The 124107-nt window shown below is 44.2% G+C and overlaps 1 protein-coding gene across 2 annotated transcripts; it reads left to right on the top strand.

The window, feature by feature from the left end:
* Positions 1 to 1236: 1236 nt before the first annotated feature.
* On the top strand, positions 1237 to 63558 carry PGM1 (phosphoglucomutase 1). Of its 2 annotated transcripts, none has more exons than XM_045064664.1 (11): positions 1237 to 1725; positions 34850 to 35012; positions 35379 to 35525; positions 37376 to 37501; positions 40096 to 40286; positions 41565 to 41719; positions 44470 to 44585; positions 54528 to 54663; positions 57695 to 57878; positions 60373 to 60507; positions 62919 to 63558. In XM_045064664.1, the coding sequence occupies exons 1-11, from the start codon at positions 1480 to 1482 to the stop codon at positions 63006 to 63008; spliced, it is 1689 nt and encodes a 562-aa protein (XP_044920599.1). In that variant the 5' UTR covers positions 1237 to 1479; the 3' UTR covers positions 63009 to 63558. The 2 variants fall into 2 exon arrangements, with proteins under 2 accessions (XP_044920599.1, XP_044920598.1); XM_045064663.1 differs by lacking the exon at positions 1237 to 1725 and adding an exon at positions 28544 to 28926.
* The last annotated feature ends 60549 nt before the right edge of the window (positions 63559 to 124107 follow it).

A 124107-nucleotide genomic window follows, 5' to 3' on the forward strand; every position in this document is an offset into this window, starting at 1 on the left:
ATAAATTCACAGGCTAATGGTAAGTCATAGTTTTGGAATTAGGGAAGGGGAGCTGATTTTTTTTTTTGAGGGCCGTTATGTTTCAGGCACCATGCTAGGTGATTTACTTACATCAGCTGATTACGATTTAATCTGTTTGGACTGGAGCCTGGGTAGTTTCAAAAGTGTCTCAGGTGATTCTACTGTGTAGAATCTACTGTGATTGAGAAACAGACATACAAATCCCCATTAATTCTTGGCAGAAACTCTTTAAAGTAGGTTTTATGCACATTGTATAGTAAAGAGATGGATGCCCATAGTTGCTTTCTCCAGGTCACATATCTCATAAGCAGGGAGAAAAAAGCTGTGGCTTTTCTACAAATGACACATTCCCTGAGCATAGCAATCACTCTCACCAAATCCAGGGGGATGCCAAACCAAAAGGAAAGAATCAATATTCCTACTCAATAATCAAGACTCTTTTGTTGACTCTCTATCCTCTATGAACTTTCAGTCCTTCATCTCTTCACCAAATTTCTATTACGTGAACAACTAACTGGCTTATTTTGATGATGAATTCTATTACACTCAGCCTTACCTTATATTTGTGCATATATTTATCAAGGCCTCCCTGTACATTTATTTCCTAGTTATCAAACCTGGTGACACAGGCAGGCAAATCAGGGTGAGAGCCCTGGTTTTGGAGCCACACCCACCTGAGTTGGCCTCCAGTGTATACTTATCTCTCTGGCCCTGATAAGCCATTTAATTTTTTGAATCTCAGTTTTGTATCTCAGTTTCCCTGGAATAGGGAAAAATAAATCTTGTACTTTAGCAAGGATTAGAAACATAAACCCTAGTTATCAGTATACCCACCCTAAGTGTGCAAGAAAAGGGTTTAGTCCATAAGTAATCACACGGAAGGTAGCAGGTTGAATTAGACCTTTGGAGTTGACTCCTTTTTCTGATACAAATACTCCAATATTTGGAGGATATAAAGAATAGTCATGAATCTACCTAAGGCTGGCACTTCTATCCCTCAGAACAGGTTTCCAGAAGGTTATTTACACATGATACTCTAGCCAAACCACAGGAAATCATTATACTCCCCAATTTTCCCACTCCTCCAATTCTTGCCCTAGGACAGAGCCCCTACCCCAGGTTCTGCCCTTCCAGTTAGGGGAGGAGCGGCGGATTTCGTTTTATAGTGGATTGGCTTACGGCGGTGGGGTGGGATGGGGAAATGAGAGAGGCTCCACCCACTGCACTAGAGGCCTGGAGGTGGGCGCTCCCTCCCCTCTCGGGACCTGAAAAGTGGGGCCAGCGGCGGAGGGAGGGCCCTGTCCCCTGTCCCTTTAAGGAGGAGGGCCGAGCGCAGGCGAGAGAGCTGGCTTGGCCCGTACCCCGTCCGAACCCTCACCCCAGAGCAGCAGCAGCCACAGCTCCGGCCGCCCCACGGTTAGCAGAGTCAGCTCCGGCCCCAGGAAGCGAGTCGCCACCATGGTGAAGATTGTGACGGTTAAGACCCAGGCGTACCCGGACCAGAAGCCGGGCACGAGCGGGCTGCGGAAGCGGGTGAAGGTGTTTCAGAGCAGCACCAACTACGCGGAGAATTTCATCCAGAGTATCATCTCCACCGTGGAGCCGGCGCAGCGGCAGGAGGCCACCCTGGTGGTGGGCGGGGACGGCAGGTTCTACATGAAGGAGGCCATCCAGCTCATCGTCCGCATCGCCGCCGCCAACGGGGTAAGGGACGCGCCGACGGCTCCGCGGCGTGCACCCGGCGCGGGGCCGTGCGCGACGTGCGGCCCGGGTCGCCCGACCGCCCCCTGCCGCGCTCGGCCCGGCCACTTCCGCGCGCGGCCGCCCCAGTCTCCACCCCCTGCCCCTCTGCGCTCGCGCTTCCCGACCGGCAGGCCCCGCGGAGGTCGCGGTGAGCTGGAAGGCGGCCACCGGGCTCCGCCGAGCTGCTCGGTCGACTCCCCGGGGGACGGGCGGGTGGAACTTGACCTTGGGAGGACCGACCCTCCGCCACCTGCCCCGCCCGTCTTTCTCCTCCTCCCTCCTTTCCTCCCCTCCCCTTCCCTCCCCTCCGCCTGCCGAGGCCTCTGACATTTACATTAACCTTTCCGAGGACTGAAGATTTGGTTTCAGCTCGCGGTGCAGTCACCCTAACCGGGAAGGTTAGAGGGCCTCTGCCCTGCTCAGAACCCCTCGCATCCCGCTCGTTTGCCTATTTGCCTGCTATTCTCGTCTGGGACTGGCGCTTCCCACTGGCAGGGAACCCGACGCCTTGGGGCCGGGGTGGCGGGAGCTCCCGCCCAGTTGGTGCGTGAGGCCCTCGGGGCTAAGGAGGTTGCAGTCTCGCTCCCCACACCCTAGTTTGCTTCGGGACAGCTCCTGCCCTTGCACGGCCTGGTTGCTGGGGAAAAAGCTTTCGAAACGGCTAGTATTTGCACCGGTGGTGCTTCTAGATCTGTTGCATGGAGGAGCTGGAGCCGAATTTTCAACAGAACAGAAACTGCATACCCAAGGGTACTCTTATGCAAGCCCTAGAGGCTGGCCAGGAAATTAATGCAACACCGTGGCTGTCCCCTCCCCACTTTCCCCACCAGCTAAGGACTGTTAACTGACTTTATGGGCAGGTCCACTCTGATAGGTGAAACTCTGAAATAAAATCAGTAAATCAGGAAACCTGACCAGTAAACTGAAATAAAATCAGTAAATCAGTAAACCTGATCAACGAAAAGGTAAATTTATAAAATAAGTTAAGTTGGGGCTGATCATTCATTCACTTTTTAAGAAATGTTTTCTAACGAGTTTTTCTCTCTGTATTTAAAATAAGTTTTGGGGTGCCTGGGTGGCTTAGTTGTTGGGCGTCTGCCTTGGGCTAGGGTCATGGTCCCAGTGTCCTGGGATAGAGCCCTGCATGGAGCTCCCAGCTCAGCAGGAAGCCTGCTTCTCCCTCTCCCACTCCTCCTGCTTGTGTTCCCTCTCTAGCTGGGTCTCTCTCTAATAAATAAATAAAATCTTAAAAAAAAAATAAAATAAGCTTTGACTTCTACCCAATGCTTCTGGAACTCATTCCCTTTAGTAATATTTTTATTCATTTTAGTAGTACTTTATCTTTAACATAAAAGCATCATTCTGCCAAGCACTATGAAAAGCTCCAAACATGCAGTGTCTGATTTATGCTTGGGCCTGAAGAGGTCGATGCTATTATGGGCATCTTCAAGTTGCCAGTGAGAAAACTGAAGCCAGGCAGCTTAAAGAGGAACTGCCATGGCAGTACCCTGAATCTAACATTGACCTGCCAGTTCCAGCTTCTGGGAATAAAAGGATGCTTGAATCTTTATAGATCTATTTTTCTGGTCATCTGTAAATTCTATTCTGGGCCCGATCTACGTCTGCCTCCCTGGGTCAGAAATTTAAAAGCATCAAGGAGACAAGACCCTCTGGATAGAAGGTGCTCTTGAGTTTTCAGACAACCACAAATTCCCTTGAAAGAAAGTGAACTGTATTCCAGTAGAGCCCTTCAATTCCTTATCACCCGTGTGGAATATATATATTTCATTCATTCATTCCACAGAGATTGAACTTATACCATGTGCAGGGACCTGTGTGGAATAAAGAGATGCTTCAGACACAAGAATCGTCCTTAAGGAGCTTGCTGACAGCACAGTGGGGATTTTAGAGGTCTAAATGGAAAGTTGTCCATTTGGGAGGAATGTGGGGTGGAAAGGAAAAAATTAGGCTAGGACTAAAAAAAATATATGTTCTTAAAACCCCATCTCCCTTCAGCTACTGCCCTATTGCTTTTCCCCTTCTTGGCCAGTGGCCACACTGAGTTTTTACTCATTCACTTACCACTTTACTGCAGTCTGGCTTCTGCTTCCTCCACCACTCCATTAAAATTGCTCTTGCTGAGGTTACCAAGGACTTTCTGGTTGTTAAATCCATTGAATACTCTTTTAGGCTTCATTTGGCCTTTTGTTGCCTTTGGCACTACTGGTTTTGTAGTTTTAAAGTCCTCCTTCCCTTGTCTTGATCACTCTCCTGATTCTACTCAACACTTTTCGAGAGTTCCTTCATGGACTGCTTGCCCTGCGTATACCCTAGCTGTTCCCTAGGTTTCTGTCCTCAGCTTTCTGCTCGCTGATTTTGTTCCCTGTCTCTATATCTCTCTCTCCATACCAGGGATTTAAGTATGCTACTCCTCTATTCTTTTCTTTCTTCTTTCTTTCTTTCTTTCTTTCTTTCTTTCTTTCTTTCTTTCTTTTTCTTTAAAAGATTTTATTTATTTGACAGAGATCTCAAGTAGGCAGAGAGGCAGGCAGAGAGAGAGAGAGAGAGGAGGAAGCAGGCTCCCCGCTGAGCAGGGAGCCCAACTCGAGGGCTCAATTCCAGGACCCTAGGATCACGACCCGAGCTGAAGGCAGAGGCTTAACCCACTGAGCCACCCAGGCACCCCCTACTCCTCTCTTCTGGTGTGAATCAATTCACATAGCATCTTCTGAAAATTTCCCCCAAAACTTTTCTCTGCCATTTTCATTCCCCTATGAATTCTTCCTTTCTCATAGATACCTCTAGAATAGTTGATCAAATCCCAGTGAAACTATATTTACATATGACACTACCCCCTAGAAAGTAAACTTCTTTAAGACAGGGTCTGGTGTTATCTGTATTTATAGTACCTAGGATAGTGTAGCTTTCGGTGAGTCCTTGTTTAATTGCCCTGAATTGTGAAGGATGAGGAATACACTTTAAGTTAAGCAGATTCCAGGACACCTGGGTGGCTCAGTCAGTTAACATCTGCCTTTGCTGCTTGGGTCATGATCCCAGGGTCCTGGGATTGAGTCTAGAATCAGGCTCCCTGCTCGGTGGGGGAACCTGCTTCTCCCTCAGCCACCGCTCCCCCTGCTTGTGCTCTCTCTGACAAATAAATAAACAAAATCTTAAAAAATGAAATAAGCAGGGGCGCCTGGGTGGCTCAGTGGTTTAAGCCGCTGCCTTCGGCTCAGGTCATGATCTCAGGGTCCTGGGATCGAGTCCCGCATCGGGCTCTCTGCTCAGCAGGGAGCCTGCTTCCCTATCTCTCTCTCTCTGGCTGCCTCTCCGACTACTTGTGATTTCTCTCTGTCAAATTAATAAATAAAAGCTTTAAAAAAAAATGAAATAAGCAAATTCCAGCCCTCAAAGCCAATGTATAGTTGGTGACCAATGCTTGTATTCTCTTCAAACATTTACTATGTTGTCCTGAGTACTTAGGATACAAAATATTCCTGACCTCAGCAAAAACATTGTAGAGGGAAGTAGACGAGAATAAACAGAGAAGCACAGTGCATTAGGTGTTACTGTTGGAGGTATGTGCCAGGTACTGAAAGGGGGAAGAGCATGGAGGGCTATAGAGGTATCCCCTGCTTTCTGGAAGTTTGTCTTATGCCACTTGACTTTTATGAATGACCTACGTTAAATGCCTGTTTTTGCAAATGGCAAACCAAAAGAAATCTGAAAAGGACTTTTGGTCTTATGAAAAAAAGGTGAAAGTGAAAGCAGAGGTCAGACTTCAGTGTGCAGGGAGCCATTGGAGAGGCCTCAAGGACCCACCCCCAGCAGCAAGAGTGGCCCCACCAAGCTCCTTCCCAGAGCTGTACTCAGCATCTCAGCATGAAGCCACCGAGCTTTGAACGGTGCCTGTGAGCTTCTGTGCTGTGTCTTGACTTGTGTCCATTAGCAAGAGGTTTCCTAAGGTATCAGAAAACCTTAAAAGGTTTATTTTTGGGGGCACCTGGGTGGCTCAGTGGGTTAAGCCGCTGCCTTTGGCTCGGGTCATGATCCCAGGGTCCTGGGATCGAGCCCCACCTCGGGCTCTCTGCTCAGCAGGGAGCCTGCTTCCTCCTCTCTCTCTCTGTCTGTCTGCCTCTCTGCCTACTTGTGATCTCTCTCTGCCAAATAAATAAATAAAATCTTTTTTAAAAAAAAAAGAGGTTTATTTTTGGGGTCTGAGAACATTGAAAGTGGTAGCTGAACTGAGGCTCAAAGGGCTAGTTGGAATTGCAGGTGGACTTGTCAAGGGGAAGAATTCTATACACAAAAGAATAAAAATAGAGGAGTTGGAGACTGGGGGGCAAGTTAGTTGATTTCTGATCCTTCCCCTGCCCACCTCCCCCTTCCCGGTCTGTAAAGGTTGGAAATGATGAGACACCCGGAGAGGTTCTTGTGAGGATTAAATGAAACAACATGTTTAAAAGTACCTGCAGTCTCGACTTACCTGGAAACTGACTGAATGACCCTTGTGGGGGAACCTCATGATGGACCTGGGGCAGAACTTTTTTGTTATTAGTGTTCTGCTGCTAGGGGGACACCAAGTTCGTCAGGCCCAACCTGATGCAGTTATTAACACAGCATCGTAGGTATCGGCTCTGTCCCCACCTTCCTCTATCCCCAGTGGTCCCAGCCAATATAGAGGGATTCCATGTTACTCAGAAGCCAATTGGGTTCAAGGCCAAAAACCTAGCTCAGATTAGCACAGTGAGAAAGGAATTTATGGGCCTCGGTTACTGAGAAGTCTAACAGATACCAGTGCAGGCAACTTAGTTCAAACAATTCCTGATCTCTAAAAATTGCTCTTGGGCCCAGTGATCTACACATGACCAGTCTTAGGAATTGGGAAGTTTGAACTCACAAGTAAATGAATGTCTGGATATTTTGAAGGATGGTTCATCAATATCTTCGGCAAAATAAATGCTTTCATGAGAACTTGTGAGTAGACAGGTTTTCTTTCATCAATTCACAGAGGTTCTTGTGCCCTGGATTCCTTTGATTAATCTATGGACCCCATCTCAGAATAATTTTATTTTAAAATAAATAAAATACAAAGGATTACAGAGGAAATAAAAGTTGTTAGAAATAAAATTATCAAAATGTTAACCAAGTTTGTGATATAGCAAGATATATGCTTCTTTACTCACACATTAACAAAATTTAGTAGAAGTTCTAATACCATCTTACTTTAGAATAGAGGTAAGTATAAATGATCTTTTGATATATCTGCAATCTTAATATTTGAGATAACTGTAATATGCTATGAAAATACCTGTGATTTTTTGAAAATTAGAGAGAGAGAGCAGGGGTGTAGGGGCAGAGGGAGAAGGAGAGAGAATCTCAAGCAGACCCCCTGCTGAGTCTGGTATGAGGGTGGATTCCAGGACCCTGAGATCATGACCTGAGCTGAAATCAAGAGTCGGATGCTTAATGGAGTGAGCCACCCAAGGTACCTCTGAAAAATATCTGTGATTTCTATTGATGATAAAGGCCCAGGTGGTATTAGTAATGATAATAATAATAATTCTGTGGTTTATTGCCTAAGTTCAAAATTCAAGGGAATGTTAAATTTCATTTAGAGATTAGTTAAATAAAGATTTTGTTTGCTTTGTCATTCAAACTCGCAGACCCCATTCAGTTCTACCCAGGGTCCTCTTGCTAGTAGGATCTAAGGATCCTGGGTTAAGAACCCCTACATTAAGCAGACTATCCCCTTTTAGTGTCAGATACTGCCTGCACTGAAATGGGCATCAAATACATGACACAGGGATTAATGGTCTCAGGTTCTCACTAAACCAGTGGGGCTTGGAGAACTTAGTCTTATTTACTATCTCCTGTTTGGGATGGATCACTCTTTCCTGAACTTTCATGAGGCCAGCTGCAAACACAGGTGAAGGGACATATTTCTAGCTAAGAGTTCTGAGAAGGGAATGAAAGAATATTGAGTAGGACGGAGAATGTTTTGGGGACTCTGAGGTCACTGGTGTTAGGTAGAGGCTCCTTGCTACCCTTACTTGAAACCTGATATCCTTGGGGCAAGCATGACTTGCCACAGGATCATCTTTGGGTCACTTTTTAATATGGTAAAACTCCTATTTTAAAAAAAAAAAAAAAGTCCTTTAGTTATGGTGGGTTTATGAATGATTGTTCTCCCCCCCCCCCCCCCCCGTTTACACTTTCTGAGTGGGAGTTGGTATTAAATACCAAGGTAAGGGGCGCGGCGCCTGAGTTGCTCAGTGGGTTAAAGCTTCTGCTTTCAGCTCGGGTCATGATCCCAGGGTGCTGGGATTGAGCCCTGCATGGGGCTCTCTGCTTGGTGGGGAGCCTGCTTCCCTTCCTCTCTCTCTGCCTGCCTCTGCCTGCTTGTGATCTCTGTCAAATAAATAAAATCTTAAAAAAAAAATGCCAGGGTAAATAATTTACTGTCCTTTTCCATCCTGAAGTGTGCAATCTTTGGGGGAGATAAGACACAAGCGGTACATACACGTGCAAAGAACAGAATTAGAAAAAGTGCTGAGTGCAGATAAGGGAGACAACATTCTGTTGGGGAAAGAAGCGACGGAACTTGAATTGTGTCTTGAAGCGTGGAGAGCGTGTGAACAGAAAAGAGGCCCCTTTACTGGAGTGGGTACATAGCAGAAAGAGGTTAGTTGAAGGAATGGGACAGGACTGTTCTTTAGAGCTGAGCACTTAGCCACTAAATGGCCTTTGTTATGTAAAATATTTTAACAGAATTGTAGGGGGAAGAGTATCTCTCTCTTTCTCTCAGCTTCACTGATCTAAATCTGACTCTTTTCCCCTCTCACTCCGCACAGCACTGCACATACCAGAAGGAGAGCAATTATAATTCAGCCAGTGTACTATGCAGCACTGGGCCCTGTGGCTTTCTCCTCGGCTCATATCTGAAATCTCTGTTAGAGCTCCCTGGCAAGGCCCGGTGTCCCACCGTAGCTCAGATTTGGAGGCTCTAGAAGATGACATTTTAAACTACCTCCCAAAGTGAATTTGATGTACACCATGTAGCCTGTATTTTAAGTCAAAAGATTGTACAATTACGTAAGTTCAAGATGTTGTCACTCAAAACAGCAGTGGATTAAACAAAATAGAAATTTTTCTCTGTCTCATGCCATCGTCTAGGTGTCGCAGGCCAGGACTAGTGCAATAGGTCCTTAGGACCTCCCTCTCCTTCAGGTCTGTGGCTCTGCTGTCTTAAAGGTGTTGCCTTTGCCCATCTGGATGCAGTGGGGCGGGGTGGGGGGCGGCCATAACCTCAACCTCATTGCTGCCAGTGGGCACAGGAAAAAGATAGAGCAGAGCTTCCCCCCGCCCCCCCGCCCTTAAACAGTCTGGAAATTGCACGCCTCACTCCTCCTCACAACCCACTGATTAGATTTTCCATACTTACCTGCAAGAAGGGCCCAAAAATGTAGACTTCATATTGGGAGGCACGTGGCCGGCTAAAAATGGGTGGTTCTGTTACCTTAAGAAAAGGAGTTGCAAGTAGAAAAATCTCTGCTACGGGCATCTTTTTGGGTGTTTAGGTAACTGTGTCCACTCTTCTTCTCACCCATGAAATACATCACTCTGCCCCCTAGGGCAGCAGCTTAGGTTCCTTCCAATAAATATATATACTTCCATAGTTACAGAAATAGAGCAGTCAGCAGCCATAGTGTTCACACTGTGCTGCTGGTAGGGAGTGAAGACTCTTTGCCCTGATCATGGAGTAGGTCCACAGGGAGCCCTGCCCTCAGGGAGGGACTCTCTTACTCTCTGTCCTTGGTGCTCACTTAGTCCTGGGCACTGCAGAGTAGATTCTGAGAATTTTGAAGATCTGCACAGCTTTTTGTATCCTGCTTTCTGCTCTTGAAAGTTGGTGGATGTATGAAGGCAGGGGTTGCTTTTGCAGACCCAGTTTTTGGTTTGTTTCACTGTGTAATTACTTAGGAAGTTTATTAGGCTTCTTCCGGCCTATTCTGATCATTTCCACATACGGATAATCCAGGGAAAATTCTCACATAGATAGGGTTTTAAGCCTGAAAACTTTATTTTTAAAAAATATTTTATTTATTTATTTATTTTGAGATAGAGCAAGCAAGAGAGAGAGTGAGAGAGTCAGGGGAGGGGTAGAGGCTGAGAGAGAGGAAGAGTCCCAAGCAGACTCAATGCTGGGTGCAGAGCCCAACAAGGGGCTTGATCTCATGACCCTGAGATCATGACCTGTGCCGAAATCAAGAGTCAGATGCTTAACCAACTGGGCCACCCAGGCGCGCCAAGCCTGAAAACTTTTAGCTCTGGCCTCTGTGCTCTGTCCCTCCTCGGACATCTCCATCACTGATGCCTGCCTTGAGATAGGAAAAGCTAGGCTGAGTAAGAAAGCAGTATCCTTAATCAGATCTTTGCTGATGAGTCAGTTTTCATTGTCTAGGAAAGAATCCTGGGAAGGAGTTGAGGCCACGGCCCATTCTTCTACACCTGCTGCTTCATGGAGAGCTGCCTTAGCTTGGGGACATATAGTAGTCATCTCGACTCTACAAGGCCACAAATTACTGAACTCGGGCAACACAGTTTGCAGGCCACAGTCAAAGATATTTCCCTTAGTGGAACTTTACCTTCATTTTTGCCTGTGGATTGGCAAGTCCTTGCCTGAGCTCCTCTCTATTGTGGCAAGAAGCAGCCAACAACTGCTCCTGTTTTGAATTTCTCCCATTTGTCAGGTTTGGTTGACCAGTGGTCTGCCTTCCAGGGTAGCAGTGGTGACAGTTTTTCCATGGCATAAAAGGTATGCTGATGATGCTTATTTTAGGTTCTGTTCTGGTGCAGAAGATCAGATTGTATCATTAGTTAACATACACCTTTGGCTGTGAAAAAAAGTCTCAAAATAAGTTAAACAAAATATAAGTTCATAGTAATAGAACTCTTTCTGTAATAGACTGGGTGTGGGCAGTCCTGGGCTGGTGTGGTGGGTCTGTTGTAGAAAGGGTTCTGTATTTTTTTTCTTTTTTGCTTGGCCTTCCGTGATGAGTTGCCTGTATCTGCATGAGCTAAGATGGCTGCCTACCGCATAGGTCAGGTAACAGGAAAGAAGTGTAATGAAGGCACACCTTTCTCAGAAACTGTATGTCATTTATTTTACTCACATCTTCTGTGCCAAAACATAGTCTAAGGCCTCCTCTCGCAGCAAGGGAGGCTAGGTTATATCCATGTTTTTCTGGGAGCTGTGTATCAGGCTAAACATTGGGGGTGTCAATTGAAAGGAATGGGATAACTGGTGTTGAGGGACACTCAGCAGTCCTCACCATCCAAACATGCTTTCCAAATCTGCTGAAAACCCCGAGGTCATTTTCAAGTGATAGAGTTAGAGAAGAAGACAGAAACAATTTTATATAGGGAACTAGATTTTTGGAAGAGAACCTGACTATCATTTATTCCAACTGCCATCTTAGAAAGGAACCAAGGCACAAACATTTCTATTGTGGAGGGCTTTTTAAATAAACTACTTTATTGAGATATGATTCACATATCACACAATTCACCCATTCAAAGTGGACAATTTCGTATCTTTTAATGTGTTCACAGACTTGTGCAACTATCACCACAATCTAATTTTAGAATATTTCTATGACCCGAAGGGAAGCCCGTGTATTAGCAGTCAATCCCTCTTATTTCCTTATGCTTTTGGCCCTAAGCAACCACTCGTATATCTTAGGTCTCTGTAAATTTGTGTGGGTGGGTTTTACATGTCCCAGTTTTGGTTGCTAGGCAGAAGTTACATTTAGCAAGGGAAGTCCCAAGAGGACGAGAAGCAGAGTCAAAGCGTTTGTGTCCAGAACAGTGGAATTAGTGTCCCATGTGTGTGTGCTGTGCTGAGCACTGGAGACACAGAGATGAAGATGACCCCTTTCTCAAGGAGCCTTTGGTTGGTTGGAGGAGGACTGACACAAAAAATGAAAATCACCACTAGGTTTTTCTCAGCAGATTCCCTTGTCCAAAGCAGACCAGGCTGTCAAAAAAAAAAAAAAAAAAAAAGAGGAGAAATTTCTCCAGGAAAATAGCTTCTTCATTTTCATGAGTGTAAGCAATCAGATTTCTTTTTTTTACAAACATATTTGAACTTATATATCCAAATTAGTTTTGTACCCTGCCAAATCACCACTCTGGGAACCGTACACTTATTCCAGTGATGCGTCTAGTGCTCAAAGCATTTTGAAACTCCTCTATGGGAATTATTTTTCAGCCAGTCGGTTTATGGGTCACCTAGGAAAACCAGTCACATTATTTTATAGTCATGCCTCATTTTTCACCTAAAACGATGTAACAAGATTTGATCACCCACTTTATTCATTAGACATGGCTCCAACCAATTTTTGTCTCTTTCCAAAGTTCAAATCTATTCTCAGAGGATGAAATTTGTTATGACTGAAGACTTTCAAAGGAAGTGCCACAGACTGTTAAGACAGTTGCTGAGAAAGAGTTCCAGAAATGTTAGTACAGTGTGAGCGCTGTTTGAATAAATATGTTGCTTCCCAAGATGATTGTTTTGAAGGAGATAGCATTAATTTAAATGAAAATACTCCAGCATAACTGTTTAAAATGAGTTGCCATATTTCGTGCTGCCCTGCCGAGAAAATGTCATGGGGGCACCTGGGTGGCTCAGTGGGTTAAGCCTCTGCCTTCGGCTCAGGTCATGGGCTCAGGGTCCTGGGATCGAGCCCCCTCCCCCTCTGCCTGCCTCTCTGCCTACTTGTGATGTCTCTCTCTCTCTGTTAAATAAATAATTAAAAAAAAAAAAAGGCGGTTCATGCTGAGGGAAGTTCTGGCATTCTGCTTTCCTTGTGTAGATGCCCATGTTGGCCTGGGGATATGGTACTCTTCCACTCTGGTAGACATCTAAACATGCTTTGGTTAGGCATTTAGAAATCATGCACCATGAGAAGGTTTGTTAAAACACAAGACAAAATGGCTCCAACCTGGGATGAGAGTCTTGTCAGTGCCAAGCCACAGAAACCAGAAACCTAGATGTTAAACTTGCACCCACCTGACTCCAAGGGCTTGTTCAGGGTTGCACAGAGGCTAGAAGATGGAGCTGGGATGGCATACCTGGGTGGGGCTGGGGAAGGATCTTTTGCTTTAGTCGTAAAGCTATTGTGTTACACTGCCTCATGGGGACTGTGAGCAATGCGTTCTGTGGAGCAGAATGAAATGAAGTATGTTTAAAAATGAAGCAAAAGGGAAATAAATGTGGGAAACTCAACTGGAATTGGGAGTAAGGTTGGCACCTGCTCCAAAAGCCAGACTGCCTATCTGAGCTGGGCCACGAGTTGGCACCAAACCCTGTGTAGTCAAATCCACGAGACAAACATGATCACACAGTTCCCCATATAGCCAGCTCCCCCATGTGTAGATTTGGTATAAAAAAAGTAATAATGGGGGCGCCTGGGTGGCTCAGTGGATTAAGCCGCTGCCTTTGGCTCAGGTCATGATCTCAGTGTCCTGGGATCGAGCCCCGCATCGGGCTCTCTGCTCAGCAGGGAGCCTGCTTCCCTCTCTGTCTCTGCCTGCCTCTCTGCCTACTTGGGATCTCTCTCTCTGTCAAATAAAATAAATAAAATCTTAAAAAAAAAAAAAGTAATAATAATACCTGCCTTGAAATGTCCATGTTCATGAAGTGCTTACATTGTTTTTAGTAAATGGAAGATTTGGGTAGTTCTAATCATTATGGTTCTTCCAAATGCCAAGGAGGGTGGAGGGCGGGTCTTCTGTGTGTTGCCACCATACCTTCCACACAGAAGTCTTACTCTATCTCTAGCCATATATTATCCCTTGAATTCGATCTGCGAGGCAGAGTTGCTGTGACTGTCCCTCACAGGCTCATTGAGTTGAGACCTTGACCTTGTTGGAGTTATGAGGCAGTCCTTCCTTCCTCTTTCAGAGTTTGGTGGCTCCATGTGTCCTACGTGTGTATGGCTGCATCACCCCAGTCTCGGCCCCTGCCTTCACATGTGTCTGTCTTCTCTTCCGTCTATTTTAGGGATACTTGTTACTGGATTTAGGGCCCACCCAGATAATTCATGATGGTTTCAGCTCGAGATCCTTCATTAATCTCCAAGGTCACATTCACAGGTTCCAGGTGGACATATCTTTGCGAGGAAAGGGTGGCAATGGCTACCATTCAGTCCACTTTCAGCTGTCTGAAGAGAAGTTCGGGGAATCGTTAAACACACAGATGAGCAACCAGCTCCATCTTGAGCAGGGAGGGGAGAACAAGGATGCCTTCTCCCATGAGGGAGACCTCAGCTGAGAGTGAAGTAAGGAGGAAGTCAGGGAGCAGTCTCTGGTTTAATGCATATGGCTAATACCTTCATTGTTTGATTTAAAAGTCTGCTGCTGGAAATAATTGCTGAGAAGATTCCAGAACCCCATAATCCAAAGTGCTTCTGTAGACTTCTGACCTAATGTCAGATGGAAGACAGGTCACATGGTGGCTCCCTGAATCTTTTTTTTTTTTTTTTAAGATTTTATTTATTTATTTGACGAACAGAGATCACAAGTAGGCAGAGAGGCAGGCAGAGAAAAAGGAAGGGAAGCAGGCTCCCCGCCGAGCAGAGAGCCCGACCTGGGGCCCGATCCCAGAACCCTGGGATCATGACCTGAGCTGAAGGCAGAGGCTTAACCCACTGAGCCACCCAGGTGCCCCATTGTGGCTCCCTGAATCTTACCAAATGACTTCAGTGCCCAGTGATGGGTTGGAATAGAAGATTTCAGTGCAAATGTCAGTTGTACAACTAACTTACAATACAGTATCATGGAACCCTGCTTAACCGATGCAAAGCTCAATTTTCTCATTTGTAAAATGGGATTAATTCTAATATCTGTCCCATCAGTGAGTTTTGTGAGGATTAAATAATGAGCACACAAAGGTTTTCGGAACTCTCAGAGGCAACGTAGACGTGCATTATGATGGTTGTTTGGAAATTCCACTCTTGCTTCAGGAAAGTCACCCCACTGGTCTGATGTATGCCTCCTGCCAAAACAAATCTCCACATGCAATTTTATCCAGCATCTCTCAAAGTCCAAACCCAGATGTGCTAACCAATAACTAGAAAGTACAGCTATTAGTCCACTTTAAGGATCTTAGTGGTTATCAGAATGACCTCTTTTGCATTTAAATTTGGTGGCAGCATAGCTTTTGATATCAGACAGACTTGAATTTGATTCTTGGATATGCTGGTTATTAGCAGTTTAATCTGGGGCAAAACTGAACTCTTTTTAAAAACTCATTTATAAAATTAATACAATATATCATAGAGGTAGGTTTAGGAAATAATAAGGTACGTGTTGGAAGTCACCTGGTGGAATGCTTCCTCACACTAGCTTGTTGCTAGTGGGGATTTTGATGGGAAATACAGACACCTTAAACTTCTCTTTGCTAAGGGTCCCCCAGCTGGCTCCCACCTTCTCAGTTTTACTTCTCAGCTTTGTCAATGTCCTATCAAGATGCTTCACACCCGTTGGTCTATAAATTTCAGAACAGAAACGTCTTTCTTACAGAGAGTAAGTGTTTCCTGCGCAGGACCTGAGGGGTGGAGGGGCTGGGGGACCAGTTCTACAGAACTTGAGGCTTTCAGGAATATATTATCAGTCTGCTACTTACTTATCTCATCTCAAAAGAACACGGCCACCAGCCCAAGTAACCCAAAGAACCCAGAATAGCCTAAATAACCCCAGATAAGCAAAGCTGTCCCCAAGTAGCTCAAGTGCCCATCACAGCGTTGGGTGTCTGCACACCACGTCTCGCTCTCAGGGATTGATTCCGCGTAGCCGTACTAGTGAACGGTTGGATCTACTGGCTCTGGCAGCTTCTCCCGAATAGTACTTGAGGGGCTGCTTCCATCCCCGAGACATTTGCTGAGTTTCCCATCGTTGCTCAGTATTGTGCTGTGCATGAGGTGTCCACGAGAGCATCGGGACAGTCTCAGCACCCCATGGAGCTCACTGTCCAGTGGGCCTTACAACAGGTGACAGGCGCCTCCTTTAGGGTGCCATTGGGAGCCCTAGGGAAGGAGGCTTGGAGAAGCAGTCGGGGGAAGCTTCCAGGGGAGATGCGTTCGAGTCAGGTCTTGAAAGATGAAGAAAAGGAAGCCAGGAAACGGCGGGGATGTTCCACGTAATGGCGTATGGGGAAAACAAGGAGGCCATTGTGGAAAGCCCACAGGCTTAGACATTAACACAGAAGTCTGCCTAACTCCTGTTGTGCAGGAAGGGAGGAGGCGGCCAGGTAGCCAGTGGTGAGTTACCACCACTCAGGTCGCTAACGCTCTATGTTTGCTTTTACACACAGGCCAGCCTAAGACGCCGCCTAAGAATTGTCTTGTGACTCTGGTAGGAAGGGAGAATCATGGATGGAGACTTAGGTTAGCAAAGCTAAAAAGCTATTTATAAGGAGGACTGGGCCACAGGATTTGTCCAGTAATGCATCAAAGCTCTGTTTACTGACTTGTCTTTAACCAGAGTATATGGCCTACAACGGTCCATATGTGACCAGCTGTTTTCATCACGGCAGGTCTTTTCCCTTGGCTTGGTTGATCTATATCCATATTGTAGAATGTGTGGTGCACAGTCCACTCAGTTAAAGCACCAAAATTTATTTAAAAAAAAATTAGACATGCAATGGAGCTGTGCTTCTTCCTACAGATACTAGTAGAAGGAGTATTCGTGGAAGGACCATTAGTGGAAGGGCTGAGATGCTGGGTGGGCCTCTTTTTCTCTTGTTAGCTTTAGTCTCTCTGTCTCCCTGTCTCTCACCTTTTTTTCCCCCACACTGAAGTTGGCTTCTGGGTACAAGCTCTTCTCTGTGTCTCTCTGCCTGCAGTGATCCGGGGCTCCTCTTGGAAGCAGCCCAAGTGTTGGGCCTCAACCTCACAGACTAACCAGCTCTGCTCCTTTCACTACTGCAATTTCTAGCTCTGTTCCCGATTGCTTTTGCATGAGTCTGTGTGCTATAGAAATTACCTAAAGTGCCAGTATTCAGCGGAGTGTGCTCTAGTGTGGATGCCTTATGGTTTGGGAAGTCGTCTGATGCTGGGAGTAATTTTATAGTTGAGGTCAGTCTCAGGACAGGAGATCAACTGGGCAACTGCCTGGAAAAGCTCACCTTTGTGATCAGAAACCCTAGCCGCAGAGGTCATAGACCGCTCTTACTTCAACAGTGCAACCTTAAAATATTTAGCGAGTGTCCCCCTTCATTCCAGGTACCAAGGTTACAAAATGTGCTTTCCCCTCTTCGCCGAGCGAGGGCAGAGGCTTGTTTGTATATACCAAGCCATGGTGCGTCCTGTGTTATTTAGTGGTAAGAACCAAGCACCCTGAGGCAAAGAATAGGGGTACCTGTGGGGAGAGGTCTAGCCAAGGACCTCTGGCTCAGACCAGCCACCCTGCTGCGGGGGGATCTGCTGTCCCTGGAGCTGGGCTTGCCTTTAAAAAAAAATTATATTTATTTATATTAAAAATTTTCTAATATTAGTTTCACAGAGCTGCTACAACCAAATACAACAAACGGTGTGGCTTAAAATGACAGAAATTTATTTTCTCACAGTCCTAGAGGCTTACAGAGGGGCCATGTTCCCTCTGAAGGTTCCAAGGAATCCTCCCCTGCCTCTTCCAGCTGTGGGGGTGGCCATAGTCACCCGTGAGCAGGGCTCCCGTCTCTGCTTCTGACCTCACTTGCTTTTCTTCCCCCTGTGCCTCTGTCCCTGGATCTCTACACCCTGAAGACACCAGTCATTGGATTTAGGACCTACTCTAATCTAGTATAACCTCCTCTTAATTTGATCACATCTGCAGAGACTCTTTTTTTCAAATAAGTTCAACATAACTTTTTGGGGGGAGGGGAGGCATTTTCAACCCACAACCTGTGCTCTGTTCGCCAAGTGCAGGGGGTTGTGCAGACCACCAAAGCTCTTTTACTTTGCACGTGGGCCGTATCCCTTTGACAGGCACCTGGTACCCATTTCCTCTTCATTTTCTTTAAATTCAAATATGCTTGGTCACCCAAAGGAGCCAGACAGCTTAAGTGGAGCTTTGGCATTAAAACTGGTGTTGAAACCTGCCTTTCCAATTGATTAGTTGCAAGTCGTGGAGCAAGTCATTTACTTCTCTCAGCCTCAGTGTCCTCTTCTGTAAAATGGGAACGGTGAGATTACCTGCCTCTCTAGGCTGTTTTTAAGCCTGCATGAGGGGCGCCTGGGTGGCTCAGTCAGTTAAGCATCTGCCTTCAGCTCAGGTCATGATCCCAGGGTCCTAGGACTGAGACCCGCATGGGGCTCCCTGTGCAGCACGGCAGCCTGCCTTGCCCTCTCCCACTCCCCCTCACTCACTCTCTTCTCTCTCTTCTCTCTGTCAAGTAAATAATAAAATCTTTAAAAAAAAAAAAAACCTGCATGAGAACCTGTGTGTACTGCTCTGCACTGGGCTGTATGCTCTTTATACCATCTCATTTCATCTTTTCGACAACTCTGAAAACACTGGTATTTAGACTCCTGTTTCACAGTTGCGGAAAAAGAAGGTAAGTGATTTGCCCAAGATCCCTAAGATATTAAAAATTATCCAAAGTTGGGATCAAACCCAGATTTCCACTGTGCTTTATTCCTAGAGGTAGGCTTGAGGGAGAAAGAGAGCATGCACAAGTGGGGAGAGGTAGAGGGAGTGGGGGAGAGAGAATTTCAAGGAGACTCCCCAGTGATCCCATGACCCTGAGATCGTGACCTGAGCTGAAATCAAGAGTTGGGTACCTAACTGATTGAGCCACCCAGGTGCCCCAGGCTAGACAATTTTTTTTTTTTTTTTTTAGATTTTATTTATTTATTTGAGATAGAGAGCGAGAGAATATAACCAGGGGTGGGGGGAGAGGGAAAGGGAGAAGCAGGCTCTCCACTGATCAGGGAGCCAGCCGGATGTGGGGCTTGATCCCAGGAGTCTGGATCATGACCCAAAGTGAAGGCAGATGCTTAACCAGCTGAGCCACCCAGACGCCCCATAGATTGCTGTTTTTAAAAAAGCTATTGTTGATTATTTGCCATTTACATGGCTACATACTATGGTAAGAAGCAGCACAGCACGATGGCTGAGTGTGGGCTCTGGAACCAGATTGCCTGTGTTCAAACCCAGCTCCACAGTTTCCCAGCTAATTGGCCTTGGGCAGATGATAAATCAGTATATCAGTATCCCTAGGTGTCCTTGTCCTTAAGATGGTGCTGAGAATGATAGCATTGATTTTACAGTGCTGTTGTAGAGATCTAACGGGTTGATGCTTATAAAGCCCTTGGAACATTGCCCAACATACAGACCTACTGTGGTTATTTTCCACATGCAACAACCTTTAAAGCAGGTGTCATTGCCTCTATTTTACAAATAAGAAAACTGAGGCCAGGAAGGCCATACACAGCCAGAGGTGGCAAAGGCAGGATTCAGACCCAGGCCTATCTGACTCCAAAGCCCTCTGGTTAGAACAGGGGCCGCAGTTTCCTTTCCCCCACCTTTTCCCTGCCTGTTGTACATTCCATGACCCAGTCCTACCTAGGTAGCATTGGTTGTTTCCTGCCTGGTCTAACCTGCTCTAGAGATCAGAGGCTGGGTTAGAAGGATGTGATCAGTCCTTATCCACATGTCTTTCTGATTTTGGCAGTTTGGATAACATTTATTGACTGCCACTCTCTGGTTAGGCATTCTGATAAGCACTTTACATGCCTTTTCTCATATACTGTCAGAATTTTTATAGGAAGCTTTACTACCCTTATTTCGCAGAACTTAGGCTTACAAAGATTCCACAGAAAAAGACATCCACTGTTTGTGGCCACCTTCATTCACTTCCTTTATACCTGGACATCCTAGTTTGGTCAGGCCTTGCAGTTGAAAAAATCCTTAATAATGAGACAGAGAACGACCTCACCATATAAAAACCCAGAAATCGCTTTGTATTTTGATTATGTGATAGAGGGCCAACCACTGTCTGCAACAAAACTCTAGGGGGCATGATTCCCATTGTATTTGGGGTGAGTGGGGCCCCCTGGTCCCTGGGTTGTGTGATGCCGCTAGCACGCCCCCTTGTGAAGTCATGAGAATCTTGACTGTTTTTCCATTTCCTACCACAAGAGGGAAACATACAACCACAAGTGATTTGAACATCAAATTTTTAGATCCACTTTTTAGATTATTTAATTAATTCTCCCCCCCCCTTTTTTTTAACCCAAGGGGTTTTCATACATATTTCTGGTGATAGCCAGAATGTGGGCAAATATTCTGTTAGCACCGAATGAATATTCTTAAGGGAGTTAAATGAAAATTTTCTTGAAGATATTCCAAAAAGGAAACGGAAGATACCTATAAAAATTCTTTGTGAACCATGTAAGTTTCTGTTTTTATAGGTCAAAATGATCGAATATTGGTAATTCCTGATAAAACAGGAGCCCTTCTCACAAGTGCGGTATGTAGGAAAAAGCCTCCTAAGCCCCTTGCATCTTCAAAGATCTGGTTTTGGTTTTAGCCACATGAATTAAGAATGAATTTCTGGAGGTGAGGAATGCCTTCCTTACCTTCTCTCTCACCTCTAGGAGCTCATCTCTCTCTCTTGAGTTCCCAGATTAGCACTTCTTACTCCACTTTTTCTCTTTTAAATATGTTGACTTACCTCTCTCTCTCTTTAGACCAAAAGCTCCATGACAACTTGAGTCTGTCCTCTTCCCATGGTCCATAGCATTTGGTGAAATGAATGCAGCAAGTCAGTCTTTGTAGTAACTGCTGGCTGCATGGGTGGATAAACAGATGGACAGCAGACGGGACAGATGCTGAAGGACGTGCACGCTCTGATGCAACTATTTTATTTTTAATTTCAAAATATGCTCCAGGAGTCTTTTTGAGCCTGAGACTCTGCACAGCTCTAAGCCTTCCAGCCCTTGGAATTCTTCAGACCTTGTACCTTCTTTATAGTTTAATGCAATTTCTCTTTTTCTTTAAGGGACATTTCCTAACTCTGTTAAAACACATATACCCGTAGATAGGTATGAAACACAGCTGCATAGTTTCAGATTGATTCAGGGTAGTAATAAAAGCTAAGGCTTATGTAGGGCTCACAAGGCAACAGAACCTGCAATGCTGAGTTCTTTAAATTTATTAACTCATTGTGTCTTTATAAGATAAACCATGCTGTATGTACTATTTTCTTTCTTTAACTCTCCTTAAAGGATGCATTGTTTAAATTGACGTATAATTGACATGTAACATATTACTCTCAGGTGAACAGCATAATGATATGATATTTGTGTTATATATTTGTGCAAAATGATCACCATAAATCTCAATAGGTATTATTTTCAGTCTCCATTTTAAAGATGAGAGAGTGAGGGCCCCAAGAAGTTGGGTATTTTGCCCCGGGTCACCCAACTAGTAAGTGGTATTTACTTGTATACTAAGTGGCATTCTGTACCAGCTCTGGTTTTAGAACTTTTGTGTATCACCTCATTCAAACAGTGAGTGAGCTATAGGGGGTCTGTAATTCTCTCTGTTTTTACAGATGAGGCCATGGACGCACAAAGAGTTTGAATGACTTTTCTGAGGTCATACAGCTAGTGGCCGGCAGAGCTGGGTTACCAGCCTGTCAGTAGGGCCTCACAGCCCATTCCCTGAAACATTACAGCAAATTGTCTGCATCTGATTATTTCAACTTCAAACTGTAAATATGGTACAAAGTTTCCTTGAATGTTCCATTGTTTTCTTACCTCAGACTTAAAAGCATAAGTCCAAATAGGTTGCTCAACTATACATTAGAAATTGGAAATATAAGATTAATCTGTTAGATAAACTAATATCCCAGATTCTCCTAACATACTTAAAATATCAAATATGCTTAGATTTTCTCCCAAACTTACTGCAAAAATATTAATGCTACAACTCTGATTTATTTTGTTATCTGTACACTATATGAATATGATTTACTTCATATCCATACTTAATTCTAAATCTTCCTATGTTTAAAAATGCCCTCTTCAAGGGGCACCTGGGTAGTGTATTGTGTTGAGCTTCCAAATCTTGGTTTCAACTCAGGTCATGATCTCATGATTGTGAGATCGAGCCCTGTGTCGGGCTCCACGCTCCACTTGGAGTCTGCTTAAGACTCTGCCTCTCTCCTGCCCCTCCGCCCCCACTACCCCCACCCATGCATGTGTATGCTTTCTTTCTCACTTGCGTGCTTTCTCAAATAAATAAATAAATCCTTTAAAAAAAAAATGCTCTCTTCAAAAACGAGTCTCTCACCCCAACAGTGATCTTTCCCATTGAATTGGGGTGACAGTGTTGGCTAGCCGAAGTGCATGTTGACCAGAGATCTGAACAGGAAACCACCCAGTCCAGAACACAAGGTCAATAGGGCATCTCATGCAGCGTGCGTTCACAGACCACATTCCCTAATTCTCATGTCTGCTGAGTCTGCAGTCCCCGCCCTCTTGAGAAGATTCATGTAACCTATTTCATGCTTGATTCCATTCTGAACTGTTTTCCAGTTCTTTCCCTACACTGGGCCTGCAAACCTTAGATGTCTAAATGAGCCACAGGGGTCTCCTGAGTAGCATTCAGGTGTTCTCACATATTGTGTGGGTGTTGGTCACCATTTATGGATATTCTTGTGACACGACTGTCCCTGCCCCACAGCTCCTGAATTTACCGATCTTCCCAGTTCAGAGACTAAATCGAATCTATACTTTTTTGAGTCCTAATTCTAGATTCCTGGGAGGGAAAATATGAGTGATCTAGCTTGGGACAGACATCCACCTCTGGCAATCCTGGCTTGGCACCAAGGCCCTGTAGTAGAACATGGTTCTAGGAGTCTACTCTTATGGGGTGGCTAGAGCAAAGTTCTCTGAGAAGAGAGGGGATGGGTGGAAGGCACTGTGTGGAGAAGGGGTCTGAGGAAAGAGGGTGGTGTCTTCGTGTTGGAGGAAAAAAATCCCAGCAGGGCTCAAAGTAGCCCCAGGACTTAAAGTAGACGTCTTGTGCAGGAGGCCGGCAGACGAGCAGCTTTGGTCAAGACCCCACTGACAGGATCCTCAGAGCCACTGCAGCCGAGGAAGGAATCCTTTTTTGAAGCCCTGTTCATCTTTTTTCAGTCTCTCCTTCTCAAAGGTTTTTGATGCATCACTGGCATCCAGTTAACTTTGCAAAAACCTATCAGTTTAGATTCCTTTTGCTTAAAAGCTTCTTTAGCTTCCGGTGCCTACGAAATTAACTGTCGTGTGTTTTAGGAGACAGTAGTTTTGCCCCAGCTTTTTCTCTGGTCTCACCCCATTCCTGTAATGTCTCAGGAGTTGTAGGTCTGTGCATGCACCTCTGGGATGGGGTTGAGGCCACCACATGGTGGTGGCTCCTTCGACGTGAATTTCTTCTTCTTTTTTTTTTTTTTTTAATTTATGTATTTATTTGATAGAGAGAGACACAGCGAGAAAGGGAACAGAAGCAGGGGGAGTGGGAGAGGGAGAAGCAGGCTTCCTGCAGAACAGCGAGCCCAATGCCGGCTGGATCCCAGGACCCTGAGATCATGACCTGAGCCAAAGGCAGATGCTTAACGCCTGAGCCACCCAGGCATCCCTGACGTGAACTTCTTAAGAACAAAGGTCCATGTACCTTTTTCTCTCCTCTTCCATCTCCTGAAAATGAAAAAAGAAGTTCACATCTTTAAATTTTTTTCTAGTTCACAAAGCCTTTCAGAGATACTTGGCGAGGTCGTCCTCATAGAAACCTTGTGAGGCAGGTATGATCCCATTGTAGACATGAGGAGACTGAGGATTGCAGGAGGGGGCTACCATTTACTGATCTTCTGCTAGATGCCAGACACAGCACTACATGTTTTCCACACAGGTTACCTGATTCAATTCCCAGGACAACCTTGAGAGCTTTCCCCATTTTATAGACTCGGTGTAATTAAGGAACTTGCTCAAGATGAAATTTCTCATGCAGTTCAAAGTCAAAGCTTTGAGCTCTGGTTGTGTCTGGTTCCTAAACATATGGTCTTTCCATTATCCTGTGATGCCTAGCCTGGGGCTGACATTCATGACATCGTTACCTACTGTTGGTGGGAGAAATGAATAAGTGTCTTCCGGTCACTTGGGTCACACACCCCAACCACTCAGGCAGGCACCCTCAGCTGTCACAAGTGCTGGGTGTCAGACTGGGGGTCTGATAATCCCCATTGCTTTTAGCCCAATTACTAGCTTTCTTCCTAGTGCTTCCATCTGGAGACAGGGTTAGCCATCCCACCCCCATGTCCACTACCATGGCATTAGCTAAAGAACATGGTTGTCAGCCGTCCAGTATTTACCGATGGAAAGAAAGATAAATGATTAAAGAGTGGGCAAGTCTACAGTTTCTGTTGTGTTCTATTTACTGGGAAGGTATCCGCAGATCAGAACGGGAGCTGGAGTCTTTGTGAGGCCGGGAATGAAGGGGTTCATAACTCTGCCATCATGAAATTGATTGGACCCAAGACCAGTATGAAAGTTCCTTGTCTGAAGGGAGTAATCCTTAAATCCCCCATATGGTTTAAATGTAATTTGTGTCATTGTGAAGGAGTACTGGCAACGCAGGCGAATTCATTAGGCCAAATTGGGTTCGCTATGCTCGACAGTAACGTTTCCGAAGATGAAGTTCAACCTTTGCTGGAGAGCTGAAACAAATGAGTTTCTTAATAGCTGTCCCACTTAGTCTACACATCGTAGGAAGCTTCATGTTCTTAATGCCCCTTCTTTTTTAACCACACTTCACAGTTCATCTAATATTGCTGCTTCTGGTAATATTTTTATATGGGGTTGAGTTCTACGGTGTCCATAAAATTATGACCCGGGCCAGTTTTTAGAATAGAAGCTTTTCTAGGGCAAGGGTTATATCTTTTTGCTTTAGATTTGCATCCTGACCAACACCATCCCAGACATGCGTAGTTGCTGACAATGTTACTGTCCATCCTGGGGTGTAGAACTCCTTCCTCTGGAGGTTTAGATTCAGCATGCACTTAAATTGCTGGGTATTCGTTGACATGTGTGAGAGCCATGAGAGGGAATTTTCCCCAGTCCATGCCTCGCTGGAGGGCTGGCTCACACACATGGAGGAAAAGAGGCCCTGTGTCCACCTAGATATTTCCATGCAAGAGGGACGCACACTGGGTTCACTTAGTGACCTGATTCCACAGGTTAGACATGTCTGATCTCTTAGTGCTCAGTCACGGCCCAGTCACCCAGAAGTTTCCTTTTGCATTAAATAATTTTTAAAATATAAAGATGATCTACAGGGAAGGTATATATAAAAAAAGTCTTGAAATTAAGAGGCAAATAATAATCAACCCCTAGTGGCATATCAGGTTATTGGAAGAGTACCAACATTACCAAGTTTGCAATATTTCTTTCTAAGCTTTGGAAAGCTATTATTTTTTTTTAAATAGGATAATCTTTTTTTTTAAAGGTTGTTTATTTATTTAAGAGAGAGGGAGAGCATGAGCACAAGCCGGTGGAGGGGCAGGGAGGGAAGGAGAAACAGACTCACTGTTGAGCAGCAAGCCCCATGCAGAATGCGATCTCTGCACTTTAGGATCATGACCTAAGCTGAAGGCAGATGCTTAACGGACTGAACCACCCAGGGGCCCAGAAAGTTTTTTTTTCAACTTTTAAGAATCAGAATAGTTATATTTGGAATACTTCCTGTATCAGTTAGTTTTCAGATAGTTAGAAACTGGTGCTGTGTCCCAGAGAAGATTTAATTCAGGAGAAGTGCTTCTTTTACAACACTTATGGTGTAAAAAATTTTTTTAAGAAACAAGTTATGGTTCCTATGAAAACACACTGGTAAGCTGAGGTGTTCTAGTGTGTGATGTGGCCACAGTCTTCAAGGGAAAAAAAGTATTTCCTGTCCTTTGAAGCAAGAACCGTTGGATCTCATGCTGTGAACAAAACCACTCTTATGATTGTATTTTTTGTATTGAACATCTACTTTGAATTTGCATAATTATGCCTTGATTCTTTGTGACTTCTCATTTTATGAAATTGATTTGCATTAATCAAACTGTAAATAAAATTAGTGCATGGGGGAAAAAAAATCAACAACATGTTAACTCTCTTGGTTCCAGCTTCAGGAACTGAGCTTCAGCAAGAGATGGCAGACCATCAGCAGAGAACATGCTGGACCGTGTGGGCAAAGACATTCCAGCTGGGGATGTTGGAGTACCCTTTTGACCAAGTGCCCTTAGGTCTAGCCTAGGATTTCAAGAACTTGGTTTTTTGTTTTGTTTTGTTTCAAGAACTTGTTAAAACCACCGAATATGTGGCCGGTTGCTCTGTTATTCCCAATGAAAAGATTATTGGGTTGATATTTCATAAATCTTGATTTTTTTTAAAAGATTTTATTTATTGGGGCGCCTGGGTGGCTCAGTGGTTTGGGCTGCTGCCTTCGGCTCGGGTCATGATCTCAGGGTCCTGGGATCGAGCCCCGCATCGGGCTCTCTGCTACGCAGGAAGCCTGCATCTCTCTCTCTCTGCCTGCCTCTCTGCCTACTTGTGATCTCTGTCTGTCAAATAAATAAATAAAATCTTTTAAAAAAAAAGATTTTATTTATTTATTTGACAGAGAGAGATCACAAGTAGGCAGAGAGGCAGGCAGAGAGAGAGAGAGAGAGAGGGAAGCAGGCTCCCTGCTGAACAGAGAGCCCGATGTGGGACTCGATCCCAGGACCCTGAGATCATGACCTGAGCCGAAGGCAGTGGCTTAACCCACTGAGCCACCCAGGCGCCCCAAATCTTGATCTATTATTAAATATGTCAAGACACATATGCTTGGCCTAATTTGCAAACTTATCTAGAACCAGAGAAAGCTTGGCACCAGACTTAAAAAAAAACGCCTTTATTGTCATTGCCAGCAGTAGGCATGTAAACTATGGTTAGCATAGCAAGCTGACTTCATAAATTAATTTCTAAAGAATTTTATCTTTAAGAAGTAAATAAAAGCCCCAAGTAAACTATAAAACCTGTCCTTTGGCCAGCTGCTTTTCGACTTAGTAGACGTGGTCTTGCGAATTGTTTTAATGTTATGTCTCAAGGTCTTCCCTGCACTTGGACCAGCACCGTTTGTCATTTGAAGGAGACCAGGCTTCTCTGCCAGCAGCTGCTTTCAGCTCTGGGGCCCGTCCCCTCAGCTGGTCCTGTAGAGAGGGCAGTCTGCTGCTCCCAGTCCTGTTTGCTTTCTGACCTTGCTTGACAAGTTAGTAGAAAAATACTCAGATTTTGTTTATCAAGTGATTATTCATGTTTCGCTTGAAAACCTGGACTCCAGTGCATGTTGGACTCTCCAAACAAGTGGGGTAACTAGCCCTGGTTTACCTTTTAAGCATCCTTGACAAGTTCACCAAAACCTTGACAATGGAGTTTCTTAGTTGTCAACTTCTGCTGAACTAGATAAGGAAACATGCATTTATATGGATCATTAATAAGGTCTTAGGGACCAAATGGGGGTTGGATATTAAATTTATTCAGATAGAATGTTTTAAAACATCTTAGGTTCTTCAAATGCAAAGGACTTAACCTGCTTCACTAAAAATGTTTTCTTAAAAGCCAAGTCTATGTAAAACTGAGAAAATGAAAGACACTTGGTTGGCTCAGTCAGTTAAGCATCTGATTTGGCTCAGGTCATAATCTCAGGGTGCTGAGATCAAGCCCAGTGTCGGGCTTCCTGCTCAGCGGGGAGTCTGCTTTTTCCTCTCCCTCTGCCTGCCGCTCCCCCTGCTTGTGCCCTCTATTTCTGTCAAATAAATAAATAAAATATTTTTTAAAAACCCGAGAAAATGAAAACAAAAAAACACAAAGTTTAATCTTATGTTCATATTATTTGTCCAGATAATAACTTGATCAAACCTCATGCACTTAGAAAAACATACTTTTTTCCCCCTCCCTGTTTCTCTTGCATTTTCAAGGATTTGGTGCATCTCCATTCCCACATTTCCCTAAGTTCAAGGGAATGATCAAGGTATTGATCATTCAGGGCATATTTGTAGGTATCTGCTCTTCTGGAGCTGAATACTGTCTTGTTAAATCCTTGGTGAGCAATGAATAAATTTGTTCTGTTCGGTGACTTTCTTCCTTCTAACTGGAATTGCATGTGGGAAGTAAAAAATTACTCAGGTATCAAAATGATGGTGATGTAAGGAAACCAGAGGTAACTGAGATCCCTCACTTCCATTTTAAGATTGACCTTTAACTTGCTAGGATGGCATGGGACAACTGTAGCAGCAGATGGCCTTCTCAGTGACGAGTGCCCAGAGAGGCTCTGCGTTAAGAGGTGTCAGGAGCAGCGGGAGCCACACCAGGGTGTCCTGTTCAAAAGTCCCTGCTTTTTGGGACTGCGTTTGCACCATCGTTGCCTGGGCTCTGCGAGTAGAGGCTGGCAGCCGTCCTCCGGTGTTTGTGACGGGAGGCTGCTACAGGCAGTATCCTTGGATTATCCAATGGGGGAGATGCGGCAAAAATAATTGAAGGGTATTTGGCATCGTTATGTGGGCAGAAATATCCTCACCAAAACAACTTGGAAAATGTGTTTTTTGTGTGGGTGTGGATGGGTGTGTGGCCCTTAACTTTTCACCATGGGTGACGACAGCAAGGACTTAACAGAGCTTCCTGATTGAGAGAGATCAACCTCTCCTTTAGTTACTCAGATGACACTGTTGCAGCTTCGGGTCGGACAGACTATTTTGAGGACCCTTGCCTGCTCCCTGAACACCCTCACTGAGCCAAGTGGTGAAAATGAAAGATGAGTAATTTTGGTGAATGGATTTCCGGGAAATACAGGACAATGGAAGAAGGTCCTCTCCCTCTGTTGACCTTTGCTACCGCACCCTACCATGATCAAAAACCAGGAACTAGTGGATTACGGAAGAAAACCTATTGTTTTGAGGAGAAGCCATGTTATCTGGAGAATTTCATCCAGAGTCTGTTCTTTTCCATAGACCTCAAAGATCGCCAGGGATCCTCACTGGTGATTGGTGGAGATGGGCGGTATTTTAATAAGTCGGCGATAGAAACAATAGTGCAGATGGCGGCCGCCAATGGGGTTGGTATACGGTAATTATTATTATGTTTCTGGCTCTCCACATATGCTTCTTTCTTCGTTTTGCAGAAATATACAAGAGTACAAGGATTTGTATGTTGTATACACTTGAGTTCTACTAGTATCCCTATAGCATTTCATTGTGACTGCAGAAAATGTGTATTGTGATATTACTCCTGAAATTACAGTAGTCATGTTGGGATCTAGGAATGTAAGTTCGGCTCCTTTTGTGTTGTACTCCATGCCTTTTGCTTGAAAAAGTACCTGCTGCTTTTTAAACATTAAAGCACACCCCCCAGCCTTAAGCTGTCTTATCTACATTCTAACCTAGTTCCAAGGGGTACCCTTGCCTATGTAAGACAGCTCTAATGAGTAGAGGAGAGAGGAGGATTTTGTTTTCTTTCAATGGCTTCCTTGTTGAAGTTCAGTCACTTGTCAAACAGGAAAACAAAAGCCAGGGCGTGCTGTTGTTTGTGGATCCTGGTAGTCATGCAGAAATGCCAGGAGGGGATTGGAAAATGTTAGGTATAAGCCTACCAAGAGGACCTGTTACAGGGGAGCCTGCTTATAATGACCTTGGACACAAAGAAGCCCTGTGTGCGGTGAATTTGTGCAACAGGGTAGAGTTCATAACTCCTGTAAGACTATAATATAAGGAGGCTCGGCTGAGAGCTCGGCATTGTGAAAAACTGCACTGGCCAAATTAACCAAATCAGAAGGAATCTTGGCGCCAGAAGGCATTGATCTTGATAATCTAACAATTCGCACAGTCCCAATGATTTGCAGGAAGGTAGGCAGCAGGACATTGCTATTTTTGCTCTGCAGATTCCTCTGTGGGACCAAAAATATATTTTCAGTGTTTTAGATTATGCTTAGCAATAATTTGGAGCACACGGTCACTCAGAACTCACAATTTTAAAAAATCTGTTGTATTTCCTTTCTGAGAGTGATTCTGGTCCTGAGAACATAAAAATTTAGCATGGCAACCAAATGTGTTGGGCTTTCACCGTCGGTCTCTTTTAAATAATATGCCAAGCAGGTGTGATTGCAAAACCCAAAATAAAAGCAAAAATAAAAACACACCACCAGATTACATTTAAAAATGTTTGTAGATCCTATTGTTTTTAATGCGAAGCTTCCTTCCTACCCAGTTTCAGAATCTGAATGCCTCTCATGTAAAAATTGCTGATAAAGCACTCAAATATGAAATTATTATGAAGCATACAGATTTTTAAGATAAAATGTGACATGTTGTAAATTTCACCTTTGAGGAGAGCTGCAAAGGGAAAGGTATTAAGATGCTTTTAATCTTTAGAGAAAGAACGAAAGGAACATTATTTCTCCGCATATATCTAGATCATTGAGTGGATGTGGTACACTGTCCCCTTTGCTGTGATATATTTGGCTTCATTTCATTTTTGTGTGGAGCTGAAGGATGTTGGAAGAGGTGGTAAGAATGTGTAATTCAGGCAGACCCTATAGACTTGCTCAGATTTACGATCTGAAGGTTTGCTAAATAATACATTTAAGTGATAATAATTGACTAAATATGGTAAGTGCCTATTTGTTAGAGCTGTGGCAGTCCAAGCAGTATTTTCAAATCTTCTCAAGGGCATTCTTGATTTAAAGTAGTGTTGCATTCAAAGCAGTCATGCAACCAAACTGAATTACGTAAAACATTTAGTGGACCTGTAAAGCACTTTAATCTGATAAAACCTATCACCTCCTAGATGATTTGATTCCTTCCTTTTCTAACATATCCTCAGTTCTGACTCCTATAACATCCCTTTGACTGTGGACAGAGCTCTAGGGAGGAAATGTAAAGGAAAGATGATTTATTGCCACAGGTTTGTTCCCTCCCCACCTCTATCAATACCCATTCCACCCTTAAGCCGATTCTTGGAAGCCTCTTCAGCCTACTGAACTAAATGAAGATCATTTCATTTTTTTCCCTCTTTATTACACTTTTATCTGGTGCATTTGTGGACTGTAGAATATAATTTGCCTTTGTTAGGAGTTTCCCTTTGTTTTTATTTGCATAGAGCTATCTGCATTTACAAGAAGTTTTTTTTACATGATGCTTCTGTGAGCTAAGAAGTACAGGAAATTTTAATGTACAAAATAAGACATTAGTGGGCCCCTGTTTATAATACTGATATCTCATTTGGTCTCCAGAGCTTTGAATGTAGAGATATATTTAGAAATAAGAATATGTGTGTATGACTAGCAGGACAAAGAGCATGGAACTTGTTTCGTTGTGAAACACAAGAAAACATGAGGCCCTGTCTTTTTGTTTTTAATTTTTTTATTAGCATATAATGAGTGTATTATTTGCCCCAGGGGTATAGGTCTGTGAATCACCAGGTTTACATACTTCACAGCACTCACCATAGCTCGTACCTTCCCAGTGCCCATAACCCAGCCACCCTATCCCTATCCCTCACCCCCCAGCAACCCTCAGTTTGTTTCCTGAGATTAAGAGTCTCTTATGGTTTGTCTCCCTACTGATCCTATCTTGTTTCATTTTTTTTCCTTCCTTATCCCTCACAGCTCCCCCCGCCTCTCAAATTCCTCATAATCAGAGAGATCATATGATAATTGTCTTTGATTGGCTTATTTCGTTCAGCATAATATCCTCTAGCTCTATCCACGTTGTTGCAAATGCCAAGATTTTGGTTTTTTTGATGGCTAGATAGTATTCCATTTGTGTATGTGTGTACACACACACACACACACACACACACCACATCTTCTTTACCCATTCATCTGTTGATGGACATCTAGGTTCTTTTCATAGTTTGAGGCCCTGTTTTTTAAAAGGAAAACTAAGTTTGCTCCCTGTCATGTTGGATGATAAAATGGCACGTAAACCGTGAGGTATCCTTCCTGGCAGTGTGTCATGTGGGAAGGAGTAGCGGGAGGGAGAAGGAAGGACAGGAAAGGCTGTTTGATGGGGAACTTTCAGTACCAGGTAGAGGGAATTATCTGAAAGTTGGTAGACACTGGGGGGCCAGGGAAGGATTTTTCTTTTTTAAAAATGCATTTTTTTGGTAGTAAAGTATATGTAACATAAAACTTAGTGTGTCAGCCATTTTTAAGTGCACACTTCAGTGTTATTATACTCACAATATTCTGCAACCATCACCATTATCCGTTTCCAGAACTTTTTTCTCATTCCATCTGAAACTCTCGACCCACTAAACGATAAGTTCCCATTGCTCCTCCCTTACCCCCCAGCAATCTCTGTTCTACTTTCTGCCTATGAATTTGCCTTCTTCTGTGTATGTCATTTAAATGGAATCATGCAATACTTGTCCTTATGTGTCTGGCTTATTTTACCTAGTGCAGTGTTTTCAAGGTTCATCCACATTGTAGCATGTATCAGAATTTCATTCCCTTTTATGGCTAAATAACATTCCACGGTGTGTATATGCCATATTTTGTTTATGCATTCATAAATGCATGGACCTCTGGCTATTGTGAATAATTCTGTTATGAACATGGGTGTACAAGTGATCTGTTTCAGTCCCTGCTTTCTTTTGTGTCTACAGCTCGAATTAGAATTTCTGGATCGTATAGTACAGGGAAGGTTTGCATAGAGGAGAGGCACAGAACTATGATTTAAAAAGATGAACTAGGTGGTCCTGAGTTGGAAGGATGAATCAGCCAGGGTAGAATAAAGGTGGTGCAGGTGGGAGAGAGAAAAGGGAGATTGAGTCAGGAACCGTTGTAGTTCTCCAGATGTTGTCAAGGGAAGGAGGGTAATAGAGTAATATCTCCTCAATATCAGGTTGAGGATTAATATTCCCGGGGGTGATTCATAGGATAGAGTCCTCTGGAAGGAGGGACTTTGATCCACTGTTATGTCTTATTGGGCTGAAGAGGAAGAAGGAACCATGGACTTTCCTTGCTTCTGTCTCTTGACTTTCTTATTCTTACCCTCAATGTAATCCCCTCACTCTTGGACCATTGCTGACTGGTTGACCATTGCAGATTTCACCCTAAAGAATGGCAGAATAAGGGATGACTTGGGTGGTGCAGCTTAATATTCATTCACCAGTCTCCCTCTCCAGACCAAATACATATAAGATCTGAGTGTAGGTCAGTATAACTGATGTGCAAGTATGTGCAAGTATAATTTCCAGATAGCTCCATCACTACTCTGGCTGGTTCAATTGCCATCTCTAATTAAGCCACTCCTATTGAAATTATGGAACTGCTCAACCATAGACTTTCACTCTTACAAGAACCCAGAAACTGCTAGAAGGGTGAGATGTTACTGTTTGCACTGTATTGAGTTAGCTATTAGTGGCCAGCTATGGTTACTAATTTGCCACGTAACCTTGCCCTGCCATCTATCCCAGTGCCTCCTATACCATCCTTGCATAAACACTTGATTATTGCTTTTGGATGAATGCAAGAACGGATGAATGGGCAGCATCATAACTTTGAACCTCAGCTTCTTCGTCTATACAGCAGTCCTAGGGAGCAGTTATGAGAATGAATCGAACATGTGATGGGTTTTAAAAAGCACTCTATGGCTCGGTGATAATCATTAATGTTGATTTCGCACCGCCTTCTGGTCCCTCTAGTTTACAGAGGAGCCTCGTTATACCGCCTACCCTGGTCATCACCACTTCCTGAGGGAGGCAAGGCAGAGCAAATGTATCGGTCTAACGAACATTGTTCTGAGATGGACAAGTGAGAGCCAAGAGGTGACTGAGATGAACCAGCTGCTTCCTGGGAGATGGTTGGCAGCCGAGGGGTTGATGACGAGGCAGGCAAGCTTTCGGTGACTTGCAGGGGGCAGAGGTAACAGTCCCAGAAAAGCTTGCCCAGAGAATCCAGGTATCATCAGACACGTCTTCTACCACAAGTCATTTCTTCAAGCATGTTTATCTTGGGTGGGGCAGAAAGAAATAACAAATGGACATGTTTAAAACATCCCTGTCCCTTTCTTCTCTCAGAAGGGAGAATGGAATGAGGGCACAAACTCCTCATTTTATAAAACTTTTGATGCAGTCATCAGGTCTTCTCCAAGTATGTTCAAGGAACTGGTGGGACTTCTTCCTTCTTTTCTAACTTGGGTCACAGTGAAACAAACATAAATTACGTTTTAGTGAAGGAAGATTTAGGAGCTGTGCTAATAGCATCTATGAGAGTTACTGGAAGGTAAGTTGAGAACACAGCAAAATACCACCTGGAGTCTTTTCCTGTCGGTGGTTCTGATTGGATTAACCAGTAATAAGCCCCAGCATCTTTTGCCTTAGGCCCAGCAGGTAACCCAGGTACATCCCGACATGGGTAGGTCTGTCCTGCTCGGAGGGGATCACCCGATCAGAATCCAGGCTTGACTGGAAAGATAAGTTTATGAGTCGCAGATTCTAAACTCTTCGTATAAAGTTTGCCCTTTTCACTTTAAAAATTTTTTTAATTTGCAAAAAGCCTTCTCTCTGGGTAGAATTCCTCTAATTAGCTAAACTTCCATCTTCTCCCATCAGTGTGGTTTGAAAGTATGATTGAACTGGATAAAAATGTGGGTTTTCTAACAACTTTTCAGTGGAAAATTATGAACCTGGTCTGGAAAGATTGTGTTTCAAATACTCTTGTGTTTTCTTGCCAGAGCCTGAGCGCTTCCCCAGGCCACACACTATTTTAAAACTACAAAGTCCCAAAAAACTATCTGAAGGGATGGCTTTGTGAAGGAATAGCTTTGTTCTGCCATGCAGATTCTACTTCAGTAATATTATTCAACATTCTACTTCATAATAAAATAATAATAACCCAAGCCGTAGGTATTGATTAAAGAACACCTTTTCTGCTTCAGCACTATTTCTTTGTCCATCTGCCTATAGCTTTGATATTTCTGGGCAGTAGCTCTGGATTTATCGATATTAAGATGCACGTTGTGGATTTCTTCTCTTAGATTGGTCGCTTGGTTATCGGGCAGAATGGAATCCTTTCCACCCCTGCCGTATCCTGCATCATTCGAAAGATCAAAGCCATTGGTGGGATCATTTTGACAGCCAGCCACAACCCAGGAGGGCCCAATGGAGATTTTGGAATCAAATTTAATATTTCCAATGGAGGTGAGTGTGCTGTCATTTTGAGGGTAGTCAGTTTCTGTTCATTAGCGTAAACTAATAACCGAGGCCTTGGAAGGCCAGGGTTCTGGTTCTGGAAGGCCAGGGTTCTGGTTCTGATCCTTCGCAAGGGAAGTCTTTGTTATCCTTTTGGTGACAGTGGAATGATTCTCATCCTGCTGTACCTGAATATGAGAGGATAGGCATGAATGACCATTAACATGATATTTTCTTTTAGGAAATTTTGGCACTTTGCTGCCTAAATGATGGAAGGTCACATGTGCTCATGAAGGGGAATGGATGAACTCTGTGTTCTTTGTATTTTCATGTCAGTCCCACGAAATGACCCACAGTTCGCTGTCTGATTTCCAGGTCCTGCTCCAGAAGCAATAACGGATAAAATCTTTCAAATCAGCAAGACAATTGAAGAATATGCAATTTGCCCTGACCTGAAAGTAGACCTTGGAGTTCTGGGAAAGCAGCAGTTTGACCTGGAAAACAAGTTCAAACCATTCACAGGCATGTTGACTCTCCTCCTCTCCTGCCCTCTTCAGTTCCAGCTTGAACAGTTTGCCTTTCAAGGTTTTAAGACAATGAGTCTTCAGTTTTGGAAAGATCGTGGTCACTAACCTTTGCATGCCTTAATTAGCAGGTCTGGAGTTGGGTCTGGGAATCCAGAGACCTGGACTCTCAGGGCCCTGCCAGAAATCAGCCCTGTGACTTTGGATAAATCATTTTCAATTTTCTAGGCCTTGGCTTCCATGCCTATAAAATGAATAGCCTTGACTAGAAGACCTGTAGGATTACATTCAAAGCTAACTTTTATTGAGCGTTCATTATATGCCAAGCTCATAACATACATTATCCCACTTTATTCTGACAGAGCCCTGTTAGGGCGGCACTATCTGTATTCAGTTTTTCCAGATGAGGAAACAAAGGTTGAGAGAGCTTACACGACAAGCCCAAGATCCCACAGTCAGTGAGTGGTGAACCAGCTGTGAATGATCCCAAAGTCTGGGTTTAGATTCTTTATTTTTCCTGCCCTGATATTTAGTAAAATCCAAGTCAGCCATTTTGGTGGCTAAATGAAACTCTCCACACAGGCAGCTGTGGTAGATTTTGTGGTTGAATGCCAAGGTATTAGTAGTAATTGATGGAGTCAGGGTTTATAACATTGTTCATATTAGCACAAAAAGAATGAGGTAGTTAGTAAGGCGACTTGGATTTTGGCTGTACTAATGTGCACACTTTCCTCTGGATTGCAATTTGATGGAATGCATTTTTATTGGAACCTACCCATCGAGAGGTCGTGGTTTCATCCTAACAAAGATAACCTGGCACCTTGGCACATCTTGAAGACATGCTTAGGGTTTAGAAAACAGTAGAGAATTTCTTAAACTCTTAGAGTTTCAAAAATGTTCAGAACCCCGCACATCCAACAAGAACAATACTAAGTTCTTATATTTGTTTTATTTCTTTAGTGGTACACGTGGGAAGTGGTTTACTAAAAATTTTTTTCCCTGCTTTTTACCATTAAATTCCATGGTAGTGGGCCTAGAAAAAGGAAAGGAAAGTGGGCATTGCATTTCCTGTTACTTATATCATCAAAATATGCTTCTTATGGTGATAGGCAAGGAGTGAGTGTGGCCACGTAGCCAAATTTACAGTCAGGCAAACCTGTGTCAAAAATCCCATGTGTGGGGCACCTGGGTGGCTCAGTGGGTTAAAGCCTCTGCCTTCTGCTCAGGTCATGATCCCGGGGTCCTGGGATCGAGCCGTGCATCGGGCTCTCTGCTCAGCAGGGAGCCTGCTTCCCTTCCTCTCTCTCTGCCTGCCTCTCTGCCTACTTGTGATCTCTGTCAAATAAATAAATAAAAATCTTGGGAAAAAAAAAAAATCCCACGTGTGCCCCATCCCAGCTATGTGGGCAAGTTACTTACCCTTTCAGGCTTGAAGCTTTCTTGTCTGCAGAATAGGACTAAGAACATTTCCTGTCAGGAATATTGTTAGTATTGAGTAAGAGATTGTGTAACAGCCTGGGCATACTGAAGGGGCTTGATAATTATCCTTTTAAAGTAGCTATTGTGGGTTTACAGCAATGTAATCATTTCAGAAGATAATATTTCTTTAAAAAAATTTTTTTTAAGGAGGTGGGAGGGGGAGAAAGAGAGAGAGAATCCTAAGCAGGCTCCATGCTCAGCTCAGCACAGAGCCTGACACGCGGCTCAATCTCACAACCCTAGAGATCATGACCTGAGCTGAAATCAGGAGTCAGATGCTTAAACTGACTGAGCCACCCAGGCGGCCTGAGGGTAATATTTCTTAATGTGTTTAGTTCCCCCATATTTTAACTTTGCTTGTTCTCACAGTGGAAATTGTGGATTCCGTGGAAGCTTATGCTACCATGCTGAGGAACATCTTTGATTTCAATGCACTGAAAGAACTGCTTTCTGGTCCAAACCGACTGAAGATCCGTATTGATGCCATGCATGGAGGTATGGAGCCATGTCTCTTCCCTTGCCTCCTCTCAGAGACAACAAGCTGCTCTCTATTTTGGGTACCATGATGCTTTAACAAGCCTTTTCTTGAGACTCTCTGCTTCACGGTTTTTATTTTTTTTTTTTTTTTTTTTTTTTTTTTTTTTTTAAAGATTTTATTTATTTATTTGACAGAGAGAAATCACAAGTAGACAGAGAGACAGGCAGAGAGAGAGAGAGAGGGAAGCAGGCTCCCTGCTGAGAGCCTGATGCGGGACTCGATCCCAGGACTCTGAGATCATGACCTGAGCCGAAAGCAGCGGCTTAACCCACTGAGCCACCCAGGCGCCCTGCTTCACGGTTTTTAAATAGTGAGTTTGCAACCGTATCAGAGTGTCATTCACATAGATAAAGATCTAATTGTATACAGCCAAAAAACAGTAGAGACATTCCTTGTGGCAAGGTAGTGCAAAGGTCAGAGTTTCCACATTAAGCAACTTTTTGTGGGTGCTTCCTCCCCCTCAGAAGATACCTCACATTTTTCCCAAACGCCCCCATCTATTCCAAGTCGGGGGGGGGCAGTCATTTGCTAGAAGAGGTGAACATGTTCTGAGTCCCATACCTCACTCAGCTGCCCCCACATGTGCCTTTTCTTAGAAGAGCAGAGCTTACAAGAGCAAGCTGAGGATTAAATTCAGGAACAACAGTTGGGTGTCTCTCCCTCTTCTTCCTCTGTGGGTGTGTGGCCTGGTCAGCAGAGACAGCAGCCATCATTGTAGACTAGAACCCGTGAGGCTTTGTCACATGGAGAAATGCGGGAATTCCTGAGCACAGAGGTTATTTATTTGTTTTGTAATAAATTTAGAATTTTTGAATCTTTGAGCAGGAAAGAGTCTCCCTGGTTTTAGAGTCTAGCTGTGTGCCTTGTTGGGAAGACTTTCTGTCTGGGATTGAACCTTTTTGATGTGCCATTAGGGCCTCCTGTTACACTGTGAAACCACAGTTAGAAAACCTTCTGGTGGGCTGATATCTTCCATCCCTGAACCTCACCTTTGAGTCCTAAGTTGCCTCTGGAGTCCCACAGAATGTGTCCACTTCCTTACTAAGATAATAGCCATTCTGTCATTTCAAACCATTCACCTGGTATGTATTGAGTACCTACTACATGTGTGATTGGGGGTAGGCAGGGACTTGGGGAGATGGGATGGGTCAAAAACTGCTAACCAAATGAGGGGTAGATAGAATTTCTAGTATTCTGTTTGGGGTATGGAAGAAGGCATAGCTTGACTAGTAGTATCAAGAGAGGTTTCCTGGAAGAAGTTGGCAACCCACTTAGTTTTTATGAAAGAAGGATCTAGGGTGGTCATTTCCAGCTGATGCAATGGCTGGAGCAAAGCCACAAAGGCTTAAGAGATGTTATGTTAGGGAAGTGAGGAGAATGGCTTAAGAATGGGCTTTATATGTTAATTAACGAGATTTTAAATAAAAACTAGAAATAAAAAAATAAAAAGAATGGGTTTGTGTTGGGGTGTGGGGTAGAGGAAGCTGGTCTTGAAGTACACTTTGTTCTCCAGGTCTTTCAGAGGTTCCTCTAATGCCTCAGTTTCTATATCCTTCACAGCCCTGGCTGCCTTGACCTTATTGTGTGGTGTGTCCACAGCCTCCTTAATGTGACCCTTAACTGAAGAAACATCTTCTGCCCTCTTCCAACCTCTGTGGCCTACATTGGTGTCTGTACCTTCCTTGATGAAAACACATTCTCAGCATTTTAGAGATGAATGTTCTTGGTAGTTGTACAAAATGTCACCATAAAAGTATGTGACTGGTTTTTCCTCTTGCTGGTAGTTCTTACTTTTTATTTGTTTCTATTTTTAACCAGTTTGTCTGATAACCGGATATAGTAGGAGGATTAGGGCTCTGAAGCCCAGCTCCCTCTCCCACTAGATACGTAAATTCGGGCAAATGGCTTCATCTCAGACCAGTTTTCTGATCTATAAAGTAGAGGTGATAATCATAATGCAAATATTTATAACATATGTGCCGGGTGCTGTCCTCAGGGCTTCCTATCTATTAACTCATTGAATCCTCACACCAGCCCTATTAGGTAGCCACCGTTATTCTCCTCATTTTGCAGATAGGGTAGCTAGAGGCTCGGAGAAGTGAAATAACTTTCAACTTTCCCACAGTTGTACAGCCCATGGTTAACCGAGCTGGGATTTGAACCCAGACACTGATTCCAGAGTCCAAGCTCTTAAGCACTAAGCTCTCCTATGTTGTGAGCTCTTTTTTGGGGGGGGGGGGAGGAGTGAGAAAATGGTTGTGAAGCCCCTGGCAAGGTGTTTAGTAGGTCCTTCATAGACACTAACTCCCCTGCCTTCCCCTGTTTTCCTTCATCAACTAGCCCCACCTTTTCTAGTCGAACCCCTCATTATTCCTTTTGGCACAACCTTCCATCCCAGTCAGACTTACCTCTCCGCTGGCCCCTGAACGTAGGCTTTATGTTCTCATTGCCCTTCCCGCCGTTCTCCTTAGAATGCCTCCACCCCCTCCCCTGATCCTGACATGCTTTAACAAATCATAGTTTCTGATTCTTCATTTCACATTTTACGTAGTTGTGGGACCATACGTGAAGAAGATCCTCTGCGAAGAACTGGGTGCCCCTGCCAACTCAGCGGTTAACTGTGTCCCTCTGGAGGACTTCGGAGGTCACCACCCTGACCCCAACCTCACCTACGCCGCTGACCTGGTGGAGACCATGAAAACAGGAGAGCACGACTTCGGGGCTGCCTTTGATGGAGATGGGGTGGGTACAAGGGCGTTTCCATGAACTCTGACACGGGCCAGGCCTGGTCCTACAAAGCGGGGAGAAGCCGGCTGATTCCATCAGGCCCTGTGGGCTTTGTGAGTGAGTGACTGTTGAGGAGTCCTCACTGCACATGGGGTCAGGGCTAAGTTATTAGAAGACCCTCATGTACAGGAATAAATCCTTGAAATGGGACCCACGTGTTTGGTTTTAGGTATTCCTGTTTCCTAAGAGTGGCAGGGTGATCAGAGCTCAGTTACGGTATAACGGCTGGTGCTTCATGAGCTGGTCAGGTTCTAGAAATCCATCCTAGGTTTATTTAATCCTTTAAAAGAATTTGGCCTTATACCCATTTGTCATTTGCATTAGCTGAATAATAAAACTATAATGAGAGAATTAACCTTTTATTCCTTCTCTACACTTAGTATCTTTAATAAACAGGCTGTTTTATTTACATTGGTGACTATATAACAGACAGGGAAGAAATGTATTTTCATTGGTACTACACGTTTTACTTAGACGAAAATATATTTTTATTGCTCTTCTTAAATTCAGCCAGAATCCATTATTTCCAAAAAAACATAAAATTTCCCATATCAAAATTTTGGACAATTAAAAGGTCCTCCAAGACATTATTTTGCAGTGCCCCTTTCTGAAGCAGAGCATGATGGGATTTTTTTTTCCTCCATACACTGTGTTACTCGAGTACTCCTTACACCAGGCACCGAGAAAGCAGTGAAGGTGGCAGTGTGTTTTGCTAGGCCCTGCATCAGATGGAGGGGCCGCGATTTAGGAGCCCTTTCTTGAAGAAATCTGCTTTATTCCTCGAAAGATGCCTGGTAGACCCACCAAACTATGTGAACAGTCATTGTTTCCTCTTCTTATGTCGATCTCTTCTCTCCTTTGGGAGAGAGGTGATTGATTCCAGAGTTTGGAAAAGGTCTGGGAAGTTCAAGTCAGCTGGCCTCTGGAGGAAGAGCAGAGATTCTGGTTCAGAAGGAGTTTGTGCTTGCACTTTAATTGAAAACAGTTTTTGTTTTTTTGGCATGGGGGTGCCTTTGGTGTAGCGGTATACTATGCAGAGCCATTAGAAACAAAGTCCAGTGCTTAGAACCCAGTATGAATAAAGATACCAGTTTTAAATTTGAGAATTTAAAATTCTGATACCTCCCCATGTAAGATAGTTTTTTGTTGGTGGTGGTGTTTGTTTTTTTTTTTTTTTTTTTTTTTTAACAGTTTGATTAAAAGCTCTTCCTTTGAATCCCCCTTCTCCCAAAGGATCGAAACATGATTCTGGGCAAGCATGGGTTCTTTGTGAACCCTTCGGACTCCGTGGCTGTCATTGCTGCCAACATCTTCAGCATTCCGTATTTCCAGCAAACCGGGGTCCGAGGCTTTGCCCGCAGCATGCCCACCAGTGGGGCCCTGGACCGGTAGGTCTTCATTCCCGTGGCCCTCACGGGGCTCTTCTCTGTGTCCAGAACACTCTTGCTCCCCCTGCAGCTTGGGCATCTGAGGCATAATGTGTGCTGTTTATTTAGTCAAACATTGTTTATTGAAGTAGAATTAATATATAGTGTTTTATTAGTGTCAGGCCTACACCATATTGATTTGGCAATTCTGTGTATTAGTGCTCACCGCAGTAAGCGGGGTCCCCACCGGTCCCCATACGATGTAATTGCAGTATTACTGACTGTGGTCCCTATGCTGTGCTCTGCATTTCTGGGACTTGTATCTCTTAATCCCCATCACCTGTTTCAACATTCCCCCACCCACCTCCCCTCTGGCAACCGCCAGTTTGTTCTATGTAAGAATCTGTTTGTTTGTTTGTTTTGTTTTTTCTATTCCACATATAAGTGTTTATGAGGGAAGGGGTGGGTTTTTTTCTGGATTAGCTGTCCCCTCTCTGTGTTTCCTCACGACCCTGTGCTTCCTCCATTCCAGCACTTACCACACTGTTTCCGTAGCTTGTTTGCTTACCTATCTGCCCTGCTACACTGTAAACTTCTACAGAGAAAAGACTGTCTTATTCACTAAAGTGTATGCCATGGTGTGCGTGGCACACAGTAGGACACACACACACACACACACACACACACACACACACACTTTTTTTAAAAAGAACAGTTGAATGTTACTGAAGAAATGAGTGGATGACAGCCCCACTGTACTGAAGCCATCACTCCGGAGAACCACCACCCCCCCTTTAGCAGGTGTGCACAGAGTTTGAATGAAAGAGCAGTTCAAAGGAGGGTCAGTATGTCAGAGAATTTCTGAAGAAGCATTCCACGTCCATCCCTCACTGGGTGCCCGTCTATACACAAATACAGTAAATGTTCATTTCTCCAAAATCCAAATAAACAAAAAGCTCAAATAGTTAAGGAAAATTATATTCAGTTTTTATGAGAAAGGACGTGGTATAATAAACATTTAGTATCTCAAATTTGCTTATTTATTTATTTGTTATATAACCCCTCATTTACAAAGGCTTTAAGGTGATTTGTGAGAACACATCTAAAACAATTAGAAAAGTACAAGTAATACATAGTAAATGAGGACCAAGGAGAATGCTAATTAGAACATGTTAGGTGCCCAGTAAATGTTTGGTGAATGAATGAATAAGGAATGAGTGAATGAATAAAAGGTCAAGGTCAGAGAAGAAAGCAGAATGGATATATCAAGGTTCTTCTAGGAATAACTGATATTTATTGAGCATGGCCTTGTGTTTTAAGTCATTTAATTCTCAAACCAACCTTAGGAGGTCAATGGTATCTATAACCTCACTTTAGAGGTGGGAAAACAAAAGGCCAAAGAAGTTAAGTAACTTGCCCAAGGTCACCCAGCTAGTAAATGGCTGAGTCAGAATTTGAACCCAGAACCTTTACTCCTCATTGGCCCAAGTGGGCCATGTAGTAGTTTCCTACTGTGGGGGAGAGGAGGGATATGTGTTAACACAACCAGTGCTAACTTCTCTTCTGCTAAGAAGAAATTGATAATATTCATAGAGTGGTTTATAGTCTTAATTGATCGGCACAGCAATCCTCATCCTAAAGAAGAGGACTCCGAATGTCAGAGAGGCTAGTCATCTTATTGAAGACCCCACAGCTAAGTCAAAGTGAGAATTAGAACCCTGTGCTTCTGGGTCCACACCCTGCAGCTGAAGTTGTGAGCTGGTTTTGGCCGAGCTGTTGTAATTAGACCTAGCAGGCCTGGAAATAACTTCCATGTCATCCAAGAGATGGTTTTTGGAAAAATTGGTAATGCACATATAGAATCACAATGGAAATAACTCATTACCCAGGTAAAAGTTTATTGTATTTTCAGCTTTCAAGCTTATAGATTTAATTTTCTTCAGATGTTAGAGTCTAAACGTGACATTGCTCTGCTAGCAATAAGGTCAGCTTTCTGGAAGGCAGAACTTTAAAAACAGCGAATTAAATATGGATTTGTCTTCCTTTTAAGAGGGAAAGAGATCTTAAAAAAAAAAAAAAGAAAGAAACAAAAAAAGGCCTCTAAGATTCTAAATAGTCTACAGATATATAGGAAGGAGTAGAAGATGTGTTGGAGAGGATAGGGGACCAAAGAGTAGCGTGGGGGAGTTGGTACAAATGGGAGACCCACAAGACACTGTCCTTTCTGGGCCTTCTGGTGAAATGAAAAGAGCATTGACCGGGCGGCTAGACAGCAGGCTGTTGCTCATCCTGGCTCTCTGGACCTTAGGCTGGTCACCTACCATCCTAGACCCCGTTTCCTCTTCTGTAAAATGGTGCCCTCCTAAGCCCAATACTCCATGCGTCTGTGACGTGAAGTGCATCAAAACATCCTTCCTTTGTTCTTTATGGAATGCTGATAGCTGTAGTCCGTGTCCAGAACACGTTGGGTGGAAGGAGCCTCAAAAACAGCCTTGCACATTTTGCTACTGTCGCTCCTTCTAAGATATTAACCTCGGTGACCTGAATTAATTCTTCCTTCTTCCTCTTTTACCCCCTCCTCCGACTCCACATATAGTAGCCCATTGTGCACAAGTTTTCTCCTACGATTTTCCGTCCATCTTAGAATTATGTGTACCTCCAAGCCGTGCTAAATGGGACCCTTGATTACAATAACGGTTGCCAGTGCCCCCCCTCACGTGGCTAAGCTAACAGTCCTGCTGTGATGTAACTTTGATTTCATGCCTTTGAAGGGTGGCTAATGCTACAAAGATCGCTTTGTATGAGACCCCAACGGGCTGGAAGTTTTTCGGGAATTTGATGGATGCGAGCAAACTGTCCCTCTGTGGGGAGGAGAGCTTCGGGACTGGTGAGTGCATGGCCCTGTGCTACCGTGCCCTTTCCTGTAAACACGACTTGAGGGGACGCTCTGACTGCTAAGGCGGGACCGAAATAGCACCGGTGGCTGATGTGTCCTAAATCAAAATGCAGTCTATTTATAACAACCCTGGCGAAATGTACACATTTGAAAAGCCGTGAGCCTGCTTAGCCGAGGAGGGCTAATTTTACTTCCAGAGGATCAGATCCACCGAGACAGGAAGTTTGGGGGGCATCGTCCCTGAGCCCGTAGAGATTAAACAGAGTGATAAACATGTGTTTCTTCCCTCCGTGGCCAAGGAAACCTTTATAAATGTTTTCCTTTCTGGGGAAGAAATACGGTGGAACGAGTCAGTTTTTCGTTTTTATTTAAGAGGAAGTTGCCGCACAGCATTAAATCTTTCTCTTGAACCGGCCCAAGTTTACTGTAGCAACAAGTTATGATTCATTAAGGTTAAATGGAAGGAGGCCCTTAGGGTAGAAGGAAGTTGCTAGGTGATCAAGAGATGAGAACCATGTCCTTGTCTGTGAGGAGGTCTGCAAAAATGGTTAGCGTGATGAGGGGAGGGGACGTGGTAGGCTGGGGGACCTTTTAGGACCCTTAGACCCTACCTTCTCTGCTCTCCCTCCTCTCTGCCTGTCCAAATGCTGACCGGAAGTCCTACTTTCATGACCTTCCCTACTGCCTCATCCTACCCATGTCAGTTTCTCACCTTTCTAACCCTCCGTTCAGGCTTGTGGCCCTTATCCATGTGTTGGTCTCCAGCCAGGTTACAAGGTACATCAACTGGCCGTATTTCTTCTCCTCTTAGTATTTTTACCCAATATTTTGAAATAAAAGGACTGATCTTGGTCCTTTAGTACCAAAGCAAAGCAAAGATTGAAATCTAACCTTCTGTAATTGCAACTGAGTTGCAATTCATACCAGGTTAAATACGGATTTGAATACTGTTTTGAATAGCTGTTTGAATACTGCTTTTATTTCATTTCCTGCAAGTCCTGGGGTAGGGTGGGTAGAATGAGCTGGTAAATTTAATACACCTATATACAAAGCTCTAAGAAATGGAATGTCCTAGAGGGAGTGGCAATGCTCCTTGGTAATGAATTGACTTGATAGAATTGAAGGATGTAAGAAAGATGGATGAGTCTTGGGACTGAACAGTGTCCACAAAGAAGACTCAGTGGTTTCCCAGCATTCTGTGTCTTCAGTCAGAGAATACAAGGCCACTGCTTAGCCTTGTCCTACTTCATAAAATATGGATGATGCCGTCTTACTCAGTGGGATACCAGATGAATGTACATGAACCTGTGAGGTGGTCGTATTCTATGAAATACCACCCCCCTCAATGTTATTAAGTGCAGGCTTGCTTTCAAGCATTCTTTTTTATGGACGAAGCTGTCTTTGAAGGCAGGGACCATGTCTTAATCTTTGGTTTGCTAATCCCCTGTATCTGTATCAGTGCTGAACAGAGTGAAAGGGAGAAAAGTTTAGAACAAGGTTTCCCAGGGTGTTTGGGTGTCTGGAAAGATACTAATTCCAGGAAAGGGTTCTGAATTCAACAGATATTGGGAAACTTGGAACACAGCTCTCTGTCTTGGATATTCATAATGATATTAGCATTCAAAGATTCCGAAACATTCTACTGTAAGGGATCCTGTTTGTACAGTTTTACCTAAACAGTTAGCTGCATCTCTCTCTGTCTTTGTGTGTGTGTGTGTGTGTGTGTGTGTCATATCTAGTGACATCTTGCCCCGTAGATCCATGTGGGAAGCACTGGGCAAGGTGGATGCCAAGCCTGGAGCCATTAGGAGTCCCTGAGTGGACAGGCTGGGAACACACCTGGAGAGCATACCACAAGGGGCTCCTCTCACATGACAGGGCTTGACCTACTGCAAAGCAGCTTGCAGGTCCTCTCCTGTCCAGGCTACCCATCCTTAGTCCTCCCGCTCATTTCTCATTGTTTGTATGCCCAGCACCAGCTTCTCGGTGCTTCCAAGTTCACCAGTGCCTCTCCTAGATCAGGTCCAGAACTGAGCCCAAATCCGTGTGTGATCTAAAAAGTAAAGACTGGAGTGGGATGATTATTTCTAGAGAACCGGGCCCTCTGCTTTTTTGGAAATAACTTTCACTTATTTTAGCTTTCAGGGCATTTCGTAATACTGCTTAGCTCATATAATGTGGCTAATGAAGCCCCTTTAAGTTTTTACTCAGGAGAATTTGCCAAGAAAATTTGTCACTCATGTTACATTTGAGGGATTGATTTCTTTGAACCCAGACATTAGACTTTAAATTATTTCTTGTTAAAGTTTGTTCCTCTTTATTTATTCAGTTTATTCAAATACTAAGGGCCAACCGTGATTTATCTCCCCTTTGATATCTCCTTTATGCAAAGAGAGAATGCATCATGAGAATAATCCGTAAACTCTCTTTCTCTTTGAAAAAAAGAAAATTGTTCTGTAATGTTTCTGCCACATATGGTTCAAAAACCAAGCTGCATAGCTATGGGCCTCTACTGCTGTGAATGAGTAGCAGCTGAAGACATTTAAGTGAACTTCTAATCTCCTTGTTTATAGAGGAGTTAATTTCCACCTTCTAGTCCCTTGCTGGTGAGTGCTTCCCGCAGTTTCTTTACAGAGTTTCTCAGGGTGGACACTAGTGACTAAACAAGCTCTGTGGTTTTTCAATTCCGTAGTTTCGTTGAGTCCAGTGTCCTTTATTTCTGTATTTTTCCAGATGAGAGCAGGAGCAGTTTCTCGGGAAAGCCTCCCTAATCTTCCACTGTGGGTCCACTCCCCTTCCTATTGGTTCTCATGGCACACACACTTCTCCTTTTTTGCATATATTACAGCTGTCATTTTAAAATTACTTATGATTGCTTGATTAACATCTAGTTAATCTAGCCAGTGCTCCACTAGACTGTGTTATGTGAAAACAAGAATTACAGCTGTCTTACTCTCCATCATATCCCCAGATCCGCCTATAAAGGCCAGCGTGGAGTAGGAGCTCAGCAAACACTTGTTGAATAAATGAGTGAGTGACCACAGTATTCACCTGACACCCTCCAGTTAGACAAACAGAATCCTGGTGTTGGAAATGAAAAGACTTTCAAAGTCACTCGGTGTGATTTCCTGTGTGGTGTTGGAATCGTAGTTGGCAGGCAGTGCTGTTGGACTTAAACATACACCTCAGTGGAGAATCCTTACCTTACCCCTGTGGGGACTCAACACCATTCCCACTCTATAGTCCAGAGTCGGGTACCTAAGGTGTTTGTGAGAACGGATGAGCTTTTACAAAGGAAGAGAAGTTGACTTGCAAAGAGGTGCAAAGGAGTCAGACTTCAGAAGAACCAGCTCAGCAAACAAACCACTAGCATTTCAGAGCACAAGCCATAATATTACTCATGTTCCCAAGCATACATTAGTCTGTCCATGATGCAGAGACAGCCACGGCCTCTCAGGATCATCACAGCCACAAAGGCTGGGACTCTTCCTCACACATCAGCATTACAAATGTCGGGGTAAAGGGACTCAGAAATGGGCACCAGAACGAGACAGGCCGAACCTGTTATTTTTGGCTGATCTCACGGTTATTGGTATTGTTCCCCCCTGACTGTGGATGATGATATCCATGTTTACACACAATGGCAGAGGGTGGAAGTGGTGTTCTGTCCCATCTTGAATTTGTTGGGAAATTGGGAAGGAAATAGAACGTGAAGTCGCAGATAGAATAGAATGTCACTGCTTTTGAAACTTCCTCAGGAAAATGGGGGGCTTGGGAAAGGGATAGAAGACCTTTGAAGATGAACCTGGTATGTAGAAATATGCCAGTAAATTATGATCTGGCCAGGTCTGGAGGTTAGTGAAAGTTTTTCCTGCTGCATCTTTAAAAGGCTTTAGCGATGATGTGTGCTGTAGGAGTGATGACTTAAAGAAGTTCAGCATTGATGCTTTGCAAATTTCTCTTAATTGTAATTTCTTAGGAAAAGGTTTTCATGTTTGTACGTCTTTGCATTGACTCGTTCCTCCAATGTTTATTGAACTTTAACCATATCCCAGATACTGAGCGAGGCTCTGGGGGTACGATGGGTATGGTCTCATGCAGGGCCCTGTAGAATCCACATTTGGGGCAAGAAGTCATCAGACCCTGGCCAGGTAATTACAAGTATACAGAGTGATTGATGGTGACATACAGGGGGCCCTGGGAGCTTTACCGGCAGGGCATCTAACCTGGTTCTGTCATGTCGGGAATCCGATTTTCTGTCTGGTTCTCTGCACATTCTGATTTGCGCAGCTTTTGAGTGTATTTTCCTGTAGGTGAGGTGGCTGTGGGAAAATTAGAACAGCCCGTCTCTGGAGAGTTCCCAGACAGAATACCACACTAAAACTAGGCTGAGAACCTAATTATAACTAACTCAGTTAAACTATTACCTGCATGTCTGTCTCCCTCCCCTGTATGTCTGTGCTCATCTGTGAGGGCAAGTAACATGTCTTACACATCTTGGTATTTTCTCATGTACTTGGAACATGGTGGACACTGATTCATAGTTGTTGAGCACATGATGGAGTTTGGGTTACGACACGGCTCCTGCCCGTCAGGCTCCAAGGACCCAGTTCCAGGGGAGTCACAAGGCAATACAGGGTTCATTGCTAAAGGGAAAGTCTGGTGGTGGCTGGGGGAGAGGCCCTGAAGGTTGGAGTGATCTGGAACAGGCTTCCGGAGGAGCTTACCTCTCCTTTCAGAGTAAATTCATTTGTGCCATAAAAGCCAAAGAGGACAAGACTGCAGACAGAGCAGGTCTGCTGGACCTCCAACCCAGTCAGCTAGGGTCTGACCACTCCTGGGGCAAACCCTTATTGATGTTTGATATGCAGGCATCAGCCCAGGATACACCTCAGAGTTGAGGTGGAGTAAGAACAGACAGGTAGGATGGAGTAGGGGTGAGCATGGAGGGCAACAAGAAAGCCATCCTGGTTTGGGGTGAAGTGGAAAGTAATTGCAGGAGATGTTAGCCAGGCTAATAGGTGATATATGGAGTGGAAATTTTCAGGCAGAGAGAATATCGTGTTTAGAAGACCAAAAGGGAGGGGTGCCTGCGTGGTGCAGTTGGTTTGAGCATTTGACTCTTGCTTTTGGCGCAGGTCTGATCTCGGGGTCATGGGATCGAGCCCTGGGTTGGGCTCCATGCTCAGCACAGAGTCTGCTTGTGTTTCTCTCTCTTCCTCACCCTCTGCCTCTCCCCTTACCCTCTCTCTCTTAAATGGGTAAAATAAATCTTTAAAAAAAAAAAAAAAGAAAAAGAAGAAGAAGACCAAAAGGGAGCTAAAAATGGGGAGAGAGAGAAAGATAGAAAGACATGACAGCCAGATGCAAGTGTATTCAGACAACTCCGTGTAGCTCTTCTTCAGTTGCCACTGCCCCATCCTCAGACCTGTCACCTGGCAGAGGCAGGCGCCCGGGCACTCCCAAGATGCCTAGACTGGTAAATGGAAACTAATCCCCAAACTGTTAGCTTTTGGCTCCCTCAGCAAGCGTTGACATTTTTCTTGGCCGAGGCCTGGAATATGCCCTGACCGAGCGGAGGGTATACTTACCACAAGGTGCTGATTAGGCCGAAGTCAAGTGACAGGTGTTTGAAGACGCTGAAGGGGCAGAATTCCCAGGCATTCAGTTAGTCCCTGAGCTGGACCGAGTATGAAGAGACCGAGTGCAAAGCCCACCACTGCCTTTGTGTTAGCTAGGGCTAGGGGTGACTGCTGGCGGTGTTTCTCTTTCCTCACAATTATGGGAGCCTGGCTTCTTTTCCCTTTTTTAAATTAAAAGAAATGATAGCAGTAATTCACATTCATAATGGGAAAATTAGATGAGGAAGAAGAGGAAAACACTGTAATGCCACTGCCCGGAGAAAAGAATGTATTGGGTTATATTCCATTTTTATCACCAATGTGTACATTTAAGAGCCATTATTTTTGAAAGCTTAATAAAGTAGTGGAAAGCCCTCATTTCCCCCCCAAAATTTCTTATTTTTCCCTTATCCATAATGATAATTTGCATTTGTATAGTACTTAGCAGTTAATAAATATTTCTACCCTCTATCACGGTAAAGTCTTACACAGTTGTGTGAGAAGGGTAACATTATTCCCATTTTGCAGTCAAGGAAACTGAGGCTTGGAAAAGTTAAGCTAAATAACAGAGTTTTAGATTCTGGTTTCATGACTTTTTTTTTTTTTTAAAGATTTTATTTATTTATTTGACAGAGCGAGTGAGCGAGCAAGAGAGCACAAGCGGGGGGTGGGGGGGGAGCAGCAGAGAGAGAAGAAGAAGCAGGCTCCCTGCCAAGCAGAGAGCCTGATGCAGGACTCCATCCCAGGACCTCCGCGATCATGACCTGAGCTAAAAGCAGACGCTTAACTGACTGAGCCACCTAGGCACCCTGAGGTTTCATGACTTAAATACAAGCAACTTCCAATGAAACACAATTGCCATGACTACAATAGCAACATCTTTAGAAACATACACACATCTGCCGTTGCCTTTTTTTTTTTTTTTTTTTTTTAACTTGTAACTTGTCCTCATTCATCAGAATCCTAAAGAAAATGAAATGTACCTGGACTTTGGGGGCACCTGGGTGGCTCGGTCGGTTGAGCATGACTCGTGATTTCAGCTCAGGTCATGATCTCAGGGTCCTGGGATTGAGCCCCATGTTGGGCTCCACACTCAGCGGGAAGTCTGTTTGAAATTCCCTCTGCTCCCCAACTTGTTCTAGCTGTTACTCTCTCTCTAAAATAAAAGAAGTAAATCCTAAAAAAAAAGAAAAAAGAAAAAAGAAAAGAAGTGTACCCAGACTTTCTGAGTAGTAGAGTTACCTAGAGTTTTGATTACATGAAGGTGGTTGGTAAGAGTAGTAAGAAGTTCCAGAGACTAGGGATCTTGCAGATGGAATAGAATATTTGTGCATGTTATCCAAGACAGATATTTGGTTGATGGTATTAGATGTGTGATTCAGTTATCTCTGAGTAACTCCGTCAGAATTGGTTAAGATCTTTAGATTTTATTTTCTTTTCTGTATAAAAGAAAAAGCAGAATTCTTTACTTAGAACAGGAAAAACACAAAGGACACTGGCCCTTATGCTTTCAATCTAGCCTAAATAAATAAATAAATACAAAATAAGAAAAAGAGAAGAAAAAGGAAGGAAGGAAGAAAAATACCCATGGGAGCATAGACAAATAATTCCAAGCTGTGTACTTCTGTCATGAATTCTCAGTATTTCAGGGAAGCTGCCAGAATCTTGCTGCTCAGGGTGAACTATCGCCAAAACATCATTTGCAAATGCTGTAAGGGCCAGAGAGCTCATTGCTGTTCCTTGAGATAGCAATACAGGCAAATAAAAGTCCATAGATCATGAAATTCGATAAACCAAGAATTTGTTACATAAAGTGCTACGTAAAAGTATTGCCCAACATCTCCAGGTCTGTCAGCTTCCAGGTTCTGAGAACTGTGGTTTCTGAAAGTGGTATCTTATTGAAGAGAAGGTCTTTTGAAGGAAAAAAAATGTATGATTTTTGAGCCAAAAAGAGAAAGAAAAAATGTAGTAGATTAATTAACCGATAAACTCATTCATTGCACTCCTTAGTTGTTAAAGTACTCAGTGTGCTATTCTAGTCACCAGACTTCATTATAAGGATAAGTAAAAGATGTCTCTTAAGAAATAGGTGAGAGGGGCGCCTGGGTGGCTCAGCGGGTTAAAGCCTTTGCCTTCAGCTCAAGTCAGGATCCCAGGGTCATGGGATTGAGCCCCCTGCATTGGGCTCTCTGCTCGGCGGGGAGCCTGCTTCCCCCTTCCCCACCCCCAACCTGCCTCTCTGCCTACTTGTGATCTCTCTCTGTCAAATAAATAAATAAAAATCTTAAAAAAAAAAAAAAAGAAATAGGAAAGGAACGGGGTGAAAGGCTCATAAATCGGTAGAGGGTTTGAGCGGGTCCCTATGAGGGAAGGAAGAGAATGTAGCTCGTAACTGCCTAGGGGAGCTGGGTACTAGTCCTAGACTGGAGAGGACATTTGAATTGGGTTTAGAAGGATGAAAAGAGGAAGAAAACAAACTTCACTCATGCGTACTACGTAGCCAGCATTGTGAGACACTGATGTTCTAAGAAGAATAAGACCCAGTGGGAAGTCAAGAAGGGTGCACAGGCACTTGAAGAGTTAAGGCATGATGATGTGCAAAGCCTTGTGGGAGAGGGTTTGTACTGAGTCCTATTCAGGAGTCAGAAAGTAGCGCTCATTATGGTCCATGTGTGGAGATTTTGTTCCGTTTTGTTTGGCTTTTAGAACAAGGAAATTAAGGACTGAGGAGAGTTGTGTCCTGTATCAGGTTCTTGGAAGAGTATCTCCATGCACATAAGCACATCCGGATGAGCCAGTGTGTTAGCTCTGGTAAAGATTTTAGCAGGTACCTTGGAGGGGGCAGATGTGCCATAGTTGACTTAACCAAACCCCTCTTGGTTAAAGAAAGATGCTCTGGATTGGAGTTGCTGGATCCACAAGTAGGTCCGTTTTTTAAGGCTTTGATACTTTTTGTCAAATTGGTCTCTGGAAGGTTGTACCTCTCCCTGCAGTGGCATACTGGAACCCCATTTCCCTTCTACCTCTCCTGATCCTAGATGTTCTCATTTTAAAATCTGTGGCCATTTGTCAAACAAGTAGCAGTTTCTTATTGGGCTTTTAACTTCAATTTGTTTCTTAAAAAATAATGCTACCTTCCTACGTAATTGGGTACCTATATGTATTCTTCAGTGATTGTTTATATCCTTGGGCTATTTTTCTATTGAAGTTTTGCTTCTTCCTTATTAACATGTAAATTTTTTCTGTATTGAGGTACATTAAACATCTACTTTACGTTGCAAATTGGTTTTTTTTTTAAGGTTTGCCAATGGCCTTTACTTTTACCTATAGTTATTTTGCAGATCGAAATGATAATTTTTTTAAAAGATTTTATTTATTTATTTGACAGACAGAGATCACAATTAGGCAGAGTGGTGGCAGAGAGAGAGGAAGGGAAGCAGGCTTCTTGCTGAGCAGAGAGCCCAAAGCAGGGCTCGATCCCAGGACCCTAGGGTCATGACCTGAGCCGAAGGCAGAGGCTTTAACCCACTGAGCCACCCAGGCGCCCCAATAATTTTTTTTAGTAGGCAAATACATAGATTCTTTTTTCTCTTATGAATTCTGAATTTACCTGTATTTGCCATTCCCAAGACTTAGACAATATATTTATATATATTTTCTATTTTATTTATATTGTATATATTATATTTATATATATATATATCTTTTATTTTTATATATCGTCAAGGACTTAAAGCTTTTCAAATTTTATATTTGAATGTGTAATTTACGTGGAAATCTTTTTGGTGTGGTGTTTTATAGGGGAAAAAACTGAATTTTTTTCCAACTGTCTAGCTAGATAGCTAAATACTACTTAAAAAGAAATTCCTCTTTTCCTACAGTCTTGAAGTAACACCCTTATCATATATCCAAGTCATATGCATGTTTAGGTCTCTTTCTAGCTGCCGTTTTTTGTACCATTTAGGCTGTCAGGCTTTTAATTATTGAGTATTTATAATGGTCATGTTCTTCTGTTGTTTGTATTTTTTCTGCTCACATTTATACTTTGTAATTGATATATCCAGTTCCACCAGATTATCCCTCTGACATTTTTATTGACATTTGCTGTAAATATCTAGATCACTTTGGGAAGTATCAACTTCTTTCCCATATTATGTTGCTTTGTTCCCTATGTGGTTCCTTCCATGTATTCAAGTTCCTCAGTCAAGTTTTATGACTTTTTTGATTGGGTCTCCATGTTTACTGTTGAGTTTATTCCCAAATGTTTTGGAGAAATCGTGTTTCTCAAAGCTGCTTGCTGCCCCCTGGCCAGGTTCTGATCATATCCGTGAGAAAGATGGACTCTGGGCGGTCCTCGCTTGGCTCTCCATTCTAGCCACCCGCAAACAGAGCGTGGAGGACATTCTCAAAGATCACTGGCAGAAGTACGGCCGGAATTTCTTCACTAGGTAAGTCCCAGCTCGGCTGGGGTACAGAGGTAGGGTGGGGAAGTGCGCTGAGAGAGTACTCATGTGTATAGATTTTTTTCCTCTTTCTCAAGTGATAATAAAACCCTAGTTCATCTAGCCTCTACAGATTGAGGGATTTTAAAATAATTCAATAAGGGTTGCCTTTTATGTTCGCCATAAAGAACAAGGCTTAAAAATTTTAGTTAATGTATTCAAAAGAAGAAATGTTTTGTAAGCCTTTTAAATGTACGGAGGTGGACATGATGATTGTGCTGGATTTGGACTCAGAAGAATGGAGTAGAATTTTATTTCTGCCCCTTAGTGAGTTGAGAAGGCATTGAACCTCTCTCTCTACCAGAAAACTGTCCTCATTTTCCTCATGTGTAGAAATGGTAATAACAGTCTGCCATCGAGTGAATTAAATGAAATATGAGTCTGAAAGTGTTTTATAAACTCTGGGACACTCAAAGTATGGAAACTTTTTTTTCCCCTGAAATTATGGAAACAATTATGCTTAGTCTAAATCAACTTTTCTGACTCATTAAAATAGGTCCCCAAAGGCTGCATACTTGTCAATACTTCATTCATTGATTCAATAAATATTGACTGTGTGCCTACTTTCTGCCAGGCACTGGGGATTGGGCAGTGAACAAAATACTTAGAGTACATAGTAATTCTTCTTTGGCATGCATACTTCTGTTTTTAAAAGGCACTAATATTTTTTTTTTTTCAAGAAGTGCTTTTCACTAATTCCAACTTGCCTTTCCCCCAGTAAGTGTAAAAATCTAACAGAATTTTTCCCAGACCTCACTATTCTAATTATTGAAAGGAACTATGAGTAAAAGGGAGTAGATGAATTGCTGATTGGTAAAAAATGCATAGATATAATTTCTTTGGGCCTCAGTTGCCTTTTCTATAAAATAGGTGAGTTAAATTAGAGAATTTAAAAACTATGTCACAGATTGAATAGTCAGTCCACGGTCTCTGGATAGTCCCGTAAGAATTAAACCTTAAGCAACTCAGCCTCCTTTCTCAGAATACTTTTATCAACTTGAGTGAAGGCTGTTGCTGTCTTCCTCCCTCAAGTCATTCTTCTGAGGGCGGTCTAAGTAATAAGGTTCACGTGGTATCGCAGCAGTAGCCCTAGGAGCCACAGTAAGAATCTCTACTTTCCAAGAACCAGGAAAACCTGGTAATTCAGAACAGCAGTCATGGGCTCACTAGATTCTAGAGTGTCATGAAGGCAGGACCATGTCGGGTTCTGTGCTTCTGCTATCACTGAACACCTCACTCCTAATGACACCGTAAATATGCTTTGGATGAATAAATGAACGAGTTAACAAGTGAATAGTAACTAGAATGGAATAGGGTTAGAAGGTTTGTTCAGAGAAGAGGTCACTCTTGAATCAGTTAAAACTCCATTTAAAAACCATTTTAGGGGCGTCTGGGTGGCTCAGTGGGTTAAAGCCTCTGCCTTCGGCTCAGGTCATGGTCCCAGGGTCCTGGGATCGAGCCCCGCATCGGGCTCTCTGCTCATTGGGGAGCTTGCTTCCTCCTCTCTCTCTGCCTGCCCCTCTGCCTGCTTGTGATCTCTGTCAGATAAATAAATAAAATCTTAAAAATAAATAAATAAAAAATAAAAACGATTTTAACGTATTTGTATTAATTTCAGATAACTGCTAACTATTGCAAATCAAGTCCCTAGAACCTGCATTTCTAGTTCGTTAAGACACCATCATACCCTTCATCTACTTAACAGGAGTGCTAGGGATTGTTTTATGTCAGCCTCAAAACAGTTAGTGTTGAGGCAGCTGAGATTCTGTGAGATGAAGCAACTTGCTCCTAGTTGCCCAGTTAGTAAGCGGTAGAGGCTAGATTCATAGGTTGTTCCGATGCCAAAGTCCAGATTCTTTCCATCACACCCCTCTGTGCCTAGGATTTGTAGAACACTTCCCCCAAACACCCAAAGGTCACAGGCGGAAAGCACAGACACCTGGTTGTGATTTCTTGCTATTTATCACGTTAACTAGGGGAAAGAGCTGACTTCAAGATTAAGAGGACTGCTGTCCTTGATCCGTAGAATCCTGGAGCCTGAACAGGTTGGCCTTAACTCCCCAGTATTTCTCATGTCTCAGAGGGTGTCATCTTGCACATATCATGTTTGTTTCGCTATCGCAAATAAATACAGACTCTGCTTGAGCCTCTAAAAAATAACTCTCAAGAGGGTGTGTGCCACAAGGTCAAGAAAAGCCACCTGTCAGAGTCTTTAACCTCGTAAGAAAGAAGTCAGGAACAATTCTGGGAGTAATAATAATAATAGTCATAGAATTTCTTTTGTGATGATTTTTATTTATTTATTTTTCTGCTTTGATCCTTCTGTATCTACATCAGGCCTCCTCCGTCAGGGTGAACACAAAGCACTTTGGACCAGAATCCACCCTCACTGAAAGGACAGAGCTGTTTTCAGATGTACAGAGTTAGGCTTTGGCCCCTTCTCTCTGGTCAGTGAAAACTTGGCCTCACTTTAGGAAGCTCCCGTGGAGACCGGAACGCTCTTGTGCCAAAAATCTCAGCAGCCGCAGGCAGGTCGCAGACTGGGAACTCTCCCAGCATTTATCCCAAAGAAGCTCCAGGAGTTTGAAAGAGAAGTGCTTGACTCATGTTCTTGATGCAGAGTCCTTGGGAGATAACCTTGCATTTAATTCTACCTCCTCAGGATGCGGTGATTAGATGTTAGAATCTTTCACAAGCCTTCTAGAACTTATTCTGTAGAAAAGCCAAGACGGGAGTTTTCTGCTTACTCAGAAGTTCCTGACCCTTCCCTGAAACCCCGCAAAGCCTTCCTCCCATCCCTGACCTGCTCCCTCCCCAGAGACGGACAGGCACAGCCTTTTGCCAGTTGCTTCTGCAGCTAGGGGGTTTGGGGCGGTGGGGGCAGGGGGAGGTCCAAACAGAGGGTGAAGGAAGTGGTGATCTATCTCGGGGATGATCCAAAGGGAGTGTGTGGGCCCACCTCTGTGACTTCTTGCAGGTACGATTATGAGGAGGTGGAGGCTGAGGGCGCCAACAAAATGATGAAGGACTTGGAGGCCCTGATATCTGACCGCTCCTTCGTGGGGAAGCAGTTCTCAGTGGGTGACAAAGTTTACACTGTGGAGAAAATTGATAACTTTGAATACAGTGATCCAGTGGATGGAAGCGTTTCAAGGAATCAGGTAGGAACAGATTTATGTGTATGGGAGAGAGGCCTCAGAGCTTCATCTCTGAAATCTCAAGGGAAAAAAGAAGAAGGCTGCTTGAGACTTTTTCTTCCCCTATTTTCTATTTCTATTCACCACCCTCCCTTCTTTTCCCCACAGTTGCCAGCTTTCTGCCGGGTCACACATGACTTGTAAATATACTCATAGGGGAAATGGGTTTTGCCCTGGTTCTGTGTACTCCCCGGTGCCCTCATTCTGGAATTCTTAGCCCCTGCTCCAGAGGGATTTTTTACATCCTCCAGAATTCCATGCAAGACGTTGTGTTGAATGCGTGTGCAGAAAAGAGCCCTAGAATCTGAAGCTGAAAAGGTGAACTACTGCCTTGATATCAGTCCCCTCTTTTTCTCTCAGAAGATGATAGCAGAATGCCGGCGGTGAGAGTGGCATTATCATAGACCTTTCTCTGGTGTGTTGTGATTTCTAAAAAAAAAAAAGAAAAAAAATTGTTGAGGCATTCCGGACTTAGAAATGTTAGCTGTTACCGTCTGCAGCATGTGACGCGCAGCCAGTCCAGCTTGGTGGTGCGTGCATAGCAAGACATCACAGTTGAGAACCTGCATCATGTCTGCATGGAGACAGCTGTTAGGGTTTCCCTCGCCGGGTGCCAGGGAGCCAAGGCTGCAGGCTGGGTCGGCCCTCAGCCAAGCTTCTCACAGACACCCAGGGCCCAGGGTCTTCTCTCCTCTGGTTCGCTGTTGTCACAGGATGAACTCGCCACTAATAATTTAGAAGCAGAGATAATAAAGAAGCAGATGAAAATTAATTTACAGGTTTCCAGTTTTCTTTTTCCTGATGGACCCAGATTTTTGGCCCGGTCCTTCTCAAGGTAGCTGACAGCTTTGAAGGAGGGAGACCGCAGGATTGATAAGAGTGTCTGTCTGGAGAGCGGGCAGTGGATGGATGGTTGGAGCATGGCCACAGCGACCCTGAGCACCAGGAGTCTCCATCCTCAAAATGCTGGCCCAGTGGGCTCTCTTCTCTATGCCTGTTCACCCCCCGTGAGAACTCTGGGTCTGGTACAGATGGTTGTAAGTGACGTCTGAGATAAAGAGAGGCTGCGGATAAAGTAGGAGGTGGGTAGGGAAGAGGGCAGGGTGGGGTCCACAGGATGGCAGGGCAGAAGTGTTTGTAGAGAAGCCTTCGGAGAGAAAATGGGCAATTAGGGAAAGTAACCCCCAATTCTGCGCTACACCTAGCATCTGTGAGGAGGGAGGGGGAGCTGAGGCGTGTGTGGGAAGGGTGTTGGTATGAGCACGGGTGCTGTTTGTTGCACTCTGTGAGGAAGAACCCAACAGCTTCACGTTCTATAATCAGGAAGTCTGAACATTTGGATGGAAGGGCGGGGAGGAGGAAGAATCCTCTGAGGTAGACCTAGCCTCTGCCATCAAGTAGAAAGACTTGAGAAGCTTCAAGTTGAAGCTGTGGGAGAGGCAGACCAACCTGGTATGTTTCTAGAAGCAAGAAATGGTAAATGGGAGTTAATGGTATCCTCCCCATGATGATGGAGTCAGGAAGGGACTGTGTGCCTTTCGTCTGCTGTCTTCACTGCCAAATGGCACGATTAGACACGGCATGGGATTTGGTGACAAACAGCAGGGGAGGAGCAGTGTCTCTCCTTCTGGTTGGTGTCCAGCTTTGAAGTTCTTTGTATAGAAGAATGACAGGCTCACGAGGACTAGGTCTCAGACCGCTGTCGTGCTGACTCTTCCTACCTCAGGTGACAGAATATGTACCTAAGAATCTTTAGCCTCAGTTCTCCTGAAGCAAGAACGTTATTGAGGATGAGAGATGCTGCCAGGGAGGAAAGAAGAAGGCGGCAGGCGGTTGGGGGCACGGGTTGGCATGGCACCCACATGGACCCCGCTTTGAGTCCGCAGGCGTCGAGGGGAGAGTGATCACTGGCTCCTGCTTGCTGGGATGGCAGTAGCTGGCTTCACCTGCCGCGTGGGGCCTACTGTTCGCCGTTTGAGCCTCTCTGTTGGTATTGTGAGAGTTCTTCCTCTTCTGTGTCCGGAATCTCTTCTGCTCTGGTTTCAGCCCATTCTGTCCATGTTTTCCTCCTGATCTGGGGATCAAATTTCTGTATCTAGCGACTTGTTTGTTTACTTATTTATTAGGCTTCAAACTGGAATGGTTAGGCTACAGGGGAGTGGAAAGAGGAGGGGAGGGCCGGCCTGGGTCATCCAGGACCCCTGAGCCCCGGATCAGATCCCCCACCTGACGCTGGGCACGCTTCTCCCCCTGTAAGCTCAGCCCCCTTGGGCGGGACGCAGTGACGGGCTGACCACAGCCGACTCCACGGGCTTAACTGCTGCCCTTGATCAAGGACCTGATCTTCCAGTGGATCACGTGCAGAGGAAGTTCCATCTGCAGACGAACCCCTTGTATTTGCCAGCCTTCAGTCTCCCTTCCAGCAGGTGGGGGACACATCTCTGCTTCCCTTCTCCAGGGCCTGCGGCTCATTTTTGCTGACGGTTCCCGCATCATCTTTCGGCTGAGTGGCACGGGGAGTGCAGGGGCCACGATTCGGCTGTACATCGACAGCTACGAGAAGGACATCGCCAAGATCTACCAGGACCCTCAGGTAATGCCCAGGCCCTGTGTCCTGACGAGTTAGTGCTTCCCATTAGAGGGAACAGTAGTGGTTTCCCCGAGTCTGTGTTACCACAGCCCGTTTCTCTGGTGGTCAAACACGTGTGTTCAGTTTTCTCTATATGTTTCCTTCAGTACGTCGTAACAACAGTGACAGCTAACCATTAGCTCAGCATGTTCTCTGTTCTAAACCCATTACCCAAGCGGATATACTCACTGAAGTCTCAGATGAGGTAGCTCCCATTCTTGTCCCTACCACAGATGAAGAAACAGGCAGAGAAAGGTTAAGTGGCAGCTCATAGGATCACGTGCCTGGTGAGCAACAGAGTCAGGAAAACTAATTTTAAATAAGCCCCTCTTCTGGCGTTCTGGTCTGTCACTGGTCATTTGCTATTCTGCTTGGTCTGATCGCCTGTTCTGGAAGAGCACACGCTGGTTCCAGATTTGGTGGCGGAGCAGAGTCTCATGACCCAGCAACAAAGGTCAATATGGAAGAGTCTGCAGACTGGCAGCCTGGTGTTTTGGGCTCCCAGACCTACCCAGGGGATCTCCAGTAGTACGTCAGAGTGAGGAGGGACCCTGGAGGCAGGAGTAGGGTGGAGAACTTAGAGGACAGCCACCCCAGGGGAGGAGCCGAGGGGAGACAGTGACACACAGGGGAATTTCACCTTGTTTGTTCCTCACACAATGGTCTTGACAGATGTTCCTCCACCAGAGTTGCATGGCCAAAAAAGTGTAGGAGCTGTTGTGGCCCATTAACCCCTTCTTCAGGATTCATAACACACATGGCACCTTACGGGCTCTGAGAAAACTCACGGCGAAGACGCCTGTTTGAGTGGCATTTCACCATGCTTATTCTACTAAGCCTTTTTCCTTTTAACACCTAATTAAAATCTGAGGAAACTCATTTGGAAAGCCTTGGCATAGCGGTTTTGAGAATAAAGTTTAGATGTAGAAAGGTCTTGCTTTCAGTCCAGTTTCTGCCACCTGAGTAGTAGCCGTGTGTCTGCGGGCAAGTGGTTTCCGTGCTCTGAGCCGTGGTTTCCTGGTAGAGTAGTTCCTACTGCTCCGAGGTATTATAGGGATTTAAGGAGACAAGGGATGCGAAATTCGAAATGCTGCGCCTGGCACATAGGATTAGCTTTTGAGAACGTGTGGCTCTTAGAGTCAAGAGGAGGCTTCACTTTTACATACATATATATATTTTTTTATCATGTCCAGACTCCAGGTTCAATTATTGCAAGATCTCTGTCGTGCTGTAGGTGTCCCTAAAACTTAAACCAAAGGCAATGGTGTCTGCGTTGTAGACCCACAGAATAATAGAGCAGGAGAAAAAGAAGGGAATTGTGTTTTTTTGCCCCAATACCAGGCATGTTGTAGACATTTATGAATGAGTGAAAGATAAGTTTCTTTGAACCATAGTTGTCAGGAGGTGGGGGGGGGGTGAGGAGGGCAGTGGGAGGGGCCTGAAGGGTGTGAGGTGCCCACAGTGCCTAGATGTATCACCATTCCAGCCACGAGAAGCCTTCCCTTACTCTGGAGCTGCTGGACCTTTGCCTCAGCACTTTCGGGACTGTTGGCACCCCTAGGGGAATGGCAAGTGCTGTGCTCAGTGCGTGGAGTTGCTTCTCCCGCTTTCAGCGAGGAATCATGAGTTGGTGGAGATTAAGATGAGGGAAAGCAACAGTGGGCAGTAGGAAATGAACTGCTCTTGGCTCTGCCCTTGGGTCATTTGGTTAAATCACTTCATCTTTTTGGATCTCAGTTTTCTCATCTGTAGCGTGGGCAGTTTAGCTAGATAAGTAAGTGGTTTTTAAAAATGTTTTCATTAAAAAAAATTAAAAATTATTTATTTTTATAAATATATCCTGCAACAGCAGAATTCTTTTCTTTTTCCCCCTGAGTGAGAAGTAGTTGGAAGGTAGTGTTGTTGCATTTTGCAAAGATCTCTTTGGGGACAATGTGGGCGGCAAATTAGAGGATGAGGAAGTAGAAGGACCATTGTTCCAGGTGAGAAAGAGAAAGTTGATTTAGCGAGATCGATGGCCCAGGTTGGAGAGAAATGGTGCCCGTTGAGAGATGTATAGAAGGTAAAAACTACTTACGTTTGCTAATAGATTAGACAAGGGCAATGTGGGAGGAGAAGGCGTCAAGAGTAACTCGTCATTGTTCATTAAGTTTAGATGTTAGGCTGTGTTGTTGAGTCACCAAGATGGGGAATGCTGGAAGCCGATTTTAGGGAAGGAACACTTCTCTGTGCTTAGACTTGCAGAGTTTGAGGAGCCTTTGGGATGTGGGAAGAGGCAGTCAGACATGTGGGTCTTGGAGGCCATCTGAGGGCTGGAGCTCCAGATCTGTGTCTAGAGAAAGTAATGGAAAAGGTTCTCTTTTTGTCTCCCTCAGGTCATGTTGGCCCCCCTTATTTCCATCGCTCTGAAGGTGTCCCAACTCCAGGAGAGGACGGGACGCACTGCACCCACCGTTATCACCTAAGAAGATAGGCCAGTTGCGGTACGTCCCTCTGCCTCAGGACCTCCAAGTCATCTGATTGAAGAGCATGGACAAACAAAATGTATCCACCCAGGCTTCTTAAGATTTGGTTTTTCCACTAACCAGCTGTTGATGACTGGCCCATTAGTGTGACAGGGCCAGCTGAGATGCCATGTGGGCAAGAGGACCTAGGGGCTTTTACTAACGTCACTCCGTGTTGTGCCCTTAAGCTCTGCTGCTGTGCAGGTGTTTGTCTCCCAAGCACCTGCTCCTGTTCACTACAATGTGGGATGGAGGCTGAGTAGGAGCCAGTGAGGCCATTTCTCATGCTTAGGTTGTCCCAGTGAAATGACAGTGCAAGCTCATTTTTCTTTGGTGAATTCCTCCCCCGTTCACTGTTTACATGTGTTCCAGCAAAATCCAATTTCTGGTGCCTTCTCTCCAATCAGTTCTTTCCTCAGAGTGAGACGTACTTGTCTACAGATGTCTGCCTTGTTTTTGCGACATAGTCCCACACAAATATTGTGGGATATTAAAGCAAAATAAGCCACTATTTCTTGATGTCTTTTTTTTTTTTTCTTAACTGCAAAATGCTCTTCACTATAAGAAAGAAAATACTTTTTTTTTATTTTTAAGAAGATACTGTATTCTGTTTGGATGTCCTAACTAGAAGACAAAATGTTCTCTGCGCTAGGTTTAAAATCCTTGTACTCAAGAACTGTGATTTCAGATCTTAGCAGAGTCAACTGAGCCCTGGATTCATCCGAAGTAGCTTGCTTTATATAAGCTCATCTTGGTTAATTTGGAATGAGGGAAAGCTAGAGATTTTCCCCCCCAGGAAATATTAAATAGCAAAGTGCGGCCATGTGCCTTGTGGTGTTGAGATACCGTAATGCATATTGAGGGAACAGGGAGGGGCAGCACTCTCAGAAGCTGAAAGTAAGATGACCAGCATTTGGCTGGATATCTTGAGTGCATTGACATCTTACTCGTCTTAGAACAATTTCATTTTATTTTAAAGATTTTTGGTTTTTTGAGAGAGAGAGAGCATGAGCACGGGCAGAGGGAGAAGCAGACTGCCCTGCTGAGCAGGGAGCCCGATGTGGGCTCGATCCCAGGACCCTGGGATCCAGACCTGAGCCAAAGGCAGACACTTAACCAACTGAGCCATCAGGGTTCCCCAACTTAGAACATTTATATTCAATCCATGAGTGTAATGTAGTAGTTAAACACATAGGTTTGGAAGCCAATAAACATGAGTTTGAATCCAGCTTGGGCCTTTGAGTCACTTTTGAATACATTCTCAGTATCTTGAAAATCAGGATGAAGGGGTGCCTGACTGGCTCAGTCGCTGGAGTTGTGACTCTTGATCTCAGGGTCGAGTTCAAGCCCCTCATTGGACGTGGAGCCTACTAAAAAAAAAAAAATGTAAAAAAATAAAATCAGGATGAAAATAGTTCCTACTTTATGGGGTCATCAAGAACATTCAGTGAGTGGACCTGTGCACAGCAGTGGGCACTTATCTAGCTCATGGTAGATTGTCAAGTGAGCAGGAACTAGGATTATGTTTATCATACTGTTTCTAGATTTTAAAGTATTAGGAAGACAAAACTGTAACACTAATATTTGTAATGCATTTAATGCTTTGCAGGGCATTTCCACAAAGTCCCCTTGCTGTATTCCAGAGAGGCAGCTCAGGTCTGTACCCCTCCTCCACCCAGGTGGACAGGGTCTCTGGGGTAAGATTTCCAATGTTGCCGGTTGACAAGGGGGGTCTAGGCCAGCAAACAGAACTGAGCTCTCACAAAGATGAGAGGAAGATGAGTATTTATTGAACATTAGATGCCAAACATTGTTGAGTGCTTTCCATACACTCTTTACATGCTCCCAGTCACTCTAGATACTCCCAGTATTCCCATTTTACAGATGAGGTCTGGTTACTTGCCCAGTGTTGGCATCACTGGGTAGTGGTGACATATCCCCAGGCAATGAAGCTCAGCCCTGCCTGGTTTGCCAGTACTTTGCCTGGCCCCTGCTATTGACTGGCTGCTTCTAACAAGTGAAAGAAAGGTTTTTGCATTTGTACAAATGCCTCTATATTTTATTTCTTAAAGGGTCATACTTTGTGCCTTGGGTGCTAGAGAGTGTTAATTTTGGCATTGTTGTTCTCAATTCCCTCTGGCCCTGGGATCTTTTTTTTTAAAAAATATATAATGTATTATTTGCTTCAGGGGTACACGTCTGTGATCATCAGTCTTACACAGTTCACAGCACTCACCATAGCACATACCCTCCTCAGTGTCCATCCACCAGCCACCCCTTTTCTCCCCTCCCAACCACCCAGCACCCCTTAGTTTGTTTTCTTAAGAGACCTTAAGAGTCTCTTATGGTTTATCTCCCTCCCCTTATAGTCCCATCTTGTTTCATTTTTTTCCCCTCCCTACCTCCCACAACCCCCCGCCCTGCCTCTCAAATTCCTCCTATCAGAAAGATCATATGATAATATCTTTCTCTGATTAACTTATTTTGCTCAGCATAGTACGCTTAGGTTCCATCCACATCATTGCAAATGGCAGGATTTGTTTTTTGATGGCTGCATAGTATTCCTGTGTGTGTGTGTGTGTGTGTGTGTGTGTGTGTGTGTGTATCACATCTCCTTTATCCATTCATCTGTTGTTGGGCATCTAGACTCTTTCCATAGTTTGGCTATTGTGGACATTGCTGCAATAAACATTCGGGTACACGCATCCCTTCAGATTGCTACATCTCTATCTTTAGGGTAAATACCCAGTAGTGCAATTGCTGGGTCGTAGCTGGCCCTGGGATCTTGATACTTGGGTGTATCAGTCAGTCAGGAAATGTGTATTGACCCACATTAAGTGTGAAATGCCCTGGGAAGGGAAGAACGTGTAACACAATTATGCCCTCCAGCTGTCCATAAGACTAGTGAAGGAAGTGAAGTCAGCACAGGGAGTAGACTGTACAGAATACCTGCCTTCCGAATTGTGTAGGTAGCCCCTGTTGCTACAATTCAGATTTTCTTCTTTTTTTTTTTTTAAGATTTTATTTATTTTTTTGACAGACAGAGATCTCAAATAGGCATAGAGGCAGGCAGAGAGAGAGAGGAGGAAGCAGGCTTCCTGCTGAGCAGAGAGCCCGATATGGGGCTCGATTCCAAGACCCCGGGACCCCGGGACCATGACCTGAGTCGAAGGCAGAGGCTTTGACCCACTGAGCCACCCAGGTGCCTCTAGAATCCAAATTTTCTTATTCCCTATTCTGTTTCAAATGTTGGGCTACAAGCTTCCGAGTAACCCTCCAAGCAAGACATTACTATTCCCATTCTAGAGCTGAGATGACTGAGGCAAAAGAGAAGCCTGAGTAATTTGCCCCAGGTGCCCAGCTACCATGCGGTGGAAGTGGAATTTTGAGTGGGGATCTCACCGACTTTCCATGACTCTTTTCCTGCCTCTCCATCCGTTGAATCAGACGCAGACAGGGCTGTGGCCCCTGGAGTGGCTTTAGAAATTTCCTCCTCATCCCTGATCACAATTCAGCTGCTTCCCCGACCCCACATGGCTACAGGTTTGGATTTGAAAAGCTCAGGGGAGGAAGATGGCTGGGGCCCCGGATCCGTGGGGGTGAGTGTGGGTGAGGGCCACCTTTCCTCTGTCTGTGGCTTCCAGAGAGACACCCCGACACATGTGCCCGCCAGGAATGCTGGGGGAATGGGGCCCTGAGAGGCTGGCCAGCGGCCTGCAGCCAAGCTTCCCCACCCGCCGGGATTGATGTGGTCTGTGAGTCAGGCCTGTTTTCGTTGGGGTGTGGCGGGGATTACAGTGAGAAAATTGGGTTGGAACTGTTGGGGCTAAACTCTGAAATTTCACATTTCCCCTCCCTCTTGACATTCAGCTTTCATTTTGGAAAAGCAGATTCCAGTTCAGGGAAGCTCCCTAGGTCCAGAAAGGGGCCAGGCTTACAAGGGAGGGGCCCTGCCTCAGAGAAGGAAAACAAAGGCCAAGCTCGCTGCATTTCAGGGGAGGCCGAGCTTTGGGGTCTTGGTCCCTCTGCTTCCTCTGCTTCCGAGTTCATGCTGAATTCAGCTGCCTTTCTGATTCACCCCCTAGACAGAAGGTGGCCTTCCTGTGTAAGACTCCTCTAGAAAACATAGTGCAACATGTGGGAGACACATCCTTCATGCTTTCACACTCTGAACGCCCAGCAAGGGGGCTGTGATAGGAGTGATCACAGCTACTGTGAGCAGAATCACCGCACCTCGCCAGCATTACTGCAGAGATCCCCTCATGGCCTCCGGCCTCCATGCCCGCTCGCCCCCTCTGATCTGTTCTCTATCGCATCAGCGAGGTGCTCTTGCCAGTGCTAACGTCCAGGCGCCCGTGAGGCCATGTGTGCTGCCTGCCTCCAACCCGCCAAGTCCTCATCCTCTGCTCTCTGCCTTACCGTTCAGACATAGGGAACCACCTGGACACCCTGTGCTCTGTCGTCTCCGTGTCTTTGTCCCTGCTCTTCTGTCTGTCTGCATCACTTTCCCCTTCCACCCCGTCCTCCACCACACCCCCCAACTCCTGCCTGTTCCTTAAACACTGTTTTCTCCAAGGAGCTGTTGCTGACCCTCCAGGGTCTGGTTTGGGAATCTGGGTATTCCTATAGAACCCTCCTTATGCCTCTTAGCATGCTGTAGTTCATAGCCTGCTTATTTCCCATTTCTCCCACTGCCCTGTGGGCTCCTAGAAGGCAGGGACTGATTTTTCAGTTCGAAAGACAATTTTTAGAAAGAGTGGAGGAAAGCCAGTTGCGTGGCAGAACACTCTGACACTATGGCTCGCTGCCCCCAGCCAGCCTCTGTGGCACGAGTATCTTCATTTTGGCGATGACAAGTGAGTTGACCAACTTTCACAGCTCGTGAACCCTTTAACCAAGAACTCTTTGATACAGCTTTAGAGGTTGAAAGTGAGAAAGCACCCAGGACAAAGGATCAGGGTAGAATCTGGCAGCAGATGGGAGACATATGTGTTATGGTCACTTTGAAGAAAACTTGATTTAAATGTTAAGAAGTATTTTATCTCTGATTGCTACAAAAGTGAATTGGGGGTATAGTTGGGGAAGGGTTATATCAAATTAGCCTGAATATAGAAAGAAGTTATTTTTGTTCAAGGAGTAGACTCAAGAAAGCCGGTTCTAAATCCTGAAGACCGCCTCTGAGCAGATTCATGGGAGGGAAGCCGTGACGGGGCAAGGCAGGTCCACCAGCCCTGGGCCTCACACTGCTGGGGAGCACAGCATGTACTTCCAGAAGAGGGAGAGGCTCTTCTTGGTTCCTCTCATGAGAGCAAGAGGCATTCTTACCATGTGGCTTGTCATTACACAAAAGAAGTGAGGTTACCGCCAGCAAGAGTTATGTCTCATGTCTGTCTGCTTGTCGTGTGGGAACTTTTGAGGGCTTTGGTTTGGTTTTTCACCTAATGTGAAGACTCTACCTAGATGTATTACATTGGATTTGTGGGTGTGGGCTAATAACTATTTTCCGAAAAGCATGTCTTCTGTGATTCAGAGTGCTGCTCTCCAGCTGACAGGAAAGCCAGTAAAGAGTAGCAATCTGTGTGCTTTTAACGACAGTGTTATTTTGTAAAATTTCTGTCTCCATTGCTTTCTGACTTCATTTTTGTACTGTGTTTAGGAGGGCTGTTATTATCCTAGATAAAGAAATAGAAACTTCGAGAGCTTACGTGGCCTGCGCAGAGTCTCACAATCATGATGGAGAAAGCAGACCCACCACGCCCATCCCTCAGTGCTTGGGATTCTTTCTCCGGTTTATTGTTACTATCTGACAAAGCACCCCCAAATCAATCTAATGGTGGTAAACTTTTGCACAATCTCATTATGCTCATGGGTTCTGTGGGTCAGGGCATCAGGCACAGTGGAAAAAGCTTGTCTGCCCTGCAGGGTCAGGGCCCTTAGGTGAGAAGAATGGAACAGGTGAGGAAGGACTCAAATGCCCAGGGGCTGGCACCACCTGGAGGCCTCCAGCCCCCAGGGCTGAGGGTTCGGTGGGGGGGGGGGGGGGGGGGGGACTGCCGACTGCTGCTTCTGTTCATGAGCTTTTTAGCATCGAGTTCCTCACAGCATGGTGTTAGCTTCTAGGACGGAGCTTCCCAAGAGCAAGGGTACTGAGAAAGCCAGACAGAAGCTGTATTTTCCTTTTTTACCTACCTCTGTCCAACTGGTTGTGCCCAACTCACTCAGGCCAGCCCAGATTCAAGGGCAGGGGAATTGCATTCTACCTAATCTAGGGGGAGTGGCAGGGTCCCATTGCGGGAGCTCTTCTCTTTGGAAAGTACATTCTGTCACAATTTTCAAATTTTCTCCCAGTAACAATACCATTCTGAGTCATGTGAGTATGAAAAGGAATTTAGTTTAGAAATTATTTTCACCAGGAGCACCCGTCTGTCGCTTATCTGAATATAGATGCGTCCTGTCATCTCACATTCCCATACCCATGACAGACATAACCGATCAATCGTAGCGCTCTTCTACTAAGCTCAGATAGGGCTCCAGAAACCTCAGTAGGATATACCAGACAAGAAATACTCAGCAATGGCAGAAGGGGTATGAATGATAACTTATTTGCTACTTGGGAATATTCTTACTTTCTTACTTTTACGATGTCTAACTAATACCTCAAATAGGCTGTGAAAGCCTATTTAAAAATAGATCAGGGGCACCTGGGTAGCTCAGGAGGTTAAAGCCTCTGCCTTCAGCTCAGGTCATCATCCTAGGGTTCTGAGATCAAGCCCCACATCGGGCTCTCTGCTCTAGGGAGCCTGCTTCCTTTTCTTTCTCTCTCTCTCTGCCTGCCACTCTGCCTACTTGTGATCTCTGACAAATAAATAAATAAAATCTTAAAGAAAAAAAAAAAGAAAATAGACCATTCAGTCTATAAACTGATGAAAAATATGTGCACAGTATGGAGAAAATCAGTGATAACTCGTAAATAAATCACCATTGATTTCAGAAACAGCATGAAACATTAATAAAATGATTTTACTGGTATTTTTAAACTCAGAAGTGAACTGGAGATTGGTTTCACTATCTGAAGGTCACCGTCCCAGCTTTCTACACTGGTTCTTTCCACCTGCCACTTTGCTTCTTTGGCTGTAACGGTCACTTATATCTCACTTCATGACTCCTAAAGCTTGTATAGCACTTTTCAGAGCCCTTTCACTCACTGTCTCATTTAATCTTCACAACTGTCCTGTGCAATAGATTTGCAGTAAACATGACATTTAGTGATCAGATTCTCTGCCCCAAATCATACAAATTCCTACTACTGGGGCTCCTGGGTGGCTTAATCAGTTAAACATCTGCCTTTGACTCAGGTAGTGATCCTGGGGTCCTGGGATGGAGCCCCTTATCTGGCTCCCTGCTCAGTAGAAAGCTTGCCTCTCCCTCTCCCTTTGCCCTCCCCCCACTCATGCTTGCTATCTCTCACTCTTGCTTTCTATCTCAAATAAATAAATAAAATCTTTTAAAAATTACTATTACTACTAACATATATTGATCGCCTTATTAAATGACAGGTTGTAGATAAATTGACTAATGGTAGGTGCCAGATAGCTTTAATCACTTGATATACACCTGGTCATTTAATCCATATCACAACCCTAAGAATGGGAATTATTCACCCCATCTTACAGATGAGGAAATGGAGGCTGTTCAAGAGTCAGTAATTTGCCTAAGGTTGAAATTACCAAGTGGTGGAACTGAGATTGAACCTGAGTTGATCAGACTATAAAGTCCAAGTAAAATGCTAGAAGCAAGGCCTCTCTTACTTCCATTGGGAAATAATTTTGTTTTTCAAATCTAATTTTTTTAAACATTTTATTTATTTATTTGACAGAGAGAGATCACAAGTAGGCAGAGAGGCAGGCAGAGAGAGAGGAGGAAGCAGGCTCCCTGCTGAGCAGAGAGCCCGATGCGGGACTCGATTCCAGGACCCTGAGATCACGACCTGAGCCGAAGGCAGTGGCTTAACCCACTGAGCCACCCAGGTGCCCTCAGATCTAATTTTTTTTGAATGATTTTGGCAAGAAATTTGATAATAAAATTTGATGTGTACTTTTTAAAAAGATTTATTTATTTGACAGAGAGTGTGGGGGAAGGGGCAGAGGGAGAGAGGGAGAAAATCACGAGTAGACTCCCCTCTGAGCACAGAGCTGGTCATGGAACTCAATCTGACAACCCTGAGACCATGACCTGAGCCAAAACCAAGAGTTAGACACTCAGCTGAGCTACCCAGGTTCCCCGATGTGTAATTTGATAGTATAATGTTTCCTACCAATAGATGGTGGTGGTAGAGAGACATATTTACACAACTGATAGTTGGGAAGAGATCAAAGCTAGTTTAAAATGGAAGCCCAGGTTCAGTAGTCCCAAGTGTCCTCAGTAGATCAATCCTTGTGATGTAGTTGATTTATGGAAGAAAGACTTGAGGGTCTGCCCCATCTTCCCAGTCTCCCTGAACCAGTCTGGTACTGGTTATTCTGTGGGGAAAGTGGTTGGCATCACATGAACAGCTCCTCTCAGAACCCCTGAATTCATGTTAATACTCCTGTCTATGCTCAAGGCAGATTTTATTTTCTGTCATCTAGCAGTTTGCAGAGAATGAAGGATTATCTTCAAAATGTCGTCTTCTTCCTCTTCTTTTTTTTTTCTTTATTTCTTTTTTCTTTTTTTTTTGGTGGGATGGGTGGGAAGAAGACCTCTGACAACAGTGACCAGGGATTCCCACTCCACTGCCTAGTATGACTCTGACCTAGAGTGGTCCCCAGTGAGCATTTGGGGGTTAGTGGCTCTGTGGGATAATGACCACCATTACTCCTGCCCTGTAGTCAAAAACTGTCCTGACTTCCAGAGCAAGGGGACAATGTTCAGCCCAGCTGGCCCCTCTCTAGCCTCCCTTTCCAGCTTTATCTCCAATCACAATCCACTTCTTCACCCTCCCATCTTCATAGTTCCCCCAAATACCTCATACTTTTCCACTTTGGGCTGACCTTGCACATGCTGCAACATCTGTTGGAAAATGTTTCCTTGTATTAGTGTGTTATCTGCGGTGCCCTATTCCTCTTCTAAGAAAAACTAGCTTCTGCTAGGAGGGAAGATATGACCATGCTTTGTACTGTGAGCCACCATTACATTTTTTTGGCTACAGCTGATTAGACCAGGCTGAACACCTGACTCAATGGCAGCCAACCCACTAGTTACAACCTATCACCTATGACCTATGGCTTGGTCCAAAAGGATGAGCTGGAATAATCAGGCTTTCTGTTGGAAATGTGAGGTAAGACAGGAATAAATTTGTTGGATTTGCCTTGTCAGGAGTAAGACTTTCTCCTCTGGATACCTCCTTACAGTAGTGTTGAGGAGAAAAATTATGTCTTGTATTATATTCCCAGCGACTGGTTTAATGCCTGGTGTGTAGTAGGGAATCCGTAAATGTATAGTGAATCCTTAAACTCAGGCAAGAAAAAATCACAGATTTTTTATCATTTCAATGCAATTTAAATCTGGCTCTGACCCTTATTCCAGTAGGTTGCCAGGATTTTTTTTTTTTTTTATAATTGGACACTTTCTGTGTGATTTTTATTCCCATTTTCTACATGAAAAAGCAGAGGTGCAGAGAATTTAGGTAACTTGCTCAAGGTCACAGTTATAATAAGTGACAGATCTCAGATGAAAGGCAGCAAGTCAAATCCCTGCTCTTAATCACTACCTCTCAGATTTCATCTCCATTGAGATGTACCAATGAATGAATAAAACAGTCTTCTGACCTACTACTACTCCTTTCCTCCATCACTTGGTTCCTCTCTTTCTCATGTTTCTTCAGCACTTAATTCATTCATATTTAATCTGTCCACACCTTTTGCAGAGAACTTCCTGTAGTGTAATAATTAGAGCTAATGATGGGTACTTGCCTTATGCCAAGTACTATTCAGGGAATGCAGAGAAAAATGGACTAAATGTGGCTGAAATTTATATACTTTGAAACACTAGTTCAGGGTGCTGTTGGTTTGAGAAGGGATTCTTTCTTTAAAGCCCAGATGCTTTCCTCTTTTTGAAAAATTTAACTTCAGACTACAATTTTCCAGATCATCAAGTCAAGCCTTTGCGTGCTTTCCTTTGAAAGTTGGAGCTTAAGTTACAGAGTAGTCTAGGTTCCAAATACTCCTGGATATTTTCTGTAAATCACGTGAAGTGTGATGTTACATACCTAAGCAGTATGTTTATGAAAGTCTTTTTTTTTTTTTTTTTTAAATGGATCTTTCTCTTGTCATTCTCTGCTTGGCGATTTGGAATTATTTTGCAATACAGCACATTAATATCACACTAGTAAAGAGGCTTCTGGTCCAAATGGTGATGTAGGAAGACCGTGAATTCACATTCTCCGCAGACACACCAAATCTATGGTACTGAACTAGCAGTGCCTTCTGAACCAAGGGTTGACTGAGCAGCTTTTGCACAACAAAAGATAGACCACACAGGAAACAGCAAGAGGGATAGAAGGAGGCATGGTAATGAAGGGCACTCCTACATCCCCACTATACCTCCCCCCCACACACACCCCCAACGCCATGAACTGCTGTGGGGAGGGATAATACTGAGCAATTGTGAGCAGATTTGTCTGCCCTGGAGAACAGGAAGAAAGCCATGGTTTAAAAGGGCAACTAGAGTAGAGGGGTGCTTGGGTGGCTCAGTAGGTTAAGGCCTATGATCTCAGGGTCTTGGGATTGAGCCCCGTATGGGCTTCCCTTCTCAGTGGGGAGCCTGCTTCTCCCTCACCCTCTGCCCCTACCTCCCACCTCATGTTCTCTCTCTCTCAAATAAATAAATGAAGTCTTTCAGAGGGCAGCTAGAATATCAAGGTACCATCTCTAGAATCTGCCAAAAGCCAAAGGAGCTGCTAGAATTCTCTCTGGGTCAGAGGGGCTGTTAAGTGCCATGGTTTACATTCCCCCCTTACCTTGATAGATGGGAGTAGGGACTGGGTACTGTAGCCAGATGATCTCCTCAGGACACCCCTTTGGTGCTCGCTGTAGCTCTAACCGTCTTGCCAAATGACACAGGTACAAAGAACACTGAACACTCCAGACCAACACCATTTCAGTTCCAGACAGCTTTCTAGGGCCTTCTTGGAGCAGAGTGCTGTGGGACCTCCTGGCTCATGCCTGTTCCAACTGCCCTTCTAAGTTTCCCCCTGTGTAGAGCACCCTGGGAATGCCCAGTCCATACCCGTCTTGGTTCCAGCCATCCTGTTGGTGTGTCCCCTGCTTGGATCCCCTGGGGTACCTCGCTTGCACCCATTTTGGCTTCAGCTCTCTTGCCAAGATACTCTTTCCACTGAGAGCCCCGAGACCATTCAGGCTTACCCCACTAAAGCCCCAGCTACTTCACCTGGGCAGTCCCAACATGGAGTCCCCAAGACTCCCAGCCCACTCCAGCCACAGTGTCAGCCACCAGGCATGCAGTCTACACTGGGGACCATGCACAAGACCATTCCTTCAAGTTTATGAGAAGGAGCTGTTCTGCCTAACTCATAGAAACAAACACAGAAAGTTAAGCAAAATGAGAAAGAATATACTCCAAATAAAGTACAAGACAAAATCTAGATGAACCTGAGATAAGCAGTATTCCTGACAAAGACTTTTAAAGCAATGATCATAAAGATGCTTACTGGATGGGAGAGAGAAATGGAAAAACTCAAGAGTTTCAACAAAGAGAAAACATGAGAAAGCATCCATCAGAGTTGAAGAATACACTAACTGAAATGAGAAGTCCACTAGAGGAACTCAACCATAGATTAGTGGTTGCAGAAGCACAGATCAGTGATCTGGCAGACAGGGTGATGGAAAGCACACAAGCTGAACAGCAAAAAGAGAAAAATATTTTTAAAAAATGAGGATAGGTTGGGGATCTATCAAGTAAACATCTATTGATAGCATTGAGTAAACAAACATTCACGTTATAGGGATCCCAGAAGGAAAAGGGAAAGAGAAAGGGGCAGAAAATTAAAAGAAATAATAGCTGAAAACTTCCCTGAGATGGAACCAGATGAACCCAAGGAGGTCCCTACCATGTCCCCCAATAATTAAAACATCAAAATTTAAAGAATTTTAAAACCAGCGAGAGGGAAGTAGACAGTTACGTACAAGGGAATCCCCCATAAGACTATTAGCTGATGGGGTGCCTGGGTGGCTCAGTGGGTTAAAGTCTCTGCCTTCGGCTCAGGTCATGATCTCAGGGTCCTGTGATCGAGCCCCGCATCAGGCTCTCTGCTCAGTGGGGGGCCTGTTTCCTCCTCTCTCTCTGCCTGCTTCTCTGCCTACTTGTGATCTCTCTCTGTCAAATAAATAAATAAAATCTTTTTAAAAAAATGACTATCAGCTGATGTTTCTGCAGGAACTTTGCAGGCCAAATCGGACTGGTGTGATGGAGAGTTGAAAGAATACTCCACCTGGCAATGCTGTCGTTCTGAGCTGAAGGAGGGAGAAAGAGCCTCCCAGACACCCAAAAGTTAAAGGAGTTCATCACCACTAAACTGGCCTTAGGAGAAATGTTAAAGGGACTTCTTTAAATTGGAAATAAATTAGAAGTGAGAAAATTATGAATTAAAAGAATTAAAATCTGTCAGTATAAACATGAAATGTGGAGGAGGGGAGTAAAGTTCTTTCAGAATGTGTTCAAACTTAAGTGACCATCGACTTACTATAGACTGCTGTATGCTTCGGATGTTACATTAAACCTCATTATATCCACGGACCCCAAACTTACAACAGAGACACAGAAAATAAAGAGAACGAAAGCCAGGCGTAACACTACAGAAAGTCATCAATCATGAGGAAAGAGAACAAGGGAAGAAGAAAGGAACACAGAAGAATTACAAAAGTAACTAGCAAACAGTGAACAAAATGGCAATAAGTACATAGCTGTCAATAGTTGCTTCAAATCTAAATGGTCTAAATGCTCCTTAGAGACATAGAGTGGCAGAATGGGTTAAAAAAACCAACACCCATCTACATGCCATCTACAGGAGACTTGTTTCACATGTAAAGATACATACAGACTGGAAGGGAAAGGTTGGAGAACCTTATCATTCTGGCAGAACGATAAAATTGCACTGATACCAAGGCAGTGTGGTGAGTGAGCTCTTCTCCTCCGTGCTCCATTAGAGGATTCTTACTAATCCCTTTGCACTGATGAGGAAACTGAGGCCCAGAGAGGTTGTAAAACTTATCCAAGTTCCAGTAGCTGAAAGGGGCAGTCAGACTCCAGAGTGCTATTGTAAAAAATTGAGTGATAACTCATATCCCATGACATTTACCCTTGTAGAGTGTATAACTCATCGGTTTCTAGTGTATTCACCAGGTTGTGCAGAGTGCGCAACCATTAACACTGTCCAATTCCAGAACACCTTCTTTACCTCCAGAAAAAACCTGGTACCTCTCAGCAGTCTCTCCCCATTCCCCATTCCCTCCAGCTCCTTGCAACCACAAATCTCTTTCCTGTTTCTGTGGATTTTTCTGATCTGAGAATTTCATATAAATAGAATTGTATGATATGGAGCCTTTTGTGTCCTTGGAGCTCTTAACACAAGCAAATACCCCTAGACCGGGAGCTCCTCTAGTGTGAAGGCTGTTTTGTTTGTGTTTGTCCTCACAGTGCTCTGAATCCACTGTGCTTTTGAATGAATGATTGAATGCACAAATGAATTATGAAGCAAATATATGTAGACACTAAATAAACACAGAGTCTGAATTCTGCCAAGTGTCCACTATAGGCGTGGCACGAGGCTAAGTACTTTGCAAAGGTGACCTCACCCATATAACACCCTCGTGAGATGAGTACTGTAATATGCCCATTTTACAGATGGAAAACATAAAGAGGTTAAATAAATAGATAAATAAAAAGTAACTTGCCCCAAGTCCTAGATGCTAGATGGTAGAGCCAGACTTTGAACTCCTATTCCTGGTATTTGAGTCTGTATTTCTAAATTGTAAGGAAAGTCCTTTAGAAATAGTCTAACCTCCTCTGTCTGTGCAAGAAAATGGAGGTCTAGGATACATTTGCATTTACCTAGGGAGCCTGTACCATGTGCCAGCCACTTCACTACTCAGGAACAAAGGTAAACTCAACAATGGCAATGCCCTGCAGCAGGCACTGGGTCAGGGGTTCGTGTGCAGTAAGGGCTGCAGGAATGGCGGGCTCAAGGCACCTAGGCAGGGACCACAGTCCAGGGCCTGAGCCAACCTTCCTGTCTTCTGCTGTCAGCAAAGCACATCTCCAAGTGTGAGCTCACGCAGCTTATTATCACCACCCTCGACACCCTCCTGTACACCCTCAACATGCCTAGGGAGGGTGGCTCCGCTTGGTTCTTTTCCTGGCCTGTGAGGGCCCAGGTAGAGAATCCTGCCCTGGCAACACCTGTGAAGGCCCTGCCTCTCAGGGAAACGGGCAGGCGGCCCTTTGCTCCCCACTGCAGGGCAGGGTGGAGCTGCCAAGCAGCTACCTTCGTGTTTCTGGCCTGCTCCATGGCTCTTCTCTCACAAAGACAGCTGTGTTGGATCTGTTTTCTAAGTCAGATAGTTATTTGATTTCCACCTCAGAACTCAGTGCCAGCATTCCACGTAGCCAGCCTCACTGCCACAGGCTGTGGTGTAAGAAGGAATTTGGGTTCCCAGAGCACGGTCGGAGATTACACTCCTCAATTCAGGTGGGTGGGGTCAGGAGAGGCTTCCCACACCCACTGTCTAACGTGTGCTAGGCTTGGGCTTGGCCAGGGACGGGGCTCTGGTGTCAGGAGAAGCCCAGGCTCCACCGGGCCATGTCACCTCCACGAGATGCCGCAGGCCAGGATGAAGACCAACCCAGAGCTTGCCCCGGTCCTCTTCTTTTTTTCCCCTGTTCTCTCTGCGGAGGGGCAGGGAAAATGACCCTCCATGCATGTGGGGTCCCGCCAAGATGTATCATCCCAACACTAGGCTGGGTCTAAGAGCTAGAGACAAATTGGTCCCTGGGGTCAACCAGGGGCCTTGTAACTAATGGAACCACATTCCCTCGCTATGTCGAGAGAGAGGTAGAAGTTCCCAGCCAGAGAAGTGATGTAAATATCAGGGCTATAGCCGGCACAGTTCAGGACACAGGTAGAAAGAGGAATCTTGAGGACAGAGACTAGGAAGGTCAGAAGCAGTTTGGGAAGGGTTCAGGAATGTCCTTGTGGCCAGTAGTCAGTTGAAGGTCTGTGTGGGCATCATGGGGGAAAAGAGATGGCTGAAAACCTTAATATGAGAGTATGAGCATATGCTCTGTGAGACTTTCCTCTGGATGCATCCTGGACTGAGGGTCTCGAGTGAACTTCTGTGCTCTCCCAGGTACCCCCAAGGGTGTGACTAATCTGGAACCCTTTTTAAAGTTGTTGACTCTGGGCGCCTGGGTGGCTCAGTGGGTTAAGCCGCTGCCTTCGGCTCAGGTCATGATCTCAGGGTCCTGGGATCGAGTCCCGCGTCGGGCTCTCTGCTCAGCAGGGAGCCTGCTTCCCTCTCTCTCTCTGCCTGCCTCTCCATCTACTTGTGTGATTTCTCTCTGTCGAATAAATGAATAAAATCTTTAAAAAAAAAAAATAAAATAAAAAAAAAAAATAAAGTTGTTGACTCTAGGACCATGTAAGTGGAATGAATTTCAACCCCAAGCCCATGAGAAAACTCACGTTTATAAAGTCTCAAAGGGGATGGCTTTTTTTTTTTTTTAATATTGTATTTATTTATTTATTTGACACAGAGAGAGAGCACAAGCAGGGGGAGTGGCATCCAGAGTGAGAAGGAGAAGCAGACTCCCTGCTGAGCAGGGAGGCAGACAAGGGACTCGATTCCAGATCCCAAGATCATGACCTGAACTGAAGTCAGATGCTTCACCAACTGAGCCATCCAGGTGCCCCTCAAAGGGGATGGCTTTTTTCATTCACAGACTAGGCCAAGACACAAATGCTTTCTTGTTATCTCTCTGTGGCAATGGGTGCATTTTTGTCCTGGTCCATTATGTCACCATTCACTGAAGTGCCCAGCTTTATGTGTGGTGTGGGTATGGGGGAAGAAGGTTCTCAGATCTAATAGCTATCCATGTAAGCCCAAGGCCGCCTTTCCTTTCCTCACATGGCTGTTAAAATGTAGGTCTCTTGATTACCTGAGATCAGAAGAACTTTCCTAGGGTGCTGGAGCTTCAACTACTCACCTAACCCTGTTTTCCAGTTCTTTCTTTGTTTTTACCCCATGAGGATTTCTCATACTTTCCTGCAAGTTCTGTTATGCATTTAAAAGGATCTTTGCTATTTTGGGGGGGCATTTCTAGATAACTTCAAGGCAGTTGGGAAGTGTTTCAGTTTGCTTAGAATCTAAAGTCCTTTCTGCTTCTGCCCTTGTCCCTTCCATTTCAATCTAGCCAGTGTGGTCATTAAAAAATAAATAAATAACCATTATCTTGTTTTTCATTTGCATACAACTCTGCAATAGTTTCTCACAGCTTTCTGCAAATTATGATGCTGTTTTGTCAATATTTTTGTATATCCCACAGTCTTCCCCATTTCTCTTCTATAATCAAGAACCACTTTTCCATAGGGGAACTTCTTCCATATTCATTATGGCCCTGGGGCTGTCAGGCATGGTGCCTCCCCTTCTTTCTTTACCCTCTACCTCTGTTCTAGCTACAGTTTTAGGAACACAGCCCAGGTTTGGCCAATCATTGTAAGGCATCCCTGTGGACATAGTGACTGGCCTAAAGGGTAGGCATGTGACCCAAGCTGGGCCAATCAGAGTCTTGTCCTGATTTTATTTTCTATATGGAGATAGAGAAGTAACCTTCTCTTTCTTTTTGTACCATAGGGTTGCGAAGAGGTAGTCCTGATAAATATCAGTTATTATTTTCCTACCAGATTTGACAGAATGTGTCAGTGCTGGGGAAAATTAGACCTATTTAATGAGAAATGCAGAAACAAACAGAGATAATTAATTAGTTGAAAAGGAAGTCTTAATGATAATATTTGAGCTCCTGGATCCAGCCCTACCTGAAGCTTTAACTCCAGACTTCCCAATTTGATGAACCCATAAATTGACTTTTCACTTAAATTAGTTTGTGTTAGGTCTTTGTCACACATAACAAAGAGACTTGACCAATATGAGGCCAAATCCTTTACAAGGAACTCTAGGATCCTGTGTGATCCGGTCGCTGCCTATTTCTCCTCACATACTCTTTTTCTCTCTCTTAATGGCCCATCAATACAGAACTCTCAGTTTTTCAAATGTTCCAGTCTCCTTCCTGTCTCAGGGCCTTCACACATGTTGTTCTCCGAGGTCACTTTTCTTGACACATTCTCACACATCCTACAGATGTCTGCATATAGATCATGTCCTGAGGGAAGGCTTTCCTGACTGACTGACTGACTGACTAGGCCAGAGTCCTCATCTCCTCTTCAGCATGAAATACTCCTACATCACCCTGTGCTTTCTCTTCTAGACACTCATCACAGTAATAATGAACACATTCCCTGCTTACAAGGAGACAGTTCCTTGTTTACAGTCCATCTTCTTTGCTGGAATGAAAGCTTCATGAAGTTACAGACCATTTGTCTCCATCACCATTGTGTATTTAGTGCCTAGTACAGTGTTTGGCACAAAAATGGCTCAGTAAATATTTGCCAAGTGAAGAAAATGAACAGTTCAGTGTTTGACTCGAAAGCCCATGCTTTCAGTCTCTGTGGGCTTTGGTAACTAGTGAAGGAACACTGGTGGTCCTGATTCGGAAAGTGACTATAGAAGGCTCCTTGAGGGAAGGATAATTTAGTCAGATTTTTAAAAAAGATTTATTTATTTATTATTAGAGGCACAGAGAGAGAGAGAGAGAGAAAGTGTGGGGGGAGGGGCAGAGGGAGAGAATCCCCAGCACACTTCCTGCTGAGCATGGAGCTCGATCTCATGACCCCAAGAGCATGACCCTGAGATAATGACCTGAGCAGAAATCAAGAGTCAGATGCTTGACTGACTGAGCCACCTAGCGACCCCTTAGTCAGGTATTTTGAGCTGGATTTCTACCTGGCCAAGCCAGCATGGGCCCTGCTCCCAGAAGATGGCAGTGTTGCACAATTTCACTCATCCAGCCTCCCAGACTGGCTTTTCTGAGGCCTGGGAGCTACCTTGCTGGACTTTGACCCCTCATGTCCTGGAAGCCCAAGTCTATGGTCCTTTGAAATAGCTGTTTGTTCAAAGCAGCTCTGAAGCCAGCTTTGTTTCAGAGACTGGCTGTTCCCCAATCCAAGATAAACAAGCTCCTAATGGATCGATGGAGGGATCTGGGTGGGAGTACTTTGTTCCAGAACTCCACCTTCCTCAGGATATCAACCTTTGTGCTCTGCGACCTTCTGGAGAGAAGGCTAAGGACACAGAGTCAGTGCGCCTGATCCCTTCTCACAATTTATCTCAAATCCAGAGGCTGCTCCTGAGGGTACAAAAGAGCCCAATGACCAGCGTGGACCCACCAGTGGACAGTCCTCCATTTCAATTCTGGCCAGATCCCTTACTGGGTAGCCCAGAATAAACACCTTACCTTCTCTCAGTAGAGAATAGTCATGTCTACTTCTCAGGCTTGTGCTGAAAGAGAGAGCCAGCCATATGCAGACCTCCTGGAGCCCTGCCTTGGCGTATAGTAGGTGCTTAGGAAACTACAGTTTGCTTCCGTCTCTGTTCCCCCCTCCCACTGCCATCACCGAGGGGCCACATGCATTGGGTGGGAGAGTGAGCCTTCTCAGCAAGTTTTTCCTGGCAGATGTCTAAAAACAACAACCTTCTTCACTTCCCCCAGGCACTTTCTTCTGACCGGTGTGCCGGGGGTAAAGCCAGGTTGAAAAGTGCCCACAGTCACCGGAACACACGCTAGTCAGATCATCCACATCTCTAGTCCGATCCATGGGGGCCCTGCCGCTGCTGCTTCTCCCACGGTGGGGAACCAGGTCTCCTGTGAGTCCCGAGATCTGCCCTGGCCAAGAGGCCTTGGCTCCCTTTCAGTTCAGTTCTTTCTTTTGTGGTGGAGCATCTGGGCTGGAGCGCTGGAAGTGTTTTGGCCCTGGTGCTGGGGCCCTTATCTCTGTGCTGCGTGAGCCCCATTCCTGCCGTGTCAGAGCCCATTAGAGGCCACTCTGCTGAGGCTTTTGAAGGAGTAATCGGTTTGTAGAGGGAAGGGGCTGTGCCAAGCCAGGCCAGATGGAGTAAGTAATGAAGGCCCCAGATTAATCAAACTTGTCTCTTTTTTCCAATATGAAGGCTCAACCCAAGAGCTTGGCAGTCTCAAGACAAATTATACTTGTCAGCTTCAAAGCACAAGTTCCCTTCCAAGTCAGAATGTTTGTGCTTTCTCTTTCTCGCCGTCTCCTTCCCCTTCTCTCTTAAAAAAAAAAAAAAAAAAAAAAAACTGGAGTAAAAAATGGGGTGCACATGAAATGTGGTGACATTTTTGCATCGTTATAGTAATAAGAGCTTCCACTGGGCATCTACTATGTACCAGGCAACTGAGGCCTCAACACGCATTCAACTCGTGTCTCATCATAACCTCATAAAACAGGAATAGACCAGAAACCCCTTTTTACAGATCAGGAAACCAAGTTTTGGCGAGGATGACTGGCTCAAGGTCATATGGTTAGTCAGTGCAGAGCAAGGATGGAAACCCAGGTTTGTGTTCCTCCAGCCACCGCACTTGACGCATTCTCCAGGGTTCGGAGGCATTCATCTGGCTGACTTGTCTTCACCTGAAGGAAGAGTCTGGCTCTGAAGCCAAGAACACAGTTTCTCGCCCCTTCTTGTTGTTCAAGATTCCCCCTGAAGCCTTGGGCCAAAGGCAAGAGGAAAGGAATGTGTTCCCAGAGAAGCATTTCCAGAGGTATAACTTTATAACATCCTGGTCCCTAAGATATATGGGGACAAAAGTCCTGTGGTTCGATAGATTAGGGAACCACTATGTATACTTGATCCCTCCTAGCAGTACAAGTCATGGGGGCTGGGCAGACATCCTGAAAGTAGGAAACCTGATGAGCTTCGCTTTACCCACTGGCTCCCTGAACTATTTGATCTAGTTCTGTGTTTCAGGGCACTCCAGAGGCATCCCTGGGACCGAGTCCTAAGAAACCCATCTTCCCCAGAGCCTTGCTACCTACAGCAGCAGCCACTGGGAGCTCATGGGAAATGTAGATTCTTGGGCCCGATGCCAAATCCACTGGAGCCCTGGGTAACCTGAAGGGACTAGCATCGGGAAATCCCGATCCATGTTAAAGGAAAGTTAAGCAAAGGTCAGTGGACCCGGAAGCCCCCTAAGTTAATTCCTTCAGCCACCCAGTTTTATTTAATGATGTCCACACAAGTGTTGTTCATTTGGAAAACTAACTTGAAGAGAAAGATCAGTTTCTTCCTTATCCAAAGAGCTCCCTTATCCCTATGTCCAGTGAACATAAACATGACAAGAAGGAAGAATGCTTTATTTAACTAGGGCCTTGGCCCACCTCTAAGTTTTGGTAATTCCTTGTTAAGAAGAGTTAGTTTTTTGAGCAGTCATTTTCTCCTTTGTTACACATGCTCTGCCTCAGAACTGAGTTCCTATCATTTTGGTTAAAAATTTCCAGACGTTTGAGCCGAGCCAGATCTGGCAACCCTGCCATCTGCCACACTCACAGTCCATAGTCCCCGATGGGGAGACAGTCCCACGTGCTTGCATGACCTGCTGTCCGCTCCTCCTCCATCTCTTCCGAGCCAGGGCACTTGACTGAAGGGCAGCCAACCTAATCCATGTCTGGCAAAATGATGTGCACTGGGGCAAAATGGGAACCATAAGAAGCAGTGAAAAAAGGAATAGCTGCCTAAGCCAGAAAGTTCTACCACAGACAGGAGCGGGAGAGGACATGGGTGGGCTAAGTGGAAGCCAGTGTCATGAGGGAGCAGGAACTGTGAGCAGGCAGGGGCTAGGCAGTGGAGACGAGACACAGCAGAAGACGAGAACAACAGTGAGCCACCAGAGCAGATGTGGGCAGAGTCACCACATGTTATTGGCCCAGCGCTGGGCGATGAGTCATGCCCTGTATTATTTCCTGGGGCTGCTGTAACAAATGGCCACAAGCCTGTGGTGAGTTTTTTTTGTTTTTTTTTTTTTAAAGATTTTATTCATTCGACAGAGAGAGGGAGAGAGAAAACAAGCAGGGGGAGCAGTAGGCAAAGGGACAGAGAGAAGGAGGCTCCCTGCTGAGCAGAGGACCACTGCCCCCTTCATTGTGGGACTCCACCCCAGGACCCTGGGATCATGACCTGAGCTGAAGGCAGACGCTTAACCTACTGAGCCACCCAGGTGCCCAAGCCTGTGCTTTAAAACAACAGAAATGTATTCTCTCACAGTCTGGTAGGGCAAAAATCTGAAATCAAGGTGTCAGCGGGGCTGCACTCCCTCTAGAGACTCTAGGGAGGAAAGTTTCCTTGCCTCTCCTGTCTTCTGGAAGCTGTCAGCTTTCCATGGCTTGTGGCCACATCACTCCAATCTCTGTCTCTGTGGTCACACTGCCTGTCCTCCCTCTTGCAAAATATTCTTTTTCTCTGTCTTATCAAGACACATGGAATTGCACTTAGGGCTTTCTTGTATAATCCAGAAAAATCTCTCCACCCCAGATCTTTGAGTTTTCTTTGCACAGTAGAGACAGCCAAAGCTATGCCCTGCTTTGTGACAGCAGCCCCAGGGGACTAACGGACATGGAGCGTGTGGGAGGGCCCAGCACTCTGCCGTAGACCCTTGCTCCTCTCTAACGAGGTGGCACCCTCTGGTTCCTTGGCTTCAAACTGTCCATAAACCAATAAATTCCAAATTTATATCATCTGCCCAAGCCTCTTCCTGGAACTCCAAGCTCCTATATCCCACTGTCCATTTGTCATTTACTTGAGTGTTTTTTAGACATTTCAGATTAGTGTGTTTCAAGCCGAAATCTTGATTCTCTTGTACTACTATAACAGTATTATTTCTTTCCTGGGATGATGCTTAATTTTATGTGTCAAATAGGCCACCAGGTACCCAGATATTTATCAGACAGTATATAAAAATTTTATTATTTATTAGAGAGAGAGAGTGTGAGAGAGAGCATAGAGGGGAGAAGGTCAGAGGGAGAAGCAGACTCCCCATGGAGCTGGGGGCCTAGTGCAGGACCCGATCCTAGGACTCTGGGATCATGACCTGAGCCAAAGGCAGTCACTTAACCAACTGAGCCACCCAGGCCCCTGAAACAAACATTTTAATCAGTGGAATGAATAAAGCAGATGGCCCTGTCCAATGTGGGTGGCCCTCATCCTGTCTGCTGAAGGTCTGAGTAGAATAAAAGTCTGGGTAGAAAAGAATTCTTTTTCTTTGGACTTGTCACACCCCTGAAAGCAAGAGGCTGTCACTTGTAGGTGTACTGGACTCATCTATGAGAATGTAGTGGGAGCCCTTATTGCTCATGGTCGGATGCAGAAACATGGCCTCAGTGTGTCCCGCCAGTGTTTCTGTCAGGATGAGAATGATAATCAGCTTTACCAGGTTGGACTAAGTGATCTTCCTTGAACAGATCATCTTAGACATTGACCTGATGCAAGAAACAATGCTAGCTCTCCTACATTAAGCAACACCAACCACATCTAAGATTTGAAATAGTTCGTTGGTTATAGAAATCATGTATGTATGTATGTATGTATGTATTTATTTATTTAAGAAATCCCCTTTTTAAAGTTTAGTGTTGTTTTCTCTGTTGATTAATCTTCAAAATATATGGCTTATTTTCCCTCAGTATATAAAAGTATTTATCCTGGAAAAAAATAAGAGAGAGAGAATTCTTTCTTTCTGCTTGACTTGTCTTCCAACAGGGACTCAGTATTTTTTTGCCTTTGGACTTGGACTCAGACTAGGACTCCACCAAGCATTCCTGGGTCCCCAGCTAGATAACAGCAGACATTGGACCTCTCAGCCTCCATAATCATGTGAATCCTTCCTTATAGTAAATTGCTTTATCTGTCTCTCTCTCTCTCTCTATTTTTATATATCTGTATCTATATCTATTTATCTAACTATCTACCTGTCATTTATTGTCCTCTCTCTCTCTCTCTCTCTCTCTCTCTCTCTGCATGTATCTCCTATTGGTTTTCTTTCTCTGGAGAACCCAAACTGGTACACTTCGTTTTCCCCATCTCAATAAATAATTTCTGGGCATTCATATGCCCAAGCCAAAAAATCATTATCCTTCACTTCTTTCTTTCTTTCTTTCTTTCTTTGAAAAAGATTTTATTTATTTATTTGACAGAGAGAGGTCACAAGTAGGCAGAGAGGCAGGCAGAGAGAGAGAGGAGGAAGCAGGCTCCCCGCTGAGCAGAGAACCTGTTGCGGGACTTGATCCCAGAACCCTGAGATCATGACCTGAGCAGAAGGCAGAAGCTTAACCTCCTGAGCCACCCAGGCACCCCCTTCACTTCTTTATATCTAATGCATCTAAGAGTACTATCAACTTGGTCTCAGAAACACTTCCTGAATGCTCCATTTTTCTCTTCTCCACAAGTTCCAGCACAACCTGAGTCCTCTCCCCTCCCCCTCAGATTACAGCAACAGCTTCCATTTAGTGATGCTGCTGATGCCTCAGCCTGTTTCCTCTTTCCAGAATTCCCTCCATCCCCAACACCACCCTCCCACCAATATTCTCTTGAGGCAAATGCTGTGCCACCTCAGAGAAGATTTCTGTGGCCTGTTGTTCTGAAGTAGCCAGTCACTATCCCATTAGCATATTGTAATTGTCAGCATGGATAGCATTTGTTACTTGCAAAGAATTCTATTGTCTTTTTGTTTATTCATTTATTTCTTTATTGCCTTCCCCTCATCAGGGAATAAACTTCATGAGAAAGAGATAAGATCTGTCTTGGTCACTACTCTCTATCCAGTTCCCAAAACAATCCCGGGGCCATGGTGGCATGGGACAAACATTTATTAAGTGACTGACTCGTGGTTTTGAGAGGCATGGTATGTTCATGCCTCTTTAGAGCATGTGGGTAGATCAGCTTGGTTAAAAACAAATACTGGTTTAGACAGACATGGGCTCCTGGGTCATAGTTGATATGCGAAGAAACGCTTCTAGTGTCCCATGTCCCATCTCCTTAGCTTGTTTCTGATTTCAGCTGTAGCTATGGGGGGCAGTTCTGTAGTCGGCAAAGCTGAATACTGAGCTTTTCTTAGCCCTTTTGCAAAGGACAGAAATGAGAAGGGAAGGGAAAGAAAAGGAAGGGAAGGGAAAAGAAAGGGGAAGAGAGGAGAGGAAAAAGAAAAAAGCATAGGCAGAGCCCAGAAGAGCTAAGAAGGTTATGCTTCTGGGGAAAACTTCAACACAGGGAGTGGAAATCAAGGGATAAAAGGGCTTTGATCTTCTGGGGCGCCTGACTGACTCAGTCTGTAGAGTATGCAACTCTTAATCTCGGGGTTATAAATTCAAGCTCCATGTAGAGGCTTAAGAGATAACTTACAAAAAATAGAATAAAAGAAAAAAAAAAAGGCCTTGCATCCTCCAGTGGGACTATCCTGAGGTGTGTTCTTCATAGTTCCTCAGGCAGATCCCAGCAGAACTGAGCCACCGCTGCCCACAGCAGAGACTAGCTCACACCCTCTCTTAGTGTTTCCTTCTTCTCCGTCTTCCTCCCCACTTCCCCCCACAGCCTCCTGCTCTCTTTCTTACCTCCCAAATACACTTCCTGCATCAAAATCCTTGTCCTGGACTCTCTTTCAGGGGCTCCCAAACTAAGGTAGTGCCTCGTAGTTCTTGAGCACATGAATGGTTCAATCGTGGTAGACAATTTCAAAGCAACTTAAGAACCATTCCCTGCCACAGTCTTGAAAAATATTGTTGGAAGCTATTCTCAACTGCCCAGTTACCCTGTAGATTATATATTTTTATGTCTCTCCCTTTTGTGGGGAAAAAAATAAAAGTACTCATCTATGTGGAAAATATCCATTTATAAAAGGATAACAGATCAGCATTCTTAATTTTCCAAGGTATGGTCTCTCTCATGGAACTCATTTAGCTGTTAGATTCTAATTATTCTAGTCCAAAACACTACTGTATGTACTGTATGTAAAATGAATGAGCTAGATACAGGTGTATTGCAGTTCTGAGGTTCTGGACGTCTATATGCAAACTAGGTAATATTTGCTGAGGGCAGGCATGGTCCCTCTTAGAGGCAGGTACACCTCCTACTGCCAGAGGCAGAGGCCCCACAAGGCTAACAGAGCTTAAGCTTCAGATCCCCTCCCTTGCACGCTCCCCACAAGGCCCTGAGAAGGACCCTTGCCATGTGCTCACAGGGTCATGTGCTTTTGTAAAAGGTGCAGTAGTAATAGAGTTTCTTCTTCTTTTTCTTGAAGAAGTCCCCCCTGTGCCCCCTTCCCCAGGTTTTACAAGCTTCAAGCTGTACAAGCCTCTATCTGTCCATGGCCACATCCTGTGCTTTGGGTAATTCTGTTGTGGCTCCACACTGTGACCTCCCTCTAGCTGCCACTGCCGCTGGGCTATATGGGGAGATGTGATTCTTTCCCACTTGTAAGCCACATATTTACCATGAAATTTAACAATGGACGCCTTCAGGTTTCAAAATGGCTGTACCTTTAAAGTCTCTGAGTGTGAAGTTCCCTGCACTGCTGAGAGCTGTGTTTTGGATTTCGGGAGCTAGGTGGTTTGAAATTTTGTTTTCTGGCCCGTCATGTATTTGTTTAGAAGCCTTAATGAGCATACTTAAATCTAGACTACTTCTGTCTCCCTGAAAATGGTTTTAACGAATGATGGGTTTTGCTTATTAGGTAGGCTCCTGGCCACAAGGAGTTCTTGTATGAATGAGCCTTACAGTATTTATTTATTTATTTATTTATTTATTTATTTATCCATTTATTTATTTGTTTGTTTTTAAGGATTTTTATTTATTTATTTGAGAGAGAGACAGTGAGAGAGAACATGAGCGAGGAGAAGGTCAGAGGGAGAAGCAGACTCCCCAAAGAGCTGGGAGCCCGATGCAGGACTCGATCCAGGGACTCCAGGATCATGACCTGAGCCGAAGGCAGTCGTCCAACCAACTGAGCCACCCAGGCGCCCCAGTATTTATTTATTTTTAAAGTTTACTTCTCATTTATTAAATTCCAGGCACTGTTTAAGAGCTATATTGCACTTATTCCTCTGGAAAATGCTATAGGTATTATCCTCCTTATACAGTTGAAGAAACCAAGGCCCAGAGAGGTTAAGAAAATTGCCCCAAGTCACACAGCTAGGAATTGGTGAAATGCAAATTCAAACCAAAGTCTTTAATCTTAACTACTGCACCATCTTAACTCTAAAGGCAGGTGAAACCCTCCAGGAAATATGTTCACAGACTCTTTGAGGTGATACACTTTAGGGACATTGGTTTTCGAGTTGAGATATATTGATATGCTTGTTAACAATCACTCCCATTTTTGTATTCATGGTTTATAGTGGCTATCATGCCATATACGCAGTGGCATCTGTCCATCTGTTCCTTCACTTACCTGTCTGCCCATCCTCCCACTGTCCTTTCTTTTATCCATCCACCTGCCCACCTGTTCATCCCTTCATCCATCTACCTACCTACCTAACCACTCACACATCCATCCATCCATCCATCCATCCATCCACGCACTCACTCATCTGTCCATCCAGCCATCCTTCAGTCCTCCATGTACCAGGACCTCTTCCAGGTGCTGGCTTCCCATGACACATTACCTTTCACATTGTTTCCCACATTCAGAAGGACTTCACTCTTCCTCTCTGCCCATCCAAATTCTCCTCAGCTCTCACATCCAGGTCAAGTCCCTCATCCTCGTTGAAATTTTCTCTCACTACATTAATCCAAACGAGCTCAGAGTAGCTCTGGATTGGATGTAATATTAGACAGAAGACTCAGAATCGGACAAACATGGGCACCAATCCCAGCTCTGCAACAAAGTGAGCAAAGGGCTTCTTCTGAGTCTCTGTCTTCCTCATTTGTAAATCGGAAATAATAATATTGAGAAGAGTAGTAATGATAATACCTACCTCCTAAGGTAGTTGGGAGATTAAATGAGGACCCGAATGTAAGTTATATGGCAGGCAGTAGATGCTTAATACCAATTATTTCCTCTCGCCTCCCCACTGCCCTTTCCTCTCTAAAAGATTGGATGCCAAGTCTGTACTATGCCTGACTCAGATTCAGGCTGTTACTCGTTTAATGTGTATAAATCATTTCTCTGGTAAGAAGCCTATTCATTCCTCAAAAGCATAGGACACATGTCATGCATCTTTGACATCATCCCCCCTGCACAGGGTTTCAATATGGTGCTAAGGGCATAGTGAACATGCTGTAGTTGTCGGGTCAAATTCAAGTCAGTGTTTGGCCCAGTTCTCTCAGTTGTCAAGAAAGAAAAGTGAGAAAGCTGCCCAGAAGTTTCTAGAGACCCCACCTCTGACCAGAGTTCCCATGTGCATGCTTACTCTGAATCCCCATGTTCATGTCCTGGGGTTCTCGCCATCATTGTGGCTCTTGCCAGATTGTTCTGACAGCGGTATAGCTTCCACCCAGGGTCTGGAGAAGGGGTAGGGTTGGGGTGGAGAGAAGGGCAGATGCTGAAGCCATGTCCTATGTCTCCCTGATGTGCAAGACTCACCTTGGCATCTGGCCCTGGAGCCCCAAACTCCTGCCAACCAGGGTCCATTCATGCCAGAACTAAGGACCCTAAGGGGAAGGCAGAACTCTATACAAACAAATGGAGCTGATTCAAAGAACAGGCCAGGCAATGGCCAGCCAGGACGCTGATCTACACGTGGGACTGAATTAGCAAAATAGAAGTTGCATCTGCTTCTACTAAGGGAGATGGCATCTATCACTGGGAATGAAAAATACTCCTTGCTATCCCCGGCCAATCACTATGGAGTTTTTGTGAAACTCACCATTAGTCATAATCTGATGAGGTTCTGAAAACCTTTGAATGCATAGTGCTATTGACTGGAACTTATGACTTATTTTATCATCTAAATTTAAAAATCCTTTAAAGTGCCTCCTTAAGAAGTTGACTTCAGGAAGTCAGCAAAGAAAACCGAAGAGAGAATCAGAAGTTCTGAAAGGGGGAAACTTATGACAAATCTTCCTGAATATTGATTCTGCTTCAGACGTAGTCATTAAGTTGTTTCTGTAAATATTATTTATTCATAGGAAATCCGTATGTGTTCATAATATTTATCCATAGGAACTTGTAAACCCTTCTTAACGACTGTTAATCAGAGAAAGAAGATTGGAAAGCACTAGTGAGTGCTGCCTGAGTGTGCCCCTGAGGGCAAGGACGAGAGCTGCTTGCAATTTGTCTTGACTGGTGTTTTCCCAAAGGCCAACTCCAACACCCGGAAAATGTAGACAGGAATCATTTAGGAGGTGATCCCAGCACCAGGAGATGAGTGGGAAGACCGGACAGGAAACGGAAGGCAGTTTTATCATCTACTAGCTGTTGGCCTTGGACACTTGTCAAACTCTCAAATGTAGTTCTCATTCATACCTGCAGCTAATTCCCAACCCGTGGTTACGTGAGAATGAAATGAGAGGATGTATATAAGTGACTTTCCACTGTTACCTTTCCCAGGACCTTGGCTGGTGGGCTCTTCTCAGTGTGCCAAGCTGCTGGTGGAGTGGCTGGTACTGAGCAGGTGCACAAGAAAGTATGTTGAATTAACAAAATCGTTTGCTTTCTCCATATGTCAATTAACTCCTCACCTTATCTCCTTTTTCTTATATTTTTAAAATTATTTTTATTAAAATATAATATATAATTTGCCTCAGGGGTATAAGTCTGTGAATTATCAGGCTTACACATTTCACAGCACTCACCATAGCACATACCCTCCCCAATGTCCATAACCCAGCCACCCTATCCCTACCTTCCCACCCTCAGAAGCCTTCAGTTTGTTTTGTGAGATTAAGAGTTTTTTATGGTTTGCCTCCCTCCCAATCCCATCTTGTTTTTTTTCCTTCCCTACCCCCCCAACCTCCCACCCTGCCTCTCAAATTCCTCATATCTGAGAGATCATATGATAATTGTCTTTCTCTGAGACTTTATTCAATCAGCATAATACCCTCTAGTTCCATCCATGTTGTTGCAAAGGGCAAGATTTTGTTTCTTTTGATGGCTGCATAGTATTCCATTGTGTTTATATACCACTTCTTCTTTGTCCATTCATCTATTGATGAACATCTAGGTTCTTTCCATAGTTTGCCTATTGTGGACATTGCTGCAATAAACATCTGGGTGCACATGCCCCTTCAGATCACTACATTTGTATCTTTAGGGTAAAGATTGAAAAAATTGCACTACCCAGTAGTGCAATTGCTGGGTTGTAGGGCAGCTTTATTTTCAACATTTTGAGGAACCTCCATACTGTTTTTCCAGAGTGGCTGCACCAGCTTGCATTCCCACCAACAGTATAGGAGGGTTCCCCTTTCTCTACATCCTTGCCAATGTCTATCATTTCCTGACTTATTAATATGAGCCATTCTGACTGGTGTGAGGTGGTATCTCATGGTGGGTTGTTTTTCTTTTAAAGATTTTATTTATTTATTTGACAGACAGAGATCACATGTAGGCAGAGAGGCAGGCAGAGAGAGGGGGGGAAGCAGGCTCCCTGCTGAGCAGAGAGCCCAATGCGGGCCTTGATCCCAGGACCCTAGGATCATGACCTGAGCCTAAAGCAGAGGCTTTAACCCACTGAGCCACCCAGGTGCCCTCATGGTGGTTTTGATTTGTATTTCCCTGATGCTGAGTGACGTGGAACACTTTTTCATGTGTCTGTTGGCCATCTGGATGTCTTCTTTGCAGAAATGTCTGTTCATGTCTTCTGCCCATTTCTTGATTGGATTATTTGTTCTTTGGGTGTTGAGTTGGATAAGTTCTTTATAGATTTTGGATACTAGCCCTTTATCTGGTATGTCATTTGTGAATATCTTCTCCCATTCTCTCAGTTGTCTTTTTTGGTTTCGTTGACTGTATTCTTTTTTGTGCAAAAGCTTTTGATCTTGATGAAGTCCCAATAGTTCATTTTTGCCCTTACTTCCCTTGCCTTTGGCAATGTTTCTAGGAAGAAGTTGCTGTGGCTGAAGTCAAAGAGGTTGCTGCCTGTGTTTTTCTCCAGAATTTTGATGGATTCCTGTATCACACTGAGGTCTTCCATCCGTTTTGAATCTATTTTTGTGGGTGGTGTAAGGAAATGGTCCCGTTTCATTTTTCTGCATATGGCTGTCCAATTTTCCCAACAACATTTGTTGAAGAGACTGTCTTTTTTCCACTGGGCATTCTTTCCTGCTTTGGCAAAGATTAGTTGACCATAGGGTTGAGGGTCTATTTCTGGGGTCTCTATTCTGTTCCATTGATCTATGTGTTTGTTTTTGTGCCAGTACCATACTGTCTAGATGATGACAGCTTTGTAACAGAGCTTGAAGTCTGGAATTGTGATGCCACCAACTTTGGCTTTCATTTCCAACATTCCTCGGCTATTTGAGGTCTTTTCTGGTTCCATATACATTTTAGGATTATTTGTTCCATTTCCTTGAAAAAAATGTATGGTATTTTGATAGGAGTTGTATTAAGCCTGTAGATTGCTTTAGGTAGCATAGACATTTTCACAATATTTGTTTTTCCAATCCATGAGCATGGAACATTTTCCCATTTCTTTGTGTCTTCCTCAATTTCTTTCATGAATACTTTATAGTTTTCTGAGTATAGATTCTTTGCCTCTTTGGTTAGGTTTATTCCTAGGTATCTTATGGTTTTGGGTGCAATTGTAATTGGGATTGACTCCTTAATTTCTCTTTCTTCTGTCTTGCTGCTGGTGTATAGAAATGCCACTGATTTCTGTGCATTGATTTTATATCCTGACACTTTACTGAATTCCTTTACAGGTTCTAGCTGTTTTCAAGTGGTCTCTTTTGGGTCATCTGCAAAGAGTGATAGTTTGACTTCTTCTTTGCTAGTTTGGATGCCTTTAATTTTTTTTGTTGTTGTCTGATTGCTGCAGGTAGGATTTCTAGTACTATGTTGAAGAGCAGTAGTGATAATGGACATCCCTGCCGTGTTCCTGACCTTAGGGCAAAAGTTCTCAGTTTTTCCCCATTAAGAATGGTATTTGCTGTGGGTTTTTCATAGATGGCTTTGATGATGTTGAGGTCTGTACCCTCTATGCGTACACTTTGAAGAATTTTGACCAAGAAAGGATGCTGTATGTTGTCAAATGCTTTATCAACATCTATTGAGAATATCACATGGTTCTTGTTCTTTCTTTTATTAATGTATCATATCACATTGATTGATTTGCGGATGTTGAACGAAACTTGCAGCCCTGGAATAAATCCCACTTGGTTGTGGTGAATAATCCTCTTAATGTACTCTTGGATCCTATTGCCTAGTATTTTGCTGAGAATTTTCACATCTGTGTTCATCAAGGATATTGGTCTGTAATTCTCTTTTTTGATGGGGTCTTTGTCTGATTTTGGGATCAAGGTAATTCTGGCCTCATAAAATGAGTTTGGAAGTTTCCCTTCCATTTCTATTTTTTGTAACAGTTTCAGAATAGATAGTAATTCTTTTTTAAATGTTTGGTAGAATTCCCCTGGGAAGCTCTCTGGCCCTGGGCTCTTGTTTGTTGGGAGATTTTTGGTGACTGCTTCCATCTCCCTACTGGTTATGGGTCTGTTCAGGTTTTCTGTTTCTTCCTGGCTTATATGTCTCTAGGAACACATCCATTTCTCCCAGATTGTCCAATTTGCTGGCGTTTATTTACTCATAATATGTTCTTTTTTTTAAAGATTTTATTTATTTATTTGACAGAGAGAGATCACAAGTAGACAAAGAGGCAGGCAGAGAGAAAGAGAGAGGAAAGCAGGCACCCTGCTGAGAAGAAAGCCCAATGTGGGACTCGATCCTAGGACCCTGGAATCATGACCTGAGCCAAAGGCAGCGGCTTAACCCACTGAGCCACCCGGTGCCCCATAATATGTCCTTGTAATTATTTGTATTTCTTTGGTGTTGGTTGTGATCTCTCCTCTTTCATTGATGATTTTATTGATTTGGGTCCTTTCTCTTTTCTTTTTGATAAGTCTGGCCTGGGGTTTATCAATCTTGTTAATTCTTTCAAAGAACCAGCTCCTAGTTTCATTGATTTGTTCTTCTGTTTTGTTGTTGTGTTTTTGTTTTTGTTTTTTGTTTTTTTGAGGTTTTTTGGTCTCTATTTCATTGATTTCTGCTCTGCTCTTTATTATTTCTCTTCTCCTGCTCAGTTTAGGCTTTCTTTGCTGTTCTTTTTCCAGCTCCGTTAGGTGTAGGGTTAGATTGTGTACTTGAGACCTTTCTTGTTTCTTGAGAAAGGCTTCTATTGCTATATACTTCCCTCTCAGGACTGCCTTTGCTGTGTCCCACAGATTTTGAACAGTTGTGTTTTCATTTCCATTTGTTTCCATGAATATTTTCAATTCTTCTATTTCCTGGTTGACCCCTTCATTCTTTAGTAGGATGTTCTTGGGCCTCCATGTATTTGAGTTCTTTCCAACTTTCCTCTTGTGATTGAGTTCTAACTTCGGAGCATTGTGGTCTGAAATTATGCAGGGAATGATCCCAATCGTTTGGTACTAGTTGAGACCTGAGTTGTGACCCAGGTTGTGATCTCTTCTGGAGAATGTTCCATGTGCACTAGAGAAGAATGTGTATTCTGTTGCTTTCAGATGGAATGTTCTGAATAAATCTGTGATGTCCATCTGGTCCAGTGTGTCTTTTAAAGCCTTTATTTCCTTGTTGATCTTTTGCATGGATGATCTGTCCATTTCAGTGAGGGGAGTGTTAAAGTCCCCTACTATTATTGTATTATTGTCAATGTGTTTCTTTGATTTTGCTATTAATTGGTTTATATAGTTGGGAGCTCCCATGTTAGGGACATAGATACTTAAAATTGTTAGATTTTGTTGGACAGACCCTTTGAGTATGATATAGTGTCCTTCCTCATCTCTTTTTATAATCCTTGGCTTAAAACCTAATTTATCTGATAGAAGGATTGCCACCCCAACCTTCTTTTGATGTCAAGTAGTATGGTAAATTATTTTCTACCCCCTCACTTTAAATCTGGAGGTGTCTTTGGGTCTAAAATGAGTTTCTTGTAGACATCATGTCAATGGGTCTTGTTTCTTTATCCATTCTGATGCCCTGTGTCTTTTGATTGTGGCATTTAGCCCATTTACATTCAGGGTAACTATTGAAAGATGAATTTAGTGCCATTGTATTGCCTGTAAGGTGATTGTTACTGTATATTGTCTCTTTTCCTTTCCAGTCTGTTAGTTTTAGGCTCTCTCTTTTCCTTGAGGACCCCTCTCAGTATTTTCTGTAGGGCTGGTTTGCTGTTTGTAAATTCTTTTATTTTTTATTTGTCCTGGAAGCTTTTTAATCTCTCCTTCTATTTTCAATGACGTCTAGCTGGATATAGCATTCTTGGCTGCATGTTTTCTTGTTTAGTGCTCTGAATATATTATGCCAGTCCTTTCTGGTGTGCTGGGTCTCTGTGGATAAGTCTGCTCCCCGTCTAATATATTTCTACCATTGTATGTTACAGACTTCTTGTCCTGAGCTGCTTTCAGGATTTTCTCTTTGTCACTAAGACTTTTAAGTTTTACTATTCAATGACAGTGTGTGGACCTCTGTTTACTGATTTTGAAGGGGGTTCTCTGTGCCTCTTGGATTTTTTTAAAGATTTTATTTATTTATTTATTTGACAGAGAGAGGTCACAAGTAGGCAGAGAGGCAGGCAGAGAGAGAAAGAGGGAAGCAGGCTCCCCGCTGAGCAGAGAACCCAAGCAGTACTTTATCCCAGGACCCCGAGATCATGACCTGAGCTGACGGCAGCTACTTAAGCCACTGAGACACCCAGGTGCCTGCCTCCTGGATTTTGATGCTTGTTCCCTTTGCCATATTAGGGAAATTCTCTATTATAATTTGCTCCAATATACCTTTTGCCCATCTCTCTCTTTTTCTTCTGGGACCCCAATTATTCTAATATTGTTTCATCTTATGGTATCACTTATGTCTCGAATTCTCCACTTGTGTTCCAGTAGCTGTTTGTCTCTCTTCTGCCCAGCTTCTTTATTCTGCACCATTTGGTCTTCTATATTAATTCTCTCTTCTGCCTCATTTATCCTAGCAGTAAGAGCCTCCATTTTTTTTATTGTACCTCTCTCATTAATAGTTTATTTTTATTTCAACTTGGTTAGACTTTAGTTCTTTTATTTCTCCAGAAAGGGCTTTTATTTCTCCAGAGAGGGTTTCTCTAATATCTTCCATACCTTTTTTTGAGCCCAGCTAGTACCTTGAGAATCGTCATTCCAAAATCAGAAAAGACTCAAAACCAGGAGGAGAAGAAAGGGGGGGATTAAAAAAAAAAAAAAAAAAAATATATATATATATATATATATATATATATATATTAGATTGGTAAATAGAACAGAGCCAGCCACACACTTGATTTTGGATGTATTCTGGACTCTTAGAAGAAACTACCTCCCGGGCGCCTGGGTGGCTCAGTGGGTTGGGCCGCTGCCTTCGGCTTGGGTCATGATCTCAGGGTTCTGGGATCGAGTCCCGCGTCGGGCTCTCTGCTCGGCGGGGAGCCTGCTTCCTCCTCACTCTCTCTCTGCCTGCCTCTCTGCCTCCTTGTGATCTCTCTCTGTCAAATAAATAAATAAAATCTTAAAAAAAAAAAAAAAGAAACTACCTCCCACATTTTTAATGAAAGAAAACGTACATATATACAAAAATGAGGGTAAACATGATAAAGGGATGGAATATGACTTTAAAGATGAAATTTAAAAATATTCTAAAAAAGGAATTGATAAGATAAGTTGGTTGGAAAAGGAAAAAGAAAAGAGGAGAGAATGTGATTAGGCTGGAGACTACAACAAAGCCATGTGCTAGATTTAGGGTATATTTTGATCTATTAGAAGAAATTGTATCCCAAAATTTCATTTTTTTATCCCAAAATTTTAAAGAAAAAAAACCTATACAAAAAATAAGGTTAATTTATAATACATAGAGTGTATTTATAATTAATAATTGTAATTATAATTATTAATGTAATTAATAATTACAGTTAATTTATAATTAATACAAGGGATAAAATATGACTATAACAATGAAAATTTTAAAAGATTTTTTAAAAAGTATTGATAAGATAAAATGGTTAAAAACCGTTAAAAGAGGAAAGAGGAAAAGTTAAAAAAGAGAGAAAAAGAGTTTAAGAACTTAACTTTGCAAGACTAAAGGATCACGGGGGAAAAGCTATGAATTCTATGTGTTGTTTTCCCATAGTTTTGGAGTTCCGTTGTTCTCATTGATCAGTGAACTTGGTCTTGGCTGGATGTTCTTGCTGATCTTCTGAAGGGCCTGTTGCAGTGATTCTCAAATGTTTTTGCCAGAGGCAGAATTGCACCGCCCTTGCCAGGGGCTGGGCTAAGTAATTAGCCAATATATTCCTAACATCCAGCTACAAGAAAAAGGGAGACAGGAAAAACAAGGATTTCACCCTCATATTAGAATCTGCTGATGAAAATTCTGAAGCGCTTGTTGATGACTAAATGATTCTGCAAACCAAATGTGGCTCTCTGCAACTCACCAGGAGCTGAGAAGCACAGACCCGGAGCTGAGAAGCACAGACCCCTTTCCTCCCTCCTACCCTCCTCCTCCCTCCCTCTCTTCCTTTCGTGGTTTCATTCGCTTATGCACACATGTACGTAAGAAGCTTTTATTGAGAACTTTCTATGTGTCAGGTGCTGTGCTAGGCACCGAGAAAACAAAGATGAACAAAATGGATTCCTTGGAAGGACCTCTGAGCAGTGAGAATTGAGGGTATGATCACGATACACCAAAAGTAGGAGTTATTGTTCAGCTAGTGCTGGAGAACTCTGAGAATAGGGGAAGCTTCTTGTTTAGGTGAGAGAAACTCTTTTGCCTCTGGTAGGCAGATTTGCTATTAAAAGCGAAATATTTTTAGCTGCAAAGTCATCCGGCCATTTTTAAGGCAAGAAGTTCCCAGCTCTAACCTTATAGAGCAAGTCACCCTCCATCTGTCACCAGTAGGGGGCGACAACACGATGGATTAAAGCTGGTCCTGGAGAAAGGACCCTATGAGAAACATCTCATCTCCTCATGTAGGAGCTGGAGATAGAAAGTCTGGCAGTTTTGTATGTATATATATATATATGTATATATATATATATATTTTTCTCTCATAGAGAGCTGATTCAAAACTTTACAGTCTGTTCTCAGGGAGCAGGTCTTTCTGTTAGGGAGGAAATTCACATAAAGACATCAGGTCCCATGTAAAATCAGTGGGATTTAGGCTATAAGAACAAGAGTCCAGGGGACCAAAAACCTAACAAAAATATATTCCTCAGTGTTAAGATATAATCTGCCCTTATGTACCAATTGATCAGCAACATTTAGAGAGCAACTACTTGGTGGTGTTCTAGGGACTGGGGTGGCAGTCAAAGAAGGCCACCCCCCTTCAAAGGAAGATCGATTTTTAAAAATTGAGCACATAACAATAAGCTGAACATTTGTGTTCTGGGATCTCCTTTATAGGGTATGTGAGAAGTAAATGGGACCTGCCACAATTCCTGCTGCAATGTAGCTTTGGGTTGCTGCCTTCCACAAACTTCTCTGTACTAAAGAGGATGCAAGATTGCATTCCATTGCTGAGGGGTCTCATTCACCAACCAATTAGCCAATAGCACATAAACACCCAGGTGTTGGCGGCAGTTTGTTGGGGCCTCGAGATCTCCAAGGCATTTTCTCTATCCAGCTAGAAAGCACTTGCAATCCAGCTAGAGTAAAACGTGGGAGCAGACAGGCCATTTATTAACCATGGAAAGAGCCCAACGAGTGCTTGGGTGGACATTCGGGATGGCAGGAGACCGGTTAGCACAGGGAAGGAAGTGTGAGCGCACTGCCTCTGCTGTCCTGGGGGCTGATCTGACAGGAGTCCTCACTCGCCTCACTGGGAGGCCAGGGGGGCTCCAGAGACAGAATACTGGGTCTGATCCTGGAACCAGCTCCTCATCTCTGTGGGAACTTGGACAAGTTCATCTCTCAGAGCCTCGGTTTTCTTATCAGTTAAGTGAGAGTGATAATAACAGTGCCGACTTTTTGGGGTTGTTGTGTGGATAATTGAGGCAATTCGTGAAAGATGTTTAGTCTGGCTTTTGGTACATGATTAGCTTTTATTATCTTGATAGTGCCTCGGTTTCCTTTTCTGTAAATTGCCGATAACAATGATCCACATTTCATAGGGCCTCTGTAAGGATTAAGTTTAATAAAGGATGTAGATTGCTAAGCCTGCTTCTTGGCACATAGTAAGTATTCAAGAACTACTACTAGTGGGAAAGAAAGGTCACTTTGTGCCAGGAGAGTCAAGGAAGGCTTCCTGGTAGAAAAGAGACTTGAAGGATAGTTTCTGGAAAGACTAGAGGAGGAGGGATTCTAGGAAGGGCACAGACATCTAAGCAAGGCTTGGAAGTGGGAATACATAAGGTGTGCTCATTAGAGGGTAAGATCCCTGAATGGAGCACCAGATCAAATCAGAAACCTAGAAAGACCATTAGACTCAGTGATGGCCACGCCACATTGTGGCAACCCAGATTGCGGCTGACTTACAGACAAGTCATTTTGACAAAGCCACTTCCCTGTCTGGGTCTCAGCTTCTGGGCTGGAAAGATTGGACAGGAACAATTCCTCATCAGGGACTCTTCCAGTGCTAACATTCTCCATCTGAGTCCAAGTTTGTTCTACAGTGGATTAAAATAAATACGTGAGCATGCATGTTTACACAATTGAAATTCACATGGAATGTCTATGCTTGCACCAGGAGGCAAAGTTTCCTCAGAGTCTCTCGTTCATTCTTTCATGCTTCCCTCCATCTAGTCGTCCATCAAATGCTTACTGAGCACCTACTATGTGCAAAACACTGTTCTAGGTGCTAGGATCCAAAACCAGGATCTGACCTTGTCACAGCTCTGCTCAGATACTTTCAATGACTTCCCACTGCCAAGTGGAAATTCCAGGTCACACACACCGGGTACTTTGCCCACCTGCATGCTTTCCTTGAAGCAGTTTCCCCTCTCTGGATTGCTCCACCTCGTGATGCAGATGCTTTTGAGATGTCTGTCATCTCTCCTCTCTGAAGTTGTCAGCAAAGCTGCCTCAGTTCCTATCCCTACCCCAGGCTGGCGTCGTGCCCTCTCCTCTGTGCTCACATGGTACTATCACCTGTTACTGTACTTGTTGCCTTTTGCTTTAATTCATTGTTTGTGTGGCTTTCTTTCCAGAATTTTTAATTCCAGGAGGCAGAAACAATGTTTTGTTCCTTTGTAACCTCAGCTCCTAGCATCCTGCTTGGCACAGGGGACGTCATGAAGTCTTTGAGGAATTTGCTGATTGAGACTTCAGAAGTGGTGGAGAAGGGTGAGAGGAAGAGTACTGACAATAATAGTAATTCTCTTATTTCATGTGTTTCTCACATGCCAGCTCTGAACCAAGAGCTTTAGAGCCATGATCTCTCTAGTTTTGGTCCCCACAATGCCCTGTGAGGTTGGAGGATGAACTGGTGAGGGGTACAGTGTCACTGTCTGAGTTTTTCCTCCATGAGAGCCTGGGACAGCTCTGCACTTTGTGCCAGGCGTGAGGGGGCTTGGCTAGGGAAGCAAGAGGGGCTAAATGCCCTTTCTGTTTGCCGAGCCAAGCTCTCTGGATCAGGGCTACATCTGCCCAGAGGAACGAGGCTCCTTTTCCAAATGTGAAAAAAAAGACAATGGCCTCACTTGCTCCGCCTCCTGCCAGCGGTGGCCTTGTGCACATTCCTTAACCCAGTTTTTGCCTTGATTCTTTACCTGTAGAATGGGCTAATAGCACCCCAGCCTCAGAGGGTCCATGTTAGGGTGAAGCGGGATAATGCATGGGATATGCAGGCACCTGTCTGATGTTTGTATTCGGTAAGTGTTAGTTATTGTTGTTATTATTAGTGGCAATAGCCCTATTTTCTTTTCTTTTTTAAAATTTTATTTATTTATTTATTTATTTATTTATTTTTCATTTATTTGACAGAGAGATCACGAGCAGGCAAAGAGGCAGGCAGAGAGAGGGGGAAGCAGGCTCCTGCTGAGCAGAGAGCCCGATGCAGGGCTCGATCCCAGGACCCTGGGATCATGACCTGAGCCAAAGGCAGAGGCTTAACCCACTGAGCCACCCAGGCACCCCAGCCCTATTTTCCAAACAAGAAAATATCAAGAGAAAAGGCTTGGCAGAGAGAAGAACGTAAGGCATTCCTCCATTTAGGGGCATCAGAGGAGCCAGGAAAGAGAAGGGTTGAAAAAGCATTGAGGAAGAATGAGTTAGAAGAGAGGCTGGTCAGGTGTCAAGTGCTTCTGAGAGATTAAGTGGGAAGAGGCTGAGAAAAATCCCCCGGACTTGACCGTTAGAGGTCATTAGTGACCTTTGTGTGAAAGTATCAGGACAGTGGTGGCAGAGGAAGCCAGATTGCTGTGGGTTAAGAAATCAGTGACTGATAAGGTAGAAATAGTAACTCCGGCCTATTCACCAGAAGTCGGGGCATGAAGGGTCAGATACATAAGTCGGTTGTCTCAGTGAGATACAGGATGGGTAAACAGCCCTCTCTTACATACTTTATTTAGGGAGAGAAGCATTCCCTTCAAAGGGCCAGATCCATGGAGCTCTCAAAGAGCATGGGCCAGCCGCTCCTTCTCCCTGAACCCTAAATCTGTTTGGAGCATCTGGCAATCTGTCCAGACTTCCGGGATGACAAACAGGATGACTGGCCTCAACTACCCAGCTTCGAGATGGAACCCTCTTTTCTTTAAGGAGAGAGGAGAGTTACATGTATATTTGGGGGCAGAAGACAGTCCACAAAATGCAGGTGCAAAACAGAATACAGGATGGGATCGATCCCCCACATCGATGGAACCATCCTCTGGGTGGTGTGCGTGGGGAGAGCAGGGGTGAAGACACATAGACAAGTCAGGGGTGTAGCAGAAGGAAGTTGAAAAACTTCCAGGTTGGCCTGTCTTTCTGGGAACAAAAAGAGGCGAAGTCCCTGAGAAAGTGATGGGTGTAAGGTGAAGAGCTGTACTTGCGTCTGGATAGATTAAGTGCTGTAACCGGCCGTCCCTGAGTTTTGGTGGCTTAGGAGAGACCTTTGTTTTGTGCAGTGATGAGGGACTCGGCCGCCATTTTATGGATTTCCCCATTTTGTGGTTCCTGTAGGATCCCAGAGTCCTGTTCTGGACCTTCTGCATCGCTGGCCAACACAAGAAGAGAGAAAGACCGTGGAGGATTGTGTAGGAAACTTTGTAGGCCACTCTGGGAAGCGTACACACCACTTTGCTCGCCAACAGCTTCCATTAGCCAAACCTCAATCACATGGCCACCCCTAACGGCCACGGAGGCTGGAAAATAGTAAATGGTGTACACGATACGGTCTGTACTTTCATGCCTAGCACATCGCCTAGAATAGAGTGGGTGCTCAGCACCACAAATACACGCCAGAAGAACATGATCTCGTTTGCTCATCATCACTATTTTACTCGTGTCTTGCTTTGGGTTCAGAGACAATATAGACCCACTTTCCTAAATATGAGCTGAAGGTCGGGGTTGTACTTAGAGTTTTTCCTCCTGTGATGCTGATAGACTGCAGGGATCCATTCATAATTAGTACTGGGATGTTTGTACCTGCGTTAGGCCTGAAGTTTGTGGTTAATGAAGCTGGTAGAGGGACGCTGGCTTGTTTTCAGAGAGATACAGATCAGGGTCTTTCTTCCAAAGCCCAGTGTTATAGCAAGTTGAGTTAATCAGCCAGAACAATATATTAACTAACCCCTGAGCTATAATTTCTGACCCAAATATGAGCTAACCTGACCAAGGTTTTGTTAACCAGATTTCTGCTGAGCTATTCGGCGCCTTGCTAAACTAGCCAGTCCCAAGATGAATAGACTGGTCACTGAGATAACCATCCTCCAGTTAAGCTAACTGGTTCTAAATCAGACTATTTGTCCTGAAGTTACCACTGAATCAACTATATCTTACCGAAAACATTTAAAACTCAAGACTGGGATTAATCTTCTCCATGACCTTTATAATGGCCCCTTTTATGGATAACATGAGCTCTAGAAAGGGAAGGAAGGCTGGTGATATGAGTCATAACTTCCCTAAAGAGCAAGTAAAGGGCTCCTTATCAGGCTGGCAAAGCTTGGCTGCGAGGAGAGCATGACGCGGAACCATGTCGGGCAGCAAATGCCAGGGATATTTTTATAAATGACTCCAGAGATATCAACAATGTGGGGCTGGTGCAGAGATTCCCATATTTGCAGATGATATTCCGTTAACAAGGGTGCCCGCAAATGAGAGTGAGTGCCAATGAGCCCAAGAAGGAAGAAGGGAGCGGAGGCAGAGGGTTATAAAACAAGTCAGGGTTTCAGACTTGGGGAGACACAGAAGTGGGGGCCGACATCTCTGAGTCCTGGCTGGGTAGCTGGGTGCTGGGGCCATGTGAATAGGTACCCAGGGCCAGAAGCCCTGCCTGGATTGAAGGGACACCAAGGATGAGGGTTCTGATGGTGAGGAGATGGGCATCCCCTTCAAAGGGCCAGATCAACAGAGCCCTTAGGGAACATAGATCCTTCTCCCCTACCCGAACCCCAGATCTGTCTAGACAATATGGCTGTCTCCAGATCCCTGGGATGGTAAGAAGGGTGATTTGCCTCAGCTACCCACCTCCAGGCAGGACTTCGTTGAACTGCTCATGTTAAAGTAACTCATTTCAAAGCAACAGTTGCAGTGTCCTGCTTGGAAAGAGGCTAAGATTTGGAATCAGTGGGTTCTAATCCCCCCACCCCCAATTACCTCATAATAACTCTGTGGCCTTGGGCAATTCATTCAGAATCTCTGGGTCTCACTTTTCTCTTACCTAAAACAGTAATGCCATCTTAGTTTGCAGTTTAGTGAGCATTTAATGAGATTGTGCATGGGAACAGCCTAACCCACTGCCCAGCAGCAGTAGGTACTTAATATAAATGTTCCTTTCCCTTACCTTCAAGCCCCATTTTTGGTCCTTGGGCTAGGCCCCATCCTTCCCTCATCACAGTGGAGCCCTGGGCTGACCTGTTTCCTGGCTCCTGCAGTGCCCACCCTGACCGGCCTGTCTGGGCCACACGGCCTGCTGATGGCTCCTGTCTGCCTGGCAGGGATTCCAATTGCTCCCTGGTTATGATTAAGACTCAGGCCCAGTCTCCTTCTCTGGCTCTTGGGAAGTACAGGCAGGCAAGATACTGGCAGGCAGGCAATTGAGACTGGGAACCTCGGCCAGATTTCACATAAAGAACCAGAGCCCGTCTTGTGAATAAAGGCAGAAGTGACTCAGTCCCCCATGCCTCTGACGATGGCCAAGTTAATGTCCAGTTCTGCAAATAAACTACAGATTCTAAAACACAGTGCCGTTACCTGAAGATGGGCTAAAATTTAGACTGTGTAATTTCTACGAGCTGAGTTGGCGTGAACGGGAATACATACATAGGTTACTAGGAAGAGTTTTGCATTCTTGAGTTAGGTTGGGGTGGTGCTGATTGTGGTCTAGGGAATCCTTAGCACATGGAAGATTCTGGGCTGCCATTTATTACAAGGTAGGGGGAGTCTCTGGATAACCTTTCCCAGCACCCCCAGGGATGCTTATGTACATTAAATTCTGGAACCCCATCCTTCCTCCTCGACCCCGTCTGCTCTCCCTCTTCACTCTCTCACTCTGCTGTTGCACCTTTGTCTTCCCACTTGAACACTCCAAGCATTGCCACCACAGATTTGTTTCTGCTCTTCCTGCTGTCTGAGATTCTCTTCCCTCACCTCCTTCAGGAATCACCTTCTTGGGGCCTCTTGCTGACCCTTTTATAAAACGTCAGCCCATCCCATCATCCTCTATTTCCTTATCATGATGATTTTCTTCTTGGAGATTAGTGTTAGACCTATCACTTGTTTAGAGGTCTATCATCTGTCATCTGTCTGCCCCACGCCGAGTGCAAGCTCCATGAGAGAGAATTCCATTTTGTTTGCTGCTGTCTTCTCAGTTCCTAGAGCTGCCAAGCCCCTAGTAGGCTGTTGATAAATACTTGGTGGATGGATATTGAATTTCACCTTCAATTTGGCCTCCCCCGCCCAGATTTATTTAGAGAGAGAGTAAGTGGAGAGAGAAGTAGAGGGAGAGAATGTCAAGTAACTCCCTTCAGAGCATAGAGGCTGACATAGGGCTTGATCCACCAACCCTGAAATCATGACCTGAGCCAAAACTGAGAGTTGGGCACTTACCTGATTAAGCCACCCAGGTGCCCCTGGTCTTTTGTCAATATTGTGAATTAGGTAGAACATCATAAGTCACATTATACAGATGAAGAAAGTGAAGTTCAGAGAGGTTAAGTGACTTGCTCTGTGTCACCAACTAGTTAGAGACAGAGTCTTAGAGACAGAGTCAGGACCAGAACCCAGATAACCCAAGTCTCAATCTGACGTGGGTGCCGAAAGCCACTTGTATCTCCTTCATTCCTCAGCATGTTGCATTGCCCTCAAGACCACCCTCAAGGGGAGCACTGACACCATTTAAACTTGATTGGATTTGCTCATGGGCTTGTCAGAAACCGGAATTTAGAGGTAATAGGCAGGGCCTAGGGTTTTTTGGTAAAAACCACTTTTCAGTTCTCCCAGCCTCTACTCTGAACTCTGTTTATTCCAGGTCTAATGCAGAAAATATACACACTAAAAAACAAATTAAAAATAAACGATAAGTGAGTTAGAAATTGCCCAAGGCTGTCAGGAATTTATGCTCCGTGCTATGTGGGTTTTGAGTAAATATTTGCTTTGCAAGTCAAGGAGCAATACATATTTACTGAGGCAGCCTCCGGCTGAAGGGCACATATGCTACTTTTGGGAGTTGGCACAATTTCTCCAGGAAAGTGTGCACACAGGCCTAAGCACCATGGCCTTTTGCAAAGAAGAGGCAACTTGGCATCAGGAGGCCTGGGTTCTCCTTTAAGCTCTGCCCCCTCTCTTGTTTGGTCACGTGGGGCAACTTATTGCCCCCTCTTGAACCTTTTGTTTTTAGTAGCATCTATGACTTCAAGAGAGAATATCAATTTTTTGATCAGTGACTCAGAGGAGAGAGAAAGAGAAAGAACCTCAGCGCCCCCCACCCTTTTTTTGTCTGTTCCACTGAGTCAACTCTTTTCTCTCTTAATGTTGTCCCCAATTCAAGCATCTCTTTTTCGAAGAGCTTGTAACCAATGCCAAAAACCTTCTGTTTTGGCACTGTGCTCAAGACCCTCTGGGCTTGTGGAGTAAGTGGTTGGCTCTGTGGGGTGACATGAGGGGCCTAAGAGAGGAAATACATTTATTCTGCAACTATTTATTGACCTTTTGCCACAGGGAACAGAACTCAGACCTCACCCTTCTGAAGCTTAAGGTCTGGTGGTGGAGAAGAGTTAAGAAATCAGGCACATTTCAGGATCCCATGGCACAACTACATAGGGAGATATATCTATATCTATATCTATATCTATAGGAGGGTTACCTAACTTGGACCTGTTAACTTTAAAAAATAAAATTGCCAGTTATTTATGCACAAAAAAGATTTTACTCCAGAGTAGCAGAGAATTATGTGGGACACTCCAGCTGTGACAAAACCATAGACAAATCTACAAAAGTGAGGATCTACAAAGGCAAGGATCCTTCTTTTATAGAGGAAGGTGGGGGAGGTTACAAAGACTGCTAGAAACAAAAAATCCATTGGGGTAAACTGGGAGTTTGAAGTATAGCGGTTTTTCATTGGCTGAGCAGTGACAGGCTCTCATTGGCTGGTCTGTTGCAGAGGGAGAAGGAAAAACTGTCTTCCTCCTGCTGGGATAGTAAAGTGCTAATTACCTGGCAGGTGGTATCCTCTCTTCCTTTTGGGTCTCCAAATAAGGACGGGTGGTAGGGCGTGAGGGCTCCCCCTGCTGGCCTCCTGAATCCACTCTAAAAGAGTTTCCTTTTGGTAGACCTGTTTTGGGAGGGAAGCTTCTGGCAAACCTTACCGAAGTAGATGACATCTAAACTAGGAGACATTAAGAGAGGAGAAGTTATTCAGACAAAGGTGAGGAGGGGGCAAGGATTCAAGGCTGAAGGTATTTAAGTGTAACTGAAAGAGCCAAGTTCGGGATATGTGTCTAGGGGGGCTGAGTGGCTAAGTAGAGAGTATGCGTCATGGAGGGACAGGCAATGAGGTCTGAGAGCGAGGAAGACACTCTTGCTGCAGGGTGTGGAGCTCCCTCTGCAAAGAGGTTAGGCTGGAGGACCAGCTATGCCTCAGAGGAAGAATAATGCAGAAGAATCTTTTGACTCCAAGAGCAGCTTTGGAATTTCAAGAATAAAGTTTGGCTCCTGTCCTTTCTCAGACCCCCATTGTTCCTTTTTTCCATGGGCCACAGCATTCTCAAATTTGATTTCAGTACATTCTGGAGCTTTTATCACATAAAAGCAATGGGATCCAAACCTTTCGAGGATAACAACCCTTGGTTAATGTAAGACTTCCCCCCCCCAGCCCTTCCCCCCACGTCACAGTCTTGCGGGTTTCCTATCTGTTCATTGAGAAAATACCCAAAGAACAAAGTCCTCGGTAGGTGCATGCACCCTTGAAAATTATGCCTGTGTATAAGTGGGAGCCAGTATTTAGCTAGTCGACTGACATGGCTCTTGCAACATATGGGTCCCCAGAGCTAGCTGAAAGAAGTCTGCATCCCCCTGGGGGACTGGGAGCCACTGCTCTGGAACATGGGCCTTAAGAAGCCACATAGACATCTGTCCCCTGAGTGCCGTGCATGGCTGCCTTCTCTGTAAACCGAGGGGTGCATAAGCTCAGCTGGTTCTAATTGCACGGGGCATGCCATATTGTTGCCCGATGTAATGTCAATTTTTATTTATTTGTGTTTGTGAAAAGCAGGGCTGATTAGACCACTTAAAACTACACAGGCCAGCTAGAGCCAGGCTGGCGTTAGTGATTTCAGCTGCCCTCTCCGAAGTCCTCAGCGCTCACAGCCCTCAGCCTCCCTCTGAGAATGTAAACTTGGGGCCTTGTGCTATCATGATTTCTATTTCATCCTGACTCTTATAAACTACCATATAAAAAGCAGCCGCTGAAGGTTTTGTGTTTTTTTTTTTTTCCAATTTCATTTTGAGGCTTGGAAAATCACAAAATAAAAATAGCCCTGAGAGTGGAAAGTTTGGGGGAGTTTGTTTAGCTTTCTTTGAAATGCACTTTGTGAAGGAATAAGTAAGTCATAAGATCCCTCTTTGTGGAGTCCTTTACAGTTTAAATAATTTTTTCACATCCCCTTCTTCCTGTTTGATTCGCATGGAGACTCTGTGAGGTGTGGATTATTACTATCCTCCATTTTGCAAATGAGAGAGAAACTCCAGGAGATGAAAAATCCAGCCTGGGCTAGGATTATGTGACCGGGTAATGGCAGCATCAGTCCAGGTAGACCCTTACCCGCTGCACTCCTTAGTCTCTCCAGAAGTCCCCTCACCCAGGCCTGGCTTGTGTCTTCCTCCTTCCTCAGAGCCATTCTCATGAAGGATGGTCTGGACAAGCAAGTCTCCGTGCTGGATCTGGGGTTTCTCTTCCCATCAAAGGGCTTACTTCTCAGTATAACATTTACTTAGAGACCATCTGAGTCCCCTCACAGGTGGCCAACTCCTGAACTCAGAGCCTTTTTGCTTTTGTCAATTCTGTGTCCTTTGGGCGCAGAGCAGGGTCGAGATATAGTAGGCACTCTGTAAATGTCTTCCCAGTTGAAACACAGTTGAATAAGAAATCTTTATTTAAATTTTTTAAAAATTTATTTATTTATTTGAGAGAGAGAGAGAGCAATCGAGCAAGGACAGAAGGAAAGGGAGAGAGAGAATCTTAATTAGACTCCGTGCCGAGCACGGAGCCCAACACGGGGCTCGATCCCATGACCCTGAGCTCATGACCTGAGCCAAAATAGAGTCAGATGCTTAACAAACTGAGCCACCCAGGTGCTCTTAAAGTTTGCTTTTTTTTTTTTTTTTAAATCATTCTTCTATTTCATTTGATTTATTTCCTGATTTATGAATTGGCCATTGGAAGACAGTAAAACCTTGAGGTGGTTACTTGGCTCATTATTTTCCAAACTGTATTTTGAGGAATGTTATGAGACACATCAACAGATATATTCCAGAAAAATTAAAAGTTTTGTGGTCAAATAAGTTTGGGAAATAGTGATTCAGTAAGTTCAACAGATTTTTTAAATTGTAAATTTCCTGAAAGCATAGATTCTCTTCTAGGTCTGGCTCCCTTCAAGATCTCCCCATCTGTGTGAGTTTCAGGCATACCTCTCCATTCTCACGATTATTTAATGAGTAACTCTTAAACATGAACATCTGCACTCATACACAGAGCTGTTTTCCCAAATGGACCAGAGTTTTCAAGGCTGCTTCTCTCACAGCACCATAGTTCTCAGCAAAGGGCATCCCACCCACGGCCAGACCATAGCCTTCCTGAGAGCTGGAAAACTCCCTTTCCTCTAGTTCCTTCCCCTTAGCCTAACATCTCTTTCATTTAAAGAAATCTATCCCTGACCATACCACCTCAAGCTGTGGCTCCATTTCTCTGCTTCTCCTTGACTTCAAACCTATGTGAACAGTTGCTCTCATCCAAGGTCGCACCCCCTTCCTGAGGGATCCTGAGTTCCATCTAAGGGGTCTGAAGTTCCATCTAAGCTCCAGAATGCCACCTGGGATTAGCTGAGATCTTTGCTATGAGACCTTTTGTTGTGCTTCAACACCCTAACTTCTTCGTCTGGCTTCAGTTCTGCTTTTTCATGCCCTTCAGTGTGTTTATTCTGAGAGTATTCCCCCAGTAAGTTTATTAGATGCTAATGTCCATCCCAGATTCTGCTTTTCAGGAAATCTGACCTGCAGCAGTCAGTTCCTGGAGTGTCCAAGAAAGCAGATGTTAATATGAAATTTTTGAGCTAACTGCTGGCAGTAAGAATGCCATCACTGGTGGAAGATAAAATACATATGTTCCTGGCATGAGGTAGCAGTGCAGTTGTTAGAATTTTCACCATGGTAAACTGGGAATATATATGAATGTATTTCTACTCAGTGGTGCGTCAAGTATTTGGGTAATAAAGAGGAAACAAGCTATAAAGAAAATGGAACTGAAAGGGTATGATTGGGAGTAGTTGATGTTTTTGAAGAAAGGTGTGGTGAGTCAAGATTTTGGTTGATTTGGAGACAAAACTAAAAAAAACATTTAATTTACAAAATAATGATAACATCTAATGTCTGTTTGGGGCAGAGAGACTAGAATTATAATACGGACAAAAATAGTATGCAGTGGGGTGCCTGGGTGGCTCAGTGGGTTAAAGCCTCTGCCTTCACCTCAGGTAGTCATGATTCCTGGGTCCTGGGATCGAGCCCCACATCAGGCTCTCTGCTCAGCAGGGAGCCTGCTTCCTTCTCCCTCTCTGCCTGCCTCTCTGCCTACTTATGATCTCTGTCTGTCAAATAAATAAATAAATAAATAAATAAAATCTTTTTAAAAATAGTATGCAAGATTGGAGGAGTGGGTGATTAGATTTAAGGTCTGGCCCTGCCAACTTTGAAGCTTATAGTATTTTTTTGAGAAAAAGGCAGTGACACCATTTAGACTTTGTTGAAAAAGATAGAATAGGGCATTTAATGTCCAAACAAGTAGAAAGAGAAGTAGGATGGATGAGAGAAAAAAAATGCAGTCATGTCAAAGAAGGTCAGAAGGGTGGTGTGAGAACATAAAAGTGGTATGAAGAAAAAGACAAATAGAAATGAGAGAGTAGAAATAAAATTCAAATTCATCAGTAATCCAAATAAATGTCAATGGATTAAACTCTACTGTTAAAACCTAAAGACTCTCAGACTATATAAAAACAAGATTTAGCTACATGCTTTCTATAAGAGACTCAATTATAATGTATGAGCACAGAAAACTTTTAAGTAGGAGACCAGAAAAAAATATACCAGGAAAATACTAACCAAAAGAAAGTAGGTTTAGTCAAATCAATGCAAATCAAAATAGACTTTGAGAGAAAAAGTTTTAAGGAAGATAGCATCATGCTATGAGCTTCAATTTATCAGGAAGGTAACAGTTGAAAACATATTCACTGAATAGCATAGCTTCAAAATACATAAACTCTTTGTTAGATCTACAAAGATATTAACAAATCCTTCACTATTTTAATACAGCTTTCTTAGTTATCAATAGGTCAGCAGAAAATAATATTGGCAAAGATATTCAATTTGACTTTTTTTTTTTAAAGAAGATTTTTATATTTATTTGAAAGACAGTGAGAGAGAGAGAGAGAGAGCATGAGCAGGGTGAGGGGCAGAGGGAGAAGCAGACTCCCTTCTGAGCAGAGAGCCCGACGTGGGGCTCAATCCCAAGACTCCAGGATCATGACCTGAGCCAAAGGCAGTTGCTTAACTGACTGAGCCACCCAGGTGCCCCAGGATATTAGATTTGAAAAGCACAATCAACAAAGCTTTGGAAATTGCCTTGGTTTACCATTCTCATAACCCATTCCCCTGCCCCCATCCAGTTTCCTCCTTTACTGCAAGTATGCTCCCATCACTCTTGCTTCTAACACTTCCATTTGCTTGTCCCAGGGAAGCTCTTGCTTGTGTCCCGTGCCTCAGTTTTACTTTTTGTTTCTGATTTGAGGCTCTACTCATGCCCTCAACGTGGCTTCCTCAGCTTCTTAAGCAAGATTTTTCTCTTCCAGTGTCTTAGTAGAGAGAAGCCCCTAGAAGGCAGGGCCAGACTTTAAACCTTCATGGTCCTTGCATTTCCAAGTGAGTGGGAAGACAGTTCCAACACTACGTAAAGGTTAGTGGTGACGCATGTTAGATGAGTGCTCATGAATGTATGTAGATTAAAACAGTAAACATGAACTTATTTGAGGAGTTATCTCCCAGCATCCTTTACTTCCAGACAAAAGTGCTTGGTCATGTCATATTGAAGAGAACCTGATCGACCTTCACACTCCCAGGCCTGCATCCTTACACATTCCGGGTCTGTACTTTCTTCTCTATTTAGTACCCATTTCCTACCACCTAGTGCCCATTGCAAGATTTGAGAGTCTGGGAATGGTTTCTTCAGTAGGTCTTGTGACAGGAACAGCGGTGACAGATGGAAACCATCCATAATATCTACCACATATGCTGGGCTCTCCCAGCTGACAGCCTTCTCAGAAAATGAAAATTCATCTGGCAATAAACAGCAAGGACTACAAAGCTGTTCCTACTCTTCGATCCAGTAATTCTACTTCTGGGAATTCACTCCAAGGAAATGAGGGGGAAAAAAATGTTCATAGCGGTCCAATTCATAAGAAAGGAAAACTGGAAACAATCCAAATTGCCACCACTGGAGAAATGGCAGGGAAAATTATGACATTATCGCAATGGAATACTCTATAGCTATTAAAAATGACAAATATAGACAGCAGGCCAGTTCTTGGAAATGTATTTGTGAGGTAACGTCCAGTGAGGGGCAGCAGACCAGAAAACAGTTACCAAGTGTCTCTTGCATAGAAGACACTTCAAATCCTGAAAGGCGAGGGATGATCTGGGTATAAGGATGAGGGAACTGAGGTGCAAGGGGTCTAGTGGTCTCCTCGAGAGGAACCAGAATTCAAGTCTGTATCTCTCAGATTCCAAAGTCCACATCTTCTTGCAAATGCAGCTCCTGGCTGGTCTGATTTTCCAGCAAAGATCTAAAGAAAACAAAGAGTGAGCCAAAGAAATTCAAGTTTATTTTTAATTATCTTATTAATAAAAGTTTGTTTAAATTTAAGTTAGAAAAAAGAAATAAAATGAGTTCTGCCTGGTCTCCAAAGCTTGGCTAGGCGGTCCCCTATTAGGATCTGTGTCATGCAGAAGACCACACTGTCCTCCATTGTGCATCCAGATCACGTGAGGGGCTTGTTCAGTTCACACATGCGCAGTCTTCACCGCACGTTCTCAGCGGGCAGTAAAGCTCTACGTCTGGGCCGTAGTGAGTTGCTGCTCCTGGTGGAAACATGAATACTTATTTTTTGTTTGGAGCCAAAAGTGAAGACTGAAAATCACTGATTACAGATTTTCCTCAAAAGGTCCCTATGAAATCCCAAGAGCTTGTATTTCAGATGCAGAGAATAAGCATTTCTTACACAAAACATGTCACCTGTGCAGGTGACGTTGGATGATATGCAGGATGCATGGTGTTTGTGTGGATTTTGGAGTAAGGGTTATTTAAGTTGTTTACAGTCTTAGCTCAACTGTAATTTTGGGCAAGAACTATTTTATTTTATTTTATTAAGATTTTTTTTTTAAGATTTTATTTATTTATTTGATAGAGATGACAAGTAGGCAGAGAGGCAGGCAGAGACACAGGAGGAAGCAGGCTCTCCACGGAGCAGAGAGTCCGATGCGGGGCTCCATCCCAGGTCTCTGGGATCATGACCTGAGCTGAAGGCATAGGCTTTAACCCACTGAGCCACCCAGGCGCCCCTTTTTAAGATTTTTTAAATTCACTTGACAGAGATCACAAGTAGGCAGAGAGGCAGGCAGAGAGAGAGAGAGAGAGGAGAAAGCAGACTCCCCGCTGAGCAGAGAGCCCAATGTGGGGCTTGATCCCAGGACTCTGGGATTATGACCTGAGCCAAAGGCAGAGGCTTTAACCGACAGAGCCACCCAGGTGCCCCTATTTTATTTTTTTTTAATTTTTTAAATTTAATTTTATTTTTTCAGTATGGTAAGAACTGTTTTAAATACACACACACACACACAGGGCTTGTCCTTAGAAACTCTAAGAATCTCATGTTTATCTTGAGATAAACGAAGTTCAATTTTATAACCAAGGAAATGTCCTTATTCTTGGGCTAATGGTTTCTCAGCAAAACATAAGGATTAGAAATATTTTGTTCCTAATGATTTTGTGCTCCTGGGCTGCTATAGACTGAATATTTGTGTCCCCTAAAATCACATGTTCAAACCCACTCCAAATGGACCTTTGGGAAATTGGGCTTGTGCGAAAGCCCTCATGAATTGGGGCTAGTATCCTTAAAGGAGAGGTATCAGAGAGGTCTGTCCTCCCCTTTAACCCTTTAACGGGGTCACAGCAAGAAGATAGCCATCTGTGAACCAAGACAGGGGCTCAACAGACAAACAACAAGTCTACCAGCGCCTTGATCTTGAACTTTCTAGTCTCCAGAACTCTGAGAAATACACTTTTGTTGTTCTAAGCCACCTTTGCATTTTCTGTTACAGCAACTCGAACAGATGAAGACATTGGCTTATGCTTGTGTTTTGGCTCCTTGTCCTCTCCCTCGTGCCCCCAGAGGTACAATGGCAGCTGTCCTGCTGACTTTTCCTGAGGCCCCTGCACCTGCCCTCCGGCTGGCAGACTTCCCCACCTCCACCTTAATTGCTTGTGATTGGAGAAGCAATGGGATCACATGCTTGAAGTGACCAGCGAATAAAAGGTAAGGAGACGTTTTGAAGTGGCAGCCTCCTAGTCCCAAAGAATCTGTAAAAGCAACCTAGGCAGGAAAATGGAAGAGGTCTCCAAGCTTGAGAGCAACAGACCCAGAAGGCAGCTTGTCATCAAAGGACCAGCTTCTGAATTGTCTTCCTCGGGTACCCTTCAGAGCCAGAGTTGTTCCCTTAATGACTTTGCGGAAGTACCAAGGTGAAGTTCCTGGGAGAAGTTAGGGAACACAGGTTCCTGAAACTCTTGCCATCAGCCCATCTCCCTGCCCGCCCTGTCTTCCTGCTGCCATGACCATTACTTTAGTTAAAAGTAATACTTTTCTTCTTATTAGGTGGCCGGTAGTTGGGATTTTTTACTTTGTTATTACGAACGCATAGGAGGGAAACTACCCATAGGGATTCAGAGCAGGCAGAATGGATACTAAAGTCAGGATCTTGGCCACAGGGCAGGAATTCAAAGAAGCATGTACTGTACAAGCTAGAAGAGCCACTAGCAGATACAATGACTTATTGGTAGTATGATTTGGGGCTAGTACTTAACATCTCTGACCTTGAGGTTCCTTATCTGGAGAACAGGGCTCATTCTTCCCATGTTGCAGAGTTGTTACGAAGATTAGAGAATATGTGTCTCACCTGCCTGGCTACCAGTAGCCACGAAATGAGTGAGATTTACTTTCATTGCCATTGTGCATTGATTTATTGGATTCTCTTTCTCCCCTTTTTGCTTCCAAAAGCGAACTGGCTGTGAATCAATGGGAAAGCAGGCAGGACAGGTGTCACCAGCTGTGTTGGTTAACTTTATGTGTCAACCTGACTGAGCGTGGGGTGCCCAGGTATCTGGTTAAATAAACATTATTCTGGATTTGTCTGTGACGCTGTTTCTGGGTGAGATTAACATTTTAATCCGTAGACTGAGTAAAGCCGATTGTACTCTCTAATACGGGTGGGCCTTATGCAGTCAGTGAAGGTCTGAACAGAACAAAAAAGGCTGAGTAAGAAGGAACTCCTTCCACTTGACTGCTTTGTAATGGGACATTAGTCTTTTCCTGCCCTTGGACTTGAACTGGAACATCGGCTCTTCTTGGGTCTTGAGCCTGCGGGCTTTTAGACTGGAAGTCACGCTGTTGGCTCTCTTAATTCTCAAGCCTGTGGATTTGGACTAGAACTACAACATTGGCTCTCCTGGGTTTCCAGCTTCTTGATTACAGATCTTGGGACTTGTTGGCCTCACAGGTGCAGGAACCAACAGCAGGTGTGATAGGGAAGGAAGGAAAACTTTGCCCCATTTCCTTGTTTGTCCACTTTAACTGTCACAGATAGTCTGACCTGGTCTGGCTCGTGTGAGTATTCTAGGAATGGTGCTTGTCTGGCTGAGCCCAGAGGGAGCTTAATATGGAACGAGACAGAATGAGTTGTCCTACCTTCCGTGTGCCCTGAGCATTTTGTACATGGTAGAACTATAACCATGCAATATTCTACCATATTTCAGTAACATACCTGTCTTTCTTTCTTTTTTTTTTTTTTTTTAAGATTTTATTTATTTATTTGACAGACAGAGATCACAAGTAGGTAGCGAGGCAGGCACAGAGAGAGGGGGAAACAGGCTCCCTGCTGAGCAGAGGGCCTGATGCGGGGCTCGATCCCAGGACCCTGGGAACATGACCCGAGCTGAAGGCAGAGGCTTTAAACCACTGAGCCACCCAGGCGCCCCCATACCTGTCTTTCTTTTTAAAAAAATATTTTATTTTATTCACTTTAAAGAGAGAGCATGTGCGAATAAAGGGAGGGGTAGAGGGAGAGAATGTTCAGCAGACTCCGTTCTGCCCCCCGTCACAGGGTTTGGTCTCATGACCCTGAGATCACAACATGAGCTGAAATCAAGAGTCAAATGCTTATCCAATTGAGCCACCCAGGTGCCCCAACATGCCTGTCTTTCTTACTGGTCTGTGATCTATGTGAGAAGAGAGATAAAGTCAGATTCATCCCTATTTTCTCAGCACCTCGCTCAGGTCCTGGCACCATGCCTGGCTCAGAGTGGACACTTTTGTACTTGGAAATTGTAGATTAGTATTTGGGTGTTGGAAACACCTCATTCTTTCCCTCTTTCCCACACATGTGCCTCATCTATTTCTCAGATCTAAAGGAATTTGAACCAAATAGACTTTTTTCCTTTTTTTCTTTTTTTAAATCAGGTTGGGCTAGGCTGTTGTATTAACAGCCCACTCTCAAATCTCAGGGACTTCATGCAAGTTTATTTCTGACTCATGAAAAGTCCCCTGTGGTTACGGGCGGCTCTCCAGGGCAGCTGTTCTCCATACAGCATCTCAGCAATCCCACAATCCTTTGATTTGGTGTCCCCATCATCTCAGCATCAAGCGGGCAAGAACTTGCGGAGAAAACACGTCCTCTCAGCTGTGCCTCAGCCCAGGAGTGCTAGCTGTCACTTCCCCTCAGAGCCCATTGGTCAGATCTTCTCACGTGGCCACACCCGGTGGCAAGATTGCTAGTATGACTCGTTTTCTGTATGCCTAGGCAGGCGGAGAGAACTGGATGTTGGTGTGTACTAAACATGCCAACCTCAGGAAGGCTCAAGGTGAAATGTAGGGCAGCCCAAATCAAAAGTGAGAAAACTGCCCAAATTTGTCATTCTTGTTATGATACATATGTTTATTTATTTACCCAACAAATTTTTATCGACCACCTACTAGAGGTCAGGTAATGTTCTTGGTACTAGGGCACAACGGTGAATAAAACAAGTCTCAGACATCATGAGCTTACTTTCTAAAATGGGGAGATAAGCAGTAAGTAGTATACAAACTCTCAGAGGGTTATGTGGGCTATGAAGGAAAATAAAAGTGAGTAAAAGACTACAGAGGGATAGAGGAAGTTGCTCTTTTGGATCTGGTAGTAGAGGGAGTCCTTGGTATTAAGAGATTTGGTGAAGTGAGGGAGACATGCCAATGCATGGAGGGGAGGGGAGACAGTATTGCAGGCAGAGAGGACACAGGGCAGTGGTCAATTTATTAATTTGGTTCATTCGTTTATTAAACATTTACTGAGCTCTTATCACTATGCCCTCTCTTATATAGCTGATGATACAAATATGAATGAAACCCAGACAGTGGCCTCCAGCAGTCCACAATCCAGTAGAGAAGACAGATAAGGAGTCAGAAGAGACACAAAAGAGAGAGTTGTGATTTCCATTTGAGTGGAGAAGAGTCAAGGAAGATGTTATGCAGGAGGTGACGTGATGGTCTAAAGTGGAAATTAGGAAAATCTGCTATTAAAACAATGCATGCGTTGTCTACTGCTGTGTAATAGACCTCCCCCCCAATCTCATGATTCTGTGGATTAGCTGGGTATTGCTAGAAAATTCTTCTGGTGCATGTGGTACTAACCAGGTCACTCATGTGGATGCATTCAGCTAGGAGCCTGGTGTGGGTTGTGTATCCAAGATGCTTCATTCCCGTGCCTGGTGCTGCACTGAGGTGGCTGAAAAAGCTGGGACCAACTGGGCTTCTCTCTCTCTCTCTGTGGGATCTCTCATCTAGTCTAACTTGAATTTCTTTATGTGGCAGCTGGATCCCAAGAGCGTACACAGAGGCTTCAAGACCTCAAAAGGCTAGAAGGCAACAGTGTCATTTTCACTGTATTCTATTGGTCAAAACTGGTTAAAAAGCCAGCCAGGATTCAAGGGGGACATAGACTCAACCTCCACATCCCGAGAGACAGGAGGAATTGGTAGAAGTGATGTCATCAGACAATCTGCAGCAGACATAGACCGTATAGAGAAGCGGATGTGTGTCAGTGACAGCAACTACTAATTGTTGCAGCACGCTTACCTGCCAAGTCGAAGAATTTTTTCAAGTTAGCTCCCCAGGTGGACCGGCCAAATTGAGGGTAAGAGATGAGGCTCATTTGCTCTCACAGCCATGAAGGAATAAGGCAGCTGCCAAAATGGTATCTGCGATCTAATTATGCTAACTCTATAGCTATTGGGTCTGCAAATGAACTAGGAACAGGACAAGTAGCAGGATGTGGGTGATGCTTTTGGGTCCTGTTTTTGTGATAAGTAGGCAGGTTTAAATACCTCAGAGATACAGAGATTTTAAAAATGATGATTCTATGGGACAAGGATAGGGAAAGGAAGAGAAAACTCTATGAGAGGAGATTTGGGTAAAGAGCAAGAATGGCTGGCTAGAGAGACGGGAACTCGAGGGGGCTCAGAAAAGGAGGCAGGTGACCTAGGCGTGTCAAGGGCTTCTGGAAAAAACAATTTTGGCCTAAGCTCTGGAGACTGTACTTGGTTTCCAGCCAAAATGAGCGTGGCACTCCCCAGCATTGGGGTTGGGGAAATCGTCTAGCTGGACTTAGAGATATAACAGGTTGGAATGCAAACGTAGCTTTCTGTGTCTGACTCAGCGAGCTGAATTCTACAGCAGATTCAGTACTTGCGTTTGACCTGCTTCCAAGAGGTTTGAATCCCCAGACGTACCATAATGTGTTAAAGTCAGTTTTGTGCTCTAAACTGCGGAGAGTGTTATATTTCAGGCACCTCATCGTAAAAGAAGGTTACAGAACAACTGTTAATGCTGCACTCATAAGGCAAGAGGCAAGAGAGGAGAAAGGCAGGCTCTTGCCTTTGGTGGTGATGGCAGTTGAATTAACTAGGCACCAAAGTAAGGGTCTAAGAGGTTTCCTGAGAGATCACATATTTATGGTATCTCCTGACCCTTCAAGTTATAGGTATTTTAGCCCTGTCCCTTCAGCAAAGCCAAATCCCGAGGTGGAGCCACTGTGTGTGATTTAAGGAGGAATGTCTTTCCCTTTGCCCCAGGCAGGAGCGATGTGGTGGGAAACCTGTTGCATCCGCAGTCAGGAGGGTACCGCCTAAGGGGCATCTGCCCAGTGGGATTTAGTAGCATCCTCTAGATTTGGACTGAAGCCAGACGCTGCCACTTCCCAGCTGGACGGCTGGCGTGCCTCAGGCAGGTGAGTTTGTAAGGTGGTTCTAGGATACCCACTTTTCAGAGTTATTGTGAAGGTAAATATCTTCAAAGTTCCCATGGTAAAGGAGTGGTATCCGCAGGGTACTCACTGTCCAGCACGGGCTTGTCTCAACTCCACCGTGTTTATCAGCCCGCAGGCCTTCCGATGAATGAATCTCTCTCTTAGTCAAATCGGTTGACTTCTGCTGCAGCTTGGTTAGAGGGACCCTAGTCCAGCTGCTGAGTGGTCCCAGATGTAGGGGCCCGGGACCCCCTCCTGAACAAATACAAAGAGATCCTTTTGTGTTGAGGCTTCAGGTTGACTCTCTATGAGGCCAGATCACTGTAGATTCTGGAATTCAGGGGAAATTTTTTCCCCAGATAAAACAGAAAATTGTATTTCCTGACATCTCAACCACCATCTGGGTTTCCTTCCACATTAAGTATCATATTTTGGCTACTGTACCCTGTTAAAACATTTACCATAAGCTTTCCCCCAGGGTATGTCAAGGGCCTCCCCATTCAACTTCCTAAGCAGAAAAATCCTCTGGGGATAAGAGGGCTGGTCATGGATTAGGACAAGGATTGCAGCACTTCCATTCATGCCACAGGAAACCTCCCCTGGTGGGACTGTCACAAGGGTATTTTATTGAGGGATTTCTTCTTTTGTTTTACTCTAAGTGTAATGTCACTTAAGTCCAAAATATTTCCGTATTGCTATCTGTTGTCATGTTCGTCCGGCCTGTCTTGTGGAGAGAGGCTCAAAGCTTAGTTAAAATTCTTTCCTGGATGTTCTAGAAATACTCCCTTTGTTTCTGGTCCCAAGATATTTGGTTTCAGGATATTCTGGTTCAGTCTTGCATCCATTTACTATGTTCTTGTGGTGAGGGGGATCTGGGAAGTTATGTGTTGATTGAGCACATGTTGGATGTGTGCTGGGAAGCAGGCCCTGTGCAAGTCCCGGATGCAGAGAACAGTGAGACAGCTCCTGTCCTTGAGCATCTTCTTGCCTAGTGAAGGTTGTCCTTCTGATCATGGGTCTTTCCTGTCTTCAGAAAGGCCAATTAACCTATATGTACCCGTGATTCAAAACAGGTACATATAGGTTAATTTGTTGACTACCTGTAGGCTAGAATGAATTCTATCCCATTATAACTCAGAGCCTGGCACTTCGGCCTCATCTACCATATTTAGTTAAGGTCATGCCAGAAGCTGTAACAGGTAACACTACCCACCTTCCCCAGCGCGTGCGCACACGCACACACACACACACACACGTATAATGGACCAACAGAATGGAAGCACTTGTTCACATCAAGTCCAAATGTGTGTTTCTGTTTACCAAGCTGCTCTTCTCCCAGCAGGGTTGCAGGAAACCTAGTGTCCACAGGATCACTGCTTTCTGCTAGTTGTAGGTAGAAATGGGAGTAGAGAAGGCATACCCATTTCTTCAACATTCTAACCCAAAAATGATATATATTGCTTCTGTCCACATTCTTTTGGAGAGAGCTAGTCACATGGCGATAGTAAGATGCAGGGGGTAAGGGAGACCCTGGCTTGGCAGTCACTTTCTGCAACATCTCTCTGCTATGGAAAAAGAATATGTCACATTGTTGCGAAATTAACTGTCTTATCACTACTGCTTTTCACTGGTAGGTTAAAAAACAACAAACAAACAAACAAACTTTAGTTTCTCATTGATTTGCCTCTTTCACTCTTTTTTGTGTGTTGGGTTTCTGTTGGATCTCCAGGATTTTAAAATTCCTTTTCTGGTATGATGGGATTAGAAGAACTCTGATGGAGGGCTCCTGGCAGGCTTAGTTGGTAGAGCATTTGACTCTTGATCTCAGGATCATGAGTTCAAGCCCCACATTCAGCATAGAGCTTACTTTAAAAAAATAAATAAAATAAAGAGCTGGAAGTCAGATCTGGGTTCTAGAATTATTAACACTATCTCACAGGATAATCCTGAGGAAGTAATTTTCCCTGCATGTGCCTCAGTTTTCTTATCTGTAAAATAAAGATAATAATACATCCCATACAGGGGTGTTATGAAGATTAAATGTGATTCATATCCAAAGCACCTAGCAAAGTGCCTGACAAATAAGAGAAACTCAATATATATTTACTTACTGTTGATGAAATTTATCACTGATGAATGATGAAAGAAATGTTTATCTGCTATTTTCCTACTAACTTCCCCTGGTTCCTATGATGGTGTTTCTTGACATTAGGTATGTGGTGGGGGTAGGGAGGAGGAGGGAGGACTAGAGTTTTACAGATCTTCAGTAAATTCACTGAAGGCAGGAGCTATGTGTGAGCTCCCTTACAGTTTGTCTGTATTATATGGATGCCTAGTAAGTCCATGCTGGGTGAATGAGTTTTGTTGAACTATGAATAAGTGATTTCACCATTACCTCCAATGGGCCAAACACTGAGGTGACCATGGTGTTGACCATAGACCAGAGCTGGGTTTGTTTAACCTCCAAGAATCAGACTATTTTTGTTCTTCTGGTTCCAGGATGTGAGGTATCATTTCCAAGTTGGGGAAGTTAGTGTTGGTACTTTGCTGACTGAAAGTGTGAGAGGACCCTTCTGCTCACCAGGTAGTTGGCTTTTGGCCTCCAGCTGGACATTGGCTAATGAATTTCCCATGTGGGTATTCAAAGCCATGAGTCTTTCTAGCAAATCATGAGGAACTGTAGTTGGGCTTGAGTTAGACACCAAAAGACTTGGTTTCAAGTCCTGAATGTGCCAGTTAACAGGGCGGAGTGACAGAGTGGAAAGAGCATGGGCTTTGTAGTCCCACAACTCTGGCTTCAAATCTGGGCTTGCCAGGAAGAATTTAGATACTTTAGTCAACCATCGCAAGCCTTGGTTTCCTCATCTGCAAAATGGGAACCATAGTCCCGCCACTTTCTCTTCGTGTCTCCTTCTCTCACAGGGTTTTTGGGGAGTCAGGGTAAAGGTTGGGAGGTTAGACTCTAGAGGCAGACTTTATGGCCTCTTGTGATTGTGGGGTAGTTATTTAAACTTACTGTGCCTCCATTTCCCCATCTGTAAAATGGGGACAATAATATGTCCTACTGTATATGCTTATTGTGAGGAATAACTGGGTTAATTAAAGGGAAATGCTTAGAAGAGTGTCTGGCATAAAATAAGCAATCAACTGCAGCAAGTAAGGATAGCTGTTGTGGTGATGATGATGAAGAAATGAATGTAGAGTTGCTTGCTAACTCCAGAGCTGCAAATCTCAGGTTTCATTACTAAAGCAATAGGCCTTTCCCCATGCCCACCCAGCT

The sequence above is a fragment of the Mustela putorius genome, unplaced genomic scaffold (genome assembly GCF_011764305.1).
Source record: "Mustela putorius furo isolate JIRA1106 unplaced genomic scaffold, ASM1176430v1.1 tig00003853_pilon_pilon_pilon, whole genome shotgun sequence".
Lineage (NCBI taxonomy): Eukaryota > Metazoa > Chordata > Mammalia > Carnivora > Mustelidae > Mustela > Mustela putorius.

What these genes read in the sequence shown, in the direction of transcription:
- PGM1 (XM_045064663.1), top strand. Translation starts at nt 28,627, where the DNA reads ATGAGTAATTTTGGTGAATGGATTTCCGGGAAATACAGGACAATGGAA. An exon ending in AGATGGCGGCCGCCAATGGG is followed by an intron (nt 28,927 to 34,849) that starts GTTGGTATACGG and finishes TTCTTCTCTTAG; the next exon opens with ATTGGTCGCTTGGTTATCGG. An exon ending in GGCCGGAATTTCTTCACTAG is followed by an intron (nt 54,664 to 57,694) that starts GTAAGTCCCAGC and finishes GACTTCTTGCAG; the next exon opens with GTACGATTATGAGGAGGTGG.